Source organism: Chiloscyllium punctatum, chromosome 1, assembly GCF_047496795.1.
Source record: "Chiloscyllium punctatum isolate Juve2018m chromosome 1, sChiPun1.3, whole genome shotgun sequence".
Taxonomy (NCBI): domain Eukaryota; kingdom Metazoa; phylum Chordata; class Chondrichthyes; order Orectolobiformes; family Hemiscylliidae; genus Chiloscyllium; species Chiloscyllium punctatum.
This window is the reverse complement of record NC_092739.1, coordinates 24,130,884-24,250,517: the sequence shown is the minus strand read 5'-3', so window position 1 is coordinate 24,250,517 and position 119,634 is coordinate 24,130,884. Positions and strand designations below refer to the sequence as shown.

General features: G+C 41.1%; 3 protein-coding genes across 8 annotated transcripts; 1 reads left to right on the top strand and 2 right to left on the bottom strand.

Moving 5' to 3' along the window:
• Window positions 1–5,208: 5,208 nt before the first annotated feature.
• tmem128 (transmembrane protein 128) lies at window positions 5,209–26,420 on the bottom strand. The gene is made up of 5 exons (XM_072579073.1): window positions 26,297–26,420; window positions 20,299–20,440; window positions 16,920–17,081; window positions 10,019–10,125; window positions 5,209–6,385 (listed from the first exon to the last, which is right to left on the bottom strand). Exons 1-4 carry the CDS (start codon window positions 26,397–26,399, stop codon window positions 10,026–10,028), a joined length of 507 nt encoding a protein of 168 aa, XP_072435174.1. The 5' UTR covers window positions 26,400–26,420; the 3' UTR covers window positions 5,209–6,385; window positions 10,019–10,025.
• Window positions 26,421–32,343: 5,923 nt separating this feature from the next.
• Window positions 32,344–72,239, bottom strand: lyar (Ly1 antibody reactive homolog (mouse)). Of its 3 annotated transcripts, XM_072578762.1 has the most exons (10): window positions 72,110–72,202; window positions 68,453–68,537; window positions 67,008–67,176; window positions 66,178–66,292; window positions 64,527–64,634; window positions 63,028–63,111; window positions 54,177–54,579; window positions 50,513–50,590; window positions 37,977–38,062; window positions 32,344–37,446 (listed from the first exon to the last, which is right to left on the bottom strand). In XM_072578762.1, exons 3-10 carry the CDS (start codon window positions 67,127–67,129, stop codon window positions 37,309–37,311), a joined length of 1,134 nt encoding a protein of 377 aa, XP_072434863.1. In that variant the 5' UTR covers window positions 67,130–67,176; window positions 68,453–68,537; window positions 72,110–72,202; the 3' UTR covers window positions 32,344–37,308. The 3 variants fall into 3 exon arrangements, with proteins under 3 accessions (XP_072434863.1, XP_072434951.1, XP_072435046.1); XM_072578850.1 differs by lacking the exon at window positions 68,453–68,537 and having other exon boundaries at window positions 72,110–72,239; XM_072578945.1 differs by lacking the exons at window positions 66,178–66,292; window positions 67,008–67,176 and having other exon boundaries at window positions 72,110–72,217.
• Window positions 72,240–97,764, top strand: zbtb49 (zinc finger and BTB domain containing 49). 4 transcript variants are annotated; one of them, XM_072578358.1, is made up of 8 exons: window positions 72,247–72,433; window positions 78,755–78,924; window positions 80,326–81,509; window positions 86,827–86,873; window positions 91,959–92,032; window positions 93,203–93,285; window positions 95,523–95,684; window positions 96,738–97,761. In XM_072578358.1, exons 2-8 carry the CDS (start codon window positions 78,767–78,769, stop codon window positions 97,427–97,429), a joined length of 2,400 nt encoding a protein of 799 aa, XP_072434459.1. In that variant the 5' UTR covers window positions 72,247–72,433; window positions 78,755–78,766; the 3' UTR covers window positions 97,430–97,761. The 4 variants fall into 4 exon arrangements, with proteins under 4 accessions (XP_072434723.1, XP_072434459.1, XP_072434546.1 ...); XM_072578445.1 differs by having other exon boundaries at window positions 72,247–72,875; XM_072578532.1 differs by lacking the exon at window positions 72,247–72,433 and adding an exon at window positions 77,499–77,519.
• The last annotated feature ends 21,870 nt before the right edge of the window (window positions 97,765–119,634 follow it).

The following is a 119,634-nucleotide window of genomic DNA, read 5'->3' as shown; positions in this document are numbered from 1 at the left end:
TGAGGTTAATTCGCTCAGTTTACTAAAGGGCGGCGGATTTCGATTGTCAGGCTGCATTAGGCACCACTTTCCCATCGTGCAAAATTCTGAATTACCCAGATCTGCCTGTGGGGACCTGGGGGAGGCAAATGATTACGACAGATTTAATTAGATTTTTAAAAACACTGCAATCGAACCCTGTATCAAATTGACAGAAAAAAAAAGCATTGTAATTACAGTATCAACTCAAAGCCAGGTCACTCATAAAACACACTTACGGATAAACATCTAGTTAGAGTCATAGAAACAAACCCTTCGGTCCAACTCGTCCATGCCGAGTTCTATTAAACATTGGTCCCTTACAAGATGCGGCTGAAGAATTAGTATTAGGAAACGTGAAATGACAGACTATGAACAAGTATTTTGCAGCTGCCTTCAAGGTAGGAGACATTAAAAACATATTGAATATAGCAGAAAATTAATGATAAGTGGAGCAAAGGAACTTTAAATAATCACTAGCACTAGAGAAAAAGTGAGGAAAACTATTAGGTCTAAAAGTTGACAAGGTCTCCGAACCCGTTGCCCTGCATCCTAGGGTCTTAAAAGTGTGCTTGCAAAAATATTGGAAACATTGATTGTAATCTTTCAAAATTCCCTAGGTTCTGGAGAAGTTTCAGTGGATTGGACAACTGGAAATGTCTTGACTATGGAAAGAAGGAAAGTATTAGCCAGTTAGACTAAAATCTCTGTGGGAAAGAGCTGATCATTTTTCACTTTTGTATATAGATCTCATCCTTTATTATTAGAGCCACACCATCACCTGTTCATTATTTCTTTCATTTTGCGAAGTTTTTATTTGTGTTTTAAATTGTGTTTTGAAATGAGGAAGTAACTAGTTTAAAACCAAGGATTACCGCATGATTTGCTATCAAGTAACTTGATACTCATTGTGAACAACAAGTTCCTGATGAAGTGGAACTGAAGGGTTGTGTGCAAACAGAGATTCCACTGGCATCAAGGAGTGGATTATTTTGTAAATGTGTGGCCAGTTACTAACAACTAAGGTCTCCTGCCTGCCAACAGTTAAGTGATTGGTTCTGAGCTAGCAGAACATTTTGGATTGTGAACAAGATAGGGAGAACCCATCAGATCACCACTAACATTAAAACACTCTCTGTTCTCTGCAGTAAATCATGTTAATCTAGAAGACTAATTTATGTTTTCAACAACAGTTGCTGTGGGCCATGACTACTAATGTCAAGACGTTTTATACCTGAACCCCAGCCACCCAGTTTCTCTTGCAAACTGGTAATGTAACCATAAGACCACCGAGGAGCAGCATTCTGATCATCACAAGAACAATTTGAGCAACCATGTGAACAGGAACCACTGAATTGCCTTCCAAGTTTTTCCCTCCAACCATAATCCATGATTCATTTTGAGTCTGTCGAGCTTTCTGATGAAGGGCTTTTGCCTGAAACGTCTATTTTCCTGCTCCTCGGATGCTGCCTGGCCTGCTGCTCTTTTCCAGCACCACTCCCATCTCCAGTATCTGCAGTACTCACCTCCGCCTAGAGCTTCAACTAGTCAAGTTATGTACTGATGGCTCATAATTGTTAACCAGTTGCAAGGGCCTATTTACTTGAATAGCTATTCTTGTTACAGTAATAGCTTTAAGTACAGAAACGTGGTCTGTGCTTTGCCAACCTGTGTCTAAAAGACAGATAAATTTCCCAATTTACCTATCTTAATATTTAATTTCTGCAAAACTCCAGGACTTGTTGGGCCGAATGACCTGTTTCCACACTGTAGAGAATCTAATCTAATCTAATCAAGGTTTTCTTTCCAGTGCTCTACTCCAGTGAGTCATAACATTTTGAAGTGTCAAATACCATTCATATTCAAATTCCTGTCATGATCACTTTGCAACTCTCTCTCTGTAATGGCTAATATATCAAGTTAATTTACATCTGGTTATGTTATTAATACTTTAATTCTTACAGTATTGAGGGAAAGAACTTGAGTTTTTCAAAAATCATTGTTCCCTATTTTGGCAACATTTGCTGATGCATTTGTTTGTGCAATCTGCTCCTACCTACCACCCTCTGGTTATCATTATATACATCATTACCCTGCATGTTTGCCTTGTTTTGCTAAACTTTCTAAATCACTTCTCACTTGAACACACTATCATTTAATTTAAAGACCTCTACTGCCTTAGTTATGAGATTCACCAGTATATTCATCCCAATGCACTTCAAGTAAAAGACATCTCAAGAATTTGCTCCCTCTTTCAACAGTACAGATGCCAGTGTTCTACGTATCAAAACCCATTTCTCCCACACTAATCTTTGTGCCATGATTCATTGATATTGACCTTATGGCAGTTTGCTCAGATAATGATCCAGACATTAGTATCTTTGTATTTATTTTTAATTTTGTCTCTAGACATTCATATTTCCTCAGCAGAACTTTTTTTTTGTCCTATGCAATTGGCATCCATGTCGACCACAACAACTTCTCTCTCCTACACCAAGTTATTCTCTGGCTCTGAGATTTCTACAGCCTGGCATCAGGCAGACAATATAGCTTGCAGGAATCATGTTCTCAGCTTCAGCGAATAATGTCTATTCCCCTTACAGGTTCTCCACTTTGGGGTTTCAAGACTTGGGCCATACTTTTAAGGTGAGAGGAGGGAGGTTTTAAAAAGGCACGAGGCTTTATTTATTAAACAGTGTTTCGTGTGCGGAATAAACTTCCAGAGGATGTGGTGAATGCAGGTACAGTTACAGCATTTAAAAGACTTTTGGATAAGTACATAAATAAGGAATGTTTGGATGGATATGGGCCAAGCGCAGGCACATGGAATTAGTTTAGTTTGGGATTGTGTTTGGCATGGATTGGTTGGACCAAAGAGTCTGGTTTCTTTCTGTATGATTCTATATTCCCCTGAACATCGGTGCTGTAGTCAGTTTGCTTATTCTGCCTACTCTCATTCATAAATAATCAAGAACCTCAAATGTATCAGACATTTACAAGTCTATTCCAGTGCTTCCAACCAACTTCCTCTCTTACAGTTGCACTCTTATCCCTAACAACACAACAAATCTGAAATATGTAGATTAGGAAGTGCAACTACCTCCCAAAAAAGTTTACAGGGAACCTTTCCTATCCAGATAAATTGCAACATCTGAAGCTCAGTCTAACCCATCAACCTAGAGCTGAATTTTCTTGAACTGCAGCCATGTTTAGTATACCAAAATATTGTCCATTATTTAACAATTCACATTCACTGATTATACATTACTATAAATGAGTGACAAAAGACTACACATAACACTCAACAGTATACTACATTCTTTTATTTTATTCACACATTGGACATGGCATCACTGGCTGGGCCAGCATGTATTGCCATCCCGATAGCAGTGAGTAGCCTTCTCAAACCACTGCAGTTCCTATATGCTGTAGGTAAACCCACAATGCCACTAGGTAAGGAATTTCAGGATTTTGATCCAGCAACGCTGAAGCATAGCAATATCTTTTCAAGTCAGGATGTTGAATGACTTGGAGGGGAACTTGCAGATGGTGGTGTTCCCATGTATCTGCTGTCCTTCCAGACAGAATTGCATTTGAAAGGTGCTGATGAGTCTTGAACTACTGCTACTAACAGTCAGTAGGTTAAGGTGTAGATATTTGCGGATGCGGTGCCATCAAGCAGGCTGCCTTGTCTTGGATGGTGTTGAGCTTCTTGCATGTATTTTGGAGCTGCACTCATACAGGAATGTTTAGAGGCATTCCACCTCACTCCTGATTTGAGCCCTGTAAATAGTGGCCAGGCTTTGGGCCAGGAGCTGAGTTATTTGCTGCAGTATTTCATGCCTCTGTCCTGTTCTTGCAGTCAGACTGGTTCAGTCCAATTACTGATCAATGGTAACCTTCCATGATGTTGATTGCGGGAGATTCAGTGATGGTAAGACCATTGAATATGAAGGGCCAAAGGGTAGATTTTCTCTTAAGGGACATGGTCATTGCTTGACGTGTGCTGCAAATGTATTTCACTTGTAAACTCGAGCCTGGATATTGTCCAGGTTATTGCTGCATTTGGACCTGGACTGCTTCAGTGTCTGTGAATATCGTGCAATCATCAGTGAACATCCTCACTTCTAACCTTACGACAGAGGGAAAGCTGTCAATGAAGCAGCTGAAAATGGTTTATGAACTACTTAAAGGTTTATATTCACTATTTCTTTCTATATTACCACTTGTTTTATCTATTATTCTCATCAACCTGGTCAGAGATGTTATTCACACTTCTGAAGTGGGTGAGACTTGAACCTGAGCCTCCAGGTCCTGGGTCACTACTACTGCAGCACAGCACTAGGGACCCAGATTTGATTCCAGCCTTGGGTGACTCTGTGGAGTTTACGCATTCTGTCTGTGTAAGTTTCTGTTGGGTGCTCCAGTTTCCTCTTAAAATCCAAACACATGCAGGATAAGTGGATTGAACATGCTATGTTGCCTCATAATATCCAGGGATAAAGAAGCTGGATAGATTAGGCAAAGTAAATGCAGGGATAAGATCGGGGCTGGATTTGGGTGGGATGCTCTTCAGAGAGTTGATGTGCCAAATTGTCTCCTTCCACACCGAAGGGATTCCATGATTCAATTTTCTACCATTTGTTTTTCAAGATGGAATATTGGAGTGAAACTAATTATTAAAGAGCTCAACCTCATGCCTAAAAGATCACAGTTAAGATGAAAAAGGAAGCACAGGTCTAAGAAACTGAAAATGTCACTACAATCATTCTTCTAAAAGTAACCTGTTAACAAACGCCATAAGCAGCATTCCATGCAGGACTTTATTCAAACAATTTTTAAACTAATAAATATTTATGCCTCTTTAGTGTCAGAAACCATCCAGAAATTGTCAGTTTAAAATAAACTTTTTTTGTTTTTAGCTTGGAGGTTAATTAACAAACCTTACATTGGAGTATATCCGGGTTGTAAGCTACCACCAGCCTAGGAAGTCAACTTATAATAATATTCTGATAAGAAACAGCAATGATATAAAAAAGCAGAATTTGAAAAAAAAGTTGCTGAGACAAAGAATATTACAAACATTAGAGGTATGGATACCAGCGTGAATGCATATAGTTAAATGCATCCCCCCTCCTCTTGTAGAACAAGTCATTCTGGACTCATACTGTCAATGAGCACATACAACAATTTTATTCATCAGATTTAATTATTCATGTTGTGAAACAACCATACCAAAAAAAAATCAGATGAACATTATGCTAGCATAGATACCTAACTGAGACAAACATTGTGGTTTTATTGTTTCAGTTTTAATTCAAAAATGAGTAATAAAACTAGCAACATATACATTTTAAATAAGAGTGAAAACAATTTTGTACACAAGTATTCCAGTTTTGATATTGCAACTTGATAACAAATTTACATATCAAACATATGCATGCTAAATTTTTAAGACTCTGCATACTCTCTCATGGAATTAGGTCAGAAGAAATAGCATGAAATACACTCGCTCTTAGCATATTTGTTAGATGTCATCATTAATCACAACCACATGCCACACTCAGTAAAATTTAAGTAATTTTCATACCTTTGAAGAATTTGTTTTGCAGATCTTTCTGCATCACGTATCTGGCAGAGAAAACTAGCAGCTTGTAAAGTTCTGCCATTCCATAACAGGGAATGGGGATGTACAATAGGTTGAAGTTGGTTCTGAAATTCTATAAAGACAACTTTATTCTGCTATTTCAAAATTGTTATAAAAGTGAGCAGTAATGGTACATCTGATCCACAAAACAAAATGCAGATCATTCATGTTACTCCACAGGATAGGAGAGGGAATTAACAAAAACGTACAGCTGCTGATTAGGATGGTCTTGCAGAAGACTGCAACCAGGAAACCTTTCTGCTTTAAAAAATGCTATCATTGGAGTCAATAAAAATAAGAACAAATTAGAGGGTGCTTATGTTACTGAAGAGTTTATAATATAGATAAGAAAAAGAGGCAATTTCCTTGATTGTGTCTGCCATCAGATAGAGTCATCCGCTGGCAACACTTGCTCTCATTTCAGCCAGGTCTGAAGTCACATTTAAAAAGGATATTATATTTGTTCATGATATTACAAAGATTTATTCAATTCTATAATTACACTTATTCACAGAATAACAATTATAATTTTTAAATCTTGTACAAAAGCAATCTTGATCTGCAAACTGAATCATAGATCATGGACAGATTCAAAAGGAATGATAATAGTGAAATTCATTAAACGAAAGCTTTCCATTTCAGTTTCTTGATTATTTTATGTAATAATTACAGCCTCATGAAAGACAAGTTCTTTATTTACAGGAAACATCAAGCTGAGCTCTGAAATAAGAGAAAAATGAAAGTTACATCTTACAAACATTTCTATACATTCAGAAAAATGACAAGTTAATTGACAATTGCACAATTTTAGCAACTATGCTGCAATAAATGCACTTCCTTGACTCCTACTTAAAATGAAGTCACATTAAAGGAGTTGATTGATTGCCTTTGAAAAGTTACTCTGAAGCGTAATTGTGAGAAAAGTTGATAAGATTGATGTATAAATAATTTTTCCAATCAGAACCAAAACTGGTGGATTCTTAAGTATTGTGCTATGGATGGAAAGATATCTGATTCTCATGATGAATTCTTTCACGCTCCCAGATTCCATCAGAAAAGTAGTGAGTGAAGGTCAGAGAGAACACCCAAAGATTTACAGAGAAAGAGACAGGTGACTTGTGGTGTACCTCCCAGTATCTGATTCTATAAAACCATTGACAAAGAAAGTAGCTTGTCTCCTGCCTGCTATTCACTCTAGGTAACAATAGTTGATGTATGAGACAAACATAATGAACTGAAAGGTGAGGAGGACGAACTGAGAGGTGAGGAGGACGAACTGAGAGGTGAGGAGGACGAACTGAGAGGTGAGGAGGACGAACTGAGAGGTGAGGAGGACGAACTGAGAGGTGAGGAGGACGAACTGAGAGGTGAGGAGGACGGACTGAGAGGTGAGGAGGACGGACTGAGAGGTGAGGAGGACGAACTGAGAGGTGAGGAGGACGAACTGAGAGGTGAGGAGGACGGACTGAGAGGTGAGGAGGACGGACTGAGAGGTGAGGAGGACGGACTGACTTAGACAAATGCATCTCTTTATGATTAAAAGTTTAAACAGGAGATTCAGGGCTTTTAGTCTACGTACTTTGTTTGATTTTCAAATGAAAGCAGCAACTATGCACGTATACTCTGTTCACTTCACAAAAAGATTTTGTTTCAGCTTTTTTGATCCAAATTAAATGTCTGTGAACTGTGTGTTCCTTTAAAGCTACATAAATTAGTGACTGAAATGAAAAGAGTGAAAAGCCACCAATGTTAGAAGAATGTATGGGCAGTAAACTTATGTTAATTTATAGAAATGACTTGGATGCTATTACAGGAGGCATGGTTAGTAAGTTTGTAGATGATACCAAAACAGGTGGTTTGGTCAAGAGTGAAGAAGGTTATCTTTTGTACAATGGGACCTTGAGCAGATGGGTCAATGGGCAGACGAGTGGCAGATAGAGTTTAATTTAAATAAATGTGAGGTGTTCACTTTGGTAAGGCAAGCCTTCTACATTTAATGATAGGGCCCTGGGAGTGTTGCTGAATGACCTTGGAGTGCAGTTTATGGTTGCTTGAAAGAGGAATCACAGGTAGATAGAAAGGTGAAGGCGGCATTTGGCATGCTTTCCTTTATTGGTCAGAACACGGAGTATGAGAGTTTGGACGTCATGCTGTGGCTGTACAGAACATTGGTGAGGCCACATTTTGAATTGAGCATACAATCCTGGTTGCCCTTCTATAGGAAGGATGTTGTTAAAATTGAGAGCATGCAGAAAAGGTGTATAAGGATATTGCCATGACTGGAGGGTTGAGGCTGTAGGGAGAGACTGAATAGGCTGGGGCATATTTTCCCCAGGAATGTCAGATGTTGAAGTTTATAAAATCACGAAAGGCATGGATAGGGTGAATAGCTGAGACATTTTTCAAAGGGTCGGGGAGTCCAAAGGTAGAGGGCATAGGTTTAAGGGAGGGGAAAGATTTAAAAAGGACCTTTGGGCTAACATTTTCATGCAGTGGTGCATGTATGGAACGAGCTGCCAGAGGAAATGGCGGAGTTGGATACAATTAAACATTTCAAAGGCATCTGGATGGGTATATGAAGGATTTAGAGGGATGAAGGATTTAGAGGGATATGGGCAAAATGCTGGTAATTGGGACTGGGTCAGATTGGGATATTAGGTCAACATGGACGAGTTGGATCGAAGGTATGAATCTGTGACACTAAGTCAGAGATTAGGATCAGAATTTTGATAACATTTGTAAAATATTCAAGCAAAGTGCAAACTTTACTGAAAAATAGAGCAATAACTAAATTAGCTCACGAAAGTATATTTTCCATTGATATAGGTTTACATATTTATTTTTACATTTCAGAACATTTGAAAAAATACAAACTGACTTTTTTTCTGACTCTTTTCCTGTCGAGGGTTAGGGTATAGTTATAAATTAATTTTAATCAACATGTTCAGTCATGTCACAACACATCTTTGGAGCAGGTAGGACTTGAACCCCAGAAGTAGAGACACTGTCATTGTGCCACTAAATATGATAAGAAATAGCTAGGTTCTCTGAAGTAATCATATGATTCTGGAATTCTATAATCAAAGCCATTCAATTATATAGGGTCACTTCAATCAACATGCAGAAATGGGGAGCAAGAACCCTAGATAACTTCTTCATTCCTAACAACCAATTGCACTGAACAACGTAACACCCCAATTGAGGTCAACAAACAACACAAATTGGGGACAGTGGCTACTTGTTGAATTGTTAAGTATAACTACTACAATGGTTCCACGGTATTAGGGGCAAGGTACTGGCATAGATAGAGACTGACCAACTGGCAGAAGACAGTAGGAATATAAATGGGTCTCTTTCAGGATGGCAGCTGGTGACTAGGAGTTTCACGGGGATCTGTGTTGGGACAACAACTGTTCAGGTAATACATTAAATGGACAAAGGAACTGAGGGCATTGCTTTTAAGCTTGCAGATGACGCAAAGGTTGAGGGACAGTTAATATTGAGGAAGCAGAGTGGTTGCAAAAAGACTTCGACAGACTGGGAGAATGGGAAAAGAGGAGGCAGACGGAATACAATGCACTTTTGAGGTGTGAACTATTTTCTAAATGGGGAAGGACTTCAGAAATCTGAACCACGAAGGGACTTGGGAGTCCTGGATCAGGATTCTTAAGATTAACATGCAAGTTCAGTTGTTAAGGCAAATTCAATGTTAGCATTCATTTCAAGAGAGCTAGAATACAAGATCAGAGATGTATTGCTGAGGCTCTATATTGCATTGGTCAGCCCACATTTGAAATAATGAGAGCAGTTCTGGGCCCCACATCTAAGCAAGGCTGTACTGGTCTTGGAGGGGACCAGAAATGGTTTACATGTTTGATCCCAAGGCTGAAGGGCTTGTCATATGAGGAGCAGTTGAGGACTCTGGGTCTGTTTAGGAGAATCGGGGAGATCTCATTGAAAAACTTACAGAACACAGAGGTCTGGACAGAGAGAATATGGAAAAGCTTCATTCAGTAGGAGAGACTAGGACCTGAAGGCACAGCCTCAGAACGAAGGGATGGTCCTTTAAAATCGAGACAAGGAGGATTTTTTTCAGCTGGAGGGTAGTTAATCTGTGGTTAATAGTTAATCATTGCCACAGAGGCCTTTGGAGGTCAACTCTGAGTGTACTTGATAGGTTCTTGATTGGTAAGGGGATCAAGGGTTACAGGGAGAAGGCAGGAGAGTGGGGTTTAGAAACATGTCAAATGACAGATTCAATTAGCCAAATGACCTAATTCTGGTTCTATATTTTACAGTCTTATAATAAACAAGAAAAGAGTTAAAACAGTTCAAATTAGTATTAGGACTTACCTGCAAATCATCCCAATAGTGATACAAACATCACAACACCCATAAATTGAGTGAAAAGGATAAAAGGAGTAAAGAAAGACCACACAGGCCACAGAGCGATGTTAAAGCTGTAAAAAGAAAGCTGACAATCAGAAGATCATTTAATGAGCACTCAGTGCTTCGGCATTTCAAATGTAATAAACCAGTCATATTCCAGGCCTTGAAATATCAAGATCTGTACAGTATGGTACATAATGACAAGGTAGTGTAAGTTGCAACATTGTAGAAAAGACTTTGGTCAAATTCATGTAGATGCTATATTCATATAACATGCATTTCTGAACTGTTGTCAATTCCCATTTTTAAAGGCAGTAATAAAAAAACTGGCAATGAATGAACTACAAAAACAGTTATACAATGAGGATTTCAAATGAGGTTTGCTAACTTTATGGCACCTTCAGACATTTTTGACTGTTTTATTAACATACCCCAGTATTTGATGTATATAACTACCGGATGCACAGAAAATAAAATAGATTTGCATTTTAATTATTGAGCCACAATGCCATCTCAGGCTTTCCATTTAGACTCAAATAACATGATGGAAAAGCCATTCCAGCAAATAGTCCTTCAATCACTTGTCCATGAACAGGATTAGAAAGAAATTTGCTTTGATTCATTACAAGGCCTATCACCAAATAATACATAAATAAAACTAGTTCAAACTTCACTTTCTAGAAGTATCTGAATAGTTTTCATAGGAAAACAGAATGTACAACAATGGGTGATCATGCACTCCTGATGCGAGCATAAGAGGTACAGTTAGTAAGTTTGCAGATGACACCAAAATTGGAGGTGTAGTGGACAGCGAAGAGGGTTACCTCAGATTACAAAAGGATCTTGACCAGATGGGCCAATGGGCTGAGAAGTGGCAGATAGAGTTTAATTCAGATAAATGTGAGGTGCTGCATTTTGGGAAAACAAATCTTAGCAGGACTTATACACTGAATGGTAACGTCCTAGGGAGTGTTGCTGAACAAAGAGACCTTGGAGTGCAGGTTCATAGCTCCTTGAAAGTGGAGTCGCAGGTAGATAGGAATAGTGAAGGAGGTGTTTGGTATGCTTTCCTTTATTGGTCAGAGTATTGAGTGCAGGAGTTGGGAGGTCATGTTGCAGCTGTACAGGACATTGGTTAGGCCACTGTTGGAATATTACATGCAATTCTGCTCTCCTTCCTATCAGAAAGATGTTGTGAAACTTGAAAGGGTTCAGAAAAGATTTACAAAGATGTTGAGCTATCGGGAGAGGCTGAACAGGCTGGGGCTGTTTTCCCTGGAGCGTCGGAGACTGAGGGGTGACCTTATAGAGGTTTACAAAATTATGAGGGGCATGGATAGGGTAAATAAACAAAATCCTTTCCCTAGGGTCGGAGAGCCTAGAACTAGAGGGCATGGGTTTAGGATGAGAGGGGAAGATATAAAAGAGACCTAAGGGGCAACTTTTTCCACACAGAGGGTGGTACGTGTATGGAATGAGCTGCCAGAAGAAGTGGAGGAGGCTGGTACAATTGCAACATTTAAGAGGCATTTGGATGGGTATACGAATAGGAAGGGTTTGGAGGGATATGGGCCGGGAGCTGGCAGGTGGGACTAGATTGGGTTGGGATATCTGGTCGGCATGGACGGGTTGGGCCAAAGGGTCTGTTTCCATGCTGTACATCTCTATGACTTTTTCCCCATATTATTCCCTCTATCTCCTTACACCATTACTATTTAGAAATCTGTCTATGTCTACTTGAAGCATATTCTTAGCCTTCTGGGATAAAGAATTCCATTGATATACCACCTTCCGATTATAAAAAGGTTTCTCTTCAACTCAATATCAAGTGGCTTTCACCAAATCTTTAAATTGTACACCCTGGTTCTAGACTCTCCATTCAGTGGAAACATCTTAGCTGATCTACTCTGCCTACTTTTCAAGTCTTCTGTAGGTTTCAATGAGATTACCTAATTTTTCAAAACTCGAAAGAATACAGGCCCAGTTTCACTCATCTCTCTTCATCGGACAGTCCTACCATCCACAGAACAAGTCAAGTGAATTTTCATTGCACTCCCTCAATAACAATAATATCCCTCCCAAATATAAAATATAAATTAAATTAAAAACCTTCTTAAGATAAGGAGAACAAAAGTATGCAATACACTAGTTATGATCTAACCACGTTCCTATACAACTGATGCAAAACTTTGCCAGTCTTGCTCTCAAATCCTTGTGATAAAAGATTAACATAGTAACAGCCTTCCTGATAGCTTGCTAATTAATTTTAATTCAAGTAACAAATGAACCAAGTAATTGACTTTCATTTCAAAATTGACTAAGGGCTTACTGCAAAAGATTCAAACCTCTGACAAAGTATTTATTTTTAAGGATGTAGGAACCAATACATTTGGGTTCCATGGTAGAGGACTGACAAGCATTTTGAGCATTGCTAGTTAACAACAATGCATATACTGCTCAGCATGCAGCATGACTTATTTGCAAATGTCTTTTAATATAAAATGGAAGAAATGCTCAGATAGAATAAAACAAATTATTGACAGGAAAACACACTCACTAATGCAATGTACCAATGCAATCTGCAAATCAATGAACCACATGGTACTCTGCCACATTTAGGCAGGGTTCACGTAATGGATAAGAGACTTGAATGAACCTTCTGATGTCAAAATGGCTGACTTCACCTGACAAAGTAGCAATGCTCAGAACGCTTGTGATTTCAAGCAAATATGTTGAACTGTAACCTGATGTCATGTGACTTCAGACTTTGCCCACCCAAGTCCAACATTGGCACCTCCACATCACAGATACTTCAATACAGTAGATGAACTGCTGCAATGCTAATGTCATTCATATACAATAGTAAACTCGGGCTTCTTCAAGCAGAAGTCAAAGATCAGTGGCTCAGTGGTTAGCACTGCTGCTTCACAGCGCCAGGAACCCGGGTTCGATTTCAGCCTCAGGCGACTGTATGGAGTTTGCATATTCACCCCATGTCTGCGTGGGTTTCCTCCCACAGTCCAAAGATGTGCAAGTTAGATGGATTGGCCATGCTGAATTGCCCAGAGTGTTAGGTGCATTAATCGGAGGGAAATGGGTCTGCGTGGGTTAAACTTTGGAGGGTCGGTGTGGACTTGTTGGGCCAAATGGCCTGTTTCTACACTGTAGCGAATCTAATCTATGCTAGTATTTGATGAAAATAAACACTACTTCCATTGACTGCTTCATATTCCTTAGCCCTATCAGTATTGACACCAAAATCAATTAACTGGCCATTCATGTTTGTGGAATCCTGCTGTGGTCATGTGCTTGCCTTCACAATCATGATGCTCTTTAAAATCAGCTCAGAAAAGAGTGAGGTGATAACATTATCCATTCGTTCTTCATACAAAAATGTATGTTACATGATACAATTTTAAAGGTGGTGCAAGAAGAGATAATTAGATATACTGTATACAAATCTTTGAAAAGAGACAGAATAGGTAAAGGAGTTGGTAAATTACTAAGTATATACATGATTAGATAAAAAGAATTCTAAACAACACACCACGTGAGCAGGGGGACCCTGAATACAGGCCTCCTGGCTCAGAAGTAAGTCATTGATGATTATAGATATTTTCTAACCAACCTGTTCAGAGATACCACTACACTCCTCTGGAGTAGATGGGACTTGAAACCAGGCATCCTGGCTCAGATGTAGGGACACTACCATTGTGTCACACGAGCTCCTCATTCATGACTTTTATGCAGGCAGAAGATTGCGCACAACAAGATCCCACTAACAGCAAATGGAACAAATAGCCAAGAAATCTTTTTCATGTTACTGCTTGGTGGGCGTAGGGCACAGGAAAAGAGGAAAACTCTGTTTTTCGTCAAATACTGGTACAGGTTCTCTTATTTCTACCTGCACAAGGCTCAGTTTAATATTGCCCCTGAATGACATCGACAGTGCAGCACTTCCTCACTGAAATGTCTGCCAAGATCAATTGTTTCAGTTCTGCAGAGAAGTATCATCTCCAGCTAAAATGACAGTTAAAGACAAATATTAAATAAGTAACATACATAGAACATAGAACATAGAACAATACAGTACAGAACAGGCCCTTCGGCCCACGATGTTGTGCCGAACTTCTATCCTAGATTAAGCACCCATCCATGTACCTATCCAAATGCCGCTTAAAGGTCACCAATGATTCTGACTCTACCACTCCCACGGGCAGCACATTCCATGCCCCCACCACTCTCTGGGTAAAGAACCCACCCCTGACATCTCCCCTATACCTTCCACCCTTCACCTTAAATTTATGTCCCCTTGTAACACTCTGTTGTATCCGGGGAAAAAGTTTCTGACTGTCTACTCTATCTATTCCCCTGATCATCTTATAAACCTCTATCAAGTCACCCCTCATCCTTCGCCGTTCCAACGAGAAAAGGCCGAGAACTCTCAACCTAACCTCGTACGACCTACTCTCCATTCCAGGCAACATCCTGGTAAATCTTCTCTGCACCCTCTCCAAAGCTTCCACATCTTTCCTAAAGTGAGGCGACCAGAACTGCACACAGTACTCCAAATGTGGCCTAACCAAAGTCCTGTACAGCTGCAACATCACTTCACGACTCTTGAATTCAATCCCTCTGCTAATGAACGATAATACTCCATAGGCCTTCTTACAAACTCTATCCACCTGAGTGGCAACCTTCAAAGATCTATGTACATAGACCCCAAGATCCCTCTGTTCCTCCACCTGACTAAGAACCCTACCATTAACCCTGTATTCCGCATTCTTATTTGTTCTTCCAAAATGGACAACCTCACACTTGGCAGGGTTGAACTCCATCTGCCACTCCTCAGCCCAGCTCTGCATCATATCTAAGTCCCTCTGCATCCGACAACAGCCCTCCTCACTGTCCACAACTCCACCTATCTTCGTATCATCTGCAAATTTACTGACCCACCCTTCGACTCCCACATCTAAGTCATTAATAAAAATTACAAACAGCAGAGGACCCAGAACTGAACCCTGCGGAACTCCACTTGTAACTGGGCTCCAGGCTGAATATTTACCATCTACCACCACTCTCTGCCTTCGACCGGTTAGCCAGTTTTCTATCCAATTGGCCAAATTTCCCTCTATCCCATGCCTCCTGACTTTCCGCATAAGCCTACCATGGGGAACCTTATCAAATGCCTTACTAAAATCCATGTACACTACATCCACTGCTCTACCCTCATCCACATGCTTGGTCACCTCCTCGAAGAATTCAATAAGACTTGTAAGGCAAGACCTACCCTTCACAAATCCGTGCTGGCTGGCCCTAATCAAGCAGTGTCTTTCCAGATACTCGTAAATCCTATCCCTCAGTACCCTTTCCATTACTTGGCCTACCACAGAAGTAAGACTAACTGGCCTGTAATTCCCGGGGTTATCCCTATTCCCTTTTTTGAACAGGGGCACAACATTCGCTACTCTCCAGTCCCCTGGTACCAACCCCGTTGCCAGCGAAGACGAGAAGATCAATGCCAACGGTACTGCAATTTCCTCTCTTGCTTCCCACATAATCCTAGGATATATCCCGTCAGGCCCGGGGGACTTGTCTATCCTCAAGTTGTTCAAAATGTCCAACACATCTTCCTTCCTAACAGGTATCTCTTCTAGCTTAACAGTCCATTTCACACTCTCCTCTTCAACAATACGGTCCCTCTCGTTCGTAAATACTGAAGAGAAGTACTTGTTCAAGACCTCTCCTATCTCTTCCGACTCAATACACAGTCTCCCACTACTGTCCTTGATCGGACCTACCCTCGTTCTCGTCATTCTCAGGTTTCTCACATACGCATAGAATGCCTTGGGGTTATCCTTGATCCTATCCGCCAAGGATTTTTCATGCCCTCTCTTAGCTCTCCTAATCCCTTTCTTCAGGTCCCTTCTGGCTATCCTGTATCCCTCCACTGCTCTGTCTGAACCCTGTTTCCTCAACCTTATGTAAGCCTCCTTCTTCCTCTTTACTAGACATTCAACCTCCCTCGTCAACCAAGGCTCCCTCACACGACCATTTCTTTCCTGCCTGATAGGTACATACATATCAAGGACACGTCGTATCTGCTCCTTGAAAAAGTTCCACATTTCCACCACATCCTTCCCTGACAGCCTATGCTCCCAACGTATGCTCCTCAAATCCTGTCTTACAGCATCGTAATTTCCCTTCCCCCAATTGTAAAATCTACCTTGTTGTGCGCACCTATCTCTCTCCATAACCAAGGTGAAAGTCACAGAATTGTGGTCACCATCACCAAAATGTTCACCCACTAACAAGCCCACCACTTGTCCCGGTTCATTACCGAGTACCAAATCCAATATGGCCTCCCCTCTGGTTGGACACTCTACATACTGTGTTAGAAAAGCTTCCTGGACACACTGCACAAACACCGCCCCATCCAATCTACTTGATCTAAAGAGCTTCCAATCAATATTTGGGAAGTTGAAGTCGCCCATGACTACGACCCTGTGGCTTCTGCACCTTTCCAAAATCTGTTTCCCAATCTGTTTCTCCACATCTCTGCTGCTATTGGGGGGCCTATAATAAACACCCAACAAGGTGACTGCACCTTTCCTATTTCTGACTTCATAGGGCTAATATTACATTTGCTTGCAAATAGTCATTAATACATTTAACCCACTTATCAAGACTAAAGCACCTAAATGCCATGTCATTATTTCCCAATATAGGTTTGAACAGCATGTTTCAGATTTACGTTTAGTAAATTACAGATTGGAACAACTCTGTTCAGTGATACAGAATTTTATTGCAAGCAGAAACAAGTTAAAAATCAAACTGATATTTGCCAATGACTTCAAAAACTTACCATACTGCTGCAGCAATGAAAGATGCTGTAGCTGAAGGAACCAGGGTTGGGTTATATTGCTCATATTCTCTGATCCCTCTGTACCACTCCAGGTAGAAGATGCAATAGAAGGCAATCAGTAAGCTAATTATCAAGAGTGAGGATCCTAAAAGGAACCATCGACTGATTTAGAGAGAGAGAAAAAATGAATTACTGACAAGAAGCAGACATGAGTAAATGCCTTTTAAATAAAAACAAAAAATGCTGCAGAAACCCAACAGATCTGGCAGCATCTGTGGTGACAGAAACAGAATTAAATTTTGAGTGCAATGACTGGGAACTGGAATATGATAGATTTTACCATCTTGCCAAAGGGGGAGGAAGAGCAAGTGGAACAAATTAGGTGAGAAGTTGTGGAAGGAAGGTTTCCAGAGGAGATGAGGTCAGTGACAGTCCTAGAAACACTAGCTTGACTTTCAGTGATGTAGCATTGTTGGAGAGACATAAGGAAGGAGGAAGAGGAAGAAGGAAGATGACAAGAGGAAGGCGGCGGCTTATGTTAGGATGAGATGTGAAGGCTCAGTTAGGGTGATTGAGAGTCACAAGGTAGCCTGGAAAGATCTAAAAAGAGGACTAAAACGAGCGAGGAAGGGATATGAGAAGTTGTTGGCGGGTAGGATCAAGGAAAATCCTAAAGCTTTCTATAGGTATATAAAGAATAAAAGAACCCTACAATAAGATTAGGGCCAATCAAGGACAACAGTGGGAAGTTTTTCGTGGAGTCAGAGGAGATGGGGAGGTACAAATGAATATTTTTAGTCAGTATTCACACTGGAAAAAGACAATATTATCAAGTACAATACTGAGAAACAGGCTACTAGATAGATGGGATTGAGGTTCACAAGGAGGTGGTGTTAGAAATTCTGCAAAGTGTGAAAACAGATAAATCCCTGGGCTGGATGGGTTTTATCCTAGGAATCTCTGGGAAGCCAGGGAGAGGATTGCTGAGCCTTTGGCTTTGATATTTATGTCATCATTGTCTACAGGAATAGTACCAGAAGACTGGAGGGTAGCAAATGTTTAACCTCGTTCAAGAAGGGAAGTAGAGACAACCCTAGTAATTACAGACCAATGAGCCTTACTTCAGTTGTGGGTAGAGTTGGAAAAGGTTAGACAGATAGGATTTATAATCATCTTGATGGGAATAAGTTGATTAGGGATGGTTCACATAGTTTTGTGAAGGGTAGGTCATGCCTCACAAACCTTACTGAGTTCTCTGAGGTGACCAAACAATTGAATGAGGAAAAAGTCATTGATGGGGGTGAATGGTTTCAGTAAGACATTTGATGAGGTTCCCCATGGTAGGCTACTACACGAAGTACACAGGCATGGGATTGCAGGCAACTTAGTGGTTTAGATCAGAAATTGGCTAGCTGAAAGATGACAGAGGGCGATAGTTGATGGGAAGTGTTCATCTTGGAGTTCAGTTACTAGTGGTGTACCGAAAGGATCTGTTTTGGGTCCACTGCTGTTTGTCATTTTGATAAATGACCTGGATGAGAGCATAGAAGGATGGGTTAGTAAATTTGCCCACGGCACTAGGGTCAGTACAGTTGTGGATAGCGCCAAAGGATATTGTAGGTTACAGAGGGACATAGATAAGCTGCAGAGTTGGGCTGAGAGATGGCAAATGGAGTTTAATGCAGAAAAGGGTGGGGTGACTCACTTTGGAAGGAGTAATAGGAATGCAGAGTACTGGGCGAATGATAAGATTCTTGGTAATGTAGATGCGCAGAGATATTTCAGTGTCCATGTTCATAGATCCCTCAAAGTTGGCATGCAGGTTGATAGGGCTGTTAAGAAGGCATATGGTGTGTTAGCTTTCACGACTAGAGCGATCGAGTTTCACAACCATGAGGTCAGGCTGCAGCTGTACAAAACTCTGGTGCGGTTGCACTTGGAGTACTCTGTGCAGTTCTGGTCACCGTGTTATAGGAAGGATGTAGAAGCTTTGGAAGGGGTTCAGAGGAGATTTACTAGGATATTGCTTGGTATAGAGAGAAGGTCTTACAAGGAAAGGTTGAGGGTCTTTAGGCACTTTTTGTTAGACAGAAGAAAGTTGAGGGGCAACTTTATTGAGATATAAAATAATCAGAGGGTTAGAACACATGATCAGTGACAGCATTTTCCTCGCCATGGTGATGGCCAGCACGAAGGGACATAGCTTCAAATTGAGGGGTAGTAGATAAGGACAGATATCAGTGGTAAGTTTCTTTACTCAGAGAGTAGTAAGGGTGTGGAACGCACTGACTCACCAACTTTACAGGCATTTAAAATCATTATTGGATAGGCATATGCATGAGAATGGAGAAGTGTAGATTAGATGGGCTTCAGATTGGTTTCACAAGGCAGTGCAACGTTGAGGGCCGAAGGCCTGTCCCGCACTGTAACGTTCTATGTTCTATAACCCAAGAAAGGGCACAAACACCTGATTAGTAACAGCATATGATGAATACTTATTTCACAAGTGGGATACTAAATCTAGAATTTCTATACAAGACCAACTTCTGGTCTCATCTCAATTTCACTCATAACCAGTAGTTGTTTTTGACAAATTACTGCTAATTAAGAGCATAAAAGATATGTTTCATCTTATCAACAAGCAGCAACTAGACCTACTACATTTCATGATCTTTGTCACTTCTGTAACGTGATGTTTTCATCTTTAAAATGTCACGTAACTGGATCTCTTAAAAAAAAGCTGAAATACTATTACTGTTGGCAAAAATCACAATATGCCTTATGCAGACTTACTTAGCTGCCTTTTCTCTTCAGTAATTGAAAGGCCCAGGAAGAAAACCAGAGGAAGTTACATTGCATAGTAACAATTATATTGCCCATTAAATTCACTTTTCTTTCCTTAATTCCTTCAAAGGTTTTACATGAAGTCAACCATCAGTTTTAACAGCCCAAGCTTCAAATGAATGTTCTTCTCCACAGAAGAGTTTTCACCATACATTCTTAGCATATGCTGTTGTAGAATTTTCTAGACTACAATCTATGCATCCACCAGTTTTGAAAGATTAGAGAATTACTCCCCTCCAAAATTGAAAATTGTTTGAATTTTCAACATTTTTATTCTGGAAATGGCCAAGTCACATAAAAAGCATTAAGATCATGAGCATAAACACATGGATGGCAGACCCCTGCAGTACAGATGGGATCAACATGGAGCTTGCTCAACACTGTCATCAGAGTGTAGTAACTCCTCACCCTCCCACCCCACCAGCATTGTCCCTCCACATTGTTGGGGGCAAAAAAGCAAAAATATCTTTCATTTTCAAAGTTCAAAATATATAAGTCAGAGATAGCATAAGTAAAATATATTCAGAGTATTTACCCTTCTATTCGGTAATCAGTTTTAATTGTGGAAAAAAATTCAACATAATAGGTCACTGCGATTGATGCTAAAATCCAGAACACAGAGTGCATGTTAAATCTAGGAAGTGGTTTTTCTTTCTTCTTTTCCTCATCTTGTATATCTGCTCATAAAAAAACAATATTGTTAAAACTATCAGATACTGATGAACAGCATTCACTTTGCATACTGTATAAGAGATATGCCAGCAGCTTAAACTCAACAAAGCTTGATGAAGTCTAATGCGGCCTCTCGGTTATCTGGAGATTGTCCTTTTGACTCTCTAATGGCACTAGTTTATCTGTCTTTTCTCCTGTCCTTGATTCCAGGGTTTGATGAACAATGGCAGACATTTTAAAGAAAAATTCTCATGACTCACAGCAAAAAATATCTTAGAGGATTCTAGGAAGGGGTTAAACCAACTATGGTTCACAGGGAAGTTAAGGACAATATCAAATTTAAAGAAAACCACGCAATATGGCAACAATTAGTGGTACATTAGAGGATTGGGAAAGTTTTAAAAGCCAAAAGATGACCAAGAAAGAGGGTGAAAACAAACTGAGGGCAAACAAGCGTGTAACAAAAAATGGACACCAAGAATAATTCAAATATATAAAAAGGAAGAGAGAGACAACAGTGAAATACTGGGCACTTAGAGAATGAGGGTGAGAAATAATAAATGAAATGGTAGTGGAGTTGAACAGAACATATCCACGATAAAAGGATACTTCAATATTCTAAATATACTAAATAATGAAGAGGCTAAAGTGGTATGTGGATATTTTGAGGGGTGGTGGAAGAGGAGGAAACAAGCACAATTACTATCACTAGAGCTAAATAATTAGAGAAACTAATGGGACTAAAGGCCAATATGCTCCCTAGACCTCCCAGACTTCATCCTAGGATTTTAAAGATAGTCAATGCACTGACGGTAATCTTCCAAGAGTCCTTAGATACTGGAAAAATCTAGAGCATTGGAAAACTGCTAATGTAATACCCATATTCAAAAAGTGAAGCAGCTGAATTACATGTAACTATTGGCCAGTTAACCTAACATCTACTGGGAGAATGTTCTAGAGTCTATTATAAAGATGTAAACAGAGCATTTAGAACCATATAGAGTCAGTGTGGCTTCACGAAGGGGAAATCACGCCTGACAAAGTTATTACAGTTGTTTCAGGAGGTAGCAATCAATGTAGATAAAGGGGCACCAATAAATGTAATATGTTTGGATTTGCAAAAGGCATTGCATATGGTAGTTCATTTAAGATTACTTAATAAGATTGGAGCCCATGGTGATGGGAGTAATGAATAAGGTCAATTAATCAAAGACAGGGAATGGAGATAAAGGGAGCATTTCAGAATGATGGTCTGTAACTAGTGAAGTGCCACAGTGATCAGTGCTGAAGCCACAATTATTTATAATAATTACAACTAATGACTCGGATGGTAGAAGTAAAACCAAGTTTGGGAATGACAAAAATAAATAGGATGGCAAGTCTTGGGGACAACAGAGAGTTTGGAAAGGACTATAGACAGGCTACATAGGTGGTCAAAAACTTGCCAGAATATAATGTGGGAACATGCAAGGTTACGTATTTTGGCAGGAAGAACAGAAGAAATGAATATTATTTAAATTGGAAAAGACTGCAGAAAGCTGAAACACAAAAGGATTTGGGGGTTCAAGTGCATGGATCACAAAAAACTAGCATCTAAGTTCAGCAATCAATATGGAAATCTAAGGAATATTAGCCTTTATTTCAAAAGGGAATGGAATACAAAACAGAGTCCTTACTAAAACTATAAAAGTCAGATTATAGCAACTACTGTGAATGGTTCTAGTTCTCTGAACTAAGGAAAGATATACTGCCATTGGAGGCAATCTAGAGAAGGTTCACTAGGATGTTTCCAGATTTGGAGAGATTTTCTTAAGAGGAGAGGTTGAGTAGCTGGGCTTATACTCATTAGAGTCTAGAAGAATGAGAGGTGATCTTACTGAAATATACAATATTCTTAGGGGGCACAACAGGGGAGATGCAGATAGAGTCTAGGACCACAGAGCATAATCTCAAGAGTAGTCATCTATTTGAGATGAGGAGGTTACTTTCTCTCAGAAGGATGTGAATGTGTGGACTTTTTATCATTGAGGGCTATTAAGGCGGAGTTGATAAATATATTCATAGTCATTGAGATGTACAGCACAGAAAAAGGCCATTGACCCACTCTATCTGCACCTGTTAAAAATAACCACTTCATTATTCTTTAGGGAGAAAGTGAGGACTGCAGATGCTGGAGATCAGAGTTGAAGAGTGTGGTGCTGGAAAAGCACAGCCAGTCAGGTAGGTCAATGTTTCGGGCTTAAGCTCTTCATCAGGAATGAGGCTTGTGGGCCAAGGGGGGCTGAGAGATAAATGGGAAGGGGTTGGGGCTGGAATGGGGAGGGGAGGTAGCTGGGAATGCAATAAGTAAATGAAGGGGGGGTGAAGGTGATAGGTCAGAGAGGAGGGTGGAGCAGATAATTTGGAAGGAAGATGGACAGGTAGGACCATTCAAGAGGGCGGTGCAGATTTGGGAGGTTAGGACTGGGATAAGGTGGGGGGAGGGGCAATGAGGAAGCTGGTGAAATCCACATCAATCCCAATGTTGTCGAAGTGTCCCAAGATGGAAGATGAGGCGTTCTTCCTCCAGGCATCGGGTAGTTAGGATTTGGCAATGGCGGGTGACCAGGACCTGCATGTCCTTGGCAGAGTGGGAGGGGGAGTTAGTGTTCAACTACAGGGCAATGGGGTTGGTTGGTGCAGGTGACCCCAAGATGTTGTCTGAAATGATCCGCAAGTTGACATCCTGTCTCCCCAGTGTAGAGCAGAATCGCAGGCCTAACTGGCACGTCACTTTTGCCATTGTTGTTGCTGCCGCCCCCACCGACGTCACTCACCTGGACACAGCCGACAATAGTGCCCATGTCATGCGTTCCAACTCTTAATTATTCTATCTCCACTTTCCAGTCCTTAGCCTGTAGCCTTGTCTGTCTTGGCATCCCAAGTGCATATCTAAATACTTTCTACATGTCGAGGGTTTCTGCCAGATTCCATCACCCTCTGGGTGAAACTGTTTTCACACATATCTCCTCTAAACATTCCGCTCCTTACATGAAATCCATGCCCTCTGATCACTGATCCCTTCATCAAGGGAAAATAAGTTTCTTCCTGTCTAACCTATCTATGCCCCTCAATTTTACACATTTCAATCTCCTCTAAGAAAACCAACCCCAGTCTTATCAATTTCTCAATGTAATTCCAGGCGACGTTCTGGTAAATTTCCTTTCCATTCTCTCCAGTGCGATCACATTCCTCCCACAGTGTGGATCTCAGAACTACACACAACAGCTGTGGCCTAGCTAATATTTTATACATTTCCAACATGACCTTCTCAAGGCTGATATAGATATTTTAATTAGTGAGGGAATCAAGAGTTTTGAGGAACTGGCAAGAAGTGGAGTTGTGGATTACCAGATCAGCCATGATCTCATTGAATGGCAGAGTGGACTCAATGAGCCAAACGGCCTACTTCTGCTCAAACATCTTATGGTTGGACTACGGGCTTCCATTGTATTGATCAATGCTACAGGCAAAGTACTACAGTCATATGTTACGGCTTTCTGCAGAATGGGTGGGCACCTGCCACTCTCACCCTCTGTCAACAGGCATATTGAAGGGATTTAGAGGCTGGTAATCAATCTTTTTGGCATGTAATGAACACACCTTCTATGGCTAACAAATCACAGTGTAGGAGTCTAGGACCCAGAGATGGGTCTGGAACTACGGAACCAGAAAACCTCCGAATGGATCGAGTAAATGGATTGAATGATGATGGGGTAGGGGAAGGGAAGTGGTGTTGAGGCTGAGATGAGATCAGCTGTAATCATATCAAATGACAGAGCAGGCTCAAGTGATTGAATTGCCTCCTCCTGCTCTTTGTTCTTATCTTCTTAGTACAAAGTGTATAAAAAAACTTGAAAACTCAATTATAATAATAGTGTAATCACTAATTCTACAGTTATAAGAATCAATTAAAATTAAAACAAAAGTAAATAAAAGCCTGATTCTACTCCCAAAACTCAGCCATCGCTTCAGAAAGGTCCTGGAGACCAAAGGCGACTCTTGTTTTTGTCACTCCATCACCAAAACCCCTCATCGGAAATTTGCAAGACGCCCATGGTCACTAAAATTGAAAATGTCCATCCATTACCTCTCTGCTCTCTCACCTAGCCAAACCTCTCAAGTTCTGCCCTGCACCAGCCTTGAACCTGCATCTTTCCTCATTTCTCTCCCATTTCAGTGGCTTAGTTCCACACTTAGCAATCCAGAATATCTCCAAGAGTGGTTTCTCATGGAATGCTGGGGGACAGGCAATAAAACAGAACATGCAGGAACGTGCAAGCAACAGGAGGATGGAGTTGGGAATATTCGTTGATGAGGCAGGAAAGGGGAGGGGGAGGTGGTGGGGACGAAGCTAGAATTGGGGAAGGGAAGTGGTGACGGGTATTTATATGGCAAGATTTAGATAAATAGTTACCCCCAGGATGTTGATTGTGAGGACATTCAGAGGGGCAATGGTTAGATTGTCTCATATCGATGGTCTTTACCTGACATTTGTATGGCATGAATGTTACTTGCTATTTTTCGGCCCAAGTCTAGATATTGTCCAGGTCATGCTGCATTTGGACTTTGACTGCTTCAATATCGGAGGAGATGGAGGTCAGCAGCTAGAAATCCTGAAATAAAGTCTTTGAATTACAGTGAGTAGCTCAGCTCCTAACTCTCCAAAGCGTGAATGCTCCCATTTGGATAATCCAATCAAGTGTATCCCAGGACATTGAGAGAAGTTAGGGGAGAAATTGTAGGACCCTTAATAGATACATCCACAGCCACAGGTGAGGTTTCAGAGGACTGGAGGGTGGATAACATCGAGCCTTTATTTAAGAAAGGGTGTAAGGAGAAGCCTGGGAACTATAGGCCTATGAGTCTGATATCAGTAGAGGGTAAGTTTTTGGAGGGGATCCTGAGAGATAGAATTTACATGTATTTGTAAAGTCAGGGACTGAATAGGGAGAGTTAGCACAGCTTTGTGTGTGGAAAATCATGTCTCACAAACTTGATTGAGTCCTTCAAGGACATAACCAAAAAGATTGAGGAGAGCAAAGTAGTAGGCATGGTCTACATGGATAGACTTTAGTAAAGCCTTTGACAAGATTCCGCACGGTAGACTAATTAGTAAATTTAGAACACAAGGGATTCAGTAAGAGCTTGCCAATCAGATACAAAATTGGCCTGATGGTGGGAGACAGAGGCTGGTGGTGGAGGGTTGCTTTTCAGACTGGAGACTTATGACCAGTGGTGTTTAACAGAGGTTGCTGTTGGGTCCACTTGCATTTGTCATTTATATAAACAACTTTGATGAGAATTTAGGAGGCATGGTTAGAAAGCATGTGGATTACATCAAAGTTGGTGGTATAATCAACAGTGAAGGTTATCTAAGATTACTAAGGGCTCTTGATCAATGGGCAAATGCATTGAGTGGCAGACAGACTTTATCTTGCTAAATGAGATGTGTTGCATTCTGGTAAAATAAACAAGGTCACAAATTATACAGTTAATGGTCCCTGGGCAATGTTGTCGAACGGACATCTAGGGGTTCAGGTACATAATTCTCTGAATGGCAGAATTTTGGAATTCCCTCCCTAAGGACATTATGGGTCAACCCACAGCAGGTGGGCTGCAGTGATTCAAGAAGGGCAGCTCACCACCATCACCACCATCACCATCTCAAGGGTCACCGGGGACGGACAATGAACATTCAGCCAGCCAGCGATGCCCACACCCCAACACCTGCAGGGGGTGGGCTGGGGGAGGTGATGGTGGTTGGGTTAATGGGCGGGAGGTGTACGCGGTGTTTGCATTCGGCCCTATCTCCCCCTCACCTGACGCCCTCGGCCACACCGAGTCCCTCGGAAACGCGGTCGTCGGCGCCGCCGCTCGGAACTGGTTCCGGAACCGAAGCAGCTGTTCGGACTCAGTCGCCATCTTGCAGCGGCTGTCGTCGGGGCTGGGGGTGGGACCATAGACATCAGCACGCAAATACGGGCTGACATCATACAGATCCAGAACAAAAGCCTCCTGTTGGGTCATTGTGTCCCTATGTGTTACTGTAGCTCAATGGTAACATTCCCGCTTTGGGCATTAGCGACCTGTGTTCAAACCCCATTCTCCCGTCTATATCATGGTTCAAACCTCACCTGCTCCAGCGATACAATCAGATATAATATTGCAGTTCCGTGATATTACAAATAGCAGCCAAGCCATTTCGAGATAGTGATAGTCCAGCACCAGGTTATAGCTACCTGACAAAGGAACCCCACTCCAAAAGCTTGTACTGTGCTTCCAAATAAACCTGTTGGACTATAACCTGGTGTTGTGTGAGTTTTAACATTGTGCACCCCAGTGCAATACTGGCGCTCCACATCATGGCTATCCGAAGAGTAATATCTGAGAGCGTGAAATTGTCTTGATGTGGTAATTTAAGGCAGCTCTAATGGCCCATCTCTGAGCCAGGAGATTTAGTCCCTCATGCTCCAGGGGTGTATAACATCTGGGCACAGGCCAGTCCACCTCCAAGATAATGCACTGCAATCTAATCTACTACGTGCAACCTGACCTAGCTCAGATCCAATATGCCTCAGGTGTAATATCCACAGCCTAATTGACATATATTTCCAAATCAGGCATGTGGTTTGCTCTTGAATTTACAGTTTGTTTTTGGTGGCAGACACTTGGTGAATTACATATGGATGGAACACACCGCTGGAAATAATGAATGTTCAAGGTGGTGGATGGATTGCTAATCAATTAACAAGCTATCGAGCTGATTTGAAAGCCAAATTCATGCAATCTAGTTGTTTGCTCCTTTTTTTTGGGCACTGCGCAGGAGAAAGTTTGGGGATAAGGGGGAGAGGGGTGAGGATGTTGCAGAAGAGTGGAAGGAAAACACTGCCCAAGGGATCATGGCAGCACGTAATAACTGTCTTTTGGTGAAGCCGACACTGTTTCAATGCTTTTAGATTTTATTTGTTGCATGTTTTGAGTCAGATATAACAAATAAGGAATGGTTGAGGGCACAGGGGCCTTCAAGTTCACAGCTATGACTGAACCTCTGTTCATGGCAAGCCTCCTCTCACGCCATTAGTTAGCTACTATGTCACTGGGAGCCATGAAGTGGTTATTTAGTGTTTGATTCACCATGGTTGGGAGCAGGAGTGACTGAACAACTCGGTTTGAGTTCAACATCCCTCGCTCTGCCAATAAAACTAAAGTCAAGCTTCTTTGCATGGGTTTCTGTCCCTTTGAGAGATGAAACCCCTTCTATAAGATCATTTGCTAGCCAATTCGAAAGCCATTAGCTCTTTGTTTCCAGTGCACCCTTCGCACCAATGGCCATTGCTGGACCTACAACTGGCAACGACCAAGCACGTGGTCAAGCCTCCAGAACAGAAGGATTTCCTGGTGAGTGTGGGCCACATGAAATGTAATTAAAATGTCACTCCCTAAGCCTACATCGCCACCAGAAATTGCCACCAATGGCAGGCTCCCAGTGTGACAAATTGCTCACCCACTACTGCATGAACACCAGCAGTGGTGGGAAGAGGCTTTTAACTAGCCCTGTAAGGGTCTCAGTTGGCCAAGGTTAAAAGGGCCATTCTCAATCTTCCCCATTGCTGATAAAAAGTTGCCAATAATGGCAGGTTGGCAACAGTTATGACCATTATTGACATCACGTGATTTTATGTTTCTCTCTGCCTACCTGCATCCTCTTCAATGTCCTTTACACCCCAGACCACTACTGCAATTCAGATCTTGGGTAACAAATGAACAACAGTGTGGGAATCAGGAGGATTTAAAAAAAAACATTCTGATGAAAGTAGCGAAAAAGAAAATACTGAAATTACTCTTTTTTTTGGTAATGTCATTAAATTAAATGGTTATTCTTCATGTAACATTATATTCACTTTGAATTATCAAACAACAATTACCAAGTTGTTCTATTAGTGTGTTTCTATAAGATCATTGCCTGATTTGCTAATTAATATGATCTTTATTTTTTCAGCAATCTTTCATCATGGGCTCAGTTAAGCAACATGACAAACTCAAAGAGCCACTGTTTAGAAAATAATACCCTATTTCTTGCCATGAAACTGCACATCTCATCAGTATGTGTAATTTCTTATCGTCTTGTGCCTAGATTTGTTTTCTGATGAGCCTTTTTCAGTGAAATGTGAGATGGATAATCCACATCAAAATTGATATTGCTGCAATGTGAACCTGGATTATTGTCTTTGCTAATTTCCAAAGCTGTGCACTTGATATAGTCAGTTCACATCAACCCTTTGTGAGAAATCATTAACCATGACTAATACCAAAACCCAAATGGAAACTTTAATTATGTGACTGAGCAGCTGAAATGAAGATATGTGGAGCAAAAATTACAGAACTTAGATCACGAGTAAACAAATGTGAAATCAGTACTTTCGACAAACCAAATGTGACAGTTGTAATCTGAGGTAACCCTCTTCGCTGTCCACTACACCTCCAATTTTGGTGTCATCTGCAAATTTACTAACTGTACCTCTTAATCTCGCATCTAAATCATTTATGTAAATGACAAAAAGTAGAGGACCTAGCACCGATCCTTATGGCATTCCACTGGTCACAGGCCTCCAGTCTGAAAAACAACCCTCCACCACCACGCTGTCTTCTACCTTTGAGCCAGTTCTGTATCCAAATGGCTAGTTCTCCCTGTATTCCATGAGTTCTAACCTTGCTCATCAATCTCCCATGGGGAACCTTGTCGAGTGCCTTACTGAAGTCCATATAGATCACATCTATGGCTCTGCCCTCTTGATTGAGTTTTTTGAGGAAGTAATAACGTTTGTGAGACATGATTTTCCATGCACAAAGCCATGTTGACTGTCCCTAATCAGTCCTTGCCTTTCCAAATACATGTACATCCTGTCCCTCAGGATTCCCTCCAACAACTTGCTCACCGTTGACGTCAGGCTCACTGGTGTACAGTCGCTCTAATTAAAATATTCTCATCACAGTAATAAATGCGTCTTTCTTACATGCATGGGATGGAGGGGGGGGTGGTGGGGGAAGAGAGATGGAAGACTCACAAGCACAAAGATTTTACTGGCTTAAACTAATTTAAAACATTAAAATTCTAAAACCATCAAAGCACTGCAGGTTAATTAAATCCATGTGGGAGTTACATCAATAGTGCAGTTCTTTGGTTCCAGAAGCTTATCCAAACCCAATCGACTGATAATGTTATCAGCACTCACTTTTGAAACAAATGTAAACAGCAAACATAAAAATCACTCCAACTAATCAGAGCGCTATACAGATATCTACTTCTTATTTTTGATTACCAATATCTAAAATATTTCAAAAGTCTTATACTTAACCCGCTCTTCTTGTCTGTGTGATAGATTTCTTGTTCTCAAATTTTGCCACATTTTACATCACTTTTTGTTATAAATAATGTTCACATATATAGTACAAATGTATTTTGTTGCTGTGCATAATCTGGCCCTAGATTCAACAAAGGCTTTCTAAACAATTATTTCCATCAGCCATTTATGCTCAGGAACTGAAATTTTTCTTGCCTAAAATGGACATTTTGCTAAAAATAAAAACCTAATTCACCATGATTACAGTTCGTCACCAAGTTCTTATTCCTTTCAGTCTTGTTGAGCTGAATTTGGATTGTGCAGCTTTATCACGTGTACTGTTTTTAATTTTCAGTATTATCTAGATCGAGAAATAGCTTTATTTATTACTATAATTACCACTCCTTTTGCTTTTCACTGTGATATCTTTGCTATTGAAACCCCTATATTCTAGCCTATCCTTTTTCCAACTTGAACCTGCACCTCGCCAAACAGTGTAAAACTCAGTACATTTCTGCATCTCTTCAGTTTCAAAGAAGTAATTTTGGACGTGAAATCGAATTCAAGTTAACTCAATTTCCCTCTCCACACATGCTGCCAGAATGATTTGAGCTTTTCCATAACTTGCCATGTTTATTTGAGGAATATCTTTCTTCAGTTTCTAGCTCTTTACAGTGAAAACCTCTTTTCAGAAATTCATACGTACATTTTTCATAAATGAGATAGGAACATTTTAAGTTTGGCCATCCAACAAAAATGATGTGGTAATTCTTCAAGAGTGATTGGGATATAGACGATAGCACCATGTTGCTGAAGGCCCGTAAAGAAGTGTCCAAACACCTGCTTCATCAGACAAAGGCCTTATTCTCAAATGCAGTTCAGGATTCTACAGCATACATACTTTTCCCATAGCTGTGATGTTCTGTGCAGACTGATCGGGGATAGTAGAAGGAGGTATAGCTAATCGAACGATGAACAGGTAAGGACAATAATTGAAGCCAAGGTGTCAGAGCAACAAAATTAAATAAGGGATTGAATGAAAACTAAATTGCTGAGGGCAACAACTTCCTAACAGTTTTTAACATATAGTGATGAGAATACTAACCACTTTATTTCCATACATATCAATATTTCATCATAAAGATCTATTTCTGGACAAATAACTATCCCATATTCATTAAGTTTATATAGACAGCCGTTTGAAAAGGTATTTAATTCCATATTATAATCAAATTCTTACTCTAGGGACAGATATTTTAAACTGTTCTTGCATTTTAAAGGATTGCTTTTCCTGTGGTACTATATACTCTTGATGTGATAAGTCACCTGCAAATTGGGAACACAGTAATTATACAATGCTTGATTGAAAAAGAAAATATAGAGTCTGAACTCTAATAATGTCGAGTATAGTCCAACAAAATTTCAATAGTCCAACGCTTTCAATACTGTTTGTAAAAACAATTCTGGCTGAATCTATCTTACTATCATTACAAGATTTACAGGATCTTCAAAATACAGTTTAAAAATAATCTCATTCAAATTCTAGTTCAGTACTTTAGGAATATAAAAACAGTGGGAGGTATCATTCTAATTTTAAAATGGTGCCCTCTTGTTCTGGATTCCTCCAACAGAACTAATAATGTTTTGGAGCTGAGGCTTGTACTATTTTTTGACTGAGTGCAAGTTGCAAATCTTTTGGAGTTTTTTTTTGCCATGAGGCGGAGCTGGTTTCTTCGCTGTATCTTATTGCACTCACTTCAGTAACTAAGTAACAGGCCCTTTGTTGTTTCTCATGTCTGATTCCTTCCCCATCTTAGCAGACTCTATTCCCAGACCAACTCGCCACTCAACAGATATCCAAAGACCAGCATCCCTTGCTGCAGTGCCATCTGTAAAAGGTCACTGTGTACCTGGACAAGCATTGGCAATCTGGAGTTGACCCCCAGTGGCAACATAAATGACACAGCAGCCAGAAAGCCAGGTCTGCTCACAGCATATAGCCAACTTGGCTTGCACACCCTTGCACATACAACATCATTCTCTCATCCAATTGCTGTCTAACCAATAATACCACACAGTTTACCTATCCTCAGCAACATCCTATTTAAACAAAGTCTTTTTGATAAAAAGATTGTGTGGAGTTGTGGTGAAGGGAACAGGAACATTTGGAGCCAAGGGAACAGGAACATTTGGAGCCAAAGTCATACAAAGATAAAGGCGGCATGGGGATTTCTGTCCTTTAGCAGGGAAATGCTAGAAATCAATAAAATAATCATTTGAATGCAGCATGAACATAGCTCACAGTTTTGGTCACAAGGAAATCAGCCTATCACAATAGAATTAAATCAAATCTACTGCATTTACTCGAGTGAAAGGCAAATGCTTGAGGTCACATTTTAGACCAACAGTCTGGGGTCTTGACATCTCTACATGCATCATGAGTTTGAGGGATTAACAAATATACTTGATTTAAGCCAAAAAAGACTGCTGCAATTGAATAAAATAAAAAAAAGCAACACAAATGATCCATATCATTTCTCTAATTTATTTTGCAACATTACAAATTATACACATTTCATCCAACACAATAGACTATTATGAATTAAAGATAATTCAGTGAAATCCTTTGAAATCAGTCCGATCATTATCAGAACCACCTAACAGTTTCTCTCTGTTTGCTGGTTGCAAAACACAACTTTGGTCTCTGTCATCTTCAAATGGTAGTACCATTGACATGAGTTTATCATTTCACAGGTAATTGTCCTGGCTATCATTGACTACATTCAAAATTCCAGATTTTTGAGATGATTTTTAACAATATTCCATATATTTGGGGAAAAAAAAGAACCAGCGGTCATAAGTTTAAGGTGAGAGGGGAAAGATTTAAAAGGGGTAACGTTTTCACACAGAGGGTGGTGCGTGTATGGAGTGAACTGCCACAAGGAAGTGTTGGAGGCTAGTGCAATTATAACATGTAAGCTGGTGGCAGCTGTCTGTCACGTCTGCGGGGAACATCAGGAACCATGCTGGGCAACTGTGGACTGACAGTTCTGGTCCAGCTGGCTTTTAAAGATGGCACCAGTGCAAGAAATGCCAGTGAATTCTGGGATTTCCACTGAGTGACAGTGTTCTGGGAGGACACATGGTAAGGGGGTGCAGAATCTGGATGTGAGAAGCACTGTAGGGATGTGGTAAGTAATTAAAGAGGTAAGCTTGGTAAGACAGGATGAAAGGACATGCTAAGCCTGGCAGCAAGCAAAACCATTAAAATATTCAGTGCAACTTAATTCAGTGCAGTCAAATAAGCATAAAATTCAGCCCTGGTGTTTAAGAAATCAGCAAATAAGGGCCTAATAGGTGACCATAATCAGAAGAAATTGTACTCAGCAGAAATTTCCTAGTGGATAGCATAACAAAGTCTCCATAATAGATGCTAAAGGAGCTAGATGATTTGCTCCTTCTTTCAACTTGTTATTTAGAAATGATCTCAAGTTTTACTTTCCAGCCTAAACAGTTCAAATCAAAATTCATTTAATTTGCAAACCTTCAAGCTGCCAAGTGAATTACCTCTTTCTTTCCAAATCATCTAGGATAAAGCCAAGATAAAGTCATGCAATAACAAGTACAAGCACAGCCTTAGAATTAGAGGGGGTCAATTTAGAACAGAAATGAGGAGACATTTCTTCAGCCAGAGAGTGGTGGGCCTGTGGAATTCATTGCCACGGAGTGCAGTGGAGGTCGGGACATTAAATATCTTCAAGGCAGAGGTTGAAAAATTCTTAATCTCGCAAGGAATTAAAGGCTAGGGGAGAGTGCGGGTGAGTGGCATTGAAATGCCGTGATTAAATGGCAGAATGGACTCGATGGGCTGAATGGCCCTACTTCCCCCTCCTATGATCTTATTAATTTGTTAATACTGAATGAGTATTTCCAACCATTTAGGACTCTCCCTTCAGGTGGTGTACACGCTTTATTCTTGCAAATTGTCCAGATGAATGAAAGCTTCAGCAAACTAAAATATAAATCTAATTACAGTTCAATAACCATGTACACATTTAATCAGAGTTATCCAGCCACTTGATAGAAAACCATTAATGGACAGATATTTAATAAAGTAAGCAACAAACATTATACAAGTAATTTAGTATATTATTATATATTCCAGTGCTAACAAACATTATTAACTATAGTGCTGACGAAAGTCTGACATTAAAATAAATGAGATTACTTTAAAAGTAATTCTTATACAGCTGATAAATTAGTTGCTTTCAACAGCCAAGTAATTCAAACCTGCAGGTGTCATTATCAATCTTTTAAAAAGCTAAAACAAACTTCTCTAAATGGCCTGTATTCAGTTTTCCCTTTCCTGCACTTTGCTCAACAGATGCTCCTTATGAGATATGGGCATCATCAACTGGTTTACAGGGTATTTTCCTCAGCACACTACTCCACAATAATCCATGTTATAGGACTCTGGTTACATATGAACAAAAAAACAAGAGTAGGCCACTTGGCCCTTTGAGCCTGCTTCGCAATTCAATAAGATCATGGCTGATCTGATTTTAACATTAACTTCAAACAAATTTTAGTCATCACATTTCTGGTATTCACTGTGAGTATGTTAATTTCATCTGGCCCCAAAACGAGCTTAAATGAAATTGCTTCATATTCTCACTTTAATCAACGGCACATCAACACTATACCACATACAATAAATTTATCACATAGTGATAAAAAGCATGCAAATACATTTTCACCAAAAGATTAGCCAAGGTGGATTTTATTTTACATTTCTCCATTACTTTCAACTCACAGATATCATACTTTGATTTAAATCGTTATTTCACCTACACTATTTCTCAGTGTTAGTGAATAAATGAGAAAACATACAAAAATCCAAGACATTTTCTATTGCCATTGACCTAAACGGGAGTTGTTGGGTGGAGCAAAGGTGGAAATTTTCAATGGCTTCAGCAAATGTATTGGTGGACTGATATTGGCATAGCCTAAAATCATAGTCCACTCATGCCAAAATCTCTTGTAACCTTTCTCTGACAGTGAATCCATCATTCCAATGGTGCAAAATTGTCAGGAAGCTCTGTAATTGTATTTAATTAACTATATCAACGTGCTTTCTTATAAACTAGATAAAAATGGAATGCTGTTGAAATGTTGCATTACTGTATGTAGTTTTGGGCAAATTTAAAACAAAGTGTAGTGATGACAATAATGGTCCTACTACTTAAATGATTTATTCTCATAAAACATCAAAATATTTATAAGTTTAGCTCAATCTCAGGTTCTTGGAGTCCAAACAACGTTCCTAATGAAAGATTTCAAACTTAGAAGTTATCAGATGCCTCCAGTTACCATACTTACATGTTATGTAACGTTTCTGGAACACCATTCCCCCTTTTACCTTACCTTTCTTCTTGACTTTCATAACTTTGGTTGAAAGATTCAGCATAATACAATGGATTCCTCTGTTTTGTAAGCACGTGCATGTTGAAAAATTGCAGAAAATAGCTTCTCCCTTTCAATTTCGTTTTGTTCCCTTCATACTTTGAAGGTGCTTATTCATGCTGGTTCTTGCACTTGGTCATTCTTTATGTGTAAGCCTAAACAAAAATATAGCCTCTTCAACAATATAGAGCAGTATCCAAAGGTTAGCCCTGTCTTCACTTAGCATTTAGACACAGGAATTGCTGATTAGGATTATGAGATAAGTATTGAAAGCAGGATCAGTTTTGAAGTTTCGAACCAGTAAACCTTCACCTGTAATCATGAAACTGTAATTTATCTTAGTTTTTAATAACTACGATCAGATTTCTCAGGTTTTGCTCAGGATTAGTCAGACAATTCACTGTCTTATAATAATCAGGATGCTTATAATATTAAGGGTGACATTAAGGCCAGTGATTCACATTGACTCAAAGAAGCCAAAGTCAATTATTATTAAATAGCGTTCTATAACTATTTGTTGTGCTTTGAAGGTTGAGTCTGTTACTCAGTAAAAACTGTAAAGGAATGACCTTTACATGTAATTTCTTTGCCTATGTTTTTAATTTTTGTCCATTCCCATTTTTAAGATTGGCAATACACAGTATTTTACTTCAAGGCAAGATGGCTGTTCATAACATTATACCTTAAAACAAAACCATTTGTCAATGATTCACTCAAATTTAATATTCCAAAACCTGCAACAAATCAGATCTCTATAAATACTCAAATAATGAAACAAAAAAAAACACTATCAGAAAGCTCAAAACTTTTTAAAGTCTTTTTTTGGCTGTTACATATCAGAATCCAGTCAGAGAAAAATCCAATAGTTACATCAAAAGATAGAGACTGAACAAAACCAGTTTTAGCCACTATTTTCCTTTCCCACAAACGTAAAAGGTCAGTGGGGAAAACGTTGTTGAAACCAAAGCTGAGATGCTAGATCTGTTTACAGTTGTATATCGGTGTACAATGGGAAAACAAATATAGGGATGACAATATAAGACAGCTCACACCCTCAGCCTGAAATGACAAATTGACTGCAGGTAGTTTCTAATTCAAAAAATCCATGTTCATATCTGAGTTAGCTTGTGCAACATGACTGTTCTACGTTTAATATTTTTGGTAGAAAGTACAGTTGAGTTTGTACTACTGTAAGTGACTGGCGACATGACCACCAAAAGAATCTAGAAGAGTTCAATTCTCTCCATGATTAGATAGTTCATGACAATAACATTAATTCAATCCATGTTGTGTTGAAACAAAATTTAAATTATTTCAGTAGGTTGCAAAATCGAACACCCTAATGTACTAAAGTAGGCTCTTGATCTTTTCAATGCACGTGAGACAAGATTCAATGCCCTCCATGGAAAGAAACATGCATTATAACGGACTTTCACATAGATCAGTTGAAACAAAACACAAACAATTAAAAAAGTTGATGTAACGTATGGATTCCATGATAGGGGAATGAATGAATTCTGTGAATGTCCTGGAAAATTTATTATACAGAGGAACGTCAATTATCCGAATATCAGATTATCCGGCAAGATTGCAAGGTCCCGTGCTTGGCTAAACTATGTTATATGGCATTTGATTATCCGGAATTCAATAAACTGAACAAAAACACCCCCTCCGTGTCCTTCGGATAATCGAGGTTCCTCCGTAGATGGGTTCCACAGTTCTCTTGATGTTGAATCTGTCTTGTGATCATATCACAGCTTCTAAATATAAATTAAGTGTAACCATTTCACTTTAAATGCAAGATTGTGAGGGAGTCAACTCCTTCTGGCATATGTAAAAATAGTTCATTTATTAAATAGCAGAACATCTCTAAACCATCATGAAGCACAAGTTGTCTCCAAATCAATGCTGAAATTTCAGCATTGTACTAAAAGCAAAATATTCTGAATGCCAACTACAGAAAGAGACAAAATAAATTCATTTTCTGTCTATGGTCCAGTCTTTTGCTATCCAAAGTACGTTTTCTTTTATTTCACAAGTTTTACTTTGTCTTTCAGCACTTTAAATTTGGGGTTAGAGCTTATCTTCTTGTAAAAAATTGCCAGGAGTTCCACTTCAGATTTGTAGTTACTATCACCACACTCAGCGTAGTACTGGGATAGAACCTGCAAGAGTTTGGAAACATATCAACTGAGACAAAGAGTAATTAATTCTTTTTCTGAAAAAGACACATTTGACACATTTTTCATTCATCAAGAATTGATAATCTTGCGAACTGTCAAGTGGAAAACCAACATTTATACTCCATGAGAGGAGAATGCTGATTAGTTGTCAAATGGACTGGTAGAGGCGTTGCCATGGAGAATGCACTTTTTAACACTGATAGGCAGTTAACTGCTGGGCTTTGTTTAAATTTTAACATTAGCATTTGTGCAAATTGTCCTGACGAGTGCAAGATGAAAAGTTTTAACAAAACTTTTCTCAGCAATACCCAATTTTTCTGTACGATAAAAAAAAGAGGAATTTTATTATGTCATAAAAAAATTTAATAACCTTTTTCAATATTCAACATGGAAAAAGATGATAAATTTATTACACAGGATTATTTCTGTAACTAATAATTTCATATTTTGTTTCTGTTTTTTCTAATTTAGTATCCATAAGTTAATCTTACAGCTATCATATACATACATACCTTTTTCCGTAATTTTTTAACAGAAATTTCCTGCTCAGGAGACTGTTTGAGAACAATTTTGATTGCTCTTTTCCAGTTGAATTTCCCTTAAGCAAACAGATGATCATGTATAAGATATAAAATTCAGAATTACAAGCTACAGGCAAATGATCTATATACAAAATGTGCAATGTATTATCTTCCAGTTTTACAATTTGTTTAGATCCAAATCCATAACAAAACTCCACACACATTAGTCATTTGGATATGCACCCTCTAATTTATAAGCAACTAGAAAGAACCCCATGTACATATGCAAAAATAAAGCCAACATATTTTTAAGAAAGCTGAGCATTTGTGGTTGTGCTGAGCCCATAAAGAAGAAAGAGATATACCTCTTATCAATGGCAGCAACTTGAGTGAGTAAGTGATTTGAGTCAACAGAAACACGAGTAATAAACACAAATTTCAACACAGTACTTAGACAGCTGAACCACATCTTTTGAATCACTCGTAAATCGAGGCCCCGCATCTTGCACTGTCTAATGCATACTATTCAATGAAGAGCAGAGAAATTCCCCCTGTTGTCCTGAAATTATCTGGTCAGTTATTTCACTTGCTCCGTGCAGGTTGGCTCCGGGGCTTACCTGCAGACCAGTTAACTAACTTTACATGCATGTCATTGATTGTACAATACTTGGGGATACCCCAAATTGGAGGGAGGGTGACATATGAATACTATCTCAAAAGCAATTTTCTAGATATTGGGCAACTAAGAACAGTAGATGAGCAGAGATTTTGAGGTCTAATTATACAAATTACTAAAACATATACTACAAAGAAATGCACAAAGACATGCAAATGAGGATGGAATGTTGGATTTTATCTTAAGGTTACTAAAACACAATGTCCTGGTTAGATCCTATCTAGGGTAGTGTATTTAATGCTGGAGACTCAGGAAAAAGAATAGTGGCCTTCGAAAGGTACAACACAGATTCACCACAAAGATACTGGCCTTAAAAGGGTTACATTTTAGGAATGGGATGAGTGTTGGGGAGAGATTAGACAGGTTGCATGGACTTGACCTGTGTTTTTTTAATCAACCTGTTCAGACATGACAGAAAGGGCTCTGGACAGGATGAGCCAGCTGACCACAGCACCATGGTGCAGAAGGCCTTTCAACAGGGGGGAGCAAAAAGACAAGCAGTTGTTATAGGGGATTCTATAATTAGGGGGACAGATAGTATCCTTTGCAAGCCGGATCGGGAGTCTCGCATGGTGTGTTGCCTGCCTGGTGCCAGGGTGCGGGACAGCTCCGACCAGCTTGAAAGGATATTGGAGTGGGAGGGGAGGATCCAGTTGTTGTGGTCCACGTTGGGACTAATAACATAGGCAAGACTAGGGTGGAGGACCTGTTTGGGGACTATCAAGCACGAGGAAGGAAATTGAAGTACAGGTCCTCAAGGGTCATAATCTCCAGATTACTGCCCGAGCCACGTGCCAATTGGCATAGGGATAATTAGGGAAGTAAACACGTGGCTAAGGGATTGGTGTGGGAAAGAGGGATTCCACTTCATGGGGCATTGGCATCAGTTTTGGAACTGGCGGGGTGGGGGGGGGGATCTGTACCGTTGGGACAGTCTCCACCTGAACCGATCAGGTACCAATGTTCTAGCAAAGAGGATAAATAGGGTGGTCAGTAGGACTTTAAACTTCTGAGTTTGGGGGGGGGGGGGGGGGAGAAGGGAAAGTGAAAGCGACAGGGAGTATGGAGTTAAATGGAAAGATAAGCAGCAGGATAGCATGTGTGCAGGCGGATTTAAACTTGAGGCAGACAGGGAATGCAGCAAAAAGGAAGGATAACTTAGGACATCTTATGACTTCCAATATCTCTAATGATAAGAAAGTTAGCGATAAGGCACTTTACCTGAATGCTCGTAGCATTCGTAACAAAGCAGATGAACTAATGGCACAGATCATCGTGAATGATTATGATGTGGTAGGCATCACAGAGACGTGGTTGCAGGGGGGTCAGAACTGGCAGTTAAACATCCAAGGATTTTCAACTTATCGAAAAGACATGGAGGCGGGGTTCCCTTGTTAGTTAAGAACAAAATTAAATCTATGGCACTGAATGGCATAGCGTCGGATGTTGTGGAGTCTGTGTGGGTGGAATTGAGGAACCACAAGGGCAAAAAAACCATAACGGGAGTTATGTACAGACCTCCTAACAGTGGTCAGGACCAGGGGCGCAACATGTACCGGGAAATAGAGAAGGCATGTAAGAAAGGCAAGGTCACGGTGGTCATGGGAGACTTCAATATTCAGGTGGACTGGGTAAATAATGTTGCCAGTGGATCCAAAGAAAGGGAATTCCTGGAATGCTTACAGGATGCCTTTTTGGAACAGCTTGTAATGGAGCCCACAAGGGAGCAGGCTATTCTGGACCTAGTGCTATGTAACGAACCAGACTTTATAAAAAAAAATCTTAAAGTAAGGGAACACTTAGGAAGCAGCGATCATAATATGGTAGAGTTCAATCTGCAGTTTGAAAGAGAGAAGGCAAAATCAGATGTAATGGTATTACAGTTAAATAAAGGTAATTATGAGGGCACGAGAGGGGAACTGACGAAAATACACTGGAAGCAGACCCTAGCGGGGAAGACAGTAGAGCAAAAATGGCAGGAGTTTGTAGGTATAATCGAGGACACTGTACAGAGGTTCACCCCAAGAAAAAAAAGATTATTCGGGGAGGGATTAGACAGCCATGGCTGACAAAGGAAGTCAGGAAATGTATTAAAGAAAAAGAGAGATCCTATAAAGTGGCCAAGAGCACTGGGAAATCAGAAGATTGGGAAGGCTACAAAAACAAACAGAGGATAACAAAGAGAGAAATAAGGAAGGAGAGGATCAAATATGAAGGTAGGCTAGCCAGTAATATTAGAAATGATAATAAAAGTTTCTTTCAATACATAAGAAACAAATGACAGGCAAAAGTAGACATTGGGCCACTTCAAACTGATGCTGGAAGACTAGTGATGGGAGATAAGGAAATAGCTGGAGAACTTAATAAGTACTTTGCGTCAGTCTTCACAGTGGAAGGCATGAGTAATATCCCAACAATTGAAGGGAGTCAGGGGGCTGAGTTGAGTATGGTAGCCATTACAAAACAAAGTGTTAGAAAAGCTAAAAGGTCTTAAAATTGATAAATCTCCTGGACCCGATGGGCTACACCCTAGAGTTCTGAGGAAATAGCGGAGGCGTTGGTTAAGATCTTTCAAAAGTCACTGGAGTCAGGGAAAGTCCCAGATGATTGGAAGATTGCTGTTGTAACCCCCTTGTTCAAGAAAGGATCAAGACAAAAGATGGAAAATTATAGGCCAATTAGCCTAACCTCGGTTGTTGGTAAAATTCTAGAATCCATCATTAAGGATGAGGTTTCTAAATTCTTGGAAGAGCAGGGTCGGATTAGAACAAGTCAACATGGATTTAGTATGGGGAGGTCGTGCCTGACAAACCTGTTGGAATTCTTTGAAGAGGTGATAAGTAGGTTAGACCAGGGAAACCCAGTGGATGTGGTCTATCTAGACTTCCAAAAGGCCTTTGATAAGGTGCCACACGGGAGGCTGCTGAGCAAGGTGAGGGCCCATGGTTTCGAGGTGAGCTACTGGTATGGATTGAGGATTGGCTGTCTGACAGAAGGCACAGAGTTGGGATAAAAAGGTTCTTTTTCGGAATGGCAGCCGGTGACAAGCGGTGTCCTGCAGGGTTCAGTGTTGGGGCCGCAGCTGTTCACGTTATATATTAATGATCTGGATGACGGGACTGGGGGCATTTTAGTGAAGTTTGCCGATGATACGAAGTTAGGTGGACAGGCAGGTAGTACTGAAGAAGTGGGGAGGCTGCAGAAGGATCTAGACAGTTTGGGAGAGTGGTCCAGGAAATGGCTGATGAACTTCAATGTGAGCAAGTGCGAGGTCTTGCACTTTGGAAAAAAATAATACAAGCATGGACTACTTTCTAAACGATGAGAAAATTCAGAAAGCGAAAGTACAAAGGGATTTGGGAGTGCTAGTCGAGGATTCTCTAAAGGTAAACATGTAGGTGGAGTCTGTGATTAAGAAAGCGAATGCAATGTTGTCATTTATCTCACGAGGGTTGGAATATAAAAGCACCATTGTGCTACTGAGACCTTATAAAGCTCTGGTTAGGCCCCATTTGGAGTACTGTGTCCAGTTTTGGTCCCCACACCCAGGAAGGACATACTGGCACTGGAGCGTGTCCAGCAGAGATTCACACGGATGATCCCTGGAATGGTAGGCCTAACATATGAGGAACGGCGGAGGATCCTGGGATTGTATTCATTGGAGTTTAGAAGATTAAGGGGAGATCTATTAGAAACTTACAAGATAATACATTGCTTGGAAAGGGTGGACGCTAGGAAATTGTTTCCATTAGGCGAGGAGACTAGGACCCGTGGACACAGCCTTAGAATTAGAGGGGATAAATTCAGAACAGAAATGCGGAGACATTTGTTCAGCCAGAGAGTGGTGGGCCTGTGGAATTCATTGCCGCAGAGTGCGGTGGAGCCCGGGACGCTAAATGTCTTCAAGGCAGAGATTGATAAATTCTTGATGTCACAAGGAATCAAGGGCTATGGGGAGAATGCGGGTAAGTAGAGTTGAAATGCCCATCAGCCATGGTTGAATGGCGGAATGGACTCGATGGGCCAAATGGCCTTACTTCCACTCCTATGTCTTATGTTCTATGTCTTATGGTCTTCCGGCCCAGAAGGAGGGACACTACCACTGAACCACAAGATCCCGTGGTCTTGGCCTCGATCATTTTATAAAATTAAGCCTCCACCAAATCACCCATTTTTCTAAATAATGGGACGATCAACAAATATTTCCCACCAGGCCTTTGTACTTCAGTGATTAAATGGTGATATCACTGAGGTGATTAAGACAAAGCCAGAAAGAGAAATTCTCTCAGTCAGCAGGCAAATTCAGAATAGGGCAAGTAATCTTTAAATGAAAAAGGGCTGCTGAGGTATTAAAAGTATCAAAACAAAAGCATAAAACAAGACGCAGGAACCATAATCTAACGGAATACAGGATCGGTGTCGAGTACCGATGAGCCTTTTCCTGTTGCTGTACAAGTTCTACCTTGGAGAGAAGGGCAGGTGATGGCCTAATCACATTATTGCTAGACTATTCATCCAGAAACTCAACTCATGTGCTGGGGACCCAGGTTTGAATCTCACCACAGCAGATAGCGAAATTTGAATTCAATTTAAAAAGTAATCTACTGAAGACCATGAAATACTTCGATGTTGTGGCTATTACGGAGACATGGCTAGATCAGGGACAGGATTGGCTGTTGCAGGTTCCAGGGTTTAAATGTTTTAGTAGGGTCAGAGGTGGGGGTAAAAGAGGGGGGGGTGTGGCTTTGCTTGTCAAAGATAGTATTACAGCGGTGGAAAGGAAGATGGATGAAGATTTGCCATCTGAGGTAGTTTGGGTTGAGGTTAGGAATAGGAGAGGTGAGGTCACCCTGTTAGGAGTCTTTTACAGGCCTCCTAATAGTCCTAGAATCGTTGAAGAAAGGATTGCGAAGATGATTCAGGAGAAGAGTGACAGTAATAGGGTGATTGTTATGGGAGACTTTAACTTTCCTGATATTGATTGGGAAAGCTATAGCTCAAGTTCGTTAGATGGGTCAGTGTTTGTCCAATGTGTGCAGGAGAGTTTCCTGACACAATATGTAGATAAGCCAACAAGAGGTGAGGCCATACTGGATTTGGTTCTGGGTAACGAACCAGGCCAGGTATTAGAACTAGAGGTAGGTGAGCACTTTGGGGACAGTGACCACAATTCGGTGATTTTTAGTCTCGTGATGGGGAGGGATAAGTGTGTACTACAGGGCAAGAGTTATAGCTGGGGGCAGGGAAATTACGATGCGTTGAGGCATGACTTAGGATGTGTGGATTGGAAAAGTAGATTCCAAGGCAAGAGCGTAATTGATATGTGGAACTTGTTCAAGGAGCAACTATTGAGTGTCCTTGATAAGTACGTACCTATCAGGCAGGGAGGAAAGGGTCGTGTGAAGGAGCCGTGGTTTAATAAGGAGTTGGAATCCCTTGTTAAATGGAAGAGGGCGGCCTTTGTAAAGATGAGGCGTGAAGGTTCAATAGGGGCGATTGAGAGTTATAAGGTAGCCCGGAAGGACCTGAAGAGAGAGCTAAGAGCAGCAAGGAGGGGACATGAAAGGTCCTTAGTTGGTAGGATTAGGGAAAACCCTAAGGCTTTCTATAGGTATGTTAGGAATAAAAGAATGACTAGGGAAGGAATAGGTCCAATCAAGGATAGTAATGGGAAGTTGCGTGTGGAGGCTGAAGAGATTGGGGAGGCGCTGAATGAATACTTTTCGTCAGTATTCACTCAGGAACAGGACATTGTTGTCGATATGAATACTGAGGCACGAATAAGTAGAATGGATGGCTTTGAGATATGTAGAGAAGAGGTGTTGGAAATTCTGGCAAGGGTGAAAATAGATAAGTCCCCTGGGCCTGATTGCATTTATCCTAGGATTCTCTGGGAAGCAAGGGAGGAGATTGCAGAGCCATTGGCCTTGATTTTTGTGTCCTCTTTGTCTACAGGAGTAGTGCCAGAGGACTGGAGGCTAGCAAACGTGGTTCCCTTGTTCAAGAAGGGGAGTAGGGATAATCCTAGTAACTATAGGCCAGTGAGTCTCACTTCTGTTGTGGGCAAAGTCTTAGAGAGAATTATAAGGGATAGGATTTATGCACATCTGGATAAGAATGATGTGATCAAGGATAGTCAGCATGGTTTTGTGAAGGGCAGGTCGTGCCTCACAAACCTTATTGAATTCTTTGAGAAGGTGACGAAGGAGGTAGATGAGGGGAAAGCGGTAGATGTAGTATATATGGATTTTAGTAAGGCGTTTGATAAGGTCCCCCATGGTAGGCTACTGCAGAAAATACAGAGATATGGCATTGAGGGTGAGTTGGAGGTTTGGATTAGGAATTGGCTCTCTGGAAGAAGACAGAGGGTAGTAGTTGATGGCAAAGATTCATCTTGGAGTGCCGTCACTAGTGGTGTTCCGCAAGGATCTGTTTTGGGACCATTGCTGTTTGTCATTTTTATAAATGACCTGGAGGAAGGGTTAGAAGGTTGGGTGAGCAAGTTTGCGGATGATACGAAAGTCGGAGGAGTTGTAGACAGTGAGGAAGGATATGGCAGGTTACAGCGGGATATAGAGAAGCTGCAGAGCTGGGCAGAAAGGTGGCAAATGGAGTTCAATGTAGCTAAGTGTGAAGTGATTCACTTTGGTAAGAGTAATAAAAAGATGGATTACTGGGCTAATGGTAGACTACTTGGTAGTGTGGAAGAGCAGAGGGATCTTGGTGTCCATGTACACAGATCTCTGAAAGTTGCCACCCAGGTAAATAGTGCAGTGAAGAAGGCATATGGCGTACTGGCTTTTATTGGTAGAGGAATTGAGTTCCGGAGTCCTGAGGTCATGCTGCAGTTGTATAAGACTCTGGTGCGGCCGCTTCTGGAATATTGTGTGCAGTTTTGGTCGCCATACTATAGGAAGGATGTGGAGGCACTGGAACGGGTGCAGAGGAAGTTTACCAGGATGTTGCCTGGTATGGTAGGAAGATCCTATGAGGAAAGGCTGAGGCACTTGGGGTTGTTTTCTTTGGAGAAAAGAAGGTTTAGGGGTGATTTGATAGAGGTGTACAAGATGATTAGGGGGTTAGATAGGGTTGACAGTGAGAACCTTTTTCCGCGTATGGAGTCAGCTATTACAAGGGGGCATAGCTTTAAATTAAGGGGGGGTAGATATAGGACTGATGTTAGGGGTAGGTTCTTCACTCAGCGAGTCGTAAGATCATGGAATGCCCTGCCAGTAGCAGTAGTGGACTCTCCCTCTTTATGGGTATTTAAGCGGGCATTGGATAGGTATATGGAGGATAGTGGGTTAGTGTAGGTTAGGTGGGCTTTGATCGGCGCAACATCGAGGGCCGAAGGGCCTGTACTGCGCTGTATTGTTCTATGTTCTATGTTCTAAATCATTGTTGGTTCACTAATGTCCTTCAGAAAAGGAAATCTGCCACCCTCACCTGGCCTGGCCTGGCCAAGCCTACATATGACTTCAGAGCCACTGCAATGTGGTTGACTCTTAACTACACTGCGAAATGGTTTAGTAACCCACTCAACTGTATCAATTGCTACAAAGTCTCAACAAAGAAATGAAATCACACGGCTCACCTAGCATTGAACTAGGCACCAGAAAAGACAAAAGAAACAGCCCTGTCGACCCTGCAAAGTCCTCCTTACCAACACTTGGGGACTAGTGTCAAAATTAGGAAAGCTGTATCACAGACTAGTGAAGCAACAGCCTGACATAATCATTCTCACGGAACGTACTTCATGGACATCTCTGTCACCATCGTCAATATGTACCGATTGACCAGCAGGAAAGGCCCAGCAAAAGTGGTGATATAGTTGGGAGGGAGTTTCTCTGAGTCATCAACATCAAGGAAACCTCCTGATTACCACATACTGACCCCCCTCAGCTAATTGGGGGGGGGGGGGGGGGGGGGGGGGGGGGGGGGCAGGGGACATGGGCACACACATGGGCCCCAGAAATGCCTGTCTCTTTGTTGGCTACGTGGAACAGTCTATCTTCTGTAGTTACACCGGCACCACTCCCCACCTCTTCCTCCACTGCACTGATGACTGCATCGCCACCTCATGCTCCCATGAGGTTGAGCAGTTCATCAACTTCACCAACACATTCCACCCCGACCTTAAATTCACCTGGACCATCTCTGACACCTCCCTCCCCCTCCTGGACCTCTCCATCAATGACGACCGACTCAACACTAACATTTTTCACAAACCCACTGACTCCCACAGCTTCCTCCTGCAAAAATGCTATCCCATATTCCCAATTCCTCCGCCTTCACAGGAGGACCAGTTCCACCATCAGATGGCCTCCTTCTTTAAAGGCCGTAATTTCCCCTCCCACGTGGTTAAAGATGCCCCCAATGCATCTCATCCATGTCCTGCACTTCTACCCTCAAACTGTAACAACAACCACCCTCCAGAGTCCTCACTTTCCACTCTACCAACTTTCGCATTAACCGCATCATCCACCACCTACAAACGGACCCCACCACCAGGGATATATTTCCCTCCCACCCCTATCCGCAAAGACCAGTTTCCTCCGTGACTACCTATTCAGGTCCACGCCCCCCAACAACCCACCCTCCCCTCCTGGCACCTTCCCCTGCCACCGCAGGAATTGCAAAACCTGCGCACACACCTCCTCCCTCACCGCCATCCAAGACCCTAAATGAGCCTTCGACATCCATCAAAGTTCCACCTGCACATCCACCAATATCATTTATTGTATCCGTCGCTGTCGACGCAGCTTCCTCTACACTGGGGAGACCGGACACCTACTTGCACCTACATCTCCGGGACACCCGCACCAATCAACCCCTTCACCCCGTGGCCAAACATTTCAACTCCCCCTCCCACTCTGTTGAGGACATGCAGGTCCTGGGCCTCCTCCACCGCCGCTCTCTCATCGCACAACGTCTGGAGGAAGAACAACTAATCTTCCACCTTGGAACACTTCAACCCCAGGGCATCAATGTGGACTTCACCAGTTTCCTCATTTCCCCTCCCCCCACCTTAGCCCAGTTGCAACCTGCCAGCTCAGCACCATCCTCATAAACTGTCCTACCTGCCAATCTTCCTTCCGACCTATCCGCTCCAGCCTCCTCTCTGACCTATCACCATCATCCCCAACTCATCCACCTATTGCACACTTAGCTACCTTCTCCCCAGCCCCACACCCCTCCCAATTATCTCTCCATTCCAGAGGCTCCCAGCCTCATTCCTGAAGAAGGGCTTTAGCCCAGAACGTTGATTTTCCTGCTCATCGGATGCTGCCTGACCTGCTGTGCTTTTCCAGCACCACACTAATTTTGACTCTGAGCTCCAGCATCTGCAGTCTGCAAGGGCACAAAATGTACTCTGGGATATTTCATTGTCCACCACCAAACATTGCTTGGCAGCAATACTACTGATTAGTGCTGGTCAGGTCCTCAATGGACATAGCTGCTAGGCTGGGCTTGCTGCAGATGATGAAGGAACAACATATTTGATGTCATCCTCACCAATGAATTTGATAGTATCGGAAAGAGTGATCACCGCACAGTCCTTGTGGAGACAAAGTCCCACCGTCATAAAGAATACCTTCTATATTGCTGTGTGGCACTATTACCATGCCAAATGGGAGAGATGAACAGATCCAGCAACTCAAGACAGGTCATCCATGAAGCGCTATGGGCCATCAACAGCAACAGAATTGTACTCCAGCACAATCTGCAACCTCATGGCCTGGCATATCCCACACCCTGCCATCACCACCAAGGCAGGGGATCAAAACTGGTTCAATGAAGAGTGAAGAGGGGCATGCCACGAAAAGAACCAGACATCCTTAAAAAAAATGAGGTGTCAATCTGATGATGCTATCAAACAGGACTATTTGCATGCCTAACAGTGTAAGCAACAAATGATAGACAGAGGTAAGCGATCCCACAACCAACGGATCAGATCTAAGCTCTGCAGTCCTTCCACATCCAATCGTGAATGGTGAAAGACAACTAACCAACTTGCTGGATGATGAGGCTCCACAAATATCCCCATCCTCAATGATGGAAGAGCCCAGCATATCAGTGTAAAAGATAAGGCTGAAAGCATTCACAAAAATCTTCAGCCAGAAGTGCCGAATGGATGATCCATCTCAGCCTCCTCCTGCAGTCGCCAGCATGCCAGTAATCAGCCAATTTGATTCCACTCCACGTGATATCAAGAGCGAGCTGAAGGCACTGAATCCTGCAAAGGCTATGGGCCCTGACCGCATTCCAGCAACAATATTTAAGACTTGTGCTCCAGCCATTCTATTCCAACAATTGCAACACTGCCATCTACCTGACAATGTGGAAAATTGCTCAAGTACACCCTCTACATAAAAAGCAGGTTAAGTCCAGCCCAGCCAATTACCGGCCCATGAGTCTACGCTCAATCATCAGTAAAGCAACACCTATTCAGTGACGCCTAGTTGGGGTTCCACCAGGGCCACTCAGCTCCTGACATTGTTACAGTTTTGGTTCAAACATGGAAAAAAAAAGTTGATTTCAGAGGGATATGGGAGAGAGACAGCAAGGTGCTGCAAGACAGGAAGGTCTTATGGGGCAGTGGATTGTTTCACTGCCTTTGACCAGCAACATCAGTTCAATTCTCACTCTAGGACTACATGACCACAGAAGTGGTGTAGATGCCATGGTCATGTCAGTCGAGAATCAACTTATAAATTCTTCCAATATGTTTAAGGCAGGCAGAAAGAGCAGCAGAGTCTCATGGTCAGCCATATTTAATGCAGACTTGTGCCACTTAAGCTATATCCTCTTGCAAAAGATTAGGGACCAACTCAAGGAAAAACATGCTCTGGAAACAGAGACAATAACAAACAGACACAGAAAGCCTCCAAATCTATTTTAGATTAGATTAGATTCCCTACAGTGTGGAAACAGGCCCTTTGGCCCAAAAAGTCCACACCAACCCTCCGAACAGTAACCCACCCAGACCCATTTCCCTCTGACTGATGTACCTAATGCTATGGGCAATTTAGCATGGCCAATTCACCTGATCTGTATATCTTTGGACTGTGGGAGGAAACTCACGCATTCACGGGGAGAATGTGCAAACTCCACAAAGACAGTTGCCAGAGGCTGGAGTTGAACCTGGGACCCTGGTGCTGTGAGGCAGCAATGCTAACCACTGAGCCACCATAACAGGTGATGTTCTTGGAGATCAGAATCATTGCATTTTGAACACTTGTTGTTTATATATAATTAGTCACATGGCATTAGCAAGTGTGGGTTACAGCAGGAAAGGGTGTATTTTTGTTCTGTTTTATTGCCACTCTAACGAAGGCACAATAATGGACTGTAGACAAACAGTAACAGTATTATAAAGAGACCATAACCTAGGCTAGAGGTGTAATGTAAGTCATATTAATTATGTTTCTTTTGCAGCAATATCTGCATATTTGAATTTATTCTGATGAATCAAAAGCTGGGTGTGGATGGTACAGAGAAAATGAACAACTTTTTATACAACAGACAGATTTCAAACTGAGAGCTTTTAAATTACACTGCACAAAGCAATTAACAACGTTAAAATAAAATGAATAACAAATCATCAACTTAACTGAATTAAACAAAGCTTGTGTGCAGATTAAGCAGAAATCTGACTGTGTTAGAACCTTTTCCGATCATTTACATGAAAATGCTCTCAGACCCCAACTGTGTAACATGACACAGAAAATATTTAGAAGTGCTGATATCTGAAATGACAGGATTAAACGTTCATGGAATAAAATACCTAAAGACCAGGTCATGCGGTGTGCTCAGAAAGCTGTAAGATTTCTAATGTGGGTGCAAATACCTTGCTTTACTTTATTAGCTTCTTCCACTTCTTTGGTTTCTGGAACTTGAACTTTTTCCCGTTTCGAGTTGGGTTCACCTGTTTGGTATGCAAGAAGAGCATCAGTGAGTCAATCATAAGTTTCTACCCTGGGATAAAAATGTTTGAACGGTGCCAACTGTCAAAGCTGTGACTGCATGCAGAATGCAGTTGACAGTAGAGTGCAAAAAAGACAAAAAGAGGATGGAGGGTTTGTCTGGATGATAGCTCCAGGGCTTAATGACTTTGCTGCGGAGTTGGGGCAGATAAGCTTAATTATCCAGCAGAGCATACTCTATCCAGGAAAGGATGTATAACAGGGTGTGTGCCCTACTCAGTCTTAACACAGATGGAAGATGTAGTCTTGGACATTGGCAATGTATCAACACAGCATGGACGTGCAATGGAAAAAAGGGTGAAATGCTAATAGTTGAAACATGCCACAGTTTGGAGGAGACAGCTAGCTCGTTTTTATCCATTTTTAATTCTCTCATTTGAGAAGTAGCTAACAGTATGCAGTGCACAAGATGTGAGCTTCATGAATTGACATCTAAATGGCAGGGTCAATACCAGAGAAAGTGTAAGGAGGTGTCAGATGAGTCAGTGGTAGCCTCAGAGCCCAGAACCATCATGGGAATTAGGCATACTTTCTCCATGCAGTGGCAGCTCGGGCATGTGTTGGCTAGTTTGCCCAAGGTGAGCAGTAGGTCATGTATGAGCTGGAGCACGTGACAATAGAAGCTGTGCACAGTCCCTGTCAAGAGGTGAAAGAGAACACCAGTCACAGTTGGCTTGCTGGAGATGCAAACCCTTGGTTACAGAACAGCAAAAGATAATGTTGAGGTGCACAAGGCTGTTTAAGACCTTGGGCAGAAGACAGAGTCTATGCATGTCATCTTTTGACTGAATGAATGCAAGGGTATTGCCACTGACAGTGGCCAACCTCATGAAGGCTCATGCATGCCATCCAATTCAGTAGGTGCAGGAACAGAAGAGGAGCACCTACAATATTCAGCAGCACTGAATGTTCCATCGTGTGGTGACAGGTATACACATGGAAGCACAGCCAGGTGCTCTCCCATTCTTGGTTAGCAGCTACATACAAGGGTAGCCAGGAGGGATGAAGAAAGCCTGCTGTTAATGAGGGGATATTCCCAAAGCACCCCTGGTAAAACTGGTCCCACACCTGCACTGTGGAACGCAGTTGGACAAATTTCTTTATGGCTCTGTCAAATTCACAATCTTAAATTGAACAAAGGCAACATACAAACAACCTATTGTAGGTCATAGGCTTTGTGGTAGCCCACAACGCACACAGCAGCTTGAATGGCATGACATGTTGGGGGTCAAAATCCTGATGTGGGATGGGTAGCAGGAATGGAAAACATCTATACAGGAGTAATGCACACGCTTAATAATTGAATGAAAGCACCTGCTTTTGATCTCACACGGGCCACACTGATACCTGGGAGTATCCTGCAATACAGGAAAACCCAGGCCTACCTGCTGATACAAATAGGTAAAGCATTTGGAACTCTGCCACAACACATCAGAGAAAGTGAGGACTGCAGGTGATGGAGATCAGAGTCGAAAGGTGTGATGACGGAAAAGCACAGCAGGTCAGGCAGCATCAGAGGAGCAGGAAGGTACACATTTTGGGCATAAGGCCTTCATCAGGAACATCTGCTCCTCAGACACTGCCTGACCTGCTGTGCTTTTCCAGCGCCACACTTTTTGACTCTGCCTCAGCACATGCCCATCATAGCAGCCATCTGACAGCATCCGGGTGAATCACTTTTGGTGATTGCACATTTGCTTCATACTTGAAAGAACTGAAGCCCTGCCTATTGACAAACACCCCTAGCTCCCCTGATGGTGATTTAATGACCCCATGTGTAGTCTACCAACCACTGCACAAGACCGAACCCGTACACGGAGATAAGGCTTACAGCTCTTTGGATTCATTGTTACAAATGCTGTGGAGTCAGACATCATCACATAGGGCAATAGGAGAGCTAATGTGCTAATGTCACCAGCCAGTAATCTGAACCCCAGGCTAGGGACATCGATTTGAATCCCACCACGGCAGATGGTAAAATCGGAATTCAATAAAACTCTGAAATGAAAACTAGTACAACAGTTAATTGCTGAACACCGTCTAGTTCACTAATACCCTTGGGGAAAGGTATCTGCTATCCTTATCCACTCTGGCATAAAAATGACTCCAGATTCACATTAATGTGGCTGACTCTCAACAGCCCTCAATTACCAAGCTGATAATAACAAATGCCAAAACAAAAATGCTGGCCTGGTGAGTGACATCCAATTAACAAACTTTATGAACAATTGTAACTGTGATGGATGGCTGATTGCAAACTCCTCCATGCACAGGAAGATTTCTACATAAGGACCCTGAAAGGAGCCAACGCATAATCATTCAGCAAGACTATCATCTGCCATACTTCTGGGATGACCTGCTGCAAAATGCGTAGCCTTCGGTGCCCTGGCTACTCCAAAAGATCAAGAATACTGGCCTTTGGCCAAATTACCCGATTCATACTCGTGCCCTTCAGTCATCGCAGCCGGATATGTTACTCACACTACTGCAGCTCCACCAAGATCCACCCAACTGCTGCATAGGTGGATCCCACATCACGGTGTCAATACAGAGGGTTACACAGATCATTGTAATCAGTGACACCAAAAATGTCACCCAAAAAAAAAGGAACATTAACATCTGGTTTATTACCCACCTCAAAACAATAATTTCACAATACCAGCTCTCCAGCTATGCAAGAGATCATGCTTGCTGTCTTCTACCTTTGTGCTAGTGACAGCACTAAAATGTTAATTTTAATAGGCAACTGATTTCCAATTTGCAACAGTCTCAAGTGAGTTGTTGCAATGCTGACACAGAGTGGGACCCTGTGTGCCATTTGTCAAGTCTCACTTAAGTGAAAAACTGGGGCTTAAAAAGCTTAAATGGCTACTCACCACTGCTGGAAAAACTGTTTTTTGTCTTTTTTTGATAATTCATTCATGGGATGAGGGCATTGCTGGCTCGGCAGCATTTATTGCCCATCCCCAATTGCCCAGAGAGCAGTTAAGAGTCAACCACATCGCTGTGGATCTGGCGTCACGTGCAAGCGAGAACACATTGGGAAAGCTGACCAAACACAGTGCTTTCTCCATTTCCATGTTCCCTCCGCTTCCAGAGGTGCAGAAAAACTGCGACCTTTGGCTCTGAGTTTTCATGGACTTTTCCCAATATCTTGCCTCAACCGTGAGGAAACAGTTAGAAAGACGCACAAAACGACACAGTTTTCAAAGATCTCGCTCTGGAACTTCTCCTGAAACTGCAGAAATTCAGTTGAACCTTTTTGAAGGTCAGAAGACGTTGACTGCTGACTGAAATGCAAGAATATTCGCTGCAAACACTAAAGCAGATAATAGCAAATCACTGGATTACTCCAAGTACAGAGGAACCTTGATTATCCAGCAAGACCGCAAGGTCCCGATGCTATGTTATCCAGCATTCGATTATCCGGAATTCGATTAACCAAACAAAGATACTGTCTGCTGGTGTCCTTCAGATAATCGAGGTACCTCTGTATTTCACTGAAAATCCAAAACACTGATTACGTACCTTCATTGGATGTTTTCTGTTTCCGTTTCTTGCCCTTCTTCCTGCCAAGTACATTCTCACTGTTCTGTTGCTCACAGCCCTCTGCTTGATTGCCATTTTCCCGCACAGTATGGGCTCCATCTTTCTTGTGTAGTTTTTTAAGCTTTTTCTTTTTTCCCTTCACGGTTTTGTTTTGTTCCTTTGTTTTAGAATCTGTTTCATGCTTTAAAGGACTTTTACATTCCTCTGAGTTTAACAGCTTCTTTTCCTTTTTGGATTTTTTCTGCCCTTTCGCTTTTGCCTCCTGTTTGTTTCTTCCCTTCTCTTCACTTTTGCCTGCTGGTGCCTGGTTCTGGTCTGCTTCCACTGATTTTGATGGGGTGACACCATTTGGAGTGTCGTTTTCTTGCTGTTTAGCTTTATCCTACGCAAATCAAATTTAATTTATTTAGGTATTATATGGCACGAATCATTAATTACAGTATCAAAATTTCAAAGTAGAACATGCTCTGTATTATATGAATATTTCTACTACATTACAACATGGTGCTTTTAACCTGCTCTGGACTACAGCAGGAGTGGACTGCTGTTTTGTCAATCTTGTTTCAGAAACTACTTCAAATAATCCAGTATCCAGTTCTTTGGGGAGCCAGTTCAAAATTTCCACTACCCTTTGTTTCCCGATTTCACTCAACACAGCTCGAACATTAAACTTCTACTCTGTTGTTCTAGTGTTAAAGACTCCAAATTCATTAGTGTCTCTTGCAAGTAAAGCCTTTGATTTTTGACACCAGGAAATGAATCTTCAGTCACTTTTCAATGACGTTGGTAAACCTATACAAGGTGCTCAAACTTTTGTTTTGCTTTTCATTCTAACCAAAACCTGAACAATGCTTTGGCAAAGTTAAGCATTACCCCTTGCTTTCGTATTCCTTGTCTGATTCATAAAACCTAGGATTCTAAATGCATTTGAAAGTTATTTGGTCAAGTGCTTTTTGTTTAGTCTATTCAAGCGTTTAAGTCTGACTTCCATTTGACCACCTTTAATGTTTTAGAGTACAGAGGAACCTTGATCATCCAGCATCCAATTAACCAAATTTTGGATTATCCGAACAGGATTGTAAGGTCCCGATGCTTGGCTAACTATGTCATCCGGCATTCAATTAATTGGGATTCCTTTGTACGGTGTTCTCAAATTATTTCCTTGAGGATGTAGTCTTATCTTTTCATCTGGCAGCTGTAGATCTAATCACGTGCACAATTTCGGCTTCCTTACCCACAACTACTCTGCCCCCAAACTATCCGTACCAATGCAATTAAAGTGGTTGTTCTGGCCACCGCCTCATCCGTCCTACTGCAAACATCTATCCAATGCTTTAAGTTATTTTAAGGCTTATGTCTCCAATGGCTTCTCTGCTGCTCTTTTTTGCATTAAGACCCATAAATCAGTTTAACACTCTCCAACTTCTACTGGTTCTCTGCATCTCCAAACATATCGATTTGAAAATTTTTGTCCTTGCTCGGATACCTCTTCATGGTATCACCCCCATCCTACCATGGGATTTCTTCCCACCTAATATCCCATATTTACCCTATGCTCCTTCACTACCAGATTTTAACACTGCTAAAAGGCAACAAGAAGGACAATTAACTGTTAAGCTTAATTCTTAGACCAGGTCAGCAGACTCTGAGATATTCTGTACAACCCATCAGTCAGACTTCTCCATATTCTTTGCCTCCTTTGTCATAGCCATTCATCAATAGTTGAATAGTTAATTTAACCAGGTTGAATTTAACCAATCCCCAGGTGCTGAGACAAACTCGGTTGAGGTGACCAAAGATCGAACGGTGAATTTCGTGGGTTGAAAGTTTGCTAAAAGTGTTACAATCTTCCCTAGAGGGAAGTGTTGGAGGATTTGAGTGTGTCCAAGAAGGGTGTGAGGAAAGTCCCAGAAACTACAGCACATGGTCAGTTTAACATCAGGTAAAAGAAAGAAAAATTGGGAAAATAAAATCAAATTTAGAGCGCTTTGCATTAATAACGGAGAGCCAGCACAAAGCAGATTGTGCTCCACTAATTAAATTAAACATTTTGATGAAGTAACAAAGAATGTTGATGAAGGGAATACTGTACATATTGATTTTGAGGAAGCATTTGATAAGTAACAAAGTATGCTGGTTACCAAAACTGGAGTTCATGGAATAGGAAGATCAATGTCAGCTTTGATAGAAAATTGGCTCAAGTACAGAAGACAGTAGGTTGTGGTAAATAGTTCTTTTATACAAAGAAGAGAATGGATGAAGCAGAGTTCCCCAAATTCAGTCCTCGGGCCAAATATGTTTTTTAATATATTAAAATAATTTGGATATTTTAATCCAGAGCAACTTTTTAAAGTTTGTCAACTGTACAAAATTTATGAGCTGTGGCTGAGAGAGAGGATAATGCTAATGGATTACACCAGAACATAGCGACGATGACAGAATGGGCAACAAGTAGCAGATGGGATTTAGCACCGAGAAATGTCAGATTTCTTCTATTTCTTCTCCCTATCCCTTCTAATATAGAATAAATGGCAATGCTTCAAAACAGGGTTCAGGAACCGAATGATTAGTGGCTGCACATCCATGCATCAGGACACAGTGAGGGATAAGTCAGCAAGGCATATTGGATCCTGGGCTTCGTCAATAGAAGTATTAAAGTACATAAGCAAGAAGTAATGCTGAGCCTTTAAAACGTTCTGGTTAGCATACAATTACTATACTCACTGTGGCAAGGATGCAAGAGTCCTCAAGATATTTAGGGGAGATTTGATGTGATGATGACATGTTTAGCTAAGGTAGACAAAGCTAAGCTGTTCTCATGTGCTGATGGTAAAAGCAGTAAGTGATATGGATTTAAGGTTTTAGGAAAGAGAATGTTTGGAGAGAAAATGTCTCTACTCCTGTGAAAAACAATGATTGATTTCAAAAAGAAGCAACTGAAATAAATTTCAGAGCTATGGAGATAGACCAAGGAATGCGATCAACTGGATTGCTCTAGAGTCATCATGCACCTTAGGTCAAATGACCATAGAGGGAGAGTCTTACAGCACGGAAATAGACCCATTGGTCCAACTCATCCACGCTGACCAGGTTTCCCGAACTAAACTAGTCCTATTTGCCTGCTTTTGGCTCATATCCCTCTAAACCTTTCCTATTCATGTACCTGCCCAATTGTCTTTTAAACATTGTAACTGTACCTACACCTATCATGTCCTCTGGCAATTCAATCCATATGTGTGAAAAGGTTTTCCCTCAGGTCCTTTTTAAAAACTTTCCCCTCTAATTTTAAAATTATGTCCTCTATTTTGAATTCCCCTACCCTAGGGAAAAGACCTTTGCAATTCACCTGAATAAATGCCCCTCATGATTTTATAACTCTCTACAAGGTCACCCCTCACCTCATACAGTTCAGGGAAAATAGTCCCAGCCTATCCTTATAACTCAAACCATCAAATCATCAACACCATACTCACAGGGATCATACTTAAGAGAGAGAAGGAAACCAACAATCAACCCCCATTGTGACGGTACAAAGAACACAGAATGGTGTATGCCCCACAACAATATACAGGAAAGCAATACACACCAACCAAGTCCTGAATTACAACAGCAGCCACCCAAAACACATTTAAGACCCTGTTCAAAAGGGCTACAACACACTGCAGCACTCCAGATCTAGGAAGGGAAGAAGAACACCTCTACTGAGTATTAACCAAGAACGGATATCCCCGCAATTTCATCTGCAGATGCCTACCAGACAAACGTGATGAGATATGCCACAACCTAACTCACTAGCCATGCTACCTTATATTAAAAAGTGTCTCGAACTGACAGCCAGACTTCTCTGCCCACTGGGATTCATGACAACCCATAAACCAACAGGCACGCTCAGACAACTCACCAGAACACAAGACCCTATGCCCATCATGTGCAAGACTAACGTAATTTACAAGATTCCATACGAAGACTGCACGAAACACTATACAAAAGCAAACAGGCAGACAACTAAAAATGTGCATTCACAAACACGAACTAGCCACGAAATGCCACGACCAGCTGTGCCTAGTAGCCATACACACAGATGACAGGGACCACAAAGTTGACTGGGACAAAACAATGATCATAGGGCAAGCCAAACAGAGGACAGCCAGGGAATTCCTAGAAGCATGGTACCAGTCCACAGTCTCCATCAACAAGCACACAGACCTAGACCTATATACTGGCCACTGCAACGAACAACCGGAACTTGCAACCAGAAACCGCAGAAACGGAACCAAATAAATTCCAGAAGGCACATTACAGCAGCACTTCAGAGGAGGCTCCAAAGCTCTGAAGATGTCACCTAGACAGGGAATGAAACGTCTGCAAATAAACTTCTCAGCTCGGTGAACATACCAGAACTGAGTTATCATGGCTGTGGGTAACAGGGTGGTGAAGGCATTTGGTGCACTCGTCTTCATTGGTCAGAGCATCGACTGTAGGAGTTAGGACGTCATGTTGCCGCTGTACAGTACGTTTGTGAGGTCTCTTTTGGAGTACTGTGTACAGTTCTGGTTGCCCTGTTATAGGAGGGATATTATTAAATTGGAGAGGGTGCAGAAAAGATGTACAAGGATTAGATTAGATTAGATTAGAATCTAATCTAATCTTTGTACATCTTTTCTGCACCCTCTCCAATTTAATAATATCCCTCCTATAACAGGGCAACCAGAACTGTACATAGTACTCCAAAAGAGACCTCACAAACGTACTGTACAGCGGCAACACGACGTCCTAACTCCTACAGTCGATGCTCTGACCAATGAAGACGAGTGCACCAAATGCCTTCTTCACCACTCTGTCTATCTGTGATGCAACTTTCAAGGAACTATGTGCCTGAACCTCTAGGTTTTTTTATTCAGCAACACTACCCAACACTACCTGTGTAATCTTGCCCTGGTTTGTCTTACTAAAATGCAACACCTTACAATTATCTAAATTAAATTAAATTCCATCTGCCACTCCTTGATCCAGCTGATCAAAATCCCATCGTACTCTTGGATAATCTTCCTCACTGCGCACTGTACCACTAATTCTGGTGTCATTCACAAACTTACTAACCACGCTTCTTAAATTCTCATCTAAATTGTTTATAGAAATGTCAAACATTGGACCCAGCACTGATCATTGTGGCACACCGCTGGTCACAGACCTCCTGTCCAAAAGGTAACCCTTTACCACCACCCTCTCTGCTACTGACAAGCCAGTTTCATATCCAGTTGACTAGCGCTCCCTGAATCCCAAGGGATCTAACATTACTAGCCACTCTACTAAGCAGACCCTTACTTAAGTCTATGCAGACAGCGCCTACCACTCTGCCATCAGCTATGTTCTTGGTCAGGTCCTAAAAAAACTCAATCAAGTTAGAGAGACGATATCCAATGCACAAAGCCATGCTGACGGTCCTAATCAGTCCCTACCTCTCCAAATGCATATTAATTCAGTCTCTCAGAAACTGCTCCAACAACATCCCCACCACTGATGTCAAACTCACCAGTCTATAGTTCTCAGGCTTTTCCTTATAGCCGTTCCTAAATAAAAGCACAACATTTGCCACGATTGAAGTGCTGGAAGACTGGAAGATGGCTGTCGACGATACAAATCTCTCTATTAAGAACCCTGAAATTTCTTCCTTAGCTTCCCACAATGTCCTGAGATACACTTGATCAGGTCCCAGGGACGGGCAGAGGGGGTGGGGTGGCCATGTTGGTAAGGGATGATATTCAGTCCCTTGGGCAGGGGGACCTAGAATCAGGGGATGTAGAGTCAGTATGGATAGAGCTAAGAAATTCTAAGGATAAAAAGACCCTCTTGGGAATTATCAACAGGCCCCCAAACAGTAGTCTGGATGTAGGGTGTAGGTTGAATAAGGAGCTGAAATTGGCCTGTCGCAAAGATGTTACTACAGTTGTTATGGGGTATTTCAACATGCAGGTAGACTGGGAGAATCAGGATGGTATTGGATCTCAAGAAAGAGACTTTGTGGAGTGCCGAGATGGATTCTTAGAACAGCTGGTGCTGGAGCCGACCAGGGAGAAGGCAATTCTGGATCAGGTATTGTGCAACGAACCAGAATTGATCAGGGACCTCGAAGTGAAGGAGCCATTGGGAAGTAGTGATCATAATACAATAAGCTTCAATCTGCAATTTGAGAGGGAGAGGGTACAATCAGAAGTGACAATATTTCTGTTGAATAAAAGTGAACAATGGAGCTATGAGGGAGGAGCTGGCCAAAGTACAATGGTGTAATACCTTAGCAGAGATGAACAGTGGAGGAACAATGGCAGATATTTCTGTGTATAATGCAGAAGATGCAGGATCAGTTCATTCCAAAAAAGAAAATCCTAGGAGGAGGCATGGGTGGCCATGGCTGACGAGGGAAGTTAAGAAACATATAGAGTTAAAAGAGAAAAACATAGCAAAGATAAGTGGGAAAACGGAGGACTGGGAAGCTTTTAAAGAACAACAGAGGATTACTAAGAAGGAAATACGCAGAGAAAAAATGAGGTACGAAGGTAAACTGGCCAAAAATATAAAGGAGGATAGTAAAAGCTTTCTTAGGTATGTGAAAGGCAAAAAAATGGTTAAGACTAAAATTGGGCCCTTGAAGACAGAAACGGGGAAGATATTACGTGGAACAAAGAAATGGCAGAAGAATTGAATTGGTACTTCAGATCTGTGTTCACTGGGGAAGACACAAGCAATCTCTCTGAGGTAACAGGAGCTGAAGGACCTGAACTGAAGGGAATTTATATTTGCCAGGAATTGGTGTTGGAGAGACTGTTAGGTCTGAAGGTTGATAAGTCCCAGGGCTTGATAGTCTACAGCCCAGGATACTGAAGGAGGTGGCGCGAGAAATCGTGGATGCGTTGGTGATTATTTTCCAGAGTACGATAGATTCGGGATCAGTTCCTGCGGATTGGAGGGTGGCTAATGTTGTACCACTTTTTAAGAAAGGTGGGAGAGAGAAAGCAGGAAATTATAGACCAGTTAGTCTAACTTCAGTGTTGGGAAAGATGCTGGAGTCTATTATAAAGGATGAAATTACAACACATCTGGATAGTAGTAACAGGATAGGTCAGAGTCAGCATGGATTTATGAAGGGGAAATCATGCTTGACTAATCTTCTGGAATTGTTTGAGGATGTAACTCTGAAGATGGACAAGGGAGATCCAGTGGATGTAGTGTACCTGGACTTTCAGAAAGCCTTTGATAAAGTCCCACATAGGAGGTTAGTGAGCAAAATTAGGGCACATGGTATTGGGGGCAAAGTACTAACTTGGATTGAAAGTTGGTTGGCTAACAGGAAACAAGCAGTAGTGATAAACGGCTCCATTTCGGAATGGCAGGTGGTGACCAGTGGGGTACCGCAGGGATCAGTGCTGGGACCGCAGCTTTTTACAATATATATTGATATAGAAGATGGTATTAGTAATAACATTAGCATATTTGCTGATGATACTAAGCTGGGTGGCAGGGTGAAATGTGATGAGGATGTTAGGAGATTACAGGATGACCTGGACAGGTTAGGTGAGTGGTCAGCTGCATGGCAGATGCAGTTTAATGTGGATAAATGTATGGTTATCCATTTGGTGGCAAGAACAGGAAGGCAGATTACTACCTAAATGGAATCAATTTAGGTAAAGGGGCAGTACAAAGAGATCTGGGTGTTCTTGTACACCAGTCAATGAAGATAAGCATGCAGGTACAGCTGGTAGTGAAGATGGCTAATAGCATGCTGGCCTTCATAACAAGAGGGATTGAGTATAGAAGCAAAGAGGTTCTTCTGCAGCTGTACAGGGCCCTGGTGAGACCACACCTGGAGTATTGTGTACAGTTCTGGTCTCCAAATTTGAGGAAAGACATTCTGGCTATTGAGGGAGTGCAGCATAGGTTCACGAGGCCAATTCCTGGAATGGCGGGACTACCTTACGCTGAAAGACTGGAGCGACTGGGCTTGTATACCCTTGAGTTTAGAAGACTGAGACGGGATCTGATTGAGACGTAAAAGATTATTAAAGGATTGGACATTCTGGAGGCAGGAAACATGTTTCCGCTGATGGGTGAGTGCCAAACCAGAGGACACAGCTTAAAAATACGGGGTAGACCATTTAGGACAGAGTTGAGGAGAAACTTCTTCACCCAGAGAGTGGTGGCTGTGTGGAAGGCTCTGCCCCAGAGGGCAGTGGAGGCCCAGTCTCTGGATTCATTTAAGAAAGAGTTGGATAGAGCTCTCAAGGATAGTGGGATCAAGGGTTATGGAGATAAGGCAGGAACAAGGATGATCAGCCATGATCATATTGAATGGTGGGTTTAGGCTCGAAGGGCAGAATGGCCTACTCCTGCACCGACTGTCTGTTGACTTACATACCTTTTGCATTTCAGACCTCCAGCAGCTCCTCTTCCAAATATGGACTGTTTAAGACATTACTATTTATTTGCCCAAGTTCCCAGTTTGCAGGTCTTTTTCCACAGTAGACACTGAGGCAAAATATTTGTTTAGTATCCCACCCATTTCCAGTGGGTCCACATAGAGACAGCCTTGTTGATCTTTAATGGGTCCTATTCTCTCCTTAGTTGCTCTTTTGTCCTTAATGTACTTGTAGAATCTCTTTATTGATTTATTCAAAGTGATAATCGTGATTCATTAGCTATGATTGATTCACTGCCAATCCTGGAACTTTCTAATAACATTGGGAAGACCAAAGCACGTAACGCATTTTATTTTGACCTAAGGTCAATTGCAGGTGATCTATTGGAGTTGGAATTGCAGTTGTGCACATAGACTTACTTTGGAGAGAGCAGCAGCAAAGATCTCCCAAACCTGCCCCTGTAGTGCCTCACTGTAGATCTGCAAACTGTTTTTCATCCAGTTCTGCAATACAATGGAAAATATATAAATACCTATGTATTTTCTCTGCATGTAATTTATGCTGTTTCTGAAATTGACTATTGCTATTAAGTCAATCCTTGAAATTTTTATTTTTAAGACTATCAGAAACAAGCTTTCTTAGCACAACTCAAATTCAACTTTGGACCTTTGAAAATTCTTCAAGCTGTTCAAAACAAGATGAAAATGCTGGCAACACACACACACACAAAACATCTGTAAAGAGAAAATTATGTTTCAGAATGCATCTTTGAATCTCAAAGATTATGGATTTGGAACATTAGAATCTATCTTTACAGATGCTGACTGACTTTGTGGGTATACTTATTTATCTTGTTTTTATTGCAGATTTTCAGCACTTTTGAATTTTTCTTTTCATGTATTGATAGGTTGTTTGTACGTCAGTATATTAAACTGTACATTAAGTCACAGATGCCTCAAAAATGTATCCTTTCAGAATTTGGTATTCACATAAACATTTATAAATTGCCTGTATTTGAACACGTATACACACATATACACGGAAACCAACCTAGGTATCACTTTATTGCAGCTGCACAGCTGTCTTAAAATGCTGAGCTGTTGTAAACTCTCATCTGAAAAAGTGTAAACAATTCAAGCTGCAAAGATCTCTGATCAAAGATAGGCTACTAATGAAAGTAAGAGCTGGAAAGTTGCCTCGGTCCTATCAGATTATAGAGTGCTGTCTCATTAGAAAGATGGACGACTGGTGGTAATTTAATCTGAGGGTCACCACACGTCAGATGAGGGGAGAAGTTGAGAAGGAGAGTCCTTCATGACAATGTCAGCAGTTGCAAGAATTTAATCAATGATGTTGGCAACAGTCTGCATCATAAACTGGCCATCCAGCCAACTGAACTACCCAGTACTAATAATTCTGAAGCACATTGCATTTACTCTATTAACACTATATTAGTGACATTGAGAGACACTAAAGGAGACTTCCAAGTAATGGCTACAATTTTAACAGCTTGAGAAAGTGACTTCCACTCCCTCACATACAGTTGCATTAACAACTCCCAATTTAACCTTATTTCACATTACGTATCACAATGAAGGTCAGTTACCTAAACAAGCCATCAAAATTCATAATGCTTTCCACTTGCTGTTGTTCAGCAAGTAACAAATTGTGAATATAGAAAAGTAGTTTTGTACAGTAAATGATGGTGTACCCTGGGGAGTCTGTTTAAATTATATGCTTAATGAAATTATTGTTTTAGCTAATGTTTTGAAACATCCCATAGGAGCTTTTTCCATTTTATAAACTGCTTAAATTGACACAAGTGCAGAATTTGATGAAAATGCATTGTGGTAAATATGTCACAATATAAAAAATCAAGTTGTTATCATTAAACAGAAAAAAGTCAAAACACACAAACCTGAAATTTGGCTTTTTTCCGAGGTATGTTATCATAAGAATTCATTTGTTCCAGAATTTCACGCACCTTGGGGTTAACATTTGATTCATTCATGATTTGATGGACTGTCTATATACAGGAAAACAGACTAAAGTTAACATCTGCAGCTGTACCCTCTTATTCAAGAGAGATGGAGCGAGAAGGAGCGAGATACAGAGCAGAGGGAGAAGAGAGTGCGAGACAGAGAGGGAGAGCAAGAGCGAGACAGAGACAATGTTCAAAACCCCAGCAACCAATGAAAGATAAACTAAAACCATAGTCCTGTGGCAGCCTGACTCCATCCATTTATGCAGCTTCTCGAATAGAATCCCAACACGTGGAAGCAGGCCATTTAGCCAATTGAGTCCACACTGACCCTCTAAAGACCATCCCATCAGGACCCAAGCCTCTACCCTAACCCTGTATTCCCAATGCTAATCCACCTAGCCTGCACATCCCTCGATACTGTGGGCAATTTAACACGGGCATTCCATACAACCTGCACATCTTTGGACTGAGGGAGGAAACTGGAGCATCAGAGGAAACACATGCAGACAAAGGTAGAATTGCAAACTCCACAATTTTCAAAATAAAATCCAAGTTCTCACAAGCTGTTTACTTTTTTGGCTTGGAAGAGACCACTTGGCAACCTTTGTTCATTAAAAAAAGGACAAAATACACCTCTTAAAGTTTCATCACAAATTTAAAATGCATACAACCTTTATTAAATAATACATACAATGTAGGAATCACAGTTCAGTTCCTGAAAAAAAAAGTGTCATATTTGACTTTAAATATTCTCTGCTTCTCTGTCCAGAGATGCTCAAAGACCTACTGGGTTTCTCCAACACGTTGTTTCCAAGTCAGACCCACTATTACAATCGATAACAAATGCTACAAACAAAAACTGCAGTAAACAATGATAAGAAAATATAACTTCATTTCCTCTTGCTTGATTACTGCACTTAAAAGCAGTATAAATAAGCAGCAGGTTTTTTTTCAAAAAAGGAAATTCTTTCATGGGTTACACATTTCTGGAGCAGAGGTAGGGACAGAATCACAGTGCCACAAGAGGGACCCCCTCAAGGGGCTGAATTACCTCTTGCTGCTCATATGTTTAAACATTAAAGTACCAGAATCCAACTGCTCTTGAACTGGAGTCCACATACAACAAAACTACATACACTGTATACACTCAAATCATTTTAACTTCACTGCACTGTCCAAAATTTTCTATTTTGATTTTTGAAATAACAGCATTTGCTTACACTGGAATTGCGGGCAAATGTGCACAATGCACCAGTGTCAGCAAAAATCTCCTAAAGTCAAGCGATCAGAATGGTTCAAGAAATTCTTGAATACATATTTAGTGCTTTTATTAAATCCCCAAAAATCTCACTTAAGGCCTGCTGGTCATACGTGGTCTTATTTGAGGTAATAAAAATGTATTCAACAATGTTATGTAGAAACTTTTACACGACTACCATCAACAACATAAAAGGTGGGCAAGATTTGATTAGAGTTGAGCAGCCTGCTACAACTGACAAACATTTTAAAACATGTATGAACTATTGCAGCCTTTTGAGTTCCTAGAAGCACACTAAGTGTGAGATGCAAAGAAAGATTTATTTACCTCTATCCACTGCTGTTGTTTCAAATCACCTTTTTTGGTCTTGGCTTCAAATCCTTTACCACCATACTTTTCATCTTCACTGATGCATTTAATATGTGTCTTGTAATCCTCTCCCCTATAAACAGTTGCAGACTTCTTTTCAGAGGATTGTCAACTATTATTTTATCTCGATTATGTAGGAGTAAGCTTTTATTTACAATTTCATTGACCATAGCTAACAATGTACAGCGCAAACTTAAAGAGTAATCTTCAAAACCACAGCTGCAAAGATTAAATAGTTTAGCTCCACATATTCTGACAGCATGTTGAACTATATACAGTGCTATCAATTCAATCATTTTGCAACCACCATTAGATAACAGCAGCAGGAGGACGGTTGGGGAAGATAACAGCTGGCACAATATACAAACATTATGTCAGCAGCAGCAGAGGTAAGAGCTGAAAATGTGTTGATGGAAAAGCGCATCAGGTCAGGCAACATCCAAGGAACAGGAGAATCGACGTTTCGGGCATCAGCCCTTCTTCAGGAATCAGGGCTTACGGGCTGATGCCCGAAACGTCGATTCTCCTGTTCCTTGGATGCTGCCTGACCTGCTGCGCTTTTCCATCAACACATTTTCAGCTCTGATCTCCAGCATCTGCAGTCCTCACTTTCTCCCAGCAGCAGAGGTAGCCAAAGTACAGCCTTACAAGCAATGGGAATGCCAATAAGTCATCTCAGATGAACATCAAAATAAAACAAAACAAACTCTTAATAAAACCCTTAAAATTTAGATAGAATATGACATCCATTAACAAGCTAAAACCTCTTACATACCCATGACACTTACCAAAAGTCCTTCCCACAGTCAATACATGACAAACATGGACAATTCCGACAACTATTAAAATGCTTTTCCACTTGAGCTTTCTTAACTGATGCTCCACATCCATTACAGATGAAGACCACCATTTTGTTTTATTCTAGGTCCCTTCTCCTCACTCACCACAAAGCAATATCTGTAACACCAAAAAATATATCTCAGAAATGGAAAAATAATCAGTCCAAATATAGGCTTTACTAATGCTGATGTTCTCTTATTATTGCAGTTGGCTTTAGAATAATGGATGAAATAGTAAACATCAAATAAATCCTGTTATTCACACTTCTGTCCAGATTCAGTTCTAATGAAAAGCCATTAATTTAAAAGATTAACAGTGTTTTAAGCTTTCCATTCATGCTGCTTAACTTGCTGAGTATTTCCAGCATTTCCTGTTACACTTCAGGTTTCCAGTATCTGCAGTATTTTGCTTTACCAAGTGATAGAAAATTAGACCTATTCAAATAGGTCAGGGGATGTAACGAAGAAACTCAGTCAAATCTATTATAACAGTCACTAAGAGTGAGCAAATCACGAGAAAGATGCAAAAGATATTAAGCACAGTACTAAAGCTTACTTTGAGCAGTTAGCAAAAATGTTAAGGAGCAAGTAAAGAGGGAATTTCAGAGTTTAGGTCCAAGGCATTAGAAGGTTTGAGTGCCAACAGAGAGAAGAAGAAAATCATGAACAGAGAAAAGGCAAAAATTAGTCAAGCACAGAAGGGCTGTATGGCTGAATCAGGGAAGAGAAATAGGAAGAGGCAAAATTACTTCGAGATTTTAAAAATCATGGCCTTGTTGTGCCAGGACGCAATGTAGATTCGAGGACAGGAATGATGGATGGACAGGACTTAGTGCCAGTTAGGATCTTAGTGCCAGTCCAAAGATGTGCAGGTCAGGTGAATTGGCCATGATAAATTGCCTGCAGTGTTAGGTAAAGGGGTAAATGTAGGGGTATGGGTGGGTTGCGCTTCGGCGGGGCGGTGTGGACTTGTTGGGCCGAAGGGCCTGTTTCCACACTGTAAGTAATCTAATCTAATCTTGGTAGCTGAGTTATGGGTACATTCCAATGGATAGAAATTGGAAGGCCATCCAAGAGTGCAATGAAATAGATAAGTGTAGGGATAGATGAGGATTTCAGAAATAAGTATTTCTGCCAAAAGCAGATGTAAACAAAGTTACACAGGTGAAAGAAAATGGTACCAGTGATGGAAAAAGATAGCTCTGAAACCATGGGAGGCAATGACATTATCATAATGTCAATGGACTAGTTATCCAGACCCCAAACTAATGTTAACTTCTGGTAGAATTCAATAAAATATAGAACAAAAAGATGGCTTAACAGCAACCATGGAAGCATTGTCGACTGTCATTTTAAAAAAAAGTCCTTTAGGGAAGGAAATCTGCCATTCTTACCTTAAATAAACCAAAGAATTGCAGATGCTGGAAATATGAAATAAAAACAGAAGTTGTTGGAGAAACTCCACACATCTGGCAGTATCTGTGGAGAGAAAGCAGAGCTGGCATTGAGTCACAACCCTTCTTTTGAACTGTTTCTGTGTCGTTCTCACCTGTCTGGCCTAATTAGTCTCCAGCCCCACAACAATGTGGTAGGCTAAATACCCTCTTACATGGCCTAACAAATCATTTAGTTGTATCAAACTACTGCAAAGTTTAAAGGAACAAAATGAAACAAGACAGACAGCTGGGATTAATCTCGAAATGACAACAGAAAACTCAGCCTTGTCAACCTTGCAAAGTCCTCCTGATCAACATCTGGACCTTGCTCCCAAAATTGAGACATGTTCCACAGATCAGTCAACCATAATCATATTACAGAATGATATCTCAGAGACAATATCCCAGCCAATACCATCACCATTTCTGAGTATGTCCTGTCCCACCAGCAGGACACAGGCAGCAAAGGTGGCAACACAGTGCTTTCCAGTCACAAGGGAATTGTTGAGGAAGCCCTGAATATTGACTGAAGATCCTATGAAATTTCATAGGTGTCAAGTCAAACATAGGCAAAGATTTATGCTGCTGATTAGCATCTATCTCTCTGCCCTTCCTCCCCCTACCTCTCACCCAAAGCACTAAGCCTGTGCTGTGGTATAGATTTCATGAAGCATTACAGGCCATCAGCAGCAGCAGACCAGTACCCAACCACAATCTGTAACCTTGTGACCCAGCACATCCCCACTCTACTATCAGTCCTGGTTCAGTGAAGGGTCCAGGAGGTTATGTCAAGAGAAGAACCAGGCACACCTAAAAGTGAAGCTACAACACAATATTAATTGCATACCCAGCGGAAAAGGCATGAAATAGACAGGTCTAAGTGACACTACAACCAAAGAACTAGATTTAAGCTTCTCAATGTTGGCACACAATGGTGATAATAATTAAACAAACAAGAGATGGAAACTCTACAAACAGCCTTATCCTCAACAATAAGGGGTGCCATTGTATCTTTTCTAAAGACAATGCTGAAGAATTGCATCCACGCCAAGCTAAACTGCTGAGTCGATAATCCACCTCAACTGACTTCAGAGATGTCCGTTTTCAGCCAATTCAATTCACTCCACTCCAATGGGATATCAAGAAGTTACTAAAGTCACTGAGTGCTGCAAGGCCTTTGAGCACTGACAATATTGCAGTAATAGTACTGAAGAATTGTGGTCCAGAACAGATTGTGCCATTAGGCAAGCTGTTCCTGTACCACTGTACCACACTGGCATCTACTGATAATGTGGAAAATTACCCAGTGAAGTCCTGTACACAAAAAAAAAGGACAAATCCAGCTGAGACATCTTAGCACTCGCTGATGCTCAGCTTGGGTTCTGTCAAAGCCACTCGACACATAAATAAGAACAGAATTCATGAGATGAGATGAGAATAACTGACCCTGACCTCAGGGCAGCAGTTGAGCAAGAATGGCAGCAAAAATCCCTAGCAAAGCTGGAAACATTGGGAAAGAGGGCAGTGGGAGCAAAGAGACAGAGACAGAGGGAGAGTACATGCAAGAGAGAAAGTGCGAGAGCACGAAACACACAGATAGACACGGATTCTTCCTCATACCTGACACAAAGGAAAATGGTTATATTTGAGGGTCATTCATCTCGACAGAAGCTCCTTAGGGTAGTGCCCAGGGCCCAACCAGCGTCAGCTGATTTAATACTGACTTTCCCTTGATCGTAAAATCGAGTTAGGACTGCTTACTGATGATTGTAGAATGTGAAGCAAAATTGATGACAACTCAAATACTGATATAATCCATGTCCTTTTGCAGCAAAGCCTGGACAACATCCTGACCTGGGTTAACAAATCGAGAGTGTGGTGCTAGAAAAGCACAGCTGGTCAGGCAGCTTCAGAGGAGCAGGAGAATCAACGTTTCAAGCATAAGCTCTTCAAGATTGGTAAGCCTCACTTTCTCCCGGGTTAACAAGATACGAGGGGTATTTTTTTTTACGGAGAGGGTAGTTCGCATGTGGCATGGATTTCCTGACAAAGTGCTGGATGTGGGTATTATCAGAACGTTTAAAAGACATTTGTATAAGTACATGAATAAGAAAGATTTGGAGGGACATGGGCTAGGAGAAGGCAGGTAGGACTAGTTTAGTTTGAGGTTATGTTAGGCATAGACTGGTTGGACCAAAAGAGCCTGTTTCCATGCTGTACGACTTTATAACTATAGACAGGCAACAAAGGCAGGCAGAGTCAACAATGCCCAGATCTCATGGACAAATAAAATAAATTCAGCTTGTGGCTAAAAATGATGTCAGGGTTGCATCAAGAGTGCACTCTCAGATAGTGGTCAGGAGGAGGGATATAGTCTATGACAAGAACCAAAGATGATAGCTTTGTTCTTCCCAATATTCAATAGTTAAGCACTTGACAGTCAATAGCATCAATTGACAGATCACAAGTGTGAAAGTTAAGACATTCCTCATAATGAAGCTGAAGGTTTATGGTGATGGGCAGATGAGAGTAGAATTGTTTGGAACTGACGTGAAGAGAGATTGAGATTCCTGATGAAGGGCTTTTGCCCAAAATGTCGATTTTCCTGCTCCTCAGATGCTGCCTGACCTGCTGTGCTTTTCCAACACCACTCTAACCTTGACTCTGATTTCCAACATCTGCAGTCCTCACTTTCACCTTGGAGAAGATTGGGTGGATATTTACTGCAATTAGAAATTGCAAATTCAGGAACATGTAACGCAATTTCCCATCACAATGCTGACAGACTAAAATTTTTTTTCAAAATACTGCAGCCTCAGGTAGGGATTGTGAGCTCATCCAGCACCAGTAGAATACTTGAGTTGCACCACTTCCACCACTTTTAACACTCACTCCTTTCACCACTAACATACAGAAGCAGCAGTCTGTGCTAGTTATAAATGCACTGCAGTAACTCTTCAAGGCTACTCTGACAATTTAGAGACTCGAACATGCCTTTTTTAATAGTTTACCCAAAACTGTTGGCAGTACCATTTTTCAATTTAAACATTGAACTAAAGTTGCATTTGCTCTCCACAAGAGCCTAAAAGATCACTTTGAAGAGGAAAGTTATCATGCAGTTAACACTTATATTTTGATCTTATTGACTGCTACATTACAACAATGACTATAGTTCAAAAAGATTTCACTGACCCTAAAGTACTTCGGATTGTCTTAAGGTTGTGAAAGATGCTATAACACTGTAAACATTTATTTAATTGCAAATATTAAGGAAAAAATATTACATTTGAGAGACCGAAACTTTCAAATCATCTCTAGGTATGTTAATACATGTACCAAGCACGTGGGGTGAAGTGTAATGCAAAGTACAGAATAAAAGTTGACAACTCAAGTGGGGAGAGGGGAGCAATGCAGCTTACCCCTCAGTGGGTCTTTACTGAAGGAATGCAGCACTGTTGAAGGTGGGTTTTGTTAAACCCGAAGGCCCTGTTTCGATTAAAGTACATTTACAAACGACTTAAAAATTTTGTTCAACTTGCAGCAGGAAGCCAGACAAGTTCTAGAATCAACATTACCAAAAAAAAACCAGGAACAATCTGAAATGGAATGAGTTACCCTTCGATTCCGCTCGCTGCGGTACAGGACCTAAAACTTGCTCAGCGAGGATGCACCGTCTGCTCTTTGCCCTCCTCAAGCAGCCCCCTCACCCCTCACCCCTCACACCTCACAACGCACCCGAACTCACACGTGTGGTACCGGAACAAGGTGCAACACTCCGACTCTTCCCCTGTGTCCTCACCACCTCCTCCATCACTGAGGTTCCGGGTGCAGCGTTCCTATAGGGCTCACTGTCAAAGGGAGAAGGGGAATAGAGATGCCAGAAACCGGGGGCCAGGGCAGCACGGGCGACACGAGGGAGCGGAATCTGTAAACAATCAGGTAAAGAACCTTGCCCAGGAATGGAACGCAGCCCGGTCCGGGGAAGGTTCCAATCGTTTGTTGCAAATGGGTATCGCCCAGTCCAAAACAGCGGAGGAGGATGGCTCCTTTTAACTGTGACCTAAACGACTGGGAAAGGGGTTCAGAGGAGCTACAGCATCAGCTGGTTCGGTTGTCGTTCTCCTCTAACAGCTTCCCCTCTTCCTCCTGTTTGCACGTTCCGCCATCTGGTTGCTTTGTGCCTCTCCCATGCTCGTACATTCTAGGCCCCGGGTCCCTTTTACTAATTGTTGTCCTGGAAACCCTCTCCTTGGGCTTGACAGTGGTTATAGCGAGAAAGGATGGACTGTGATTGAGGATCATAATCTGTACTGCAGGATGAAAATCTGTTCAGGAGGAAAGCAGAATGGAAAACCCTTAGCTTTTCATTTTAATTTTGAAGGTACTATGATAGTATCTTGTTGCTTTTTCTAAAAAAAAACTTCATTCACTTTATGGAATTTATTTTAATCTTTTAAGTGTTTAGCATATTCACTCAGAATTTGTTAATTTTTTGACTAGATGTGATTAAGGGTGTTATGACTTAAAGCATTTAACTTTGATGGGGAATGTAATACAGGGATACTAAAGAAGCTGTCAATACAGACAAGATAATTGCAGAGCTATGTAGAGCAGCCCTTCTCAGAGTCATAAAGATGTACAGCACGGAAACAGACCCTTTGGTCTGACTCGTCCATGCCAACCAGATATCCCAACCCAATCTAGTCTCACCTGCTAGCACCCAGCCCATTTCCCTCCAAATCCTTCCTATTCATATGCCTTTTAAATGTTGCAATTGTCCCAGCCTCCACCACTTCCTCTGGCAGCTCATTCCATACACGCACCACCCTGTGTGTGAAAACGTTACCTTTTAGGTCTCTTATATATCTTTTCCCTCTCACCCTAAACCTATGCCCTCTAGTTCTGCACTCCCCAACGGCAGGGAAAAGACCTTGTCTATTTACCCTATCCATGCCCCTCATGATTTTACAAACCCCTATAAGGTCACCCCTCAGCCTCCAATGCTCCAGGGAAAACAGCCCCAGCCTATTCAACCTCTCCCAATAGCTCAAATCCTCCAACCCTGGCAACATCCTTGTAAATTTTGTCTGAACCCTTTCAAGATTCACAACATCCTTCCCGATAGGAATGAGACCAGAATTGCATGCAGTTTTCCAAAAGTGACCTAACTAATGTCCTGTGCAGCCACGTGATGACCTCCCAACTCCTGTACTCAATACTCTGACCAATAAAGGAAAGCATACCAAATGCCTTCTTCACTATCCTATCTACTTGTGACTCCACTTTCAAGGAGCTATGAACCTGCACTCCAAGGTCTCTTTGTTCAGCAACACTCCCTAGGATCTTACCATTTAGTGTATAAGTCCAACTCAGGTTTGCTTTCCAAAAATACAACACCTCACATTTATCTAAATTAAACTCCATCTGCCGCTCATTGGCTCATCTGATCAAGATCCCATTGTAATTCAAGGTAACCTTCTTCACTATCCACTACACCTCCAATTTTGGTGTAACCTGCAAACTTACTAACTAAACCTGTTAAGTTCACACCTACATCATTTATATAAATGACAAAAAGTAGTGGATCCTTGTGGCACTCCACTGGTCACAGGCCTCCAGTCTGAGAAACAACCCTCCACCACCACCCTCTGTCTTCTACCTTTGAGCCAGTTCTGTATCCAAATGGCTAGTTCTTCTCGCTATTTTACATGTCATTTCGCACTAACAAACCTAGATCTAGTCCATCTGTCACCACTAACAATAATTGCAATTAAACAACATTTTAATCCACCACATTTTGTTTTTGTTTTGTTATTCTTCATGACGTGGAATGTTTTAAAGCAGAAAACGCTGGAAATTACTGAACAGGTCAGCAAGTATCTATAGAGAGAGAAACAGAGTTAATGTTTCAGGTTGATGACTATTCTTCAGAATTAGCAAAAGTTAGAGATGTTTAAGGTTTTAAACAAATGAAAGAATAGGTTACAGAACAGAGGGGCAGATCTGTGTTGGATGGAAAGCAAGAGAGGTTAAGTATCAAAAGGGTCGCGATGCTGAAGGAAGTGTTCATGGAACCAGTGAAAGAAGAAAAGATGTCAAGAGGACATCTAAATGACAAACTTCTTACAGGGTGTGAAAGGCTTCAAAATATCTGGGAGACAGTGCTTCTTCTGAGCCACAGTCCGCAGTCAAAGCTGTGAAATAGAGGCAGGTTGGCACCTGATCTTAGGAGACATTTACATTTGTCACCCCCATTCCTTGTCAAACTCTGTGGAAAAATTGTACGATTTTCATTTACTTTGCACCTTAACAGTATACAAAAAGCTTTATCCTTACTTATCTGTGATGGATTTTAAGGTCTGATCTCTTCATGCTTAATATTTTTAAAAAATGTCAATTTTTAATGTAGTTTTTGATTCTAGTATCTTTAGGAATGTGGCATTCCTCTCATTAATGTAGTCAACAGCATTGCTAATTGTCAGAGGAAAAGCCGCAATTTGAGATATGTGAAGTATTAGCTGAAAATTAAAAAGAAATGCTAATACTATTGGATTTAGTTTAATTTCAGTACTTCCTTATAATGTATAGCAAATAATTCTCACTTCTAAATTTTTCCAATTAAGTATTATATTGAACCAGTGTTACTAAACCGCTATCTAAATTATGAATAACATGGAGAGTACTTTCTTAATAATGAGGAGTATAAAATAATGTCAATAATTGTCAAGGCTTGACATTCTATTCTTCAACAGAAATTAAGCAGTGTATAAGTAAGAACGGAATGCATTTTCAAAGCTTGCCCCAATTTTCCCCGGACTCTTAATGCTCCATTTCTTCCTGAGCTGAGACACAAAACTTCATATCCGACGCTGCTGCATAACCACCAACCTTCGCTTCAAATATTTTTGTCATCTCTACTCTTTATCCACTGCAACTGAAAATCATCGTTCACGTCTTTACTTTTTCAACACTTTGTTCATCGTTTCCTGGAATCCACCATAAACTCAACACATCCTTAAAATTGCAGCATAGCCCACCATCCTTCTTAAAGCCCCATACATCTACTACGCTGGTTCTTGTCAACCTTTATTACCACCCTGTTGCTCTGCAATGTTAACTTCAAAATTCTTGTCTATAAAATCTTTGTTCCTTCTGTTATGTCAACTCAGGTCTGCTGTGCATTTCATTTCTCCTGTTCTTTCATTGATGGTAGTCACTCAATATACCCAACACATTGGAATTTACCTTACCTAAAGCAACCTGCTTTGCGACGTTTCTTCACACATTTCAAAGTCTGTTTAGATCCAGCATCTTCACTTATTCTTGAAAGACCTCAAGCCTCCTTGTCCTGTCCAATTTTAAATCTTTTGGTGCTGCATTCTGCACTTTTCCCACCCAGAGCTATCACACTTGAATCATCTTATTTTGAGACAGCTGACATCTAAAAGTTTAGTTCCCCTCCAAAACTGCAGGAAAAGCTCACACAATGTTTGCTATTTTAAGTGTTAAAATGGGGAACATTGCTTAGTTGTTTAATTTCACCTCCATCCCCACCCCATTCACCTATTGTATTCTTTGCAACCTTCACCCCAGCCCCACTCCCCATTTATCTCTCCACCCTGGTGGCTTCCTGCCTCTATTCCTGCTGAAGGGCTTTTGCCCGAAACATCGATTTTCCTGCTCCTCGGATGCTGCCTGACCTCCTGTGCTTTTCCAGCACCACTCCGATCTAAACTCTGGTTTCCAGCTTCTGCAGTCCTCACTTTTGCCTAGCTTGAAGAAGAAACCATAGAACAAATTACAGGGGTGTTGGTTTCAACTTTTCAATGTTGTGTCAAATGTATGGACTAATTACAGCTTCAATCTAAGGAGTAGGAGTAAACCATATACATTTTTGCGTCTCTTCTAACATTCAGTATGATTATGGCTCATGTTTGACATAAATTCCTTTTTCCTACTTCCTCCAATGCCTTAATTCCCTGAGAGACCAAAAACCATAAGCATCTTTGTTAATCCAAGTGCCACTGTACTTGATGTCTGCTATCTGCTTTCCTGTTGATTGACCATGGGCCTCTATTTTTATCAGCAATATCACAAGAGTGTAAAGGAACTGTAAAGATTAGGAATTGATCATTTGGAAAGTTAAGATGTACAAAATTGTAATTCAGGACAGCAAGCTGGGAAGTTATATATAAGTTGGGTTTTCCTTTCTCAGCTATTTGAAACTGCTGAATGGTCTTGTACTTGAGCAACTTCATGTTTTAATTGACTTATGGAATGTGGGCTTTGTTGGCTGGCCGGCATTTATTGTCCATCCTTAGTTGCCCTTGAGAAGGTGGTGCTGAGCTGCCTTCTTGAAACACTACAGTCTCATGCTGGAGGTAGACTCATGATACTCTTGGGGAGGAAATTCCTTGTGTGAAAGTGAATCTTGCTGCTGTTTTATATTTCTCCTGACATTTATTTTCCCTTTTTTTAATTGAAAAGAAATGGATGTAAAAATTACAACCAATGTAAAATAGTTTGCCTATTCACGATTGCTCTTTTACAGTATCAAGTCAAATGTATGCCCAATCTCTTTCAAAATAATCACATTGACAACTTCACTTAATTAATAGTGTTTTCACATCCCTAAATATGACCTCTATACAGCTTATTTCACTCCTCTGAACTCTTCAAAAACTCTGCTCACCACTATTTCACTCTTTGCTATGATATTTCTTTCCACATATACCTCAATCATTCAACTCTGATTGTCTTTTGTTTCTCATTTGTATGCCACAAGAAAGCCAGTGGAATGCTGTCCTTATATCTAGAGAACTGGAGTACAAGAGAGCAGAAAGTATGTTGCAGTTATACAAAATCCTGGCTTGCCTCCCTTTGGAGCCCCTGAACAGATCCAGACACCATGACGTCGAAAGGAAGCATTAGTCCTTTGTTATGTCTTTGAGCATCCAAACTGTTGCTCATGCAATTAAATTGAGTTACTCGGCCTAAACTTGGGAAGGTTAAAAATACTTGCAAGGTGGGAATCCTCAAATCACGTTACTTTTTAATCTAGAAATGTGAAAGATATTCTGTAATAAAGGGATTAAAAAAATCCTCCATGCCCACAAATATGTTATAGTTCTGAAAAGTGTTTTGAAAAAAACATTATAATTGTGGATGAATTTTTACATAATTATAAGATATTAGATATGGTGTATTTCTGGCAAAGAGATAATTGTTTAAAATCACATTGAAAGTTGAAACAAATGTCTTTAGAAAAACAGGTATTGAATATTGAATTAACTATGATTTCTCGCTCTGTCCATGGTTAGTTAAGTTTTAATCCAAAATTAAGGTGAGGTGGCACTTATTCTTCTAGATTAAAGTAGTCAAATTAAAGCTCAAGCACTATTAAGTTTCACTGCAGTCAAACATTATCATTTGGTTACAAAAGTAATTGATCATGTACAGGTAGTTCATCTACAACACAATGGTTGCATTCTTGTGCAGCCCCACATTATAGAAAAATTATGCTTTAGAAACAGTGTAATCATGGTACAACCAACACATGTTTTAAAAGGATGCACTTTAGAAACAGTGTTCCTAATTCATCAATCGCATTACAGCAAATTTGCGTAAACGAAACGTGTTCTAGCAGAACAACCTGTATTCTGAGCTGGAATTTCTTACAGAAATATCAAATCCTCTTTATATTCACCTAATTCCTCCCTATTTTCTTCATTTTCATCCAGTTTTAGAAAATAGTGCTGGATGAAAATCTCAATTATCTTTTTTTACGATAAAACCATACTGTAACCAGGGAGGATGTAATATCTTTGAACTTCCAACCTTTACTCCAACAACTTGTATTTGTGTAGTCCATTTAATGCAACAAGAAGTCCTGACCAGTGATTCCTACCCAGTGCTTTGATGAAAGCAAACCGTAACCCGCTAATAGCACATCAGAAGTTTTTTTGAACCTTGCACATTTTAACTAAAGCAAAACTATACCTGTTGATCATTTTGTTTTAGTGCCAGTCATGATTGAATGGGAGAGCACACTCGATGGGCTGAATGACTAATTTCTGCTCCTATGTCTTATGGTCTAAATTTGCAAAATCTCTTGTGTGAATTGTAAGCCATGATGAGTGACTTTCTGTCTAAATTGAGTTTGAGCCGTCCTGTTGTATGAATAAAACCAAGTTCCTTCCAACTGATTGATTCTGTACCATTTTATAAAACTGTTAAGTCAGTGTTTCTTTCCTGTTCTAGGTCAGCTAAAGTATGGCAGCTGAAGTGCTGGGAAACCACAGCTGCCATCTCTTACAGCAGCTTCATGAGCAGCGTATCCAAGGCTTCCTGTGTGACTGCATGTTAGTGGTGAAGGGTGTCTGCTTTAAGGCTCATAAGAACGTGTTGGCTGCATTCAGCCAGTACTTTAGGTAGGTATGAACTATGTATGACGTGTAATTTGAATTCTGTGCTGGACTTAGACTAGGGCTGAAAGTCTATATTTTCATCTCAACCAGTCTTTGCTAATGATCATGTCCACCCATAGCATTGTTTATGTGCATATAATACATTATTAATCTTACATATAGCAACAACTTTCTTGAAGTGCCACAGGTACTCCTTACAAAATTTTCCCCACCTCACAACACCTAATTGCAGTGTTTGAGCTGCCCATGAGCTTTGATTAGATTGTTGAAAGAGAAACATTTATTTTATTGTGCATGTTTCAAAGTTTTCTTATTTAACTTTGTTCTATAACACTACAATTCACTTTAACACTATAATTCACATTACAATGTGCCAGAACCCACCTAATATTGCTTGGACCCTCAGCTATTTGTAATTACTTCAGATATTTGAAGTCAATCTGTTTGCATTTTAGTTCCAAATTATATTTAACGCACCACACATTTTTAGTTTAGAAGCTGTTGGGAAGGCTATTGTTGTTTAAATAATCTAGAAATCGTTAATTAAATTTTACATGTACATTTTCAAGTGCTTTAAATTCAAAATAAATTATGGACCTTTGATGGTAATTTTCTCTGTCAGTCCACCACCCTCCTTCACTCCTGTCCTGAGAAATCCATTCCCAGTCGGTCACAGTTATCAGATGAAGCCATTGGATTGTTAATCTCAACATCAAACTATAACCGTTTCCCTGCCAAGAATTTAGTTAAAACTGGTGGTAAATCATCTCGAAAGAGATCTAGGGAGTAGAGTTTTATCATCCAGTTATAATTATTAGTTGTCAAAAATATTCTTGCTGAGAACTACCTTGAATGCCTTTAATGTATTCTTAAATTGCTTTACTGTAACTACAGTACTGAATGAACTGAAAGTGTCAAGTTTCACATGTTCACTACTGCAGAAAATGCCATGGCTGTTTAGGGTCTAATACTTTGGCTCGTTTTTAGTAAAACTATTTGAGAGGTGGCATGATGGCTCAGCGGTTAGCACTGCTGACTCACAGTGTCAGGGACCCGGGTTCAATTCCAGCGCAAACCTTGTGTCTGAATGGGTTTCCTCTGGCTGCTCCAGTTTCCTTCCACAATCCAAAGATGTGCAGGTTAGGTGAATTGGCCATGCTAAATTGTCCATAGTGTTCAGGGATGTGTAGGTTAGGTGCATTAGTAAGGGGTAAATATAGGATAATAGGGTAGGGGAATGGATCTGGATGGGTTACTCTTTGGAGGTTTGGTGTGATCTTGTTGGGCCAAAGGGTCTGTTTCAACACTGTAGGGATTCTATGACTGTATGATCTATGGTGAGTAACACCGAATTGCAAGTTTTTCAACTTGAAGTAATTTTGTGTTCTGTCTCTAATCTTTCAGGACCTTATTTCAAAATTCTTCAGGCCAGAGTCGTGATGTCTTCCATTTGGATATTAAAAATATTGGTGGCATTGGCCAGATTCTGGATTTTATGTATACTTCGCACCTTGATCTAAGCCATGAAAATGTCCAGGCGGTGTTGGACATTGCTCAGTGTTTGCAAGTACCAAATGTACTCAGTCTATGCTATACTTTCCTAAAGGCTTCAGCAAATGTCATTGGTGATAGCAGCAACTTGTCAGCTGTTGGCAGTATTCCGCTGCATGGGGCCCTGACAACCAACACAGAGGATATGCTGGAGAATACAGATGGTACTGAGATAAACCATGACTGCTCATTTGGGATACAGACTCATATCCATAAACCTCAGGAGCTGGGGCTTTTATTTAGACCACTGCCAGAGATTTCTCAAGCTGAAATATCAGCAACTTTGCAGAATCAAAATCCTGGACTCCCAGACAGGACTTCTTCAGATTATCCAATGAGGCAAAATGCTCAACAGCCTTCTAAATTGTACAACTGTTACGGTAAAGAAATGTTCAAACAAAATCTGTCACCTTTTTTCGATAGTAATCAAGGGGAGCAAAGAAGAATGGATCTCAACAATGGTATAAGTACAGCAGTAACCACGAAGGATGTATCTTCCCTTGAGCCTACTGAATGCAACAGTGCTGCTGAGGAGCAGTCCTCATCAGGCATGACGATGCACACAGAAGAAAGATGGTCCTTTAGTCAGAGTGTGGGGGACATTGAACCTCAACCAATGAGACAATTGCCTCACGTGAAAAAGAAAGTCCCTCTGAAGAAGTATGATTATTTGTGGCCCAAGAAACTGCTCGAGGCACCTTCTGTGCTCCCTAAAGTGAATGAAATATCCGAAGCTGAGAATGTAAATGGACACAGTTCAAGGGAGCTCCCCAAAGAGAATTTAGGACAAGGCAATTGTGTTGGGGAGAAGGATCAGGAACAAGTAAAACTGACTGACTCACCTTTGAGAGAAAGTGATCTAGGACCGGTTGACCATGGAGCTACTGGAGATTCTGAGGAAGTTCTTGATCAGTCTTTAAATAATTCAAATGTTCAGTCCCAGTTTTGTCAGTCACAGAAGCAATATTGTTGTGAACTATGTGGGAAAACTTTTAAACACCCGAGCAATCTGGAACTACACAGACGTTCCCATACAGGTATAGTAAGTGTTGGGAATACTCCATTTTAGCCTTTATGCTTGACTTGCTAGTTTATTTGCTAAAGGCTAGTTCTCCCCAATATATCACGCCATTTCCTATGCAACCTTCCTTAGTGGACACTGTCTTCCCACTTTCTGCCACTGTTTTTCCAAGACATGGATATGTGATACCAAGACCAGTTCAGATAGTGAAGTGGTAAATACTGCTTTACTGGGAGCTTGAATACAGAAGGAAAAAGGTGTACTTTAGGGACATGAAACACTTACATGCAGATGACACAAAAATAGGTGGTGGGCAGGAGGTGTTGAGGAAGCAAGGAGGCTGCAGAAGGACTTGGACAGGCTAGTGGGCAATGAAGAAATGCAATGTGGAAAAGTGATGTTATGCATTTGGTTAGAAAGAATAGAAATGTAGACTATTTTCTAAAAGGGGAAAGGCTTTGGAAATCTGAAGCACAAAGGGACTTGGGATTCCTAGTTCACGATTGTCTTAAGGTTAACATGCAGGTTCACTTGGCAGTTAGAAAGGCAAATGCAATGTTAGCATTCATTTCAACAGAATACCAGAGCAGATATATACAGCTGAAGCTGTATAAGGCTCTGGTTGGACCACATTTGGGATTTTGTGAGCAATTTTGGACCCTGTATCTAAGGAAGGATATGCTGGCTGGCTTTGGAGGGGATCCAGAGAAGATCTGTTGATGAAGGGCTTGTCGTATGAAGAACGGTTGAGGACTCTGGTTCTGTACTCTGGAGTTTAGAAGGATGAAGGGGGATCTGATTGAAACTTAGAGAATACTGAGAGACCTGGGAAGAGTGGATGCGGAGAAGACTTTTCCAGTAGGATCTAAGGATACAGCCTCAGAGTCAAGGAATGAACGTTTATAACTGAGATGAGGGGGAGTTTCTTCAGACAGAGGGTAGATAATCTGGGGAATTTGTTGTGACAGAGGGCTGTGGAGGGCAAGTTATATAGTGTATTTAACACAGATAGATAGGTTCTTGATTAACAAGAGGATCATGGTTACAAGGAGAAGCTGGGAGGAGCCAGGAGAATGGAGTTGAGAAACATATTATCTATGGGTTGAATGACCTAATTTTGCTCCTATGTCTAATGGTATCATGGAATTGGCAACTGCATTGTTATAGAAGCAAAATATTACAGTTGTAGAGTCATAGAGATGAACAGCAAGGAAACAAACTCTTCAATCCAATTCGCCCATGCTGACCAGATATCCTAAATTAATCTAGTTCCATTTGCCAGCACTTGGCCCATATCCCTCTAAACCCTTCCTATTCACTTACTCATCCAAATGCCTTTGAAATGTTATAATTGTACCAGCTTCCTATTCATATATCCATCCAAATGCCTCTAAAATGTTGCAATTGTACCAGCCTCCACCACTTCCTCTGGCAGCTCATTCCATACAAGCACCACCCTCTGCATGAAACAGTTGCCCCTTAGGTCCCTTTTAAATCTTTTCCCTCTCACCCTAAACCTATGCCCTCTAGTTCTGGACTCCCCCCCCCCCACCCCTGGGAAATGACTTTGTCTATTTATCTTATCCATGTCTTTCATGATTTTATAAACCTCTATAAGGTCACCCCTCAGCCTCCGACACTCTCGGGAAAACAGCCCCAGCCTATTCAGCCTCTACCTATGGTTCAAATCCACCAACCTTGGCAACATCTTTGTAAATCTTTTCTGAACCCTTTCACATTTCACGACATCCTTCTGATAGGAGGGAGATCAGAATTTGATTCAGTATTCCAAAGTGGACTAATCAATGTCCTGTACAGCTGCAACATGACCTCTCAACTCCTATGCTCATGCATGGACCACTAAAGGAAAGCATACTAAACACCTCCTTCGCTATCCTAGCTACCTGCAACTCCACTTTCAACGAACTATGAACATGCATTCCAAGGTCTCAAACTTACTAACCATCTATGTTCACATCCAAGTAGTTTATATAAATGGACTCAGCACCGATCCTTGTGGCACTCCACTAGTCACAGGCCTCCAGCCTGAAAAGCAACCCTCCACTACCGCGCTCTGTCTTCTTCATTCGAGCCAGTTCTGTATCCAAATGGTTAGTTATTCCTGTACTCCATGTGATCTAACCTTGCTAACCAGTCTACCATGAGGAACCTTGCCGAATGCTTTACTAAAGTCTATATAGATCATGTCCACAGCTCTGTCCTCATCAGTTTCAAAAACTCAATCAAATTTTTGAGACATGATTTCCCACGCACAAAGCCATGTTGACTGTCCCTAATCAGTCCTTGCCTTTCCAAATACACGTAAATCTGGTCCTCAGGATTCCCTCCAACAGTTTGCCCACCACTGATGTCAGACTCACCGGTCAATACTTCCCTGTCTTTTCTTTATCACCCTTCTTAAATAGTGACACCACATTAGCCATACTCCAGTCTTCCAGTACCTCACCTGTGATGATCTAAATATCTTAGCAAGGGGCCCAGCAATCACTTCTCTAGCTTCCCACAGAGTTCTAGTCTAGGGGATTTATCCACCTTTATGTGTTTTAAGACATCCACCACCTCCACCTCTGTGACCTCTGATGTCACTAATTATTTCCCCATGTTCTCTATCTTCCATATCTTTCTCCACAGTAAACTGCTGGAACCTCAGAGTTGTGCTTGATTAAAGTTATTGTACAATATTCCATAGGCACTATTTTGGATTGATGGTGATCCAATCTTCATTTCCTGTTCACAGAAGTGACCAACTTCCCTTCAGATATGAAGGTTAACTTAATTGATAATTTTATCAACAATATGACTAGAAGTCACCGCAAAATGTAATTGTATTAGCAGGATATTCTCCCTTTCTCATTGGGATTTTATAGACTCTCCAAGCTGCTCACAAAAATAGAAGCCTTCCTTTTGTATGAAGTTATATTGTAATTTCCCCGTTGTCCAGAATATATCAGATAATGTTTAGTCCTGGTGTTAGTGCTTTAGAATGATTGGTGCTTGGAAACCATTAGAAGGCTGTAATGTAAGCCTGGTGTCAGTTTGAAACTACAAGAGAAGCTTGGATTTCTAGAATGTACTATTTAAAATCAAATAAGGGGATTATTACATTGAAATTACTCCAAATTATCATGTTTGAATAAACATAAAATGTGGGTTATTTTTCATTTTAGGACCTTTTATGGTGGCAGTACCTTTTGGTACTATGTTTTTATGATTCACTGGCATCAAACGCCATCTTACGTTGAAGGCTTATCAATTGTGACTAAAGGTTAAGAAGGATTAATGTACAGATGATCAACATTAGCTTCTAGGCTATGTCTGTTTATTATATTTCTGATGTATTTTCATGCCCTGAATCAGTATTGGCGAATTTTCATCATTAGTGGACAAATGTTTGTCTCTTTTTCCCATATTTATTTCTTGAGTTTTTTTTTTCTTATTTGATCATGGAATTTGGGCATTGCTGATTAGGCCAGCATTTATCATCTATCCCAAAATATCTAAATTCTACCCATCCTCTCGCTTGTCACAGTTCAGCAAAGAGTTCTGATGAGACAGTTTTCCTGTGACCCTAAATGCTGCAAATATGAAAGAGAGTGGCTTCCACACATTCAGATGTCCCAGTCCTTCACATAGAACAAAGAACAATACAGCGCAGAACAGGCCCTGATATCTATCTATCTATCTATCTATTCCTCTGATCATATTGTATGTCTCTATCTATCTATTCTTCTGATCATATTGTATGTTTCTATTAAATCCCCTCTTAGCCATCTTCTCTTCAATGAGAACAGAACCAAGTCCCTCAGCCTTTCCTCATAAGACCTTCCCTCCAGACCAAGCAACATCCTGATAAATCTCCTCTGCATCTTTTCCAGTATGTCCACATCCTTCCCGTAATGGGGTGACCAGGACTGTATATAATAAATGTATGTAATGATATGTATGCAATATTCATAAATTAATTTTGAAGTGGCGTCATGGTTAGGCTACCTTTGGAATATGATGTGCAATTCTGGTTTCCCTTGTATTAGAAGGATGTTGTGAAACTTGAAAGGTTCAGAAAAGATTTACAAGGATGTTGCCAGAGTTGGAGGATTTGAGCTATAGGGAGAGGCTGAATAAGCTGGGGCTGTTTTCCTTGGAGCATCGGAGGCTGAGGGGTGACCTTATCAAAGTATGTAAAATCGTGAGGGGCATGGATAGGATAAATAGACAAGGTCTTTTCACTGTGGTGGGGGAGTTCAGAACTAGAGGGCATAGGTTTAAGATGAGAGGATAAAGATTTAAAAGGGACCAAAGGGACATAATTTTCACACAGTGGATGGTGCGTGTATGGAATGGACTGCCAGAGAAAGTGGTGGAGGCTCATACAATTAGAACATTTAAAAGGCATCTAGATGGGTATATGAATAGAAATGGTTTAGGGGGATATGGGCCAAGTGCTGGCAAATGGGACCAGATTAGGTTAGGATATCTGGTCAGCATGGACAAGTTGGACTGAAGGGTCTGTTTCTGGGCTGTACATCTCTATAACTCTATTTGCAAAGTGGTCAAACACAAATGCAACTGCTTAGAAAATGTACTCCTTAGGGCTAAAAAAAATTCACTTACGTAGCACAACCACATTGATTTTTTTCTCAGCAGCAAAACCATCACAGGTTGCTAACGTCGTGGGTTGCTTCAATGCTATCGTCTGCAGACACTGGTTGAGCAGGTAGTGCCTGACAGCGCTCGCTGTCCTGAGGATTTCATGTGGTTTGTGCAGCAGAGTTCTGAAACTCCACAACCTGAACCAATTTTCAGCCCATTTAGTTGACAGGGAAATTGTTTCAAGAGGACTGTTTTATCTACTTTAGATAAATCCGTTTACCCCAAGTAAATCTTTCACACTTACATATGTAAAAAGAATATGGAAATATAATTAGTACAAACTATATGAAGATAGATTATTTTAATCTGCTCAATGTTGTAAAATATTTCTAAGTAAAGCTACAGAAGAACACCAATGTTCTGATTTGGTAGAATCCCAAGACCGCTATTAATCATGCGGTCAGTATCTTCATTGTGTTCAAACAGGTAAAAATGAGTAGAACGTATTCTAACGTCACGGTTTCATTTATAGGGAAGCTAGGTAGTAGCCTTTGTAATGATTAACTAAACTACAGATGTTGTGATAGTATACAGAACTGCTTGTGAATTCTGTATTTGCTTAATATTGTAGATAATCAGTACACATGTACAAAGAAGGTTGTGTCCACTAGGAATAATTTTGTCTATCTTCTTAATATATGTATTTCATTGTATTTCAACAGGAGAAAAACCGTTTGAATGCAACATCTGTGGGAAACACTTTTCACAGGTAAAAGTTATTTCTGACTTTTTGTTTGCTGTTTTAAAAAAAAATAGAATTGAAGCGTACAAATATTAGCACCTTGTCAGTGGTGCTGGGTTTGTTGGATTGATATCCTCTTGGATTTCAATAATTTAACCCAGTGATTTAACAATGGTAGTCTCCAAGGGTAGGATTTCCCCAAGCCCTGAACAATGTGGGCAATAGTGAGAGAGTTGGGGGAAAAACTGGCAATAATAAGAAACAGATTCTCAATGTTGAAAGAAGATTTGCTGATTTTTTATTTCCCCCCTTGCTGTTTAGGCAGGAAGTTCTGAACCTTTCTAATGAGCAATGACTACCTTGTGTTTGCGTCTCATTAATAGCTAATGTCACTTTAATGTCACTTAATTTCTGTTCTGCTCTCTATCCTTGCTTTCCTTCCCTCAGAAACCCGACAGCACAGATTCCTGACCGGTATGTTAAAGTGGTTACCTAGTGCCACAGTTCACAGCGTGCATCTCTGTGCCCACACTCAGCTGTGCCATTTCCCCGCACGTTCCCTGGACACCATTCTCTTCCACCCATCCTTCATACAACCATATCATTCACACAACCAGACATTGTCGGACCACCAGCCTCACCACACGACCATTCCTGCTTTCGGAACAACAGCCCGAAAGCTGATGGGCTTGACAGAGGTAGCAATGCAAAACGAAATGTGAAGCTTTGGGCTAATCCTGACTATTGGGCAGACCCTCACAAAAGCACAAGCATGCCACCTTTGACCAAACTTCCAACTGCTCAAAAAGCAAGCAAAATGGATGCTAAAGCATTCACAGTGGATGGAGTAGGTTTATTTATTTGTCTGCAAGGATATTGTTCATGATGATTCGGAAATGCCGGTGTTGGACTGGGGTGTACAAAGTTAAAAATCACACAATACCAGGTTATAGTCCAACAGGTTTAATTGGAAGCACACTAGCTTTCGGAGCGACAAGGAGCGTCGCTCCGAAAGCTAGTGTGCTTCCAATTAAACCTGTTGGACTATAACCTGGTGTTGTGTGATTTTTAACATTGTTCATGATGTGATGCTCTGCTTAGTGGCTGTCAGGCATCCATTGGTGCAGTGATATCATGCGTCTGCCTCTGCACTACATGTACAGCCCAAACATTGACTGACAATACACCCTACAAAGCTTGGCCTCAAACTATTGTGACCATTCCATTGCTTATAACAATTGAATCCTTGTCATCTCTGAGAAACTGATGTGACCACAGGTCAACCGCCTGTGTTTGCCGGTTCACAAACAGATGCCAGAGGTTTCATTGCTGCACAGGGCTACTATCCTTGCACACTGACCTGTACGTATGTCAGAACGTGGTCTGTTATCGACTGTGATGCTATGACAGTTTTGCCCATCCTGCTGCACAATCGCAGAAGCCAGCTACCAGAGAGGTCAGTTGCATGACTAAGGAGCTGAAGAGCAAACAATTGTTTGATAAAAGTCAACATGGACCATGCTGGACCACTCGCCATGAATCTCCCCACAAATGACCATTTGCCAACAAAACTGGGAAAATTCAACCCCATGTCTTTTGCTTGTACCCCTTCAATTTCCGCAGATAGACCAAATAAATATGAGATGAGACAAAGCTTGATGCAAGCTCTTTCTTACATAGTAAGATGAATAGTTAGAGCCAAAGTTATGACTGGTATTCCCAGTTCAATTAATGCACTTTGCCTTTATGTCCTGACATAAAATCAGCATCTCACTTCATAACAAGTTTTAAACTGTTATGTTTATGAGCCTTAGCAGGCGGCATGGTGGCTCAGTGGTTAGCACTGTTGCCTCACAGTGCCAGGGACCCGGGTTCGATTCCTGCCTCCGGCGACTGTCTGTGTGGAGTTTACATGGGTTTCCTCCAGGTGTTCCAGTTTCCTCCCACAATCCAAAGATGTTCAGGCCAGGTGAATTGGCCATGCTAAATTGCCCATAGTGTTAGGTACATTAGTCAGGAGTAAATATAGAATAGGGGAATGGGTCTGTGTGGGTTGCTGTTTGGAGGGTCAGTGTGGAGTTGTTGGGCCGAAGGGCTTGTTTTCTTACTGTAGGGTATCTGATCTAATCTAATCCTTTGCTGGGATTTTTCACCTCAACAGCTTCTCTGTTGCAGAAACTAGAATGTATTTTAGTCTCTTTATTTATGCTTTATTTTCTGTTGTTCACAGTAAGAGCCAAATTTCAAAAAGCATCCAATGCTTCAATATGCAGGTTTTATTATTAATTAAAGCCACAAAATTTCTTATGATTTGGAGTCTAAAAAGAAACATTATCACAGTGAGCATTAATGCATTACCGTTTAAGTGGCTTTTTTCCCTTTGAATAAAGTCTGTGGAAAGTTGCCTCAAGGTTCTGAACTATATCAAGGATTTGCCTTAATGCGGAATTGGCTCCTCATTACGACTAACTTCAGATTGTGAATGAAATGTGCCACAGTTAACATTACTTTGAAATAACAAGAAAATGGTTCCAACATGAATACTGTTCTTTGTGGCCAGGATCCCTCCAGAAATGTTTGTCAAAGTTAACCCAGGAACCTACATCACCATTTGGTGCATGTTTGGAGAAGGAGGTTCACCTAGGATTTTATTGTAAACAGGGAGACGTTACCACTCCAAGCCTGTTGAAAGATGTTTATGGCACCCTGTTGTTACTCAATTTCAGTCTGATCAAGTAGCTACTACAGGAGAAACTAGCCTGATACAGTTCACAACAAAGCTAGCCATTGCTGATATTTCAGGCTAAACTACAAAGAACTGAATGTGCAAATTGTCCCAGTCACTACAATCATCTTATGAAAATTGGAAGTTGGCCAAATGCATTTATTATCATCAGAATACTGGCCAGTACAGGTAACAGTCACCTTGCTCAAGTCTTTGGGCATAAAGGAAAGATCCTCACCAGAAGTGAGGTACTGGTCGGCTCCTAAATTCAGATTGAAAAAGGAAAGTGGTTCATATTGGGAATCCAGTGCTGAGGCATTACAAGGTCATGTCTGAGTACATATGCTCAATTACACCACATTTCCCCGTTCCAGGATGATAAAGCACGTAAAGTCTCAATCAGCCATTTACATTAATTCTATCTTTGATCTCTACATACATCCTGTCAATAGATTGCAGCAGAATAACACCGTGGAGCTCACAAAATACATTTAACTCTCCTCAATTTATTCTAACCATTCTGTCGCCATGGTTATATTGGCTCTTCAGCACCACAATTATATTATCCTTAGCAGTGCTTCCCATCATTTTATTACTATATATATACCAAATTAACAGATTTCAAGCCATAACAACACGGATGAGTGAATTTTACACATTCTATTATTCCATCATCTAAGAAAGATTCTTGCCTTACACCTGCATCCACTTTCATGGTCAGTAGAAAGCTATTTTAACTTCTTGTTTGCTGGTACCATGACAGCCCAGAATGTTGGGTATCTGATTATTGTGAATTCATCTTCCTGTACTTGACATCTCTCAAATAGTGTCTTCATAGTTCTGCTCAATATTTCTGGACATCTTCCCCAACTACCAGTAATAGCTAAACTTCTTTATTTTCCAGTCATGAGCTAATTCTTGATGCACTCCAATCGAAGATATCGAATTTTTTTTGTCAGCTAGAGAAACAATTGAATCCAATCTAACCATTTATTTGAGCAATATGTATATTTGTATTTCTTTTGTTTACTGTCATGCTGAAAGCTCAAGACAAGACTCCAAGGGCTGAATGGTCTCTTTCTGCTCCTGTTGTCTTATTGTCTCATTCAGAATTCAGATGTTAATCGGGCAGTGAATCAGTGATTAAGGGGAAAAGGGAGTAAAATGGAATTGAGGAACAGACTTGATGGAATGAATGGCTTACTTCTGTTCTTACTTCTTATGGTGTTCAAAAATAATGGATTACATCAAGATTATTCTCAACATTTAGAAGAAAAGCATTCAAACTTTCAACTTCTGACCTCACTGTCACGGTAGAGAAGTTGCCTGGCTAATTACAGCCATTTGAATCTTCTTAAAAATATTGATGGGATTTGATAATTATGACCCAGAAATTCCAATGGCCAGGTTGTCTTTTCTGCAGCATACACTGGAGTTGTGTGCCAGACTATGCGAAATTCCTGACAGAGCTGACTGAGGAAACTTTCCAAGAAATTGAAAACTTTGATAGTCAATTCCTCTGTATCTGCAACCATCCCTAAATATCCCATATAGTCAATGTCGAAGAACTGCACTCGATAAGCTTAATAGTAAACAGGAGATGTTTGAGGATTAAAAATCTACTCTAACTCCTGAGTAGCTACTAAACTGAACCCCTGACTCACCACAGATGCCCCACTCCCAACAATATTTCCCCTTAATCCCCAACACCCTCTACCTCAACGCTACTGAACCAACATCATTGCACTATGTCCCGTTTCCAAACCACTACAATTTGACCATCTTGATCTTGAAACCTCCTTAGCCCAACAAGCCACTGACTCGACCCAAAGCAGTTACAGGGCGGTCTGTTAAAGGGTTAATCCCGAATATCCATTCCCGACATGGACCTGCCTTGTTGCCTGGCCATGGTATAAGGGGCTAGTATCTTTTTCCCACATTACTCACTGGAAAATCTCAGTGTCAGTGTGGGAATAGGGTTTTGAAGAAACTCTATAATTGACCCAAACTACTCTCATTTGAATTACATACTACTTCCTGCAGGCAGCTTTTACAAACTTGACCTGGCATCTCAGGAGCATCTTTAAAATTCTGAAGAAGAGTCGCACAACCTGAAATATTAACTCTGATTTCTCTGCACAGCTGCTGCCAGGCCTGTTGAAATTTTTCCAACAATTTCTGTTTTTGCATCTTAAAAGTGATTGGCAGTTCTATCAATGACTGACCTCATGCTTGACCATGTATAAAGTATGCTTTAATCAAAAAATGATGTGGACAATTATAAATGTATATTTTTATACAGTGGGAAATTGCCTGTTTGGGTTTGCAAATCTCTGAATTGTTGATGTCAGTATATTAACTTGAATTTCAACTTTAATTTCTACCAGGCAGGAAATCTGCAAACTCATTTACGACGACACTCTGGTGAAAAGCCATACATTTGTGAGATCTGTGGCAAAAGGTGATTGTGGTGACTTTTTTTAACTTCAGTTGTGGAATACATTGTGTTGAATTTTCCTATACCATTGGGAACCTATGACAGGATCATTTCTGTGTCCTGACCCCAAGATGTCGGATGTGTGTTTCATTTTATGGGAATCATTCGCTATTCCACTCTTATAGCGAGTGAGCTCTGGAAGTGCAACTGCAGGACATAATGGCCCACTTCAGTGTCGTTCAAGGGCAATAAGGGATGGAGAATTAATGTTGGCCCAGCCAATAGTGCCCACATCCAATGACTGAATTTTTTTTTAAAAGTTCTGAAGCATTGGCAGTGTTGAGATGGATCACTGTTGAGAGCTGTAATGTTGGATCAGTAGGGAGTCTGTGCAGCCACTATCAGCGTCAGTGGAGCAAATGAAAAATCTAATGCCCTCTCGCTGTTAGAGTAATCCATTCCTATCATTTCAATTTGCAATGCAAGTCCAATATATGGGCAGACAGCAACCTTGCCATTTGCATCAGTGGGCTCTTCAACAGACTCAAAAGGATCAAGGTTACCAGCTCCCATTGTGGAGCCACCACCAGACACGGTGGGAAGGCCCGTACATTACTTACACGTGTTTGTGTGTCCAGTACAGGGACTAATTACCCTTTAAGCATTTAATTGAGTACCTGCTGCTGCCATATGTTCACCTGATTGTGTCTGGTTGGATCAGGCTGTGGTAGGTAGGCGGGATTTGCTAAGTTGGGTTGACAATAAATGGAGATGCCGAGAGTCCTGAGTTTGGTAAATCCCGAATATAAGGATAGATATTTTTTCAAAGCTCTCCAGGCAATCAGGTCATGATTTATTCAGAGTGTGGAGTATCTTAGAAAATGATTGTCATATCATGCAGAGCGTAAGTGATGAAGAAAAGAGTGAAAACATTTTTAAATCTATGAATGTGATTTAATGGTGTAATATTTCTAAGCTACAGGCAGAATGAGATGATCAGATTGAATGGTACGCACAGCTGTGATGAGTAGCTTGCAATTTTACCCTGGTGTTTTTGTTTACATGAATGTTTTTAGAAGGAGAAAGTCACTAGCTTCAGGAGAGTGAATAGTATTTTGAAAGTTGAAATGGTCCTTTGTTTTACAAAGAAATTCAAAATTTGTTCTTTTTCTAAGGTCTTCTTCTTTATTTCAGGTTTGCTGCGTCTGGTGATGTGCAACGCCATATTGTTATTCACACAGGTCAAAAACCTCATCTCTGTGACATTTGTGGTCGAGGTTTGTGTTTGAAGTATTTCATTTCTGTTCCTATGTAAGCAATTAATGTATAAATTCTGACCTTTACACCAAAATCCATTGTAGTAGGCAGAGATGGGGGTCAATCTCGGTTCATTATTCTGGCTTCAAAACCTCTGTAACTATTAAGTCAAAAGGAAATTGGTACTGCTGTGCCTGTTTTTAGTCATGCTGGACAGAGTTCTCTTATTTTAGACTATGTATTGAGGTAGGTGTAAAAGCAGGAGGGACATTGGTGCACAGGTCTGGCTTTCCCATACAATTACATCTTCTCAACTTATTACGTATTCGCCAGTGGGTAAAACACCACATTTTGGGGCAAGAAGTTCTGTCCTTCTCAGGAACCAGTTGGGTTCCAACATTCAGGCACCGTATTTTAAAGTCAGGTGGTCAGCATGGATCAACTTCAAAAGGCCAACTTGTTGTGGTTGTAACCCATGTCCCATGTAAGCCTTTGTGCTCAGACACATATCCCTGGACACTACCCTCATATCTTGTATCTTTCAAATGAATGAGGCTATTTCAGTTAATATTTTGGGCTGGGTTACAACTCAAGTCGCAAATGAAAAGTCAAGGCTGTTCACATTTCACTTCAACTTCAGGTGGCATTTGTTTTGAACAAACTACCAAACACGTTATTCAGTTGGCCAATTACTGCAATCAGACTGACAATGTTAGTCACTTTGTGTGTCATGACTTTCCTGTTCTTATTCCTTGTGCTTCCATACCTATCAATAAACCATTCTACAGCTCAGCAGTACAAACAGAGGAGCTTCTCCTTGTCAGCCAATCTCTCCCCCTCTCTCTCTCTCTCTCTCTCTCTCTCTCCCCTCTCCCTCTCCCCCTCTCTCTCTCTCTCTCTCCCCTCTCCCTCTCCCCCTCTCTCTCTCTCTCTCTCTTTCTCTCTCTGAGAAAAGCACTAACTCACCTGTATGGCTTTCTTGATTTTATTTTTGATCTTGCCACTGGACACATGCCTGACCTCTCCCCTTCCTGCCATCATGACTCTGGCAAACAGTAACTAGCTTTATGGAAGATCAGAGTTGTAAATCTCAAGGCAGACTGTTGTTTGTTTTCACTGGAATTTAGAAGAGTGAGATGTGATTTGATTCAAGTATATAAGACCCTGAATTGTCTTGACCAGGTGGAAATAGAAAGGATGCTTCTTTTTGTGGATGAGTCCAGATCATTGAGGCACTGTTTTAAATTTAAGGGTTGTCCTTTTTAGAACAGATATGAAGAGAATGTTTTTCTGAGGAATGGCCAACTTTGGAACTCAGGGCCTCAGAAAGAGGTGGAGGTGGGGCCACTGAATATTTAACGGCTGTGGAGTAAAACGGTGTCCCGTAGCCACTTATGAAATCAAGAAGCTGTGTTTGGAACCAAAAATAAAAGTTGCCTTAACTTTGTATGCATTAAATTTGTTTATAATTTATGTATTTAAAATGGTGCCGGACTACGGCGACTTATACACATTTTCCTGTATTTTCACATTCCTGATGAAGGGCTAATGCCGGAAACATCGACTCTCATGCTTCCCAGATGCTGCCTGACCTGCTGTGCTTTTCCTGAGCGACAGTTTTCGACTCTGACTTTGCAGCATCTGCAGTCCTCACTTCCTCCTGTATTTTCACAAATACATGTAACAATAAATTACCACTCTTTACTATTTATAAAGTGGTGTGCATAGATTCCTGTTTGGTAAGGGAATCAAAGGGGCAAACCAAAATGTGCAATTCAAACCTCAAACAGTGTAGCCATGATTCTACTGAATGGTGGGGTATTGCGAGGGGCTAAGTGGTCTACATCTGTTTCTCATTCATACATTTCCTCAGTGCAGAAAATTGATGGACTATGCAAACCTTTTCATACCCTTTCTTTGGGAGGAGTGGCTTCACATTTGGGAGTAGGTTCAAGAGGAATTTAGAAAGGCACAGTTAGTTGAACAATGGAAGAAATAAATCTTGTAACACTATTGGATTCTGATTTTATATCTCACCCTATGTCAGAAAAATACAAGGTTTGATGGGTTTAATTGAGGTCATCAAATAAGATTAGCCCACAAGCAGTATAAGAGCTTACATACAACTTTTCCTGTTACGTATTGATTCTGTACTGACATACTTTTTGCAATACTAATAAACTAATCAAAGTCTTTGAATACTTGTGTTGCAGTATGTAGCAATGAATCTTTTAAATCTAACTTGTTAAAATTTTAGGTTTCAGTAACTTCAGTAATTTAAAGGAACACAAAAAGACACACAGTGCAGATAAACTGTTTACTTGTGACCAGTGCGGAAAGTCTTTTAACATGCAGAGGAAACTTGTTAAACACCGAATCCGTCATACAGGAGAGCGGCCATATAATTGTTTAACATGCGGTAGGTTTATTGTTAAAGCATCTAGAAATGTTTGCGCTCTGAAATATTTTCAACCAAGTAAAATGTCATTGGTTTGCTGATAGCTCAGCAAGCTTTATCAAACATTAACCGAACCACACAAATTATGTGGATTCTGGTGGTGCTGAATATTTTACTTATTGCAGTAAAAAAGTATTGAGCAATATAAATTATGAGATTGAAGGTTTGATTTGACTGGATAAAGAAGGGGGTTGTCTTAACGTACTGCATTTTAAATTCTGATGGCACACACAGGTATCTCCAAAACGTAAAACAATGAATTTGTGTTTTGGAGAGTTATTGTATTTTTTGTATAATGTACTTTATTTTTACAATGGGTAAGGAATGTTTAGTTTATGGCCTGTGTTTATTGTTTATAGCAATATAGGCTGTGTCCATATCATGAATGTGATTTTAAAAAAAAGAGTATCTTTATCATTCAGATACTTCAGTCTACTTCATTTTTCTTCAAAGTGATCTTATTGCAACATCTTTAATACTATCCTCAGGATCATTTGTGCTGGAATACTTATAGAAACGTATTTGTCTGAAATCCTATGCTATGTATAATTGGTTGAATCTAAGACTGTTAGGTCAATATTTCATAATGTATAGGAGGATATGTATATGTCTGATCCTGCAACAAAACAAAAGAGAAGAGAATTCTTCAAGGTTAATTCATTAAGGGAATTCTATTAGAACACATTTTTTCTTTCTAATGCATTTCTGTTAAACTTGACATGTATTTCTGTGGGTGATAAACACCTCTCAATCAAATGTCCATTCTTTCTTTCATGATCCACAGCAGTCTGTATCAGCAGGTTCTTAGATGATTGGATAATATGTTTTATGATCCGACTCATAGATAAATATACTTTCAGACACAGTCGATGGACAACAGTAATGTATTCAATGTTAATTCATTGAACACTATAGAGCAAGCACTGGCATTTTTAGAAGACCTTTTCCTTGGTGTTGTTACAGAAACACAGTATACTTAGCAATTACTCCTATGTCCTTTCTTTTAACTTGCAGGAAAGCGGTTTGCAGGTTCTGGTGACTTGCGTCGCCATGTCCGAACGCACACTGGTGAACGGCCGTATAATTGTGAGACATGTGGCAAGTGCTTCACCCGTTCTGCTGTGCTGCACAGACACAAGCGAATGCACTGCAAGTACAATGGAGACCATGACGTAAGAAATGAAGAGATTGACAGCTCTGAGGAAAATTATCGTCAGCCTGCAGAGCAAAGGTCACCAGACTCTGAGCCGCTCAGTCAGGCTATGCAAGTTGCACTGCTGCCAGTCTCTCCATTAGACAAGCTTCATGGTGACCCAGAACCACCTTCTGTTGGGGTGACTGAGGCATCAGCAACCATGCATGAAGATTCTCATTCTGAATATAATTCTTTGGTTCAACAACAAGTGGATGATCATCAAAACAAAATGGTATTGAGTCCTGCTAAAACTCACAAGCCTCAAGCTTCCCATCATCCTCACACTCATGTGGTTGACAGCAGCCCAAGGTCTGAAGAGTCACTGCCATCTCAGAACCCCTCAACTGTGCGATCATCAGTGACAAGTCTGGACATTCACATTAATGTGCCCTTTGGAAATCACACACCTAGTGTTTCATATCGAACAAATGAAGGACCATTCCTCTCCAGCCTAACACTGTGGGGTCTGGCAATGAAAACCTTACAAAATGATAATGAATTAGATCAATGACAGACTTTTTATCTTAATTTAGCTAATATAAGCAACCATTAGATTGCACTTGAGTTTTATTTTTGGCATAATTGCTGAGAGGGAGAAAGAAGTCTTGTGAAATGTATTTTTGTAAGTTTTAATAAATACACTTAGATATTTAATAGATTATGGTCAGTGGGATCCATACAATACATGGTCGTGCATCTTTTTAATTAACTGTCTTGAAATATAATGCTACAGCAGCTTGTTTTAATGTAAAAAAACAAGTTAATTGCAATAATTGTTTTCAGTTAATTGCAATGATCATTGACCTTTATCAATTACATACTTTGTGGCGTTGCTTTTTCTTTGATTTCTTTTAGTTCTCATTTTGAGAGGTAAAATCAGAATCCTAACAGACATTTCATAGAGTAGTTTTCCTTTGCTACACCCATTACACCAGATCTCTTTGGATCAATATTATTTGTCATTGGGATCAGCTGAAATATGTAACTATGACACAAAATCTAGCCTTTTACGTTACAGTATTTATAAAGGCTTTTAAGAGCTACTTTGTTAATGTTGCACACTTCTGTTTTTGATGGTATGCAGACTTAAAAAAAATTCCAATTGCAACTACAAGTCCATTAATATTTGTGCATATTTTGCAAACGTTTGTCCCACTTTAGACCTCCTCAATTTATAGAAAACTCCAAACGTAGTTTCTTTAATCATCTGAAATTGGTACCTTATGAGAAAAAAAACTGTCCTTCAGACAGGGCTGCACAAGAAAGATAAATACTTGAAGCACGAGACCTTGTATGCCTCCAGAGGTGTAGATTGTCCAACCTGACTGGTATCTCATAATTTAGCAGAAATTCACCAAGGCCCCTTTGACAGCACCTCCCAAACCTTTGACCTCAATCACTTAGAAAAACAAAGGTGCAGACATATGGGAGCACTACTACTTGCAAATTGCCCTCCAAGCCACACCTCCCTGACTTAGAATGATTATTGTTCTTCCTTCATTTTCACTGGGTCAGAATTCTAGAACTCCCTTCCTAATAGCATTGTGGATGCCCCTAAGCCATAGGTTCTGCAATGGTTCAAGAAGACAGCTCACCACCACCTTATCACAGGCAAATCGAGACGGGAAATAAATGCCGGCCCAGCCAGCAACATCCACCTTCCCTGCACCAACTAAAAATAAGGAAATTATACAACTGATTCATAGCAAACTGGTCAGACCACCATTAACAAGCAATGTAACAATTTGTCAATCATAGAGCAAAAATATTGGCTTCTGATTGAAGAATTGCAAAGAAACAGTGGGACTGAAAATCAGAGTTGCAGCGAAGCTTAAGTATTACTGTCCAGGTGAAAGCTTTTCTTCAAAAGAAACTTGAGATTTGTCTGAAATTAATTGTTTCTTGATTCATTGTGGTTTGTTTCTCTTCCTGTATCTGCACATCTGGCACACCCTAATTCTATTTGCCTATGTACATTTATTGTAATTGTACTGTCTCTGAATTCTCAATTCATTCTGAAAGCCAGTTTTTGCCATTTACCTTCTCCCACTACTTATTTTCTTGTTGGCTTATATTCATTTTGTGTATATTTCCTTTCTTAAATTTACCAAAAATGACAGTATAAATTTCAAGGAGTGCATGTGTGTGCGCACGCATGTGTGTCTTTGTGTCTTCGGATCTGGTTTAAGATGCGGCAATACAATGTAAGGACAATGCTGGTGTTGAGTTGGATCTGAAGATGTAAGTTGGCAGTTGTGTGTGAGAAATCACTATTCCGAGAGTCATTTCAAAATATAATTGTTTTTTAAATATGCACTTTCCCCCAATTTACCTGACTTTCAGATACAGTTTAATAGAAAACACAGATCAGATTTCTGTATGGAGCAAGAATTACAACTTATTGCAAGTAATTTCATTCTCGCTGTAGGTAAATTTTATATGCAAATTAAAACTCTAGTGACCTTTATCAACTTATCCTTACCCACACAGACAGACAATCAAAGTAAAAATAGTTTTTTTAAAAAAATGAAAGAACTGGATGCTGTAAATCAGAAACAAAAACAGTGATTGCTGGAAAAGCATATGTGGCAGCATCTGTGGAGAGAAATCGAAGTTAATGGTTTTGGTTGAGTGACCCTCAGTGGTCAAAATCGAGTGAAATAGGTTGTGGACAGGAGAAAACTGGAAAGACAGTTTAGTAGTCTTTGTTCCTAGCTTCTGTTGTTGAGGTGATCTTTATGACTCTTCTGTGGGCCAGCACATTACTTCAATTGTCTTTCTCTAGAAGTTCCAATGTTTGTTGAGAGACATGTGGTGACTGATATGCTCATTTAAAAAGTCTAGCTTACCAATTAAAAGTCAAAGCATCTGGCAGCATCAGTGGGAAGAAAGTTTTTATTTCAGATATCCAGCATCTGTAGTTTTTTCATATAAGACCACTCCTCAACAAAAGAAGAATAAACATTTCTCTCTCTGTACTTGTTCTCAGTTCCAAGCTGTTCAGTTACCTCACAACCAACCTCACAGTTGTTAGTAGGCAAAATAACCTCTGTCACTAGTCCATAGACAAATCAACGTCTTGCTATCAGCAAAAGCTATGTCAGTACATCCACTCAGCTCCAAATCATTTGCAATTCATCTTTCAATTACTGCTTATTCAGACAGTTGTTTGCATGTTGCCTGATGTAGGTGTCCAGTTATTTGCTTTCAAATCTCCAACAAGCCCTGTCAAACACTCATTTTTAAAACAGCTCTCCTATTGGAGAGCTCAAGTATTAACAGTGCCATGCTTTAAAGGATACCTTAAAAGCAAGACGTACATGTGAGTAGACATTGGGATAAGTCTACAGCCAAGGCAAAGGTCGAGTGCGATAGGCATCATTTCTGTTGCAGATGGAGCACCTCAATGAGGCAGAGTATCCAATAAAATTTATAGGATGAGGGCATCACTGGCTGGGCCAGCATTATTGCCAACCCTAGGTTTTCATTGAGAAAATGGTGCAATCAAGTCAGTCTTCTTGAACAATGTACAGTTCAATGCTCAGTACAGTGGGAGATTGCAAGATACCCTGACATATCAATGAGTGTAAATGCGTCCTGCACCAACTTTGCACAGGGCTTTTTGGCTAAGTCCATCAGCACTGGGTTGAACGTGGTGCAGCGTCGAGTAGGCAATACCTCAGCTTTCATTGTGGTACAAGCAGAATCCAAAAAATGGCTGGGTAGTGCAGTGGAGACTGAGTGTTTGTTCAAGTCAGCTTGATGTATGTCTGGTTAACAGTGTTCAAAGGAAACCCCGGAGTCTCCCAGCATTCCAGTAATGTTTCCTCCAATATCTTAGGAGGAAAGTTGACCCATCACTCCAGCAGAATGACAGTGGCTTTGTGGAGCATGAACCAGTTGTCTTCTGTCAGGGTGACAGCATTTGTGCCTCCCTGACACTCTGTTCCTAGCCAGCCCAGACTGCTGCACCCTTGCTGAGATGATACTGTGCAGACCGGGAATTTTTAAATCCAAAGCTGTTCTGGATCACCATCCAAGGCCATTTTCAGCGTCCCTAGTGAAAATTAGTGAAAATTAGCTGTTGGCCACCATCCACACTAGGCTAAGACATGTTACTAATTAACCAATTTGCAGTTAAAAGTGACTCAGAAATGTGGTAACCAATGAAGAGGCTTACAGCAGACTTCAGGAATACATTGACAGATGTGTGAAATGTGCATTAAATTTAATGCTGACAAAAGTCAAAAAGAAGAAAGTCAGTGTAAACTAAATGAATGAGTTTTGAAAGAGGTGCAGGAACTGAGAAAATTGGAGATACGTATGAACACATCTTTGAAGGTGATATAAAGTGAGAAGTCTGTTACAAAATGTGTTCAAGTCAGAGAGAGAGTACAAATCAAGGAAATTGTGCTCAAACTTTGCAAAATGCTAATTAAGCTTCACTTGGAGGTTTCTGTTCATTCCACACTTGAGGAAGGTTGTTTAGACTTTAGAGAAGGTGCAAAACAGACGTTAGAATTGTACCAGAGATGAGGAGCTTCAATTTAATGAAGAAGCTGAAATTGTTCTCTTTAAAGCAGAGAAAGTTGAGAGGAGCTTTATTAAACATGCTGAAGTCATGAAGGATTTGGTGAATAAACGAGGGGAAACGTTTCAGTTACAGAAGGGTTGGTAAACAGAAAGCACAGATTTAAGATAATTTGCAAAACAGATGACATGAGAAAACGTTTTTTGCAGCAAGTTGTGATCTGCAGTACATTGTCTGAAAAGGTGATGGCAGTAGATTCAAAAGTAACTTTCAAAGAGAATTAGATAAATATTTAAGGGGAAAATATTAACATGGTTTGAATTTTGCGGACAGATTAAGTATACGGTTTTTATAATGACAATAGCAATTGGCAATTTTTGAATCAGCAAGTGCCTCCAGATTATCCTCTTCCTTTTTTTAATTTTGAAAACACTTAGATGCTTCTTTCCATATTGTCTTAATGTAGTTCACGTTATTTATTTTGCTGTTCCTTCCATTTTTCCGATTTGCCAGGATCTATAAGATTATTGTTTTGCATTATCTTTGTATTTTTGTTTTCTCACCTTAATATTTAATCACCATTTGGTGGAGGTCTCGTTCCTTAGGGGCATGCACAGTTGTGCAACATATTTAACTTTTTTTCAATAATTGCACTTAGTACCTTAAACATTGTTTCAAGGATTTCATGGTGGGAGCAGTAACATTGAGTAAAATGGCATTTGACAGCTATATAATGTAAAATATGCACTATTAAGAGTTCCTTAGACAAACTGGTAGACCTTAATGTTTCAGCCAGCAGAATAGATGAGTTCAGTCTCGAGTTGAATAAACTGAAATATTCAGTTTAAATCAACAGACGTGATTTAAAAATAATATTCATTTCTGCATACAAAGAGGCAACAATAACAAACTTAAAAGAGTAAAAAAGGTATTGATTAAAATGCTTTAAATACTTTCAATGATCAAAGACAAGACTACTTTAACTGTTTTTAACAATGTGAACAGAATGTAGGGTGGCAATGGCAATGAAAACAAACATCACAGAGGAACCGTTTTAAGACAGATTTTCAACAAGAGATGACTATTACCATGATTTAAAATATGAAGCTCGATGTTGTCACTTGAGGAGCCCACCTAAAATTATTGTTTACTCCTTTACATTCATTTTAAACATTGATTTAAGTCCTCTTGCCTGCCTTTACACATACATTTTCTTGCACTTTCATATTGAAGATAATCAATTAATGTGACTAAAATTGTGCTTTGGCTGCTTCACTTCATCTCTAGCCTTTCTGTGACTTCATCGAATGATGGACATTAAACGCAGAAATACAGAACTAACCACCTGGTAACCTCCTGGGAGTTATTTCACACTCTAACATGATGGAAGGAAAGACAGCAATCTGGGCAAGGGACATGTTTTGTGTTCAAGAAAACACAAGGTAGGGATTAAAAACCAGGTCAACCCTGTGTGTGTTTGTGGAAGAAGGTGAGCAGGTGAGCTGACCTGCTCATGTGTACTGGCTCGGATTCGAGTGCACATGTGTGATGAATAATCAAATAATCACCCAATAGTCACCCCTTTACCTGACGTAAAGGACTCTCTCACTAGCCAGCATGCTAGTCAAACAAAAATAGGACAAAAGAAGGATTTTCTCACTCAGGGTGTTGCCAGTCAACTTGAAATTAATCCGATAAGATTACAAACTGGAAGAAAGGCAGCTAGAGGAAAAAGAACATAGAACATTACAGCGCAGTACTGGCCCTTCAGCCCTTGGTGTTGCGCTGACCTGTGGAACCAATCTGAAGCCCATCTATCCTATACTATTCCATTTTCATCCATATGGAGTCACAGAGTCATACAGATGTACAGCATAGAAACAGACCCTTCGGTCCAAACCGTCCATACTGACCAGATATCCCAACACAATCTAGTTCCACCTGCCAGCCCCCAGCCTATATCCCTCCAAACCCAACCTATTCATAATACCCATCCAAATGCCTCTAAAATGGTGCAATTGTACGAGCCTCCATAACTTCCTCTGGCAGCTCATTCTATACTGTACCACCCTCTGTGTGAAAATGTTGCCCCTTAGGTCTCTTTTATATCTTTCCCCTCTCACCCTAAACCTATGCCCTCTAGTTCTGGACCCCCCGACCCAAGGGAAAAGACTTTGCCTATTTACCCTATCCATGCCCCTTACAATTTTATAAACCTCTATAAGATCACCCCTCAACCTCCGTCGCTCCAGGGAAAGCATCCCCAGCCTGTTCAGCCTCACCCAACCTCCAACCCTGGCAACATCGCTGTAAATCTTTTCTGAACCCTTTCAAGTTTCACAACATCTTTCCAATAGGAAGGAGACCAGAATTGCTCGCAATATTCCAGCAGTGGCCTAACCAATGTCCTGTACAGCTGCAACATGACCTCCCAACTCCTGTACTCAATACTCTGACCAATAAAGGAAAGCATACCAAACGCCTTCTTCACTATCCTATCTACCTGCAACTCCACTTTCAAGGAGTGCACTCCAAGGTCTCTTTGTTCAGCAACACTCCCTAGGACCTTACCATTAAGTGTATAAGTTCTGCTAAGATTTGCTTTCCCAAAATGCAGCACCTCGCATTTATCTGAATTAAATTCCATCTGCCAATTCTCAGCCCGTTGGCCCATCTGGTCAAGATCCTGTAATCGGAGGTAACCCTTTTCGCTGTCCACTACACCTCCAATTTTGGTGTCATCTGCAAACTTACTAACTGTACTTCTTATGCTCGCATCCAAATCATTTATATAAATGACAAAAAGTAGAGGAACCAGCACCAATCCTCGTGGCACTCCACTGGTCACAGGCCTCCAGTCTGAAAAACAACCCTCCACCACTACTTCTACCTTTGAGCCAGTTCTGTATCCAAATGGCTAGTTCTCCCTGTATTCCATGAGATCTAACCTTGCTAATCAGTCTCCCATGGGGAACCTTGTCGAATGCCTTACTGAAGTCCATATAGATCACATCTACCGCTCTGTGCTCATCAATCCACTTTGTTACTTCATCAAAAAGCTCAATCAAGTTTGTGAGACATGATTTCCCATGCAAAAGCTATGTTGACTGTCCCAAATCAGTCCTTGCCTTTCCAAATATATGTACATCCTGTCCCTCAGGATTCCCTCCAACAACTTGCCCACCACTGAGGTCAGGCTCACCGGTCTATAGTTCCCTAGCTTGTCTTTACTGCCCTTCTTAAACAGTGGTACCACATTTGCCAATCTCCAGCCTTCTGGCACCTCACCTGTGATTACCGATGCCACAAATATCTCAGCAAGAGGCCCAACAATCACTTCTCTAGCTTCCCACAGAGTTCTGGGGTACACCTGATTAGGTCCTGGGGATTTATCCACCTTTACCCGATTCATGACATCCAGCACTTCCTCCTCTGTAATCTGGACATTTTGCAAGATGTCGCCATCTATTTCTCTACAGTCTATATCTTCCATATCCTTTTCCACAGTAAATACTGATGCAAAATATCATTTGGTATCTTCCCCTTTTTCTGTGGCCCCACACAAAGGCCGCCTTGCTGATCTTTGAGTGGCCCTATTCTCCCCCTAGTTACCCTTTTGTCCTTAATGTATTTGTAAAAACCTTTTGCATTCTCCTTAACTCTATTTGCCAAAGCTATCTCATGTCCCCGTTTTGCCATCCTGATTTCCCTCTCAGTGTACTCCTATTGCCTTTATACTCTTTTCAGGATTCATCCGATCTATCCTGTCTATACCTTACATATGCTTCCTTCTTTTTTTTAACTAAACCCTCAATTTTTTTAGTCATCCAGCATTCCCTAGATCTACCAGCCTTTCCTTTCACCCTGACAGGTATATACTTTTTCTGGATTCTCGTTTATCCAATGATCATTTAAATGCCCTAAAAGTTGGCAAGTCTACTACAGTTGCAGTCAGGGCATTCCATGTTCCTACTACTGTCTGGGTGAAGAAACTACCTCTGACCTATATCTATCACCCCTCAATTTAAAGCTATGTACCCTCATACCGTTGTCACCATCCGAGGAAAAAGGCTCTTACTATCTAACTCTCTGATTATCTTAAATATCTCAATTAAGTCACCTTTCAACCTTCTTCTCTCTAATCTTCCCTCTAATGAAAACAGCCTCAAGTCCCTCAGCCTTTCCTCAAAAGGCCTTCCTAGTAATAGTCATCTTTTGTTGAAACTCTGTCTTAAAAAGAGGAATGAATGAAGCATGTAAAATGATCCCAGCATCCCAAACCATTCAAGCATCACAAACTAATACAGTATTCCAATAATTCAAATAAATCCTGCATCACAAACTAACCATGAATCCTCCAAGAATACCACAGATCCCAATTCTCATTCTTTCACTGAAACCAACTATTTCTCAAACTAAAACAGCATTCAAAATTTTCCCACTCTCAGATTCACTGCTGAGCCCAAAACTCACCTATAATGTAAGATTCATTCACCACCCTAAACTTAAATATTTTCCTGTAACCTGTCATTTTAAGTAATTCACCAATTCAAATTTCTCAACACCCTGCACTCATTTACCACCATAAAATCAGCCATTTCTGTCAGCTGGTACAATGCACTAATCTCTTTCAATTCATCAAACTTCCTTTTTCATTCATCAAATGTTGATGCTTCTGGTTAGGCCTCTATTTAGTACCCATCCTTTATTGGCCACGAGGAGGCAGTGGTGAGCTGCCTTCTTGAACCATTATGGTCCTTTTGGTGTGGGAGCACCCATAGAGCTCTTGGGTGAGGAGGGTGGGTGTTGGGATGGGGGAATACTGGGGAGATCCACAATCTTGATTTAGTGACACCAAAGGAAAGGCGATCTAGGTCAAAGTTGTGTATGTCTTGAAAGACATTTGCAGATAATAGTATTTCTATGTACCTGCTGATCTTGTCGTGAGGTGATAGAAGTCATATTACTTTCCACTTATCAGCTCAAGCCTGAATATTGTACAGGTTTATGTACACATGTACACAGATTGCTTCAGTATCTGAAGAGTTACGAATAGCACTGATGATTGTGCAATCATCAATGAGCTCGGACCACTATCCTGAGGAACATTTGCAGCGATGTCCTGAAATTGAGATCATTGACCTCTAACAGCTACTATGTCATCCTCTGGGCCAGATGTGGCTCCAAGTAGTGGAGAGTTTTCTCCTTGATTTCAATCAACTTCTATTTTATTGGGGTTCCTTGATGTTACACTTGGTCAAGGGCAGCCTTGATATCAAGGATAATCATTGCCACCTCACCTATGGAATTCAGCTGTTTTGATTATATTAGGACAAAGGCTTTAATGACATTTGGAGCCAAGTTATGCTAGCAGAATCTAAACTGAGAATTAGCAAGCTGACTATTAGTGAGTAAGTCCCATGTGATAACATCACTTTGTCAGTGATTAAGAGTCAACGGATCGGACAGTAACTGGCTCTGGTGAATTGATTCCTCTTTCTGTTTGCAGAGCAAGTCTGGGCTGACTTCCATGTTGCCAAGTTGACATCTTGAGTTTGGCTTTTTCTGGAGCATCAGTATTCAAACACTCCAGCTTTGATGTTGTTTGGGCCATTTCCTTTGCTGTATCCTGTGTGCTCAACTGTTTAATGGTTTCAGATGAATCAGGGTCAAATTGTGAGGCTGGAAACCTTAGGATTATCGGTGATAGATTGTCTGCTCTGTACTTGTAGTTGGAGATGGTTGCAACCACTTCATTTCACATTGCTATTTTACATCTTTACCTGTCAGATCAACTGATACTGTAGCTACAAGAATCAAGCTGCACAGGTTACCTGTCCTTAGTGCCATACATGTTAGAAACCTACCTAAGGGAGTGCTACACATTCTGTATTGGGAGTGTGGTATAACATCTTGTCATTAGAACATAGAACAATACAGTGCAGAACAGGTCCTTCGGCCCTCAATGTTGTGCCAACCTATGAACTCATCTAAGCCCATCCCCCTACACTATCTCATCATCATCCATGTGCTTATCCAAGGATTGTTTAAATCTCCCTAATGTGGCTGAGTTAACTACATTGGCAGGCAGGGCATTCCATGTCCTTACCACTCTGAGTAAAGAACCTGCCTCTGACATCTGTCTTAAATCTATCATCCCTCAATTTGTCTTTATGCACCCTCGTACAAGCTGATGTCATCATCCTGGGAAAACTCCTTTCACTGTCTATCCTATCTAATCCTCTGATCATCTTGTATGTCTCTATCAAATCCCCTCTTAGCCTTCTTCTCTCCAATGAGAAAAGACTCAAGTCGTTCAGCCTTTCTTCATAAGACCTTCCCTCCAGACCAGGCAATATCCTGGTAAATCTCTGCACCTTTTCCAATGCTTCCACATCTTTCCTGTAATGGGGCGACCAGAACTGCATACAATATTCCAAGTGCGGCCACACTAGCATTTTGTATAATTGCAGCATGACATTACGGCTCCGGAACTCAATCCCTCTACCAATAAAACCTAACACACTGTATGCTTTCTTAATAGCACTATCAACCTGGGTGGCAACTTTCAAGGATTTATGTACATTGACTCCATGATCCCTCTGTACATCCACACCACCAAGAATCTTTCCATTGACCCAGTATTCTGCCTTTCTGTTACTCTTCCCAAAGTGAATCACCTCACACTTAGCTGCATTGAACTCCATTTGCCATTTCTCAGCCCAATTCTGCAGTTTATCCAAGTCCCCCTGCAATATTCTTCCACACTGTCCACTAATCCAGCGACTTTAATGTCATCTGCAAACTTACTTAACCATCCACCAATGCCTGCATCCAAGTCATTTATAAAAATAACAAACTGCTGTGGTCCCAAAACAGATCCTTGTGGCACATCACTAGTATTGGGACTCCAGGCTGAATATTTTTCATCAACCACCACTCGCTGTCTTCTTACAGAAAGCCAGTTTCTAATCCAAACTGCTACATCATCCTCAATCCCATGCCTCTACATTTTCTCAAACGGCCTACCATGTGAAACCTTATCAAAGGTTTTACTGAAGTCTATGTACATCATGTCAACTGCCCGCCGGGGTGGCTGCGGTATTTGTATTTCCAATTCCTCCGCCTCTGCCATATCTTCTCCCATGAGAACCAGTTCCACCACAGAACACACCAGATGGCCTCCTTCTTTAGAGACCGCAATTTCCCTTCCCACATGGTTGAAGATGCCCTCCAATGCATCTCGTCCACATCCCACCCCTCCGCCCTCAAAACCCACCCCTCCAACCGTAACAAGGACAGAACCCCCCTGGTGCTCACCTTCCACCCTCCCAACCTTTGCATAAACCACATCAACTGATGACATTTCTGCCACCACCAAACGGACCCCACCAACAGGGATATATTTCCCTCCCCACCCCTTTCCGCTTTCTGCAAAGACTGTTCCCTCCATGACTACCTGGTCAGGTCCACGCTCCCCTACAACCCACCCTCCCTTCCTGGCACCCTCCCCTGCCACTGCAGGAACTGCAAACCTGCGCCCACACCTCCTCCCTCACCGCCATCCAAGGCCCCAAAGGAGCCTTCCACATCCATCCATCTGCGCATCTACCAATATAATTTATTGTATCCGTTGCTCCCAATGCGGTCACCTCTACATTGGGAAGACTGGACGCCTCCTAGCAGAGTGCTTTAGGGAACATCTCCAGGACACCTGCACCAATCAACCACACGGCCCTGTGGCCTAACATTTCAATTCCCCCTCCCACTCTGCTGAGGACATGCAGGTCCTGGGCCTCCTCCACCGCCACTCCCTCATCACTCGACGCCTGGAGGAAGAACGCATCATCTTCCGCCTCAGAACACTTCAACTCCAGGGCATCAATTTCCCTTCCCCCGAGTTCCAACCTTCCAGCTCAACACCGTCCCCATGACCTGGCCTTTCTGCCTATCTTCCTTTCCACCTATCCACTCCAGCTTCCTCTCTGACCTATCACATTCATCCCCACCCCCATTCACCCATTGTACTCTTTACTACCTTCCCTCACCCTCCTCTCTGACCTATCACCTTCATCCCCACCCCCATCCCCACCCCCATTCACCTATTGTACTCTATGCTACTTTCTCCACACCCCCACCCCCCTCTCATTTATTTCTCTGCTCTGCAGGCACTTGCCTGTATTCCTGATGAAGGGCTTTTGCCCGGAACATTGATTTTCCTGCTCCTTGGATGCTTCCTGACGTGCTGTGCTTTTCCAGCACCACTCTAATCTAGACTCTGGTTTCCAGCATCTGCAGTCCTTGTTTTTACCTAGTTGATTTCTACCCTCATCCACATGCTTGGTCACCTTCTCAAAAAACTCAGTGAGGTTTGTGGAACATGACCTGCACTTGACGAAACCATGTTGACTATCTGCAATTAACTTTTTTTTTCTTTTTTCTTTTTTTAAATTCTTTTTTAACCCCCACACCTACCACCTAACTGTGGTGGTGCTTATTTTTTCCCCAGCACCCATGGTGTGTGTGTGCAGGTGTGAGACACAGTGAGAGACACAAGGTGCATGAATCTTTATTCAATTCCCACCACCAGGAAGATAGGAAAACACCCGAGTGGCCAGTGACAAGCACTGCCCTTCACATCAAAGGGCAATGCTGTGTGATCAACGATCAAACTTTTCAATGTGGAATCATTGCATGTTGGAAAGCCTTCAAACAGTTGTTACCATTAGCTTTTGTTGAACAACAGGCAAAGTGAAGAAAGAAACAAACAACAGGAGCTGCATTTGTTTCTGGGAAAAACAGGGGCTGCTCGCATTGCAAACAACAAAAAATTACATTCAATGAGTAATCACTTTATCTAACTCCCATTTATGAAAAAGCAGCTGTCACGTCCTGTCTGGATTGTTGCGCCTATTGGTGCAGTGCTCTATCATGCTGAAGGTGATGTTCTTCCTGCTCATTGGCCTCATATCCTTCCTTGGAACACTGCTGTTGCTCTGCCAGTGTCTCCCACATCCACTCATTGCCTGCTTCAGTTGTGCAGGGCACAGCATGCTAGGATAATTCAGCACATTCTTTCTGGACTCTTCTGAAGATCCCCACATAGTCCGGATAGATCCTGATGAAGAGCTGATGCTCGAACGGCGATCTTCCTGCTCCTCGGATGCTGCCTGACCTGCTGTGCTTTTTCAGCACCACATTCTTCAACTCTGAGCCCCAGCATCTGCCGTCCCCAGTTTCTCCCAGATAGATCTAAGCACAGCATCTCATCTACATGAGGTCTATTGTCTGATTCACAATGGTTCTGCTGAAAGGATGGGCAGCATTGCATTTAGTCTTGGCCTCAATGATGAGATTGTGTAAGGGAGTCATCAGCCAAAGTTATAGAGGGCCCTTGTTTCCCAGTAACCATCCCTTGGAAGGCATCCAACCCTTGAAATGGAGCAGGAACATGAGAGTTCTCAGGGACTCTCAAGACATGAGCACCATGACAGCTCTTAAGATACTTGACACAGAGTTTCAAGATGTGATACTGATGATTGCAGATGACCTCTACATTGACGGAATGGAATCTTTTTCTGTTGATGAAGTCAGCTGCATTATGATATAATACTCCCCGTGCGATGTATGTGCAGAATGCCCTGTCCCTGCGGGAGCCCAGTGACGTTGGCAAAGCCTGCTGCCCAGGCTGCAGCACTGAGCTTGCCACAGGGAAACAAGATGAAATGGTGTGGTCTGACACATATTGCATCAGTGACAATATTTAGTCCATTCCCTGGACCACATCTGTGTCCTTTGAGTTTGATTGTACTTATTTGTCATCTTAACCCTTGCACAAATTATTTGCCAACTTGCTTACCTTACTCCTAAAACCACTGAACAGGATATTCTTCTTGACCCTGAAGCATAGAACATAGAACAATACAGCACAGAACAGGCCCTTCGGCCCACGATGTTGTGCCGAACTTCTATCCTAGATTAAGCACCCATCCATGTACCTATCCAAATGCCGCTTAAAGGTCGCCAATGAATCTGACTCTACCACTCCCTCGGGCAGCGCATTCCATGCCCCCACCACTCTCTGGGTAAAGAACCCACCCCTGACATCTCCCCTATACCTTCCACCCTTCACCTTAAATTTATGTCCCCTTGTAACACTCTGTTGTACCCGGGGAAAAAGTTTCTGACTGTCTACTCTATCTATTCCTCTGATCATCTTATAAACCTCGATCAAGTCACCTCTCATCCTTCGCCGTTCCAACGAGAAAAGGCCGAGAACTCTCAACCTATCCTCGTACGACCTACTCTCCATTCCAGGCAACATCCTGGTAAATCTTCTCTGCACCCTCTCCAAAGCTTCCACATCTTTCCTAAAGTGAGGCGACCAGAACTGCACACAGTACTCCAAATGTGGCCTAACCAAAGTCCTGTACAGCTGCAACATCACCTCACGACTCTTGAATTCAATCCCTCTGCTAATGAACAATAATACTCCATAGGCCTTCTTACAAACTCTATCCACCTGAGTGGCAACCTTCAAAGATCTATGTACATAGACCCCAAGATCCCTCTGTTCCTCCACCTGACCAAGAACCCTACCATTAACCCTGTATTCCGCATTCTTATTTGTTCTTCCAAAATGGACAACCTCACACTTGGCAGGGTTGAACTCCATCTGCCACTCCTCAGCCCAGCTCTGCATCATATCTAAGTCCCTCTGCAGCCAACAACAGCCCTCCTCACTGTCCACAACTCCACCTATCTTTGTATCATCTGCAAATTTACTGACCCACCCTTCGACTCCCTCCTCTAAGTCATTAATAAAAATTACAAACAGCAGAGGACCCAGAACTGATCCCTGCGGAACTCCACTTGTAACTGGACTCCATGCTGAATATTTACCATCTACCACCACTCTCTGACTTCGACCGGTTAGCCAGTTTTCTGTCCAATTGGCCAAATTTCCCTCTATCCCATGCCTCCTGACTTTCCGCATAAGCCTACCATGGGGAACCTTATCAAATGCCTTACTAAAATCCATGTACACTACATCCACTGCTCTACCCTCATCCACATGCTTGGTCACCTCCTCGAAGAATTCAATAAGACTTGTAAGGCAAGACCTACCCTTCACAAATCCGTGCTGGCTGGCCCTAATCAAGCAGTGTCTTTCCAGATACTCGTAAATCCTATCCCTCAGTACCCTTTCCATTACTTTGCCTACCACAGAAGTAAGACTAACTGGCCTGTAATTCCCGGGGTTATCCCTATTCCCTTTTTTGAACAGGGGCACAACATTCGCTACTCTCCAGTCCCCTGGTACCACCCCAGTTGCCAGTGAAGACGAGAAGATCATTGCCAACGGTACTGCAATTTCCTCTCTTGCTTCCCACATAATCCTAGGATATATCCCGTCAGGCCCGGGGGACTTGTCTATCCTCAAGTTGTTCAAAATGTCCAACACATCTTCCTTCCTAACAGGTATCTCTTCTAGCTTATCAGTCCGTTTCACACTCTCCTCTTCAACAATACGGTCCCTCTCGTTCGTAAATACTGAAGAGAAGTACTTGTTCAAGACCTCTCCTATCTCTTCCGACTCAATACACAGTCTCCCACCACTGTCCTTGATCGGTCCTTGATCGAAGCATAGTGGGCTTATGTCCAAAACCTGGGTACACAATGATGACTGTTTCCAAGATGATGCATATCTGTTAACTACATTTTGTTGGCTGTGAGATTGGAGTCAATTTCTAAGCCAGCATTTTATATTTCTGTAGTTACCTTGTGAGGAAACTTAGTATGTATTAATTTACCAAAGCCCCCTGAAATTCAGCTAAACATGTCTACTGGATGTTTTGGCTACCTCAGTGGAGTTTTTAAATCACTGGCGAACACATGTTGTCAGCTTATTTTGTGAATTTCTCATTGGCTCTTTGCTTTCCTAGTGACCACAAAAGACAGTTCATATAATTCCCTCTAGCACCTTCCCAGTAATGGATTTAGGCCAATGACCCTGTCAATGTCTGACTTTGTTAGTCCCATTTTTGGCAAAGAGAACTTTGCGGCTTGCAAACAGGTTTTTGTTATTACTCAGATATCTTCTTCTCCAGAAGTGGTTTGGCTAGCTTATAACTGTTTCCTCTTCCTAAATTGTTTGCAATATTTTCCCTTGTCCCCAATTAAATTGGGTTTACCTCTGTACATCACTCAATCATAATGGTTTTGGTCTTTTAACCACTGGATTGTGTATAGCCTCATTCCGTTTGACAATAAGTTTGAAAAAGACCCAATTTGACCTCAGGACATGAATATCTTTCCATTGGAATTGCACAGTCCTTTGCCAGGTCTTCAGTCTTTGAAGTAAATAGCTCTCTTCAAATCTGAGATCAGCATTAAGTTGGTTACAGCCTTGTCTATTGAGCAATATGATGAAATCAAATGTACAGTAATCCCCCTGTACCCACGGGGGATACATTCCAGGACATACTGCAGAATTCTGAAACCGCGAACCCATTCATTTAAATGGGAAGCTCACCCTCCCGGCAGCCCCTGCTCCTTGGTTCAGGAATGTTCCCTGTAATATGTTCGAGCCGCAGTAAACTGCAGATAACTGAAACTGTGGAAAACGATTCCGCAGATATGGCGGTCACCCTGTGTTGTAATCGAAGCAGGCCAGATGCCTTGCAACATGGAGTTTGGATACTGCACTAAGGTTTTTGCATGAAAAATAAGATCTACAATGTGTTTTTCCCTAGTTCCAAGATCAGTGTGCTGTTCTTTCATACAATCATCTTAACCCATACTTTGGTAATCATCCTGCGAAGTCGTTTGAACCATCCCAAGAAAACATAGATTAGTTTCTTGCCAGAGTAGAAAGCTCAATTTATGAAGGCACATTGGGTGTTACTCTGGTCACAAAGTTTGGACTACAAACATCTTTTCAAAAAAATAACATAAGTGCTAGAACATTTGGCTCCATTGTGTCAATATCATTGTTGCTGCTTTGATAGTTTGCCTCAAAATAGTCTCTGTGGCACCAGCCATGCATTTGCAGATGAATTCACCGTCCTTGGAGGTCATGGAATTTCTTGCAGTTGCCATGTCCAGACAGCAGGTAAGGTTCCCCTATTTGCTATGGATCTAGGCTGGATACCCTAAAATGTAAGGTCCTGGATGAAGAGGGGTAAATCAGCCCCCTTTTTTTTATTCACCCACCCTCTCATTTGGTTGCAAGATTAACTTAAAAACTAGCCCTTTGCCTTGTGTAAACTCTTTTTCCTATAACTTACATTTTAAAAGAAGCCAACTTAACCAGGCTTTCTTTAGCTTACAAGGAGTGAGTTCATGAATTACTGAACATGAAAATATTTAGTGGCACACAAAATCCTGGCATTCCCTCCCTAATGACATTGTGGGTCAACTCACAGCACAATGGACTGCAGCATTTCAAGATGGCAGCTCAGCACCACCTTCTCAAGGGCAACTTAGGAACAGGCAATAAAAGCTGGTTCAGCCACCGAAACCCACGTCCCACAGACGAATAAAAGAAAACACAAATGCACATAAGTTAGTAATAAAATAGAAGTTCAAAAGAAACAGAGGCACAGGATAGTCTCTGAATTGTTTGCTAAGATTGAATTGTTGAACATTATAGCCATTGCAGTGAACGATACTTGTTTCAAGATTCTTCGTTTTTCTGGATGGTTGAAATTCTGTTGTTCTGATTCATTTGAATTGTGATTGAGTTCCAGCATTCAGGGTGAGAGAGAGTCCTTTTGTTATCCTGTGTTATTTTATCTCTGGCTTGCTGGTTGGCTGATGTCTAGCACTCAGAATCACAGAAGCTCGGAATTATTATGGTGCAGAAAGAGGCCATTTGGTCCATCATGCCTGCATTGACTGTATTATCTAGTGCCATCTTCTACCTTTACCCCATTTCCCTGCACACCATTACTATCCAAAAAATGATCCACTACCCTCTTGAATACCTCATTTCTAGGTTGTGCATTCTAAACGCTACCAACAAAGTGTTTGCTCACATCACCATTGATTTATTTGCACATCATTTAAAATCTATGCCCTCTCATTCTTGATTTTTTTATAAGTAGAATCAGCTTCTGCCTATCTACTCTGTCCAGCCTATTCACGATTTTGAAAACCTCAATCAAATCTCCTTTGAGTGTTCTTCCAGGGACAACAGACCCAACTTGTTCAATCTGTCCACATAACAGAAGTTCCTCATTGCTGGAACTATTCTTGTGAATTGCTCCTGCACTCTCTCCAATGTATTTGCATCTTTCCTATCATTTGGCACCTGCAAAAGTATACAATAATCTAGCTGAGGTCTGACAAGTGTCTTTTCCAAATTCAAAATCACCTTCTTGCTCTTGTATTCTGTGCTGCTATTAATAAAGTGGAGAACACTGGATGCTTTATTAGCTGCTCACTGAGTCCCCGAAGAAGGGTTACATGCGAAACATCGACTTCTCCGCCTCTTGATGCTGCCTGGCTTGCTGTGTTTTTCCAGTCTCCTGCTTGTCTACTTTGGATTCCAGCTTCTGCAGTTTTTTTGTCTCTCTCCATCTCTCCTGCCACCTTCAATGATCTAGCCACATGTATACCCAGCTCCTACTGGTCCTGTGCCCCCTTTACAATTGTACCCAATGTTTTCTATCATCTTTCAAAATTCTTCAGACGAAAGTGCATCACATCACACTTGTTGACCCTCATCTATCATCTATCCACTTACTCCACCAACTTTCAATGTCTTTTTGGATTTTTACACTGTCCTCCTCAGTTTACAATTCTTCCGAATTTAGTGCCTTCTGCAAACTTTGAAACTGTCCCATACGCACCAAGACCTAAATCAATATCTGCCTGGAAAAGCAAGGGTCCTGATACTGACCTCTGGGCAACACTACTATGAACCTTTCTGCAGCCTGAAAACTATCCATTCGTCATTACTGCCTGTTTCCTAACACAGCCAATTTTGTAACCACGTTGCCTCTGTCTCTCTTATATCATTATCTTCAACTTTCCTCACAAGTCTGCTGTGAGGCAGTGTGTCAAATGCCTTCCTGAAATCCCCGAATGCCAGATTATTCTTGCAACCCTTTCTGAAAAAGACCGTAATGTTGGAAATTCTCCAGCCCTCTGACATCTCTCTGGAGTCCAGGGAAGACAACCAGTGTCTCTATAATTTCTATCCTCGATTCCTTAAAATCACTGAAAGTCCTTGGATGTATCTCATCAGAACCCAGTGCTTTGTCAACTTTAAGACCCATCAGTTTATTCAAGACTTCTTCATCATTTAGTTCTGGTCACTTCTGGTGACAGACTTTCTTCCTCTATCACTGAACCACTCTATGACTGAGGCAGCATCCTCCTCCTTTGAGAAGACAGATGCAAATTATTATAGAATCATAGAGACATATTGCATAGAGACAGACCCTTCAATCCAACTCACCTGCATTGGCCAACTTTCCAAAACTAAACTAGCCCCACTTACCTGCGCTTGGTCCATATCCCTTTAAACCTTTCCATCCAATTTTCTTTTAATGTTGTAACTGTACCTACATCTACAATGTTCTCTGGCTGTTCCTCCTACATGTAAACTATTAAAAAATTTTCCCTAGGGTCACTTTTAAATCTTTCGCCTCTCACTTTATAAAATGCCCCCTAGTTTTGAACTCCCGCACCCTAGAGAAAAAAATCTTTGCTATTCACCTTATCTATGGATTATGCGTAATCCAAGATGGAGTATGGGAACATTTCTGGCTGTAACAGTCTGCTCTTTTTTTGAAGTATTTTAGGAGTTGGAGGTGATCTCCTTGAATTACAGGAGCAGCAATTACTGTTTTATATGCTGTTGGATTGTTTTGGAACTTCAGAGACAAAAAGTCAAAACAACAGCACTTTTAGAAGGGAGAGGAACAGACAAAGCAGCACATGGTGAGGTCAGTGTAGGAGAGAGAGAGAGGCAGAGACACAGACACAGAGACAGAGAGACAGAGAAAGAAAGAAACCCACATTGTTAACTGACACAGCAGTGAACCTGCACAGTTACTGCCTTTGCTGTTTGAATTCATACATCGCTGGACATTGGAGTGCATCTGGGAAAATTAACGAACAGTGAAATTCCCAAATGATCTTGGAGGAACCTGTTTGGGAGAGGTCACAGCACAAATATGTAAATGAATATTTTAAGCGTGGCCTTACAGTAGTCTGTAGTAGTGAGTAGAGTGGGTTCTTTCTTGATTATATGTATATTGAGATATGTCTCTTGATTATATTCAAAAATATAAGCCGTAAGTATTAACTTAACCTGCAGCTGTGTTTTGTAGAGGAATAAGACAGTGCTATTTACTTTGTCTGTAGATTGAAAGAAACAAAAGTAGCCTTTAGGAGAGTGACATGGCCTTCTTGTCAGGTGTGGGAGTTTAGGGAGAGTTTACCTGTTAATGAGGATTATATCTGCAATAAATGCCATTGGTTGCGAATCCTATCAGATCGAATGGATCAGTTGTCAAGACAGGGAGAGAAGGGATATTACAGAGAGTTATGCAGAAATTTAAAAGGGATGTCCTCAAGAGTAGTTAAATCTGGATTACTCCCGATGATGTGAGCCAGTGAAGGCAGGAAAAGGAGGATAGAGCAGATGAATGCATGGATGAGGAGCTGGTGTATGGGAGAAGGATTCACATTTTTGTATCATTGGAATCTCTTTTGGGATAGAAATGACCTGGACAAGAAGGACGGATTGCACCTAAATTGGAAGGGGACTAATATACTGGCGGGGAAATTTGCTAGAACTGCTTGGGAGGATTTAAACTAGTAAGGTCGGGGTGGTGGGGGTGGGGGGGGGTGGGGAGGTGTGGGTGGGAGCCAGGGATATAGTGAGGAAAGAGATCTAGCTAAGACTAGTATGGTTGAGTCAAACAGTCAGGGCAGGCAGGGACAAAGCAGAGAACAAGATAGCACTGATAAATTAAACTGCATTTATTTCAATGTAAGGGGCCTAACAGGGAAGGCAGATGAACTCAGGGCATGGTTAGGAACATGGGACTGAGATATCTTAGCAATTACAGAAACATGGCTCAAGGATGGGCAGGACTGGCAGCTTAATGTTCCAGGATACAAATGCTCCAGGAAGAACAGAAAGGGAGGCAAGAGAGGGGAGGCCGTGGTGTTTTTGATAAGGGATAGCATTACAGCTGTGCTGAGGGAGGATATTCCTGGAAATACATCCAGGGAGGTTATTAGGGTGGAACTGAGAAATAAGAAAGGGACGATCACCTTATTGGGATTGTATATTAGACCCCTAATAGTCACAGGGAAATTGAGAAAATAATTTGTAAGGAGATCTCAGTTAACTATAAGAATAATAGGTTGGCTATGGTAGGGGATTATAACTTTCCAAACATAGACTGGGACTTGCATACTGTTAAGGGTTTAGATGGAGAGGAATTTATTAAGTGTGTACAAGAAAATTTTCTGATTCAGTATGTGGATGTACCTACTAGAGAAGGTGCGAAACTTGACCTACTCTTGGGAAATAAGGCAGGGCAGGTGACTGAGGGGTCAGTGGGGGAGCACTTTGGGGCCAGCGACCATAATTCTATTAGATTTAAAATAGTGATGGAAAAGGATGGACCAGATCTAAAAGTTGAAGTTCTAAATTGGAGAAAGGCCAATTTTGATGGTATTAGGCAAGAACTTTCAAAAGCTGATTGGGGGCAGATGTTCACAGATAAAGGGATGGCTGGAAAATGGGAAGCCTTCAACAATGAGATAACGAGAGTCCTGTCAGGGTGAAAGGAAAGACTGGTAGGTGTAGGGAATGCTGGATGAGGGTTTAATTAAGAAAAAAAAGGAAGCATATGTCAGGTATAGACAGTAGAATTCGTGTGAATCCTTAGAAGAGTATTAAGGCAGTAGGAGTACACTTAGAGGGAAATCAGGAGAGCAAAATTGGGACATGAGATAGCTTTGGGATAAAATCCAAAGGGTTTTTATCAATGCATTAAGGACAAAAGGGTAACTAGGGAGAGAATAGGGCCCCCTCAAAGATCAGCAAGGCGGCCTTTGTGTGGAGCCACAGGAGATGGGGGAGAAACTAAACAAGTATTTTGCAGCAGTGTTTACTGTGGAAAAGGACATGGAAGATATAGAATGTAGGGAAATAG

Bases quoted from the DNA above. Each gene is read 5' to 3' on its own strand.
- lyar (XM_072578850.1), bottom strand. From the start codon at position 67,129: ATGGTGGTCTTCATCTGTAATGGATGTGGAGCATCAGTTAAGAAAGCT. The intron at 54,580-63,027 runs GTAAGTCTATGT...TGATTTGCGTAG, and splicing joins TTGCTGCTGCTCTCTCCAAA to GATAAAGCTAAACAGCAAGA. The intron at 37,447-37,976 runs GTATGTATGTAT...AAACTCTTGCAG, and splicing joins TTAAAAAATTACGGAAAAAG to GTTCTATCCCAGTACTACGC.
- tmem128 (XM_072579073.1), bottom strand. From the start codon at position 26,399: ATGGCGACTGAGTCCGAACAGCTGCTTCGGTTCCGGAACCAGTTCCGA. The intron at 17,082-20,298 runs GTAAATACTCTG...TCTCTAAATCAG, and splicing joins ACTGATTACCGAATAGAAGG to TCGATGGTTCCTTTTAGGAT. The intron at 10,126-16,919 runs GTAAGTTTTTGA...TTCTTTTTACAG, and splicing joins TTCATTGCTGCAGCAGTATG to CTTTAACATCGCTCTGTGGC.
- zbtb49 (XM_072578358.1), top strand. From the start codon at position 78,767: ATGGCAGCTGAAGTGCTGGGAAACCACAGCTGCCATCTCTTACAGCAG. The intron at 86,874-91,958 runs GTAAAAGTTATT...AATTTCTACCAG, and splicing joins GTGGGAAACACTTTTCACAG to GCAGGAAATCTGCAAACTCA. The intron at 92,033-93,202 runs GTGATTGTGGTG...TCTTTATTTCAG, and splicing joins TGTGAGATCTGTGGCAAAAG to GTTTGCTGCGTCTGGTGATG.